The 130,335-nt window shown below is 36.2% G+C and overlaps 9 protein-coding genes, 1 long non-coding RNA gene, 3 other non-coding genes and 2 pseudogenes across 21 annotated transcripts; 10 read left to right on the top strand and 5 right to left on the bottom strand.

Annotated features, from left to right (window-relative positions):
• Positions 1 to 10,195: 10,195 nt before the first annotated feature.
• Positions 10,196 to 13,767, top strand: LOC129240092 (uncharacterized). Its single transcript, XM_054875594.1, has 7 exons — positions 10,196 to 10,542; positions 10,640 to 10,743; positions 10,858 to 10,929; positions 11,494 to 12,130; positions 12,189 to 12,798; positions 12,903 to 13,107; positions 13,185 to 13,767. Exons 1-7 carry the CDS (start codon positions 10,452 to 10,454, stop codon positions 13,506 to 13,508), a joined length of 2,043 nt encoding a protein of 680 aa, XP_054731569.1. The 5' UTR covers positions 10,196 to 10,451; the 3' UTR covers positions 13,509 to 13,767.
• Positions 13,687 to 31,688, bottom strand: LOC129240091 (uncharacterized). Of its 2 annotated transcripts, XM_054875593.1 has the most exons (13): positions 30,707 to 31,688; positions 18,672 to 25,678; positions 18,263 to 18,603; positions 17,991 to 18,066; positions 17,398 to 17,920; positions 17,278 to 17,335; positions 16,982 to 17,211; positions 16,394 to 16,920; positions 16,161 to 16,317; positions 15,895 to 16,098; positions 15,478 to 15,827; positions 15,231 to 15,420; positions 13,687 to 15,150 (listed from the first exon to the last, which is right to left on the bottom strand). In XM_054875593.1, the coding sequence occupies exons 1-12, from the start codon at positions 31,401 to 31,403 to the stop codon at positions 15,235 to 15,237; spliced, it is 10,356 nt and encodes a 3,451-aa protein (XP_054731568.1). In that variant the 5' UTR covers positions 31,404 to 31,688; the 3' UTR covers positions 13,687 to 15,150; positions 15,231 to 15,234. The 2 variants fall into 2 exon arrangements, with proteins under 2 accessions (XP_054731568.1, XP_054731567.1); XM_054875592.1 differs by having other exon boundaries at positions 13,687 to 15,420.
• A 304-nt stretch (positions 31,689 to 31,992) lies between these two features.
• Positions 31,993 to 33,207, top strand: LOC129242290 (splicing factor 3A subunit 2). Its single transcript, XM_054878859.1, has 2 exons — positions 31,993 to 32,237; positions 32,295 to 33,207. The coding sequence occupies exons 1-2, from the start codon at positions 32,138 to 32,140 to the stop codon at positions 32,996 to 32,998; spliced, it is 804 nt and encodes a 267-aa protein (XP_054734834.1). The 5' UTR covers positions 31,993 to 32,137; the 3' UTR covers positions 32,999 to 33,207.
• Positions 33,208 to 33,272: 65 nt separating this feature from the next.
• LOC129242289 (uncharacterized) lies at positions 33,273 to 34,696 on the bottom strand. Its single transcript, XM_054878858.1, has 4 exons — positions 34,497 to 34,696; positions 34,181 to 34,445; positions 33,872 to 34,092; positions 33,273 to 33,813 (listed from the first exon to the last, which is right to left on the bottom strand). The coding sequence occupies exons 1-4, from the start codon at positions 34,521 to 34,523 to the stop codon at positions 33,325 to 33,327; spliced, it is 1,002 nt and encodes a 333-aa protein (XP_054734833.1). The 5' UTR covers positions 34,524 to 34,696; the 3' UTR covers positions 33,273 to 33,324.
• A 1,721-nt stretch (positions 34,697 to 36,417) lies between these two features.
• Positions 36,418 to 45,619, top strand: LOC129240542 (mucin-19). 4 transcript variants are annotated; one of them, XM_054876405.1, is made up of 10 exons: positions 36,418 to 36,706; positions 36,775 to 36,995; positions 38,487 to 39,785; positions 39,851 to 40,462; positions 42,074 to 43,869; positions 43,928 to 44,124; positions 44,207 to 44,576; positions 44,636 to 44,806; positions 44,873 to 44,977; positions 45,034 to 45,619. In XM_054876405.1, the coding sequence occupies exons 2-10, from the start codon at positions 36,812 to 36,814 to the stop codon at positions 45,181 to 45,183; spliced, it is 4,884 nt and encodes a 1,627-aa protein (XP_054732380.1). In that variant the 5' UTR covers positions 36,418 to 36,706; positions 36,775 to 36,811; the 3' UTR covers positions 45,184 to 45,619. The 4 variants fall into 4 exon arrangements, with proteins under 4 accessions (XP_054732380.1, XP_054732379.1, XP_054732378.1 ...); XM_054876404.1 differs by having other exon boundaries at positions 36,419 to 36,662; XM_054876403.1 differs by having other exon boundaries at positions 36,419 to 36,718.
• A 2,430-nt stretch (positions 45,620 to 48,049) lies between these two features.
• On the bottom strand, positions 48,050 to 48,780 carry LOC129243112 (uncharacterized). Its single transcript, XM_054880247.1, has 2 exons — positions 48,680 to 48,780; positions 48,050 to 48,586 (listed from the first exon to the last, which is right to left on the bottom strand). Exons 1-2 carry the CDS (start codon positions 48,691 to 48,693, stop codon positions 48,268 to 48,270), a joined length of 333 nt encoding a protein of 110 aa, XP_054736222.1. The 5' UTR covers positions 48,694 to 48,780; the 3' UTR covers positions 48,050 to 48,267.
• A 507-nt stretch (positions 48,781 to 49,287) lies between these two features.
• On the top strand, positions 49,288 to 50,970 carry LOC129240916 (uncharacterized). Of its 3 annotated transcripts, none has more exons than XR_008582109.1 (4): positions 49,288 to 49,403; positions 49,983 to 50,040; positions 50,242 to 50,302; positions 50,524 to 50,970. It is a non-coding gene; the product is annotated as an uncharacterized LOC129240916 (long non-coding RNA). The 3 variants fall into 3 exon arrangements; XR_008582111.1 differs by lacking the exon at positions 49,288 to 49,403 and adding an exon at positions 49,511 to 49,534; XR_008582110.1 differs by lacking the exon at positions 49,288 to 49,403 and adding an exon at positions 49,558 to 49,579.
• On the top strand, positions 49,828 to 49,911 carry LOC129243305 (small nucleolar RNA Me18S-Um1356). The gene has a single exon (XR_008582282.1). It is a non-coding gene; the product is annotated as a small nucleolar RNA Me18S-Um1356 (small nucleolar RNA).
• On the top strand, positions 50,089 to 50,170 carry LOC129243306 (small nucleolar RNA Me18S-Um1356). Its single transcript, XR_008582283.1, has one exon. It is a non-coding gene; the product is annotated as a small nucleolar RNA Me18S-Um1356 (small nucleolar RNA).
• On the top strand, positions 50,354 to 50,439 carry LOC129243304 (small nucleolar RNA Me18S-Um1356). The gene has a single exon (XR_008582281.1). It is a non-coding gene; the product is annotated as a small nucleolar RNA Me18S-Um1356 (small nucleolar RNA).
• A 155-nt stretch (positions 50,971 to 51,125) lies between the features above and the next one.
• On the bottom strand, positions 51,126 to 56,710 carry LOC129240994 (protein artichoke). The gene is made up of 4 exons (XM_054877104.1): positions 56,463 to 56,710; positions 53,880 to 56,376; positions 53,586 to 53,709; positions 51,126 to 53,512 (listed from the first exon to the last, which is right to left on the bottom strand). The coding sequence occupies exons 1-4, from the start codon at positions 56,708 to 56,710 to the stop codon at positions 51,288 to 51,290; spliced, it is 5,094 nt and encodes a 1,697-aa protein (XP_054733079.1). The 3' UTR covers positions 51,126 to 51,287.
• A 19,545-nt stretch (positions 56,711 to 76,255) lies between these two features.
• On the top strand, positions 76,256 to 86,759 carry LOC129242411 (L-threonine 3-dehydrogenase, mitochondrial). Its single transcript, XM_054879038.1, has 6 exons — positions 76,256 to 76,721; positions 81,157 to 81,406; positions 81,969 to 82,095; positions 82,219 to 82,366; positions 85,543 to 85,648; positions 86,411 to 86,759. Exons 1-6 carry the CDS (start codon positions 76,577 to 76,579, stop codon positions 86,727 to 86,729), a joined length of 1,095 nt encoding a protein of 364 aa, XP_054735013.1. The 5' UTR covers positions 76,256 to 76,576; the 3' UTR covers positions 86,730 to 86,759.
• Positions 86,760 to 90,359: 3,600 nt separating this feature from the next.
• LOC129240686 (uncharacterized) lies at positions 90,360 to 101,254 on the bottom strand. 3 transcript variants are annotated; one of them, XM_054876622.1, is made up of 4 exons: positions 101,025 to 101,254; positions 99,548 to 100,386; positions 95,331 to 95,486; positions 90,360 to 91,997 (listed from the first exon to the last, which is right to left on the bottom strand). In XM_054876622.1, exons 2-4 carry the CDS (start codon positions 100,092 to 100,094, stop codon positions 91,543 to 91,545), a joined length of 1,158 nt encoding a protein of 385 aa, XP_054732597.1. In that variant the 5' UTR covers positions 100,095 to 100,386; positions 101,025 to 101,254; the 3' UTR covers positions 90,360 to 91,542. The 3 variants fall into 3 exon arrangements, with proteins under 3 accessions (XP_054732597.1, XP_054732600.1, XP_054732599.1); XM_054876625.1 differs by lacking the exon at positions 101,025 to 101,254 and adding an exon at positions 100,682 to 100,953; XM_054876624.1 differs by lacking the exon at positions 101,025 to 101,254 and adding an exon at positions 100,527 to 100,652.
• A 17,577-nt stretch (positions 101,255 to 118,831) lies between these two features.
• Positions 118,832 to 119,015, top strand: LOC129243197 (U2 spliceosomal RNA; annotated as a pseudogene).
• Positions 119,016 to 119,251: 236 nt separating this feature from the next.
• LOC129243203 (U2 spliceosomal RNA) lies at positions 119,252 to 119,437 on the top strand (annotated as a pseudogene).
• The last annotated feature ends 10,898 nt before the right edge of the window (positions 119,438 to 130,335 follow it).

The following is a 130,335-nucleotide window of genomic DNA, read 5'->3' as shown; positions in this document are numbered from 1 at the left end:
TTTCGGAATGAGGAAGGAGCTGCTGTTACGGTGAATGGCGAGCGCTATCGAGTCATGATGAATTTTTATCTCCAAAAATGAATCAGCCCAACATCGACGGCATTTGGTTCCAACAAAGCAGCGCAACTTGCCGTTCGGCGTGCTTAACAATCGATTTATTGCAATATTCAAGCCTCCATTGACGTCATACGGCCAGATTTATTGGAAAAAATAGTCAAAAATTGGAATCAAATGGAAGAATCGAATGCAATACGTAACCGCGGTGGACATATGCCGAATATCATTTAAAAAAAAAAATCCATGAAATTATCTACCAGATTATAAGAGAAAAAAATTCATTCCAACAATATTTCTGTTTTCTATTATCGTTTTAAGCTCTCAAGCTCTTAAAAAGGCACCCGATATGTATTTGAACTATATCATTCACAATAGAGAGAATACAGGAGGTTACGCGTGTCATGGTAACGGTACTTGGTTCTCAGTAAATTTGGCATAATCGGCTTATTTCTGCCGCAATTCAATTTTTTTGTTTACAAACACATTTTTTCAAGCTCATCTTTTTTCTGTTTCTTCTTTGTTTAAATTAACATGTAGCAACTTTTAATTCTTGGTTACAAAGTTCGCTGTTTCTTCCTAATTCTCTCGCGCACCTCACTTAAAAATTCCGCTAACAGTTCGATCTTAATCTGCATAATCTATTATTCTCGATCATAAATTAAGGCGAAATCAGCGATTTCATATCAAAGACTATATCGGCTAGGAGAGGAATCATTAAAAATCATTTTCAGATAATCGTTAATAAAAAGTTTGCAAACTTGGTATCCTTTTATCCATTCATATTACCTCAAGGTGAGAGTAGTCGGGGTGCAGCTTTTGAAGACAGGGCCTGGTGCATCTGTTCCCGGCCTGAAATCGGACAGAAGGGTTGGCGTAGGAGTATTCTACGAGGAACCCCAAAGCAAGCTCGAATTCTGAATACCGGGCCACTGCATTGTTTTCCATGCGTACATAGCCCCACTCAAAGAAGTAGTTAATTGGTTGTTGACCTGTGTAACTACGGTTAGGAGATTAAAAATTTACTCCAAAAGCCAAGCGGCAATTAGGGTTCTGAGCTCGAACTACACTGTGCGGTCGAAACTGGTCGGAAAATGCCCGACTAGAAACTTTGACTCAATTATTTTCTGGATATTTTAGCAGGTTAAACTTTTATTTATCCAGAATCAACCCCGACATACTCAATATATGTCGGGCATGTGAAAGTATCTCGCGCAACAGTAACCACCTATTCCCATGCGCTCTTACACCCACTCAATTAACACTCCTCTCCCTCTGAACCCAACCAGTCGAAACAGAGTGTTTCCTGAGCCTACCGTTAGATGAGATAGACGACGAAGCTCGGCGAACACACCGCACTAGCAAGGTTTGATGCATTGCTACAACAATAACAACAACTTCGATATTTAGGTCTTTTGGATACCCGCGATTGGGTCAGAAGCGCTCGAAGGAACTTCTAAAATTAACAAGTCCATCGCTCTCAGACCTTTAAGGTGTCCTTTCCGGGCATTGCCCATTAGGTATCCATGCGGTCAGACTTGCTGTTACTTCGGGTCCTTTCTGCAGCAGTCGTCTGTAATATGGGATGCAATCCCCTTAGCACCTTTTCCTCTCTTGCGGACTTGGCACCATATATTATATATATATATATATATTTCCCATCTGATGTAATATCATCATAGTAAATATTACATATATAAAGCGGTTAACACAACCATTCCTCCATTCGCCTTGCAATGGTATCGCGGGTTATCATCCAAGTTGGCCCTCATACGGGCAACCATATAACCTAGCAGTCGTAAAGCTATTTTATATAAATTATTCTGTAAATAATTTAAAACAGATTAATAGGCTAATGGAAGCAGTAAATGGAATGGTATGATGCCATTGTCTTGCCGTTTTGTTTGTGTAATTTCAAAAAAAATATGGCTTGAAAATGGTAAATTACCGAAAATTTATTTAAATATATTTAATGATATGCGCACTAGGGCGGGTCGATTTAAAAATCGCTCATTGCTCTGTGAAAATCGTATTCTGGGGATCAAAATAAGAAACTTTGCCGAAGGAACCATACCTCTAAAACGAATTCTGATGTCCCCCAATTTGGGGGGATGTATGACTTAATCGAAGGGGTTTGGTTAAATTTGTAACTGCTTGGCAATGGCTTGCGTTTTGGGATGCAGGTTCGAATCTCGTTGGAGCGGATGATAGTTTTATGGGAGAAATCCCTTACACATAGAGACGAATGTTTTATAGGGGTTGTAAAAATAGCTTGTCTGTCCACTTTATTTTTCTTTTTTTGGATATTTTTTTTTTAAACTTAATTTTTCTTTTTTTGGATATTTTTTTTGTAACTTAATTTTTCTTTTTTAGAAAGAAAAGAAAGAATTTTTTTTTTTAATTTTCTAAAAAAATTTCTTTCTTTTTTAGAAAAATTAAGGAAAAAGAATTTTTTTTTTCTTTTTTAGGAAAATTAAGGAACTAGAAGTTTAAGATTTAGAAAATAGATGTTTTACTAGAATTTTGTTTTCGTTGAATTTGAAATCGAATGCAAAAAAAAATTATCCAACATTACAATTTAGTGTCGTTCCTAGTCAGAACTGATTTGCTTTTATTTAGTTATCGCTTTTATTTATTTGTCTAATAAAAGGAAAGAATTAAATGTTTAATTTTTTGATTACTCCAAATGCAAGCGTTGAAAAATATCAGAATTATTGTAATATTTAAGGGGAACACCACTGTGAACGCGTGAAAATTAAGAGATTTTCATGAATTTTTTTTTATAAGTAGGGATGATTATTTGAGGATCGGACAGATTATAATTTATTTAACATATATTCAACTATACTGACACAAATTTTTATTAAAAAATATTAAAAATTACAATTGTTATTAATATTAATGCAATGACGTCATAAAAAACTGATGCACCCTGGTGGCCACGATACAACGGTGAAAAATCATCTGAAAGCAAAAAACCAAACAAATTCTAAATCAATACATCAATAGCTATCGTTGTACGTCGCGGTTTTTTTATATTTTTTGAGATAATGGTGCAATTTTGAAAAATGAGTTTGTGTTTTTACCCTTTTTTTGTTTTCGAAAGGTTTGAGAAAAATATAAATTTTTGGAATTTTTAAAAACGGCTATATACGACTGTAGCCAAAACATGTACAAAAATTTAAATCGGTTCATAAGTCTTCGAGATAAGTGTTCAGAAAAGGCGTTTTGAGAAAAACGCGTTTAAAGTTTTCATTGGCCGTTGTAACTCAGGTAGTGAGTTATTGTATTGGGTATAACTTCGTCAATTTTCAAGATTTTAAGTTAAAATTTTTTTTTACATATTTTTGAATATATCTACTTTAAGAAAATGTAAAAAAAATCGATTTTTTTGAAAAATCACATTGGTGTTCTCCCTTAAACGTAAAATTTGAAAGTTATTAGGTGTAAGACCAAATTAAATAATTTGTGTTTAAAACTTGTGAATCAAATGAATCAATTAAATCAAAGCAATTTTTTTCTGGCTTTACTTTTATTTAATTTTTTTTTTTTATTACTATTGCAATCTAGTTAACAAAACTAATAAGCAATTCATTTTACATATATTTAATTAAATTAAAACATCTCAAGTAAAGACAAAATCTTATGAAAAGAGATCATGCGGTTTCGTCCTTTTTAATCTTCTCGTGAGGTCATCAGTTACAAGTAGTTTGGCTGCTTCATCATTGATGTGCTGCTGAAGTCTCTCTTTATGTTTATTTGCGAATTTTTTTATGTTATCCGTAATGGTGTCTATATTAAAATCCTTATGTAGATTGCAATTACGAATGTACCACGGCGCTCTGACGATGTCGCGTAATACTTTATTTTGGAATGGTTGAATGATGTTTTTGTTGCTTTCACTGGTGCAGCCCCAGAGCTGTATGCCATATGACCACGCTGGTTTCAGTATTTGGTTGTATAAAAGTATTTTGTTATAAATAGAGAGTTTAGAATGTCGGCAACAGCCAATACATTTTCTTATATTTAAGAATTAACTCCTCGTGTTTTTTCTTGACATGTGCTTTCCATCTCAGCTTAGCATCTAAGGTCATTCCTAGATATTTTGCCGTATTTGCATGCGGTATTGCCGTATTATTGATAAATTATAGTTTATAATTTATATTTCTATTAGTGAAGTCAACATGCACAGACTTGGTTTCGTTTAACTTGACACGCCATTTTTTGGTCCAATTTTGAATTGCATTTACTAATGCTTGTAACTTTTGAATTGCTTCTAAGTGTTTTTCATCAGTTGCTAGTACTGCAGTAACATCGGCAAATGTTGCAGTTGTTGTATTGCTGCATGTGGGTATATCGTTAGTATACAAGAGATACACAACTGACCCGAGTACACTGCCTTGCGGGACACCTGCATTAATATCTTTCAGTTCTGAATAGACATCTACAGTAGAGCGTCGATTATCCGAAAGCCGGTCATCCGAAACGTCGGTTAATCGAAAGGAAACATGACGCCTTTTTCGTATATAAAGAATAAAAAAAAATTATGTACAAATGAAATAGAAACGTTTAATAGAAATGACTCAGAGAGCGACGCAAGGGAACGGCATGTTATATTTAGAACATGATTCATAGGTATTAACAGCGTTGTACATATGTACATACTTGCTTTCTGTCACGCACTTTATGAATTTAAGTTAGTATCGCAGTTCCTAAATATAACAGCGTCGGTGGTATTATCGTGCGCGAAACGAACGCGCATCCGACGCCGACAGTTTTGTTTGGGCAATCTCTCATTAATTTCAGGATGGACACTCAAGTATTTATCGAGTGGTATGACGTTGTATTCATTCCAGAGGTTAAAAAACATCAGATAGAAACTGGAGACACTGGAAATGTTTTATTAGTGATTGATAATTCTCCAAGTCATCCCTCAAACCTTTCACTTGAGAGAGAAGATGGAAAATTTAAGGTGATTTTTTTGCCTCCCAATGTTACCTCAGTCGTTCAACCTATGGACCAGGGGGTGATCGAAGCCTTCCAACGTTACAACAGAAAAGCGTTGCTTCGTAGTGTACCAATCGGCCAAGAGGAAGATAAAACAATTCTTGAAATCTACAAAGATATTAAGTTGAAGGATGCTGTTTACATGGCAGCAGAAGCGTAGGCTTATGTCAAAGCGACTACTCTAAAGAAATCCTGGAATAAGCTTTGTCCGGCAGTTGAATCCGAAGCTAGCCTTACATCTGAAGAACCAACAAATGAAAACTTTGTTTCAGAAATGGTTGAGTTGATGAAAGAGGTTTCATGATTTGAAGAATGTGACCAAGAAAACGTGTATGAATGGCTAGAATTTGACGAGGATGATTCTGGCTACGAATTGTTGACAGACGACGATATAATAGCACAGGTTCAAGTTCCTGAAGATGACGACGATGAAGACGTAATTAGTGATGACATCGTCTCAGCTGAAAAATGTCCGTCCAATGAAGAAGCCTTTAAATGATTTGAGACTGCTATTAAATGGTTGGAACACCAAGGCGAATGCGATTCTGTGCAGTCTTTAAAACGCCTAAGGGATTTGGCGGCAAAAAAACGAGTCTCAAAACTTAAGCAAACAAATATGTTCGACTTTTTTTTTAGATTAGTTTTGTACTATTAAATGTTTAGATATATGTATTTATGTACCGTGTGTGCAATCCCTACTTAAATGTGACTATTCATAATATGTACTTTACTCTAGTGTATCCAGTGGCGGATCCAGGATTTCATAAAGGGGGGGCTCCAGGGTATTTTAGAAGGGTGTTTTTATTAAAAATCAATTTCGTGAATAAAATATGGCATTATTCGCGCTGCATGTCGTGACTAGCCGATGAAAAAACTAATAGCTCTATCGTCCGCCATATTGGATCAGCCATTTTGAATTTAAAAAAACTAACATCAGATTTGTAATCATCGACACCAATGTCGAACATACATAGTTTTCTAAGAATCTGTTGCGCCATTAAAGAGGGCGTTAAGAAAATGAATTTGCATGTCTAAAAGTCTTAAATTCAAAATAGTATAACTATTCAGTAAAAATATAGCAAAATAGTATAACTCATTCATCCTAGAAGTCTTTTAAAAAATGGATTTTAAAGCTACAGAGTATTACTTTGCGATTCCGTTGTGGAAAATAAAAAAAAAAAATTTACCTTACTCAAAAAAAATTCATAAAGATGTCCAAAATCGGCATTTCTTGACTATTTAACCACAAATTGCCAAAAGTCCTGACGTGCTGGAGCATTTTCAAGATCAAATTCGTTTTCAGCACAAAAAAAACTTCAAGAGACACTCGTAGCCGTTTTAGAAATTGGACAAAAATGAAATTACGCAGGCCTGTGTAATTATTCAAAATTTTGAATTGCGTCCGTCGTATTATAATTGTTTTTATTATAAAATAAATTAAAACTGGAAGAAAAATCTAATAAACTGCTAATGCATATAAAAAAATATTTTTTTTTTTAACTTGACTCATACAGAATTGAAACATAAAATTGTAGAGCATGATTCCAATGGGGGGGTCCGGACCCGAAAACCCAGCCCCCCCCCCCTCCCCCCCCCCGTGGATCCGCCACTGAGTGTATCATTAAAAAGCATTACATACATAATATATATTCCTAATCCAATGACATATTTTATTACCTTACCCTCAACAAAGAACTGGAATTTCGCAAATGTTCGTTTATCCGAAAAATCGATTATCCGAACACCCTCTGCACCAATTGTTTCGGATAATCGGCGCTCTACTGTACTTGCTTTATTCTAAAGTATCTGCTCGTTAAGTAGGATTTTAAAATGTTTGAGTACTGGATTGGTAGAACTGCTTGAAGTTTATGGATTAGTCCCTCATGCCATACTTTATCAAAAGCTTGCGATAATCCAGGAATACCGCAGAACAGATTTGTTTTTCTTCCAGTGATTTTTCAATTACATGAGTAATGCGGTGCACTTGATCAATCGTTGAGTGTTCATTTCGAAAACCAAATTGATGGTTTGGTACAAGGCATTTTGCATATAACAATGGTTTTAATTTTTTTAGCAAGATTTTTTCAAAAAGCTTAGATAAAATTGGTAACAACGATATTGGTCGGTATCATGTCACATCGTGTGGTGGCTTTCCTGGTTTTGGAAGCATAATAACTTCCGCTATTTTCCATTGTTGCGGTACATATTCTAAACGAAATGCAGCATTAATCAAATGTGTCAATTTGACAATAGCATTATTGGGCAATTCTTTTAATATTTTCCCTGTTATAAGGTCATAACCGGGTGCTTTTTTGCTATCTATTTTATTTTTAATAGTGTCCTTTACCTCTTTAAAGGAAGTCAAGGGGATTTTATCGATTTTTTGTCGAATAGGATGAGGTATATTTTTTAACTCATCTCCTTCGTTAGGATGAAAAAAGTTTTTAAGATATTCGGCAAATCTCTCAGCTTCTTGTTCGTTAGATTCGGCCCAGCTGGCATCATAATTTTTTATTGGTGGGGAATGCCTAATAGGCCTTTTCAAGGTTTTAGTTGCCTTCCAAAGTGAATAGTCCGTACGTTTATCGCTCGTTAAATTTTCTAGAGCATCTCTAATGGAGTCATTTTTAAGTTGTTTTATTTCTTCTTTTAGTTGTGTAGAGAGTTTATTGAGTTTGGCTTTGTCTTGTGGTGCTCTGGCTTGTTGCCATTTTCTTCTTAATCTACGTTTATTTTTTATTAGCATTAAAATCTCCCTCGGATAACTATTTCCTTTAAGTCTTCTTTTTATTTCCGGTGTGCATTGCTAGGCCGCTTGTTGGATAATTTTGATATATTTTTCGATTACTTCGTCTAATTTCTTTCTCGATTTTATGGAAGCACTCAGATTTATATTTTTCTTTAGAATTAACTTAAAACTTTGCCAGTCGGTTTTATGATTCACGAGGGCTGGTTTGTTTATTTTTAATATTAAGTATTCGCTTAAAGTGAATACAATTGGTGAGGGATCAGAGTTTAAATCAGCGCTTTCTTCTACGTGTAGATTGTTGCCACTGATATTTTTTACTATGAAAAAGTCTATTAAGTCTGGAACTTTTGCACATAGTAACTCCTTTCCTTTCGTTGTTGTCAATCTGGATCCCCAATGCGTGTGCTTTGCGTTGAAGTCGCCACCTATAATAAAGCGATCTCCAACATGTTTGAAGAATACAATATAATCTTCTGTTTTAAGTGCATGTTTTGGTGAACTATATAGACTTGCTAGCGTTATGCTATACTTCTTTGTATAAATTTTAATTAGTGTTGCCTGAATTTTTTCCGTTTGATATTTTGGTTCTTCACTGTACTTTAACGTTTCTTTGATGATTATGGCACTACCTCCTCTTGCTGAATATGATGGATGTATTGTGTGATACAAGTTGTAACCTTTAAATTTTATAAACGACTGTTTTGTGAAATGTGTTTCTGCTATTAAGCAGACATCTATGTTGTTTTCGTCTAAAACAATTTGTAACTTATGTTCATGTTTAGAAAGACCGTTTGCATTCCATAGCATTACTTTGAAGGTATTCAATATGTTTACTTCTTCTTTTGGATACTCCTTCCGTTATTATATTCTCGTTGTTTTAATCGTTCATCAATATTTGTAATAGCTTCTTCCATTTTAATAGCTTTGATAAAATATTTTGTAAGATTTGACTAGTATCAAAGTTTTCGGTTGGCTGCGGTGCATTATCGGATCGAACTATAGTAGCGTATGTCTGTTGTGCTCTTGTTTCTAAATTTTTATTTTGAGGTTCTTTTTCATGCGATTTAGTATTTAAAATATTGCGAGATTTATTTCTGAGCTTTTGCAGGCAACTGCACATCCCCTATAATTTGCTGGGTGCGCTTCTCCACAGTTGCTACATTTTGGTTTTTCAGTTGAAAGTTTTTTACAATAAACTGTAAGGTGCTTTTCTCCACATTTTACGCATTTTGGTGGTTTTCCACAATAATTTTTAGTATGTCCATACGATTGGCAGTTCTTACATTTTGGTATTAATGTCGAACTTTTTACTGGTTCTACTTTAACTACAGTATTTAATATTCTATTTATCTTGAATATATCTTCTATTTTATCGGTTGGTTCAAAGCTGACAAGAAACATATCTAGTGGCTTTTTGGTTTTCCAAGCTAGTTTGTTAATGGCACTTTTTGGCTTAAAACCTTGCGCTTCTAAATCTTTTAGTAAACTGCTTAGTTGATTTGAGTGGTGCAAATTTTTTATTACAACTTTAATATCTCTGGATTGCTTATTTTCATATGTGTACCAGGATATATTTTTATCGGATAATATTTTGGTTACTACTCTGTAGTCATTTACATCAAACATGTTTATTTTGTGCACATCATTATTTAGTAATTTAATATTAAATTCATTTTCCGAGTTATCTTTTAAATTTGTTTTTACTTACTTAAATTAATTATTTTTACTTACACTAAATTTACTTGAAGATTTTTTATTCAAGAAAAAAATAATGGCAAATTCCCCATGTCGTCCTAAATTCATGAAAGTTAGAATAAAACCAAAATACTTTATGAGTCGAATATTTATATTGTACCTAAATGTAATTTTTATTTATTAATTAATTTTTTTTAGTAGGTTTTTTTAAATTATTTTTTTATTTTTTTAATAATTTTTTATTTATTCATTTATTATTTACATGAAATTTAATTATAAATGATTATTTTAAACAATTAAGGTAACTGGGACATAATTTATATTTATTGTATTTTTTTTTTTTTTTGTGATACAAATAAAAAAATTAAAAATCAACCGAAGCCCTCCCGTCGTCAGTACAGCAAGTCGTATTGCTTTTAAAGAATATTTAATTTATTGTAAAAATCAAATTTAAAAAAATGTAAATTAAATTTAAATTCTTTAAGCGGTAACTTCTTTCAGTATTTTTACTATCGACCGACAACAAAAAAATTGCATTCCTTTTTAGGCAAACAAGTTTTTGCTTCGCAAATATTGCTTTAGCAACCAAAACTGTTTAATCGATAGCATTCACGAAACTGCAAAACTTACCCAAAAAATTCAAAAATTTAGCTCAGGCGGCATTCCAGTTAACGAATATTTGTGTATGGAAAGAAATGATTAAAAAGTCAAAATTTGAAAAGGAAAAGGCATATAAATTTTAAAAAATTCTAACTATTTTTGGCCGAATGCATCTAAATTTCTAATTCACAACTTAATCTCAAAATTACTTCAATATAAATTAAATTAAAAACAAAAATCCTTTAGACCAAAAGCAAATAAAATTCCGGGCTTCGAAAGATCTGTAAAAACAAAAGAAAAACTAAAATTATAGTAAAAAAATTCAATGGTGTAATAACAAAAGATAATGGCTAAGAAGGGAGGAGTTCAGCAGCTGCAGGCCGACATACAAACCGATGAGGATTTTGAAAAATTTCTTGAGCGTCCCGGGTTATTGGGTATGAATTTGTGAGCAAACATCGGGAAGCGAAGAAAATGTTAAATCTTTATGTTTTTTTTTTGTATTTTTCTGTTTTATTTTTGCGTCCGCTGTAGTGTTGGATATCTATTCGGAATGGTGTGGGCCCTGTCTCGGCATGGTAGGCAGTTTGCGTAAAATAAAATTGGAAATTGGCGGCGATAATTTGCACCTGGCTATTGTAAGTGATTTTTACAAAAACACAATCGATAAGTTTTTGTTATAATATTTATAATTGTAATAAATTTTAATATTAATTAATATTTTACATTTTTCTCCAAACTTTCTATAAAAGTGCAAATCGGATTCGATCTCTTACCTGAAACGTTTCTGCAAGAAGAGTGAGCCCACATGGATGTTTGTTACTGTAAGTTCACCAAAATAAATAATTTTCAGGTCATCAGTACTTCCAACCTACTCAAAGTATATATATATTTTTTTTAACAAAAGCATCGTCACTCGTAATTCAGTGAGGGAATGAGTAAATATAATCCCTTCAACTTATTTCGATCAGAGTGTTAGGGAAAAGACTGATGTACCCAAAGTTTAAGTAGAGTCTCTCTGGCCTAGAGTTTTTTTCCTGGACATTGTTCAAAGGTTGTAGACCCAAGATTTCTACTTCTCGTATAGGTAAATTTACTCAAGACGGCCTAACTTTTACAAATGGGAAGCAATGGCGATAAAATTCTGGTTGGAATGTCAATCACAGCTTTCGAAACCTAACAAAAAGAACAGAACTCGATTCAGTTGACTTAGAGCGTCACCTGGCGGTTGTTCCGGGTACGTTTTGATCAAGGTGGTAAAACCTCCCCATACCACAAATCTCGTTGGTAGCAACAGCACAAATTTTACATCACATATGTCTATAATCACAGGCAATAGAAGCATGCCCCTTGAATAAAGGCACTTATTCTGCTTCTGTATTCCACAGAAAGGCAAAGCGACCAACCTATTATTCGGCTCAAATACCCCGAAACTAATGAAACTAATCGCCCATGAACTCGAAATGCTCAGCAAGCCAAATCGCAATCTCTACGACATCACTGAACTCCAGCCGGAGGAGGAAAGTCGTCTCAAAATCAAGCAGCATGCCGAGATGGAGGCGCTAAACAAAGAGGAGGCTGCGAAGCAGAAAAAGCGCATCGATTATTTGAACTCAATGACTGACATTATAATCGAAAATATACCGGACATGGGTGTGACTGTTTTCGGGCCACATATCAATCGTGATATGTACAAGAAGTTACTCGAGCCGGCGGAAAATATGAAGTTGCAGTGCAAGGATCGACGTGTTATCAATGTTAGTCGTGCCGACTTTGATGTGGTGAACTACGCATGCCCGAATCCCTTGCCCGACGATGTGATGGAGCAGTTGGATCAGAAGGACCTGATGATGTGCTTTTGGAAAATGCCGGAAGATGATCGTCGTCCCATACCTGAGGTTTTGAATCAGTATGCACACGAGCTAATGGTGGAGCATCATGAAGTAGATGTCCTCACCGAAGAAGATATAGTGCATCCACCAATTATATTGCCGTTAGACTTGACAATCGAAGTAGAGTTAGAGGGTAAATATGTAGTTGTTGTGAATAGTTGTTGCCGTATAGTCTTAACTTATGTTTTCAGAGGGTGAAGTATGGGAGGAACCTGAACCGGAACCAGAGCCAGAACCTTTGCCCAAGAAGACGCCTGGGAAGAAAGAAGAATCCGCAGCTGCTGCCGAGACTGTCGAAGGCGAAGAAGATGAAGGTGAGGAAGGCAGTGAAGGCGATGAAGGTGGCGAAGGAGCCGAAGCTGGCGAAGGACCGGAAGCCCCCGATTTACCGGAATTACAAATGGATGCTTTTGGTGCCGATTTTGATTTAAATGATGAAGAGGAGGAGGGAGAGCAGGAAGCTGAGCTGGAAGAAGTTGAAGTTGTCGTACAGAAACGGTACCGCAAGAAAATCATACGCATTCCCCCTATTTGGGTGGCGGGTAATGCGCGCACGCACGCCACCCTCATTTATGTCTTCTTCCGTCAACAAACAACCGGCTTTTTGCCACCTGACCCGACACCGGAGCCGCCCCATATCGTCATGGCGTTTGATGCATACAAAAAACGTGACTTACTGAGCGTTGCGGAACGTCTCAAGGACGATGTGCCACTTTATGGTTTCTTCACCAGTGACGAAGCAGACGAAGCAAAGTTGATCGCAAACTCTGTCTCTAAATATGCCACAATGCCGCAAAACCCGTAAGTAACTAAAAAATAAACGAGTATGAAAGGCAATTATCGATATAAGGGAAAGTGAGATGTATTTATTTAATTTGACTTTTTTAATTTGCAACTGCACACAGCTCGGACAAGATTGTCTTCAAAGTTAACAAGCAAACCTCAAACACGATGCTCTCTTTGGCCACTTACGGGCCAAGCTACGTCAGCGCAGATGCAGTAATTGGGCATGCAGAGGCGCTTAAATTCTTCCCAGACACTTATAAAACAGCGGAACAAGAGGCCATCGAAGAAGCAGAAAGAGAAGCTGAAAACCCGAAAAAGAAGAAAGTAAGTCAAAGACAAAAAAATGGGAGAGCTCTGACGTATTTGTCACTATGCTTTGCTAATAATTAACACCTTTACAGCGTCGCACGAAAGTGGACGAAGTAGCGGAACCCGCCGTAGCCACGAGCGGTGAAGATAGTAGCGAAAGTCGACCAGCAACGGCGCCAGAAGTGAGTGACGTAGGCGAAGCTGCAGCAGCGCAAATCGTCGAAGATGGTGAGGCGCCACCAGAGGGGGCACCAGCAACCGAAATTGCTGCACCACCAGCAGCAGAGGCAAGCGAAGCGGCTGATGCAGGTGCAGCCGATGCAGCTACCAGCGATACACCGCCACCGGCACCAGCAGAAGGAGAAACTCCTGCAGAGGCGTCCGCTGCAGAGGAAAATGTGACTCCAGCAGAATAAGTAGGAAACACAAAAAGCAATAGAAAACTTTGTTACACCGTTTAAGGTTGCTATTGCAACAAATTTTGTATATAAAATCAACGATTTTAAGATTTCGAAGCTGTGTATTTATTTCAAACGTTACAGATATTTATGTACATATCATATATTAATGTATACATATTTAGTAGGTATAAAACTTTAGGTTTTTCTTCTAAGCTACACATAAAATAATTCAATATATAAACTAAGTTTAACGCTGGATTAGAAAGTATTCAGGAAATAAATTAATAATTTAATGTGTAACAGAAAATATGAATTTTTTCATACCTGTCGGTCAACTAAATATCAGGAGGTAAATTTAAATTATGCATAAGTACGTATGTGTGAATGTGTGTATGTATGTATGTGGTTTTTATATATGAATTATGTGAATATATGAATGTTGAATAACAGGATCGAGATCAATAGAGTTATTCCCATATAATAACCACAAACAGCTACCTTCCTCATAACGGTGATTCTCAAACATGCAAAATATGCGATATTTTAGTAATTACTGTAAAACCATTTTATCAAACTCGTCGAATCTTCTTTTACTAAGGCCTATTTTTTACTAAAAACTTCTAAAATCGCCCGAAAAACACGCCCGCTCCCTTAGAATAGAAATTTATTTCCCTGCGCGTCTGTTAGCGTACGCAACGAAAAAAGTAATAAAAATTCATATATTTGAATGAAACTTTGTGTGCATATAACTCAAAACTCAAAATTAAAAATTAGCAAAACTATTTCTGGTTAATGACAATAATTTTTTTTAAGAGCATTTGTTTAATATGATTCAAAGACACAATACGTTTATATAAAAATGTAGTTAAAAGATGCTTGGCACCGCACACTTAAGTCTATAAACTACTTCTTATAGTTCCGTAGATTCATTGCATTTATTTTTGTTTCGAAGTTATCTAAAAAAATACGAAATTACGCCTACAACTGCAGCCACCTCCCATAAAGAAGATATTCTGTTTTCAGCCGCCCAAACGTCTATGCAAATAATTTTAACCTCGCGAGATGTGATATATTTCAGATATAGCTATATTTTCGCAAGATCGGCATATTTAAAAAAATTCAGCTTTTTAAGGTTAGAAGGTAGTCGTTGATCTCGATCCAACTGCAATGAGTATTTGTTTAATAAAGTAGTAGTAGTCTAGACTTAAACAATATTTCAAAGAATCTTAAAATTATGCATATAATTCTTAAATTTATGACTATGACTGAAACATTTCACTTAAGACATACATGTGAAGTTCTTCACCTGTTAATATCTAAAAAGTTATTGCTATACTAACTAATACTAATTAATGAACCAGCGTTTACAATAAATTCTTCTTAGTTTCATAGTAACTGTAATGACTAGTTTTCTCGGAGGAAAACTAAACTAAAAATAAAAAAACGCAGGGAAAAGAGAAGTTTTCAACATAAATGACTAAAAATACTTTATATTTATATATTTTATATATATTCATACATGAAGCCTATTTACAACTAAATATTATTACATTTTATTAATCGCCTCCACGACAGCCGGTTTTATGTAAATGGAAAGACACGGGTTTATAACCGACCAAGGACTGTCACTTCAGCAGCATGGGGAATGTTTATGCTGCTACAACACAAGAAAAACAACATTTTTTTAATGAATTGTATTTTCCAGTTCCCATTTCAAACTAGACTTGAAATTCATACAATTTTATTGGAATGATTTCCTTTCGGCTTTGAATATACGCACAAAACCGTTTTCATAGCCGAGAGCGAGCAAATTTCCCCCGTGCGTGTTTAAATTGCAACGCAAACCATTTATTCGCGTACAGGGAATTAAATGTAGTGGCGGTCGACGTTGGTCGCTAAGATATTGCGGTTTATGTATTTTATCAACCTGGCAAAAAAAGGAAGCGATTAATTTTCGGCACCATTAATAACTTTTCATACGCACCTTTGTCACCGGCCCAAACACCACACCATATTTCTCTCTATAAGTATCATCGAAGAACTTCCAGCCTGGCGGCATTGCTTTCTGATCCAACCTGGGTATATCCTTACCATTCAAACATTTCACATCCATTATTGCAACAGCGCGACAATTTCGTTGTGAATCACGCATTATTTCCTTCAAATGCATTTCGCGTATATCCAATATTACTACGTCCCCATTTTCGGTCGCATTAGCCAACAAAGGTTGCAAGGGATTGTAATGAATTTTAGTGACTGCGCCAAGCATTTTATCAATTGACTCGTTTTTGAAACCTATATTCGTAGGACTCACGGCGTATGTGCAACGACCGTCTGAGTTAAAAAAAATACATTAATCTTTGGTTTACATACAGGCACAACTAGTAATTTTTCTACTCACTATTGGGTAAGGAATCGGAAACAGCGACAGCCAAAGTTTGCCAAATCGGTGACCACTCCAAATCCGTCACCTCATTTCTTGTCATTTCTTCTTTTAGCAACATAGGGCGCACGAACAGTTGCAAGTCATAGAACAACAGCAATCGCCAGCTGACGGCAACGGCAAGCACGCGCACACCTGAGGGGTCATAATGCAGCGCCATAGCTATAACAAAAGTTGTGTTTAATGCATTGTTGCCTTTGAAATTAGATTTAAAAGCGTATTACCTCCAACTTTCTTCTCGCGCGTATAAAAGAAATTCATTGGCACAAAATGTGGCACTCCGTCGATGACGGTGCGATTCAGATTCATATCACTAGAAATATCCCAGTAGCTGATACAACCGTTTGCATAACCCGCGAAAATGTGCATGTGTTCGGAAAACTGGAAACCAAAAAAATTAAGATAAAAATACTGCAAAGTTCTAACATTTGTATTTCTGTTATTGGCGCATGCTCACCTCCGACCAGCAAAGTGCCGTGCATTGTGTGTTCACAAAGGGATGTGCGCTCAAGTCGTTCTTAGTTATATCCAATGCGAGCAGCCAAACTGGTTGCAAATCAATCACAGTCAAATTCTGTAATATGTGCGCCGACTTTTCTGAAACTGATGGTGCAGTCGTGGCAGCTTGTTTCTCCACAATCAAAGGTAATGCATAAACTCTAATCGTGCTTGTTGGCGTGCCAATAGCTACTAGGCCCAAACGATTTGCACTCGCATCATAGCCACCGCTAGGCAAAAACGCCAGACAAAGCACGGGTCCATTGGGTATATTGATGGCGTAATGCAGCTGCATGCAAAACGGCTCTGATCCTTTAGCGGGTATGACTTTGTACAGCCAAAGTAATGTATTGCCAATTTTGGGTTCGTAATAGCGGGTATATTCACGGCGTGTGCTAATAAGTAGGTATTGTTCGCTAATGTCCGCAGGCAATGGCACCCAACCAACAATTTTAATAGCTTCGCCAATAAAAAGCAAATGCTCACCTGCAAAAATGGAAGTGGTATGTGATGAGGTTAGCGATATAATTCAAGATTGCAAAGTTACCATTTTGTGTGCTCATCTCCAATAGTTGCAATTGTGACCACTCCAAGCTCTCCGCTTTGCCAAATTGTGTTTTGGGTTTCATGCTGGTGAGCTTTAGGTCCGAATTCACGTTAAATTTCATGGAACATTTGAAACGCGGGAGATACTTTTCATAGTGTGCGCGTGCGCAAATAGTGTAGTTTACTTTGGTGTCGGTATACAGCGGTTGCGTGCTGTAATTTTGCGATGTGCTAAAATAATTTTTAAAAAGAAATTGAAGTTAGAGTAAATAATGTGCAATGTAACAATTAACTTACAATTCTTCCCACAATTGTGGTACTTTACGATAGTAAGCAGGATCACGCGGCGGATATACTAAATGGATTGAAATAAGAATTGCATTAGTTTTTTTTTTTTTTATTTCCCCTTACACCTACATTTTTCACTATTCGGATCGTTTGTTACCGGAGTTACCGGAGTTACTGGTTTTTTCTTTTTTGACTTCTTCTTCGGCACAGTTTTGCGTACTTCACCACCTTCATTAGAGCTTTCGCCACCATCACCACGCACACTTTCCTCATTCGAATCTACACCCGATGACACGTCATCGTCTGCACCACTGGACTCATCATCCGTTTTAATGCCACAATCCGAAACATCTGCTTCGAAATCAGACGCATCGTCTGTGTTTTTATGTTTTTGAAATACGTGTTTCGTCGCAAGCTTAGCGCTTTGATAGGTTTTTGTAGAACCCACACAAAGTTGGCATTTATAGACGCCTTTTGGCTTGGAACTTTCTTTCAATTCACAGCTAGCAAAATGAGCTTGAAGTGTGTTTAGCTCCTGCGATTCGAAGGCACAATTCTGCGCGGGACAGTGGGCTTTCCCCACCGATTCTAAGTCGTAAGACCATTTTTCTGAAATCTTCTCAAGTACCGCGACGGGAACAAGCTCAATGTACTGCGAGAAAAGCAAATATTGGTGTTAGAAAATATGATGTTCGATATTTAATAGATAAGTGGCTACTCACATTTTTGGCATCTTTTAGAGACAATATTCCTGCGCTTTTCGAGTCCCTGCCTATGGCTTTCAAGATTTTTTCAGCCCTGAAAGAAGAGAAAAATGTCAAAAATATTAAACAAAAATTAAAAAAATATCAAAAAATAAAAATAAAAATAAAAAATATAAAAAAACATTTAAAAAAAATGTATATGAAAAAGTTAAAAAATATAAAAATATTAAAAAAAAAAAAGAGTTTTGTAAACGTGTTTATGTAATGCGTAAATTAAAGGTATCCCTTACTTCTGGACAGATGCACGTTTCATTCGCCCCACATTATTTAAAACTGTCTCATTTATCTCAGTCGTTGCATCGCCAGCCTCAGGACTGTCGTCAGTTTTATTCAGCATTTTTTGGCTGCAATCTCGCATATGAGTCGCAAGGCTTAGTTTCGAGTAATCTCGATTACAGTAATCACATGGAGCGCGCGTGTTTGCCGCGCCACAAAGCTCAATGTGCTGCAACGTGCCCAAAGCCGAACGAAAGGTGCGCTTGCACATGCGACAGGTCAGTGGATATTCTCCAGCGGTGGTTTTCAGAAAGGCCGTCATAGCCTTTAAAACTTCGCTACGAATTGTAACATTCTGAAAAAAACAGTCGGTTTTTATACAAAATTATTAACTCTTCTAATAAATGTCTTTGTTTCACTTACAGTTGCTGTCATTTCGCCTACAATCCAACCTACACCATAGTGGCTTGCCAAGTGATCTAGCCAAGCGTCACGCTCCATTTGCTGTAAACAGAGTCCACAACTTATGGCACTTGTATTCGAGCTGGTTGCCACCGGTTCGACAGTGAGCACTTCATCCGTATCGAGCTGTGCTCGTTTAGTTACCAGCAATAGACGTTCGTTAAATGTGCCGCGCGTCTCTAAATCCACTACCTTCACTTTTCTACCCTGTTGTTTCCCAGGAGTTTTGGCAGACTCTTCGTCGGCTGGGGTTTCAGGTGTGGCCAATAAAGCTTTTGGTTTACGGCCACGTTTTTTAGGAATTTTTACGGGCGTCTCAAGCTCGGCTGCTGCCTGGCTCACATTTACAGACGAATCGTTAACTTTTTCATCCATATTCGGTGCATTTAAATCTTCTCCAAGTTTGTTGCTTGTGCTCTCAATGCTTTTCTTCGGCTCCGCAACACCATTACACACCTCAGAATCAGTTGCATTCAGCAGTGCCATAGTCAGTGATTTTGGCTTGCGTCCACGTTTCTTAGGCACAACGGGTGTACTTTCTTCCTTGTTGATCGTTTCATTTTCGGTTTGAGTTTTGGCTAAGCTCACAATGCTTTTCTTCGGCTCCGCAACACCATTACACACCTCAGAATCAGTTGCATTCAGCAGTGCCGTAGTCAGTGATTTTGGCTTGCGTCCACGTTTCTTAGGCACAACGGGTGTACTTTCTTCCTTGTTGATCGTTTCATTTTCGGTTTGAGTTTTGGCTAAGCTCACAACTATTTCTCCTAACGACTTGCGATTTCTTCTTGATTTTTTAGCGCCTTCTTCTGGTAACTGCACAGCTGTAGGTGTAGATGTTGCAATTTTTTGCTTATCGCTTTGTGCTTGCATGGCGTCAGGGCTTTTCCCAATGGCTGCTTCAATAATTTCCATTTCAATTAGCGATGGCACAACTAGCTCAGAATCCGTTCTGACAAATTCCTCCTTAACCAGAACCCCAGAAAGTGACGGCCTTAACTCATTACCTTTAGACTTGCCGCGGGTAGATTTTTTCTTAACATTAGCTGCAACTTCTTTGCAACCTTTTGAGCTGGTTGATTCTGAAGTATCAACAGTTTTTGCTTTTGGCTTCCTTCCCCTCTTTTTTGGAGTTTTAGGCTGCTCTGTTGCGGTTTCAGCTTCTTTAGCAATGTTTCCCTCTGCTTTGAAATTCTCTGAAGGGCGGTCTGTGGCCGACGTATTTCCACTTTTATTTGCAGTCTGGGTCGATGCCGTGTCTGCACTTATTAGTTTTATGTCAATTGATTCGTTGCATTCAATTTTAGCTTTGGGTTTACGCCCTCGTTTAACTTTAGGTTTTTTAGGCGCTTCTTCAATGTTTTCTATGAGACCCTCCGAGACATGACTACTTGATCGCCCAGCAATTGAGTTCGTAACGGGTTCGTTCGCAGTATTGGGTGAATCGGTGGTACTGCTTGTCTCCAGAATGTTTTGTGGTTGTTGCTGTAATAGTTCTTTTGGCTGTGTTGCCTTTGTAACGGTGCTATTTTCACTTTCCTTTCTGTCAATTTCTGTAGACATCAAACGTAACTTTTTATTTGGAGTTTCTAAAACGCTGGAACTTTTATTTTCGGAAGTAGGTACGCTTTCCTGTGGTGGATTTTGAACAATTGTGATATCTCTGGAATACCTTTTGCGCTTGATTGCCGTTAAATCTATTGTTGGTCCACTGGGAGTAAAGGCTGCTGCAACTTCCATCACTTTCGATTTCTCATTTTCATTTTTAGTATTATCTGTGGCTTCTTCTTTGGCTGTAGATTCCAAAAACGTACTTTTTCCGGTTTCCCCTTCTCCGATATCATTTACATTCATCGCTTTTTTATTTGCATCGCTGCTCGAGTCTTTTGGTTGTGTCGTATTTTGTTGCGCTCCAGCATAGTTCATCTCGTCATCTTCGTCGTCATCGTCCGCCGGTGATGTATCATCGACTATATCTATATCATCTTCGGATTTACGCAATACGCCCCACCGTTTCTTTAGTGGCACACTACGTCGATTCGTTGACTTTCTCACCTGCCCCATCTTCGATTTGCTGAGCGTCGTCTTGGTAGTATTCAGCCAACTTTTTTGGGGGCCATCACTTGTGTCTGCATGTGGACTCTCACGCTCTGCAGTACTGAAGTTTTCTTCTTGAGTTTTGGTTTTTTCAGCACTGTTGGTGATTGTGAGTATCTGTTGTAGATTGCTTTCAATGTTATGTGTACCCGGAAAACTGTGGTCAAAGCCAAGGAAATCTGATTTAATTTTTTCGCTCTCTTTATTATCTTCAGACATATTTTTCTCTAACTCTTCTTTATCTGTCACATTTACAATATCACAGTCTTTTGAAGCTTTAGCAATTTCAGCCGTGTCGGGTTTATCAGCATCCGAGGCTTTAAAATTAGATTTTGCAAAGTGAAGCATGTTTTTTTCTGCAAGTTCTGTGCCCACTTGTCCCTCCTGCTTCAGTGAGTTTCCTAATCGATCAGTCTCGTCCTCAGCATTTTCGGGTGACTTCGGTTGTTCGGCAGTATTCTCTATAGTTTGTATAATTTCTTCAGCATACTTCGCTAGATTTTCTGCTGAACCCTCTACCTTCACAGCTCTTAAATGTTCCCCAATTGATTTCCCAACATCTACTGCCTGCGCTAAAGTGTCTTCACGTCTCACATTGTCAATAGTCAATTCGTATTCGCCAATTGCCTGCTCTTTAACAACTTTATCCTCAATAATATTCTTCTCTTTGTGGAATTTTGTCAAAAGATTCTGAATTCCCTTTATTGGTTTTTGATCGACATTTAAGTCGATTTTAGGTTTCTTGAAAGGATTTTTGGCAATTGTCAGTTCAGTTTGTTCTGTCTTTGGTGCAGTTACTAGAATATTATTAATTTTTTCGTCGGTTGATGAAGTATCGGATTTGATATCTGCATTAGCAGATTTTCGCTTCGGCATTTTAGGCGGATGCAAAAGCTCCGTTATATCTGCAGTTTTACGCTTTAAGCCACTTGGCCTCGAAAAAGCTTCGTTACAAATAGGAGTTGTTGAAATTCTTTCAACTTCTACCGATGAACCGGACACAGATGAATTATTGTTATTTTCAACTTCAACTATTGATTCTTTTATTGGTGACGAAACAACATTGGACTCTCCCTCATTACTTGGTAAATCTTTTTCAATTTTCTTTTCAAATGCTTTATTGATTTCACTGCATATCTTAGAAGATGCAGCGATCCCTTCTATAACAGTTTCCTGGTCGGCCTTATTTTCATCAGCCGCCGCTTTTATATTTTCGGATAACCTTGTGTCTTTCGTTTGTTGTGCATTTCCGGACATCTTCTTGCGCTGAACTAAATTTATTTTGCCTTTCTTGAAACGCGGCAATCTCTTGGGTCCTACACTGGATGTTTCTCCTATGACAGACTTCTTTTCAACACACTCAGTAGTTTCATCAACATTCGACTGTTTGCTAGGTTTCTGGTTATCCATTTGAACCATTTGGGACTCGAATAGGTTTTGATTTGGCGATTGCGTCAATTTAGAGGTATTCTGTGTGTTAATCATTTCGTTGCACTCCTGCACGCAAGTAGTGGGAGCACAAGGTGGGTCCGACTTAGGAGCTTCTTCACAAATGCTCTTTTCCAAACTTTGCAAGCTTACGCTGGTGTCAGGGTCTGCCGATGAAGCAAGGTAGACTTTGAAATCTGTATTTTCTGAGGTTTTAATTTCCAGTTCCGCCGATGGCGTTTGAACCGTCTCTATCTCCACGGCGGATGAAGTTTCTTCTAATAACCTGCTTGCATCAGATTTACTTACATCATTCTTTTGGTGTTCTTCTACATTTAATAAACTGTTAGTTGCTGTTCCACCTTCTACTGGCAAAACTTTATCGCCCTCTAGATTAGCTCCCCCAACTGCAACTCCTTCGCTTTCACTCAATTCTCCGAAGCAGGCTGTTACACCAACTCTTAAATCTTTCACGATCACTGGACTCGGTCGTGGTTCTTCAAAATTGTTGATGTGGCCGATTTCGATGTTCTTTACTATTATGGGGCCCACTGCCGTTTCAGATAAGCTGTCAGTGACTATTATATCTAGGTTATTCATATTTTCTGAATTATTTATTTGCGCTTCTTCTTTAACTGTGTCCCTTGTGCCCAGAAAATCAGTGTTTTTGGTGAGTTTAAAAACTTCTTGCATTTCAGTAGGTGTTTCATTGTCACTGATTTTGGAAGCAGCTACAGCTTTCAGAATATTCTCTTCACTGATCGTGATGATCTTGCCGATTTGAACGTCATCAGGAACCATTTCAGGCTCAAATGTATCAGGTAATAACTCAGTGTTTGGCGCGTTACAGTCTTCGAAAAATTCCTGTTCAGTTATTTCACTTTTTATACTCTCAGTTCTATCCCTGTTCGGTATACGCAAAGGTGAAAAATTCATTGCAAATGAAGCATTCAAATTTAGCTCTTCCGGCGAGAGTTCCAATTTCATATCCTCAGTAATGGGATTTTCAGCTGCCAGTGAAGCTATGAAATCAACAGCAGAAATTGACGCATCCGATTCCTCGCCACTATCAATTACATAGACTGAGGATTTATTGCGGCCGTATTGCTCTGTACCAGGCATTTTTTGTGCAATGGGCGGCAAAGGATTTTTGAATTGTGTTTCTGAATCAGATTGAGAGTCTTGATCTGTTAATGGTTCACATTTCAATCCTAATGAAGTGGAAACTGTTGATGTCGGGTTTATCAAATTGTTTTGGGTTTGAATTAAACAGGTTGGCTGTGTATTATTGGATATTAGTTGTGATACTGATGCTTCAGGAATGCTTGGACTTTGGCTCTTTGGAGTCTCCAATGTGTTTTGCGGTACAGAAGTACTCGTGTAAAGCGAACTGAAATCAGGGCTTATGGAATTTGTTACAGGCTGCGCCACGGTTTCAGTCATTGGCTTCGTGTTGGGATTACTAGTAATATTAATTTTTGTTTTACTCAACTCATGCAACTTTTCATTTGGCTTTTGTGTATTTTCCACTTTTCGAACAACAAGAAAGTGTTTTGAGTTAACTTTGTTAGCTTTTATTATCTTGACAAGCTCATTTATCTTTCCCGCAGACAATTTGAGCTTGTCCATAGACAAAATGGTACGATTATTAATTTTAGCTCCCTCGGGAATCATATTTTTCAGCGGTGTCGTGGAGCTTGGCACAACTGGATTATCTCCCAATGCAGGTGTTTCTTCAGTTTGCATTGCTTGCGCTTCTGGTGTTGGCTCTATTTTGGGCGTTCCCAAACCTAGTGCCGTTAGATCGATCTTTTCATCTTGTGATAATACTTTATTCTCCAGTACAATCAAACTTTTTGGAGAATTCTCAGTAGTTGTTGGGATATAATCAACTTTCTCCAAATTGTTAGGTGTTGTGGTTATGTTATCATTCTGTGACTGCTCCATTTGACCCACTTTGATTAATGATGTCGGAAACGGATTTCTGAATGTTGAGATCGTTGGCAAAGGCAAATCTTGCGAATGTGTAACAACAGGAAATGGATGTTTTAGGGGAGAGAATGCAGGGAAATCTTTAAATTGTAAATGCTCATTAGGTTGCGACGGATTAGTGTATGCGGAGTAGGTTTTATCGTTTTCGTTATCGATTGGCTGTTTCGGTGATGCTTTATACATGATTTTTACAGTTCTATTTGAAGGCAAAGGCATCTCTTGCGAATGCGTAGCAACAGAAAATGGTTGTTTTAGCGATGTTAATATCGGAAAATCCTTAAATTGTGAAGGTTCATTGTGTTGCACAGCATTCAGATCTACGGAAACTGTGTTGTGAGTTTCATTATCCATTGGTTGTTTCAATGGTGATTTATAAACGATTTTCACAGTTTTATTTGTGGGGAGAGACGAATCTTTCGAATGTGTGGCAACAGAAAATGGTTGTTTTAGCGTACAAAATGCAGGTACATCTTTGAATTGTAAATGGTCTTTGTGTTGCCCGAAATTCGGAGGTGCGATAACGGGTTTATCATTTTCGTTATCGACTGGCTGTTTCGAGGGTAATTTATAAACAAGTTTCACAGTTTTGTTCGCCGCAGATATTCCAGCATCCTTCAACGCAAATAATGGGCTCGTAGGGGTTTTTTGCATAATTTCTTGAGGTTGTTTTCTGGCAGACGCATTCTTAGCTGAGCTTTGATCCTTCCGAACTGAAACTTTATTATTTTTTATTTCGAATGGTACATTTTTACATCTTATTGTTGCTTTCGGTATTTCAACGGCGGAGTTGGTAGAATTCTCAGCTTTATCGCTGAACTGATCGACATGTTTTCGCATTGTAACACTACCGATACGTGCAACTAAACGCGCAACATCAACAGCTCGCGTACCCACCGTTTCTGCCTTTACCAGCGAAGCTTTAGGGGCATAAGGGTTATAATTTTTTATATGCAAAGCATCGCTAGCAACACCTTTCTCCATTTTACTTGAACTTGCCTCAATAGCTGAGGCATCCGTAGTTGCTTCAGAGTTAAAGTCAAGCACACGTGCAATATCCTGTGGAGTTTTGGCAGGAGATGGTTTTTTCAGTAACTCTGGCTTGGAAATGCTTATGAATTCTTCTGCTTCCTCTTTGGGTGCAATCAACGGTGTTTGAATCTTCATTGGAGAAGGCAATGGCGTCGTTGTACCAGTGGTTTGGAAAGTTTGAGGTGTTGCCTGATGAGTTAGTACTGCCTTATGAGCTTGTACCGTCTGATAAGCCTGTACTGGCTGGTGAGCTTGGGCCGCTAGTTGTTGTTTTTTCAAAATCTTACATTGTAGTAAATATTTCACGTTCTGCAAACGGTGTTCGGGAATTATACGGACTACCGAAGGATCTTCGACGGGACCAGTTATGGTTATTTTCGGTGTAATAAAAGCTTTCCTATCAGGCGCAGGTGAATTGGATGCTGCAAAATGAAAAAAAGGCTTGATATGAAAAAAGGCTTAACATTTTTTTATAAAGCATTACTTTTGAATATTTATTTTATTTAGTATTGAAGGCAAACATACAACCAGGGGTTACTTTTACAATGATTGACCTTAAGAATAGTTTACATAATTAAATCGTAGATAAAAGGATTAATAATCAAATCAAAATTAAAATTACAGCAAGTGGTAAAGAAGTTGAAGTTGCAGAAGGTGTTAAAAAAGAAAAGTAAGGTAAAGATACAGGGTGGGCCATGTAAAATTTGCTTTTTTGAATCGGCTATAAAAAAAAACTAATCAATATTTTTTCAAACTTTTATTTTTTTTTGAAGATTGAACATTGTCATTTATGAATGAAAAATAATATCGTTCAAATGACTGCCACGACTGGCTTTACAGTAGGCCATTCGATCAACCCAATTTTTAAGCACATTTTCGATTGTTTGGGCTCCAATTTCATGAATGGCAACTTTAATTTCGTGTTTTAAAGCATCAATCGTCTCTGGATGGTTCGCATAGCATTTGTCCTTAACGGCTCCCCACAAAAAATAGTCCAACGGGCTTAAATCACAGCTCAGAGGTGGCGAATTGATATCGGAATTCAAAAACGGCAGACAAAAGTTCGAGAGTAACTTTTGCAGTGTGACGAGTTGCACCGTCCTGTTGAAACCAAATGTCGTCCATGTCATTCTCTTCAATTTTTGGAAACAAAAACTCGTTGAGCATGTCACGGTAACGCTCGCCATTTACTGTAACCGCGGAAGAAGAAGAAGACTCACCACTTTGGAAATAGGTTTTCAATATTTCCCAATTTTGTTCAAGCGTATAGCGTCCCATTTCGTAAATGTCAAACCTTTAAGTAAATTATGAACACATTTGACATGTCATTTGTGTTACCATTCTCAAAAAAATAGGTGGTTCAAAAAGCAAACGCTATATGGCCCACCCTGTAGTAGTAGTAGGACTAGAGATTAATTGGAATAGAATAAAATAATGGGAAGTCATTTGAGTACCTTCAGCAATTTTCGGCAAGTTAGCGAAGCAATTTGTGTTTGAAGCACGAGATTTCTTTTATACTTTTAATTTTATGAAGTAAGATATTCCAAAGACGGACAGAGAACACAAAGTATTGGTGTTCAGTCACCAAACAACTGTATTTCATCGGGCCTAAGTTTAACGATCGGCAAGACTTTGAAAACATAAGTCGATCTTTGAGGTATCTGGGTTCCTGAGTGTTTATGATTTTCAGGAGTAAAACTAAACATTTAAACCTAAGCAAATCGTCAAAAGATACGGAAGCAATTTTTTCCTCAAAAACAAAAATGTGGTCATAACGTTTTTACAGTAAACGTATCTTGCAATGTTGTTATACAAAACATTAAGCTTACTACGGCGCACACTATCCCAAGCTGTATATAACTCACAACCATACAGTAACGCTGGGAACAAATACGTTTTAACTAGTAGCAGTCAAATATTTACTGCTGTAAAATGTTGAGTAGTCCATAAATTTTGGAGCATACCATAAACCTTGCCTACGGCAATAAAGATGTGGTTGCTCCATGTCAAAGTTCTATTAAATGTAACCGCTAAATTTGTAACAATGTCCACATATTTAATCACAGCGTCATAGAGATTGAGATATTTTTTGTAAATAACGATACATTGAGACTTATCAGGATTATGAATTAATCCGTTGTCAAAAGCCCACTTGCAAGTGAGTCTCAAGTCAAAATTCAATTTACTGATGCAAATGTCGGCAATACTGCTGTTTCCGTGGCGCCGCAATTTAATAGCGGATTCTTATAGAACTCGACAAAAAAACGAAATGAAGGAGTAAAATTTTTTCATATCTCGCTTAGTTTTCGAGATATTAAATAAAAAATAATAATAATAATAATAATAATTTTTCTTCAGTTTCGATAGAATTCGGCGAGATAAGACAAAATATAGGAGTAAAATTTTTCGATATCCCGCGCTTCAAAAAAATAACCCTCATCAGTCCGACTCCGGCTACGCAATCCACAGTATTTTTGCGTAGAATTCCTTTTCGCATGGGCGGCATTCGGCCGCGCTTCAAAAAAATAACCCTCATCAGTCCGACTCCGGCTACGCAATCCACCGTGTTTTTGCGTAGTACTTCTTTTCGCATGGGCGGCCTTTGGCCGTGCTTCAAAAAAATAACCCTCATCAGTCCAACTCCGGCTACGCAATCCACAGTATTTTTGCGTAGAACTCCTTTTCACATGGGCGGCCTTCGGCCGCGCTTCAAAAAAATAACCCTCATCAGTCCAACTCCGGCTACGCAATCCACAGTATTTTTATTCAATATCTCGAAAACTACGCGAGATATTAAAAAAATTTTACTTCTTTTGTCGAGTTCTATAAGAATCCGCCATAAGATTGCGGCGCCACGGAAACAGCAGAATCCCCCAAATTTCAATGCAGCTAATGGGACAACTAACATATAATTGAACATCATCGGCATATACATGGACATCACTATATTTAATCATCCCAAACAAATCCTTTATGTACTAGACAAATAAAAGAGGGCCAAGTATAGAGCCTTGAGGTACACCTCTGGGATATAAACTATTATTCACGTAATTAAAATCCGTTTATAATGGGCACGCTGTGAATGATTTACAATTACAAGATTGCGATGTCCGTGAGAGCATTTTTGGCTGTGACGTGCCAATTGAGCAAACAAGAGAGGGGACAGCGTTGTAATAAATTCAGCTCAAAAGCTGGTTCTGTAAAATTCACTGAGAGCGGGATAGCGGTTCGCCGATATCGCCACATTCTGTATTCTCTCCCGTGGTTTTGTGTAATACAGTCACAATTCCATAACTCGAACTCTATAACTCTAATTTTCTATAACTCAAATTAAATCGAGTGGTAATAGAGTTCAGAGAGAAATAAAATAACTACTCTAACTAGCATTTCTCCAATAATTCGAATAGCAATTTATCTTAGACAAAGACAATAGCAATACATTCACACTTTTGTACTAATCGTCACTGTCTATGATTTTTCGAAGACAGTAAATTTGGGCAACTAGGCAATTCGGCGACGTTTCGTTGTAATTCGCGGAATAAAACAAAACCTAATCAAAATCTATCTGCTCTATTTAATTTAGAGATTTTGCTAAGTGTTTTTAAATTATTATTATAATATTTATTTGGAAAATTACCACCGGAGATTCGAGTTATATAACTTTGACTGTAAATGCATATTTTCACATCACTTAATACTATTGTAGTTTATTTTTTTTTACATTAAATTATATTTTGCTTCTTTAACATGCTTTTAACTATGAAAAAACGTAGAGCACATTTACGATTTTGAAAAAATTCGGGTAGGAAATTAATTTTTGCAATTTTATATGGCCGCCTGCATTGTGAAAACTTCAGTTTCTAGGATAGAAATGTTTTCCTTAAGCTGGATAAGGAAAAAAGTAATGATTATCGAAACATGCCTAGGAAGAATTTTATATCATATTTGACGTCACACAGCAGGATTTGAACCATGAACTTTTAAAACAGTCACACTCCTCTTCTGCGGTACATCTCACCCTTAAGCTAACGAACTGTGCCTCAAAGTTGTGACCAAAGCCACATATCAGGCAATAATTTTGAAAAAAGGTTAATAAAAAAAATTACCATCGTAGAGAACGATGGAAATTTATACGTGCAAGTGCTCAGATGTATAGTACATACTATGTATATATGGATATGTACATATGTGCATATATACAAAAGAGCGTACGTGAATATGTGAACTAATTTGAATTTCTTAAAATTAGCCTATTATTATTATTATTAGCTTTATTTTATAACAAAAAAAAAATTAAACAATATCGAAATAATATCTGAAAAGTAGTTACACGCTTTTAAACCCCCTGAATGTAATAGAAGTCCTCTTCGTTTCGCCAAGCGTTACCAAGCGGCGAATAGATGAAGAAACTGATATAAATAAGTAGCGCTGCGAAAAATTACATTTGCTTGTGAAAATAGTGAGGCATAACCCAACTCGTTAGCGGTGAATCTTGCTCGATAACATTGTTATTGTTTTCACATGCAAATTTTTCGTCAAGTGAGCAGAGCAGGGAGATGGCGGGCAGAGAAGTGGCGAATCGAAGAGGCCTAACATAAAAATTAATACTGACCGTGAGTAAGAGAAGACATATTTACAAAATTGTGACAAAACAACTTAAATCGACTTAGCATTTTCTATCTATCACAAAAATACTGGGTTTCACTGCAATACTTGGCCGTTAATCATAAATGTCGCTAGATCAGAATCACGTCTTAATTCATATTAAAATTAAATACATGTTTAGCCGATAGCCCTGGTAGCTAGTGCTGTAAACATATAACTTTATAATTTTAATCATAAGTTAATAAATAAAAAATAATAATAATAAATAAATATTAACAAATATGAATTATAAGTATTGAAAAAAAAATAAATAATAATAAATAAACACATATGTATGCATGTATATGCATATTTTTTATAAGTTCCAAAGTCGTTTTGTCAAATGCACTAAATACGTTCGTATGTATGTATGTGTGTGCGCATGTATACACATATGAAATATCTACTAAGCATCTACAAAAATGCAAAAAAAATGAGTTTATAAATAACGCAGAAGATAAAAATAAGCGAATTGTGTTTTCTCATGTCGCTCCCCTCTTTAGATTCTGATGCAAACGAAGTATGCACTTTTTTATTAACAAAAACCCCGCAGCCAAAAAAATGTGAAACCCAAAAAACACGAAGAGCATTAATAGCTTTTACTACTCGACCACGATTCGAACTCGCGACCAACAAATTTCGGACAGTTACACTAACAGCTTAACCACGTACACTCACATTATTATAAAGGCCAAATGTTCAATATACCAAATGTGAAAAATAAAAATATTAAGAATTAATTATTAATTAAATTATTAACCAATACCGTCAATATAAATACTTTTGTTGTTATTATTTTTAGTCACCTGCTGTGCCCAATTTATCTGATGCCACTTCCACAGCTGATGATTTCACGAATACATTTTTTACTGATTCCAGTTTCTTAGTTGTGTAAAGTGTTGTAGTAGTTGGCGGTGTTGATGTTGTTTTCACCATGGAAGTAGTTGATTCTGTGTTAGTTGTTATATCTGTTGTTGCTGCAGTAAGTTCCGACGGTTTTGTCTTTATCGTTGATATCGTTCCTTCTGTAGTTTTTGTTATGGTTGCTGCTTGTGATATTTCCATAAGTCCGGTTAATTGGCTTCCTGAAGGCTCATTTGCTGACAGCTTACTAGGTTCTCCGTGTTGTATACTTTTCTTTTGCTCCTTAGCCAACGCCTTGAGCTTTTGCCTTCCGATCGCCTCTGCTAATTTACGATCTAAGCCAGCTTGTTGCAATTTCTTCGGATCAATTACCATAACTTTACGTATGACACGTTTAGCACTGTTGGTATTTTGACCTTGTCCAGCAGCAACAGGATTTGGCGAGAGGGTGTCGTTAGTACTTTGGGGCCAGTCTGCACGTTTGGCACCATCGCTACCAGAATCTTTGTTAGAATGCATTTCGTTGGTGTCTATGATCTGACTGGTTGTTGTTGTTGGTTGGCTAGTCATAGTGCCAACATTTTCTTCTCCACCAGACGTTGTTGCTACACATGGTTTAGAGGACTCATTGGCACTCATCTTTAATTTTTACAGACAGCTTTTTGTTTAAATTTTTTTTTTCTTGTATTGCATCAATTAACAAATATGCGTTTCTGACTATGTCACTTATAAAATGTTCCACATTGGATTTGAGAAACACCCGCACATGCTTCTAGTTAAAAATATCACTTCCACACACCAACACTATGCAAATAATTATACGAATATTGAATTATAGAAACTTTACTTGATTTGATATCACTTCAATTTTCTTTGAGTACTACTTAATAAATAATTGTTCCTTTTAAGCTCATAACGCGCACCTCGTTGTCTACTGTCCAAAGAAAAATCACGTATATGTCAAAAATATATGCCAAATTGAACCGAAACGAAAGCGAAGTACAGGATGGGTAAATGAAAATATTTACAAATCCCTAAAATAGAACTACATATAAAGTAATATAAAAAAGTTAATAATTGAAACTCGCCCAATTTAAATAAATATAAAAATTGTAAATTTTAATTAGTATAATTTATTTTTTATTTATATGTATTTATATTTATTAAAAAAAAATTAACTATGACAGTACATGCATCTGGCAAGACCACTTAGTGTTTGATACAAATGAAACGAAACATAAATTTTTCGGAAATCTGCAGTCATTTTTACAATATTATAAATAGTTTTGCATATTTTTGGTGAAAAAATTAGATTGCAACCTTTTTAAGCATATTTTCTATTATTCCTTTATTACTGGAGATCGTAAGGAAAAATGGATTTCCAAAACAGAGCCGGCGGTAAAACCGGCAGCGGTGGTATCGCATCGTGGTCGGAAACTAATCGCGACCGCAAAGAGCGTCTTCGACAACTAGGTGAGAAAAACTTCCTTTTCCTTATGAATTAGTAATATATTTTACCCTTTTTTGTAGCCTTGGAAACAATCGACCTAAATAAGGATCCTTATTTTATGAAAAATCATTTGGGTTCTTATGAATGCAAACTTTGTCTTACACTTCATAATAATGAGGGCAGTTATTTGGCACATACACAGGGCAAAAAGCATCAAGAAAACTTGGCACGGCGTGCAGCTAAAGAAGCCAAGGAGGCTCCGTCAATGCTTGCGCCAGAAAAACCACGAGTTGAGCCGAAGAAATTTGTTAAAATTGGTCGCCCAGGTTATCGTGTGACCAAGCAACGTGAACCCAGCAATGGTCAGCAATCATTACTCTTCCAAATTGATTATCCCGAAATTACCGAAGGTATTATACCACGTCATCGCTTTATGTCTGCCTATGAACAAAAAATTGAACCACCCGATCGTAAATGGCAATATTTGCTTTTTGCTGCTGAACCTTATGAAACGATAGCGTTTAAGGTGCCGTCACGCGAAGTGGAAAAGACCGAGGGAAAGTTTTGGACTCATTGGAATCGTGATACGAAACAATTTTTTCTACAATTTTCTTTCAAATTTGAACCAAAAATCATCCCACCTCCTCCACCACAATTACATCGTGCTCTTGGTCCAGCTGGAGGTTTTCCGATGCCCGGACCGCCACGGCCACATCATATGTTCAATGGTGTGCCACCACCACCTCCGATGGGGGTGTTACCTGTTCCTCCGCCACCCATGTGAGAGGAGGGAAATACTCCCGTCAGCAGTGAGGGCTGACAACTAGGGAATTTGTAAAACAAGCATTTCGGGTTCTATTTTCAAATACAAACTATCAATGTGCATCTTGATGTTATTGCGGTTCAAAAAACACCAAGAAATGTAAGAATAACTAATTTCCAAACAAAAGTAAATTTATAGAGTTCATGTAACACTAATTGCTTTTTAAATATAATACAATAAACATTTTTAAAATTTAAATAAATTGTTTAATTCAAAACTTAATTTATAGGTTTGTTATGCCTAAATTGTATTTCAGTGCATTGAGTTGTAATTATAATAACATTAATCTATTTACGCTGTATTTCAAAAATTCCAACTCTCTCTTTAATATGTAGTTTTCGCATGGCGATTCGTTCGCGCATTTCAAGTTCTAGCATTCTTATTCTTTCCTGGCTCTCTAGTTCCCACTTTCGGAGCTCATGTTGCTTCATAAATTTTTCTTTTTCAAATTTGAATTTCTCAATTTTCAGTGCTAACTTTCTCTCTTTGAAATCACGATCGTCAGCAATATCTAATCTGCTGGTGTATGATTCATCCAATTCGCAGTAGCTCAAAGTCCTGTTACTGCTTTGTAATTCCTCAATATTGGTATTTTCAGGCACGATGGATTTATACGTTTCCGTATATGCCTGTTTGTGAGTCGTATCGCCCAATGAAGAATCTGACGTATTGTTAAAATTATGCAGGTATTTATTTGTCTGATCAGGTAAACTAAGGTCCTCTTCCAAATTTTCTACTTTTATTGTCGTACCAATAAAATTAGATGCTCCTTTGCTCTAAAAAAAAAACGGTCATATCTTCTTTGTGCGCTTATATATATAACGTGCACCTTACCTCAACTTGATCGATGTCACTATCACCAATACTAGAACTTAAAGTATCACGGGTACATATAATCTTTTCTTTAGAAATACTTATTTCAGCCGGTGAAGACAAGTCTGATAACTTGGGTGAACAGAAACCGGAAACTTCATTCAAATGCATTGGAATTCCGTGCTTTTGTTTTGATATCTCCTCAAAATCATCGAAAAAGTTGCACATTCTCATAACCAGAGCTACATTTGAAAAGTAAATATGTGTTTGAAACAACGGTTAATTTCCCTTCGACAACTAAAGCATACATCTTCTCCATTCACAACTTACCGCGTCTTCTTTCCTCACTCAACAACATTGCTTCAGATGAGCTTTGCCAATACTTCGTTTTTGTGTATAAAACACGCAAATTTCGCACTTTGCTGCGCACTAGCCTCCACTCAATTGCTATATTTGAATGCTGATAGAAGCGCTGGTAATACAACTGTGCAGTGGGTTTCTCAATCGGCAAGTTGTTACGCAGAAACTCTATTAGCTCCCGTTGTTCCTGTTCGCTCCATTTTCGAATGGGCCTTTTGCGCGTACGTTTTTGTCTCTTATTAAAAAACAATAATTAAATTGTGTTCATTTAAATCAAATTTCTTACATATTCAACTGCTGCAAATCTTTCCATTATCAAAAAATAAAAGTTCCTGAAATGATACTTCAAAGTTCCGACTTCTTGGAAAAAATTAACTTCTTCTTTACGGATGTAACACCAAATGCTTTATATTTTTATACACATCTGATAACAATACCAAATTATGTTTATCCGAAATATTGATGGAAATATATATGATAAAAAGGTTGGATGGCAAAATGTAAACAAACTCAAATACCATTCACAATAACTTGTTTGCGTAAACAAAAATTAAGGTTGCAATAATTTCAATCTAAGTAACAGCATTTACTGGCGGTCTAAACCCGTTTGAAATATTGGCGTATTTGATGTAACAAGCGAGAATGTCACTTGCTTTCAATTGTCATTTTTGTCTAAATTTCATTCTTACTACAAAATTAAGACAGATTTAGAAAGAATTTGTGAATATTTAAAATAATAAAATGGAGTTGCGCATCTAGGATATTTTAAAATTTATGATTTATACCTGCAATATGAATAACTCAAGCGGACACCTTTTTCGCTGTTACTTGAGAGATTTTCTATTCCCCTAAGCATGAGAAGCGCTCAGGCCAGAAAAATTCTTTCTTAACGACATTTTCCGAATAAGAAAATGTTGTTTTAAAATTCCCAGCCACCGAAACTGTGGCTCGCTTGTGAGAAAGAAGCGAAAGCAAACAAACCCTTAAACTATATTATATAGTTAAAACTTTCTACTATGTCCTTGGTCTTACATAATTACAGGGTGGGCCATATAGCGTTTGCTTTTTGAACCACCTTTTTCCAAAGTGGTGAGTCTTCTTCTTCTTCCGCGGTTACAGTAAATGGCGAGCGTTACCCGTCACATGCTCAACAAGTTTTTGTTGCCAAAAATTGAAGAGGATGGTTCATGACATTTGGTTTCAACAGGACGGTGCAACTTGTCACACTGCCAAAGTTGCACTCGAACTTTTAGCTACCGTTTTTGAATTCCGATATCAATTCGCCACCTCGGAGCTGTGATTTAAGCCCGTTGGACTATTTTTTGTGGGAAGCCGTTAAGAGTAAATGCTATGCGAACCATCTAGAGACGATTGATGCTTTAAAACACGAAATCGAAGTTGCCATTCATGAAATTGGAGCCCAAACAATCGAAAATGTGCTTAAAAATTGGGTTGATCGAATGGCCTACTGTAAAGCCAGTCGTGGCAGTCATTTGAACGATATTATTTTTCATTCATAAATAATATTATAAAATTCAAAATGAAAAAAAAAGTTTGAAAAAATATTGATTTGTTTTTTTTTATAGCTAATTCAAAAAGCAAATTTTACATGGCTCACCCTATATATGGACATATAATAGATATACAATTAACTGCAAATATAACGCAGTTCCAGAGGATTTGTTTAATTAAATATGAATTGAAAATATACACTAAATACACAGAATTAGCTTTATAAAATAGTATTTCAGAATGAAATCAATAGCAACGGCTGCAGCAGATACCTAGATTATTCAAGGAACAATCATGTAAAGTCGGTGGCAGTGTATTCATTTAGCATATGCTTACCATTTATTTTTCCCTAGTGTATTTCTACCACGAAAAAGCTCCTCATAAAAATATATACATATATCTGTCGTTCGGAGTCAGCTTCAAACTGTAGGTCCCTTCGCTTGTGGAGCAACATCAAGTCGAACGCCACAAATAGGAGGAGGAGCTCGGCCAAACACCCAAAACGGGTGTAAGCGCCAACTATATATATATATATATACTTCATTTTTCTAATTTTGTAATAATATTCACCAAACCATTAACAAGTAACTTGTAACAAATTTGGTTGTCAAAATCGAAATCACATAAAGTATCGATTTTCGGTAAGCGCCACCTTTTCTATTCTGTATACCGTGATCTACCGCATACCGTCCGGTCATTTCTGCCAACACCCTTTAACCAATTCTTTTTCATTCCTCTTTGTGTGTTTCAATCCACGGCACTGGCAGACATTTTTCAAAGTACACACACAGAAAACCAGAAAAGCAGAAAAGTTGAACGCATGCAGACGAGGGAAAAGTTTTAAATTTTCCAATTAAAAGTTCAATAATCGGCGAAAGTATTTAAATATAAATAGGCAGTGTAAATTTAATATTTTCTCAAACGTTTAAACAAAAGCAAGGTTGGTAGAAAATATTGACCACCGCAAGGATGTTACAAAAAAAAGTATACACGATTGTGCGTGCATTTGAGTTACCCTCAAATAACATTTAATGAAAACAAATTTGTTACAGCATTTTTATCAATAAATATACTGCGTTTCTGAATAAAATGAGTACGGTGGATACTAGTGGGGGAAGTGGTGGTGGAGTCGCTTCTGGGCCGGGCGGTAACAGTGTAGGGGGTGGTGGTGGAGTAGGAAGCGGCGGAGGCCCCGGTGGTGGTGGTAGCTCAAATACTGGAGCCCTAAGCTCATCAATGGCTAGTATGGGATCAACACAGCCACCAACAGGAGGTGAGTACAATTGCAAAAATATGTTGGAGGGAAGCAACAATAGAAACACAGTGAATTCGTTTTGTAAAAAATTCAGACATGGTTATAATTTAGTGCTCAATCGCTTATACATACTACGTGTATAGTTTACGGCCCTCCTTATTTTCTTTCGTATTGCAGTTTTTGTGTGTGCGTTTACTATTTTGCTTAAGTATTATTAATTTCTGCAACGAAATTCATTTTCCCATCATTCCTCTCCTATTCCAATGGCGTACCCGTTGCAGTGTTGTCGTGGCGTTCAAAATTTTGTGAGTGAAATTAAAGGTTTTGTGGTAATATGGTTTAATGTATTGTAGTAAAACAAGTTATATTAATTATGAAAATCAACTAGGGTAGATGCTTTCAAACAATGCCATTGCTGATTATAAGTCCTTTCAAGTTGAAGGTAAAAATAGATATACTTATATATAAAGTGAAATTGAAACATTAGTAGTTGCAATATCGTCTTAAATGGTAAATATTTCGAGTTTGCACATATTTTGTCATAACCTGTGATATGCCATACCTTGTGATTTATTAGCTTATCACTGTCATTGGACAAATATGTACCTACATGTATGTGCCAAATTATAAAAAAACAATAGATTTTCATGATTTTAAAAGCTAATTATTTTACGTGAAACTTTCATTGATTCGAAATTAATTTAATTTAATTATTATCAGCTTGAGAATCTTTGGAAAATACTAATTTTTTCACGATCCACGGTATTTAAAAGAATGAAAAACTTTCCTACCACGATATTTTATAATGATAAATTATGTGGCTATTGATAATAAACTATAATTCATGGTTCAATTTAAAAACTATAGGGGTTTATTAAGTAAGTTACGTGTATTTCTTGATAAAAGTTTCTGAGTCTATTTCCGTAATGATGTACTTGTATATCGTACTGTCTGTTTAGAATTCTTGTCTGTCGATAGTGTTGTGGTTACTTTTAGCGCCTCGCCGAGCAGTCTAAGAAAAATATCTTATAAAATCTAAAATAACTTTTACCGGGGTGTTCAGAACCAGTGCGGTAATATAACCTACGGTATTCAGTGAGTCGATAAACTTTCTAAGTATGAACTTACTTGCTTTCTCTTTCCCACTAACGTGACAAATTAGCTGAATCTCACTGAAATTTGAATATTTTTTAATAAATTTCCAAAGTCTCAAAAGAAAAATTGAGTACGTAGATGAATCTAAGGCCAAATTAATTGCCTGATGCAATCAAACTCCATTGTAACTTTATCAGGCTTTCCACTGCGATAATAAGTATTTGTTTATTCGGTATCCGTGAAATTTTACATCAATAAAAATACATGAAAGTGTAACCGAATACCGAATCGTAGCTATACCGAGGTCAGTCTGAAGATTCCTAATATTACTGACTGGCTCAAAAATTCAGTCCCGTGGCTTACAAAAACTCTACATATCGTTATCTTTGTTTTGCTTGTTTAATTATTTCACAGAAAAACATAAAGCCATAATTACCCATTTAATACAACCCAACATCCAACGACAAAACCAACAACAACACCAATCATCAGAGCAACCAACATTATTCGACACTCAATCGCCAACAACAACAACTTTAACGACATCAACAATCGCAACATCAAATCACCAACGACCAAGAACAAACCTCCCCAATTTACCTAAACCCCATATAATAACATCAGTTTTGAACCCAATACCAAATCCACCTACCCATCCCCCTGTTCATACCACACACTTGCCAACCACAGTTTTTCATAATTATGCACAAAATCAAGGTCATTTATACAAACGAAGCCATCATTTGCATGCCTCTGTGCATTTTAATAAGTTGTCAAATATCCATCCATGTTATTTTAATCCAGTTGCAGCTAAAATTTCACACGTCAAGACAACACTGGATGGCAATCTAGTAAATACCAGCTCGGCCGGTGGCAGCAATATACAAATCGGTAGTGGCACCGTAAGTGGTGTTAGCACTATAATGACTAGTAGTGTTTCAACAACTGGAGCCATTAAAATGACTACAGCTGGAGGAGCAATTGCCACTTCTATAGGAGGCACGCCAATTGCCTTAAATGTAGCACAATCACCAACAGCTATACGTACCATTGGTGCTGGCGGTCAATCGACGCAAGTGCGTGTTGTTGTGCCTACCAATATCATACCCATCAAACAATTCGACGGTGCTGCAGGTGTCGGTCGTACCCAGATTACCGCTATACCAGCCGGCGTTTCGGGTGCCACTTCACGCACTGTTTCCAATACATCTATAACAGTAACAAGGCCATTAACTCAAACCACATACTTTCCACGTGCAGGCGTAAATGCTACTCAAATGGCAGCAGTGGGCGCGGGACAAAGGCTTGTAACACCAATTCGTACAGGCCCGAACCCTGGTTCTATGAGCGCTGGTGCCACTGTTACGGGGCTTACAACAGCTGGCGGATTTGTACGGGGCACTGCTGCTACTTTGAATCGTAATACATCATCACCGGCGACATCGGTTATATCTCCAGCGACCAGCACGACTTGGATGCAAACCAACACGGGCGGACAAGTGCAACTAATAAGGGCTATACCACAACAAACACAAAAACGAATTATCACTGCGCAAGGTATGACTACAACTTCTGGCTCCTACAACAGCAGCAATATTGGAGGTGGTATGGGTGCAGCGGTGAGTGGCACTGTTGTTGCTGCCACCCCACCGACGGTGGTGCAGACGGGTAGTGGCGGTCAAACGCAAACCCAACCAGGTCAGGGGGGGCAATGTAAGTAAAAGTAATTTCCGCTTATATACCTATAATAGGATTAATTTTTTTCCTTAAAATTATAGCTACCATACAAACAGTTTCCTCATCTGTAGTGTCGCATAGCCAGGCGCAATCACAGCAGCAACAAACTTATGTTGCCACCTTAGCCACCGTTTTACCACCGCGCCAACACCAAGCCACACTTGTTTACTCGTCAAATGTAGCAGCCACTTCACAACCACTCGCACAGCAACCTCAACAATTTAATCCAACAGTAGCAGCCGGCCAACGTCTTGCCGTTGCCACACAACTCTCTGCTGCAGCTGCGCCGGTTACCGGCACAGCATCGCGCCAAATACGTCCGATACCACTACCAAAATCCTTCTCTGCTGCCAAGCTGAATACGACCAGTATTAGCATACGCGCACCAAATATAACATCCACACTTCAACCAGTTGGTGGCGGCGGTGGAACTATAGTTGCGTCGAGCAATACGGCTTCTACCAATTCAGCACGGAACACCACAATGAGTGGTGTAGCAACAGGTGTTGGTGGCAACGTCATACCAACAGCAAATTTGCCTACTACACGAATAATACAATTGCAGCAGCCAGGCGGCGCTACGCAGCCTATCATCGGTGCAACTGGACGTATATCGGGTAACGTCATGTACCAGCCAATCATTGTCAACAAAGGTAAGTGTGTGGTGAAATTGTATATTTTTAATTAAAATATTTACATAATATTTTGAAATTATGAAACATTAGTGCAGGAGTCAGAAGACATTAGCTCATTATTACTTCGATTACATTGCGTGTATGTGCGCGTCTATGCTTAAAGAGAAATTTGCCATCACAGATATTTGTGGATAGTTGAGTTAAAAAAATATACATAAGTATTGAAATAAAGAAAAAAAATGTTTGTGACAATATACTTTCTTTGTCACAGTACTAGGGATCCTTGGGCGACTGTAACGGGAACTTGCTAAAGTGTCAAAAGTTACATTACGTTGCCCAAGTGTCCAGCTGATAGTTCAAAGAGGTAACCCTCCATATAATGATGTGTATGTATGTTAACGCTTCAAACGCAACTGTACGCCCGCAAAAACTGCGTGTTCATATACATCTGTAAACACAATAATAGCAGCGTCACATATAGCAAAGTTTTTAACAAATAATAAATGTTTTTATTTTTTTATAAAAGTTTATTTCATATTACAACAAAATTAAAAAAATCAACAAGTTTTCTTTAAAATTTCAAGCTTTTTAGCAAGATTAATATATAATAAACCGTAGCCGAATAAGTTGGTGCGTGACTACCATTCAGAAATACGTAGGTTAGAATCTGCGTGGATGAACATCAAATAAGAGAAAAGATTTTTACGTAGGTTAGAATCTGCGTGGATGAACATCAAATAAGAGAAAAGATTTTTACTAATAGCGGTTGCCCTTCGGCAGGCAACCCTCCTCATAAAAACCCTCTATTTGTGAAACAACATCAAGACGCACGCATTAAATTCTGGGTATGCGAATTTAATTTTTAATTTTTGGGACGGACTAAAAATCACAGTTATCTTGAAGTTACAAATCGGAAACGTTGTCCGAATTCTGAAATTTGTTTCGTAACAGTTATTTTTTCCGTTGCCAATAGGAGTTATTTCTCATTGCTTTTATTTTTTAGGTTGCTTGATAAAAGTTAAAGCCAGAACAAGAAATAAAATTTAAAAAAATCAACGCGATTTTCGAGCCATTAAAACATGCAACCTAATTTTTGTTTTTTAATTGTGTGCAAAGTTTGAAACTTTGAGTTTTGTGATTTTCGTACGGAGGTATATATTTGTATAAAAAATTTAATTCATTAGTTAAAACTTTGCAATATGTCGCACTGCTATTATTGGGAACGCAGGTGTAAATAAGTATTTACATATTAAAGCTAAACGTATTCTATAACAGAAATTTATGTGTGTGTGTCTCTCAGTCGATACTCGTCATAGCGATAAGACTATGCGCTTCAGTCAGTTGTTCGGTCCAAATGTTAGCGCCTGACCCAAGTACAGGCGATAGGCGGTCGCGCGGTGCTACAATTAAGTATGTGTAATTCAGATAAAGTTACTGAATCAGCGTTAATCGTGATATACTATATTTGCCAAGCTCAGCTAATGTGTGCTGTGATTGTTCGCACTTTCAACGAAAGAAATCCACAACTCAATTCAATAGCAACGAATAAAAAAGTTTATATTATCTTTCATAACTATTTGTATAATAGATAAAAAAATTTGAAATATGTTTTAAAAATTTTATTAACAGTGTCTGGTTTACGCCAACCGGTTTCGATGACCGCCAAACCTTCGCTTACTATCACCCCATTCGCTTTGGGTAAGTTGCCCGCTGGCGCGGGTGGCAGTGCTACACAAGTGGGCGTTAATTTGGCTCAGCAGCAAAACGTTACCACCAGCATACAATCGTCGTTAGGTGGGGGCGGCAGTTTAAGCGCAAGTGCCGGCGGCAGTGGTGGCAATAGTTCACCCGCCTTATCTGCAAATACGCCCACCTCAATCGGCGGTGGTGTTACGAGTCTATCTACCGCGCAACTTGTGAATGTTTCGCAGGCAGCAGCTGCCGCTGCGGCTGGACAACTGTTAACCACACAAAATATCGTTTCGTCAACAACTGGAGGTGGCACTACAGTACTGCCCCTGGCCATAGCGACTCGTGGCAATGCGCCTGGCAACATAATCACTGGCGCTATCACACCGCTCAAAAATGCCAGCGCAATAACGGTAGGCAAAGTTATGGCTGCCGCCAATGCGGCGAGCCTAGAGAGCAGCACCAGTGGCATGAGCGGCGCTAGTATTATTACAAGTAATGCCGGACCACCGACAAGCGTTTACATACATCAAGCGGTGTCGGGCCAGCGTACGCATGGACCAAACGTCAGCGTAAGCGGCACCAATTTAAATGCACCTTTGTCATCATCAAGCAACAACACTACTGTGCTCACATCCTCAGGTGGGGTAGGGAATATACCGACCTCAGCGGGTGCTTTTCTGCCACCTGGTGGCACCATTTACTATGAATCTGTACCCGCCAGTTCTGTGCAAGTGTCAACCGGTGTGCTCTCACTCACCACCTCAACTGTAACCAGCAGCACTTTGCCACCAACACAGAATCAATTAGCGAACGCAGCACCGGCTACGAATCTAGCCATCTCGTCGTTGCCATTTGCCGCATCAGCAGTTTCGCACGCTGGTAACTCAACGGCCACCTTCACCGTAGTGCCATCAACAGGCGGACGATCCATTGGGCAACTGCAGATACCAGTCTCTAGCGCAGCGGGCACACAAATTCAATCAGTGCCCCTGCGTTTTAGCGCGCAATTGACATCAGCAGCGCAAAGCGGCGGCAATGCCAACTCCTCCAATGCACTGTCCGCCGATGCAATTTCCGTGTCACAAGCCACACAGCAGCTGTTGCAGCAAAGTGGAGTTACTGGTGGCCAACAGCTAATTATACCAGCTTCGGCAGCGGCATCGGCACATCAAGTCGCCAGCGGCGCTACCACAGCCACGCAGGGTCAGCATGTTGTCATACCACTGCAGACATCGATCAAAGTAACCGGGGGCAGTGCAGGGTCAGCTGTTGTTTCCAATTTTCTACGTAAACGTGATGTGGAAGGTTCACCTCTACGGGTTGCCAAAAACCTGGCGCCAACATTGATATCGATGAGCGGTGGTAGTGGCACAATTTTAACGAGTGCTGCCGCTTCGCCAGCAGCCTCTTCGGTGGGCAGCTCGTTCAGCATTACCTCTGTGGCACCCTTGTCGACTTCCTCGATGACCTCAATTCAAACCACCACAGCATCTGCACTCACAACAGAAGCATTGAACAAAAAGGATCGCGCACAGGCAGCGGCGACTGGCAGTGTTATTGGGTTGCAAAGAGTAGCACGTGGCGAGTCGCCAGGCTCGTCGGATGGCTCCACAACTGTGTCGGCGAATTCTTCACCCGGTGTAGAGCAGCAAATGCAGGATGGCAATATGATGATGATTAATCATATGCCACATGGTACGAACGAGTCCACACACTTTAATCCCATAAATGAGGTGAGTGAGGCCATCTAAAAGTGATGAAATACATATTTATTTAACCACTTCCTTCCAGATGTATTCGAACCATCATGGCAATGTTAATATGCATCATAATGTGCTTATGAGCGGCGGAAGCGGAACTCCCATCAGCTCACGAAATTCTTCTCTGGATCATCATCAGCAATTGCACGCACCTGTAGTCTCGAACGTTGCGCGCCTCAATGGTGGTCCAATTGAATGTTCAACGCGCAAGAAATCCAGGCGTTCAACGTAAATATATACAAAATTGTTCTTCATTGCGATTCAAATAAATTTATTTGCGATTTTTCAATTTCTCTTTCTTGCCACACAGAAATGATAGTCAACTTTCGAGTCATAGCCAAGGCTCACTCTCTCTCCCACCACCATCATCAACTGGGGTTGCTGTTAGTCATATGAATAATAACAACAATAACAACTATGAACTGTCTGCTGCAACCACCAACGTCGGCATAATGTTAGCGCCTGTACACAGCTCAATGGCACCTGACAGTACTGGCAGTTCTATACCACATCAATATGATGATAATAACACAAACGCAAATGCTATAGCTTCCAGTTCAGCACATAACTATACCAGCAATCATAAAAATAATAACCTGCCTGCCACCACAGGCAATAAGGAGAATGCCAAACCAGTGGAGTTCATACTACGACGGCCGCGCAATTTTACGCTGTTAAATGTAAGTGAATGCAACTGATTTTAAAGATTTACTAGTAATTAATTTCATTGTTTTCATAGGCGTACAAACAAAACTGGAAGGCGGCCAACAATCATTTTCAACGCTACACTGATGTGAAACCGCGTGAAGAACGCCGCCCAACCGTTATTGATTTGGCCAATCAGTCGAATGTAATGGGTAAAATTAATGGTTGGAAAATCTATCATTTAAGCTCCCAAATGGAGGATTTGGTAAATGAATATTTATGTAAAATACGCTTGATTCAATAAAAACTCTTGAATTGCTATACCTTTCAGTGTGAGAATGAATCAAATGGATACGACCAACTCAGTAATATGTTGAAACAAATGGAAACTCATGAAAAGAATCCGGAAATTGAGCGGATAAACGAATTGCTGAAGGTAATATTACACAACTAATAGAAGATAAGATACGTTATTAATACCTTCCGTTTTAGGGTAACATACAGCGCAGCAAAATTATTGTCGATGGCATTAATGATGCACAAAATCAAATGATGAAAATTTTCGAACATAAATCGCACATATCGGACATATTACATCGGTGCGCATCTAAGCGTAATTTTAAGAAGCGTGAAAAATTTTAAAAAGCGTGGTCAGCATTTGTATGAGATATTAATGTTCTAGAGAAATCTTAAATTTTAATGCAATAGATTAATTATTAAGTTATATACTATGTAGTTGTACATACATACATTTGTACACATATAAATATACTATATAGATGTACAAACATTTGTACACATATAGCAATTTTATTTAAAAAAAAAATCATAGCATTGGAAACTAAGCGTGTCTTTTGTTCTAAGAAAGCATAAATTTGTATGTAATAACATTTTGTCCCTGTTTTTATTTCATCAAACAATTTACTATTTTCAGAAAACAAAGATCACGTCACTTTTGTATAGATAATAAAATTGATTGTGTTTAATTTTGTTTCATTCTGCAATCTTAGAGTTAAAGTTAAGATTTAACCGTATATTCACATAAAATTACAATTATAAGTTACTGAGCTTTTATTAAATAAATATGTGGCTTTAATTATAAGAATTATAATTGCACATAATTTTTAAAGAATATGTGGGGGCCTGCAATTTATGTAATTATAATTTGTCTCTATTGTAAATAAAAAAATAGGTAAAGTTTCAACTACAGGAACGAAACTGTTAGGGCCGCACTTATCTATAAGTTGGAAAGAATATAGAGCTAAATAAATGTTAAAATTTTGATTTTTTGATCAAATATCAGCGACATTTTTACTTAATTAGAGATTTAGAGAAGGCTGGATAAAAATCATTGACAGGCGGGGAAAGCCGATTTAAAAAAGAGGTAGGAATTGTCAACTTCAAACTACTTATTTGCATGTCGCTCGATATTTAGGAAGAATGAGAAGCGGGAAAGGCCCAGGTGGGCTCTTTCTACCACAACAATACGGATGTATTTCATCTATATCTCCCAATTTCAGAAGAATTCGCCATTTTAAGGAGTTTTTTGTTCAACAACAACGATGAAGTACTGTTAAAAAACACCACTGCGGCGGTCTTTTCTACTTAACCGGAACGACCCGTTTTATAGCTGGCAAAGGACTGAAATCTCAGCTACATTCCCTGCATATGTATGGAGAATGTTTATGCTACTACACCAACAACCAGTTGGGTGTATAAGTTTTTATCTAGGGAGAGCGACCCATTAGATTATAGCTCACGACAGTCGGTTCTACGTTACCGAAACGACCCGGATTTATATCCGGCCAAGGACTGTCACTCCAGCAGCATTCACCGTATGTAAGTATGGGGAATGTTTATGCTGCTAGAACAACAACATTATAGTTCATTTCATTTCTAAATAGATAGCAATTATTATTTCAATTCCTTATTTCGAAAAAAAAAATATTTTGGTAAAATTTAAAAAGCGATTCCAACTACAGAATGGTGTGAAATGGGACTTATCAGTTTATTTCAAATAAAAGGTAAGTACTCTAGTCTTAAACGTAACTTAACGAACTAAAGCTACAATTAGTGGTGCCGTAGCCGCCAGAATACAGAATTTGTCTATTAGTCATGCCGTAGCCATAAACAGTTGCTATTACAATGGCATTTTGTCATAAAAACATGGATAATGTCCCACTAAGTCAATTAAATTTCCGGCGTTCACAGTGATGCTCATATCTTTGCTTAGAAGAGCTGATTGCTGTGTTCCGGTAATAGCTAAGCTTAAAAGCAACCTGCGAAATGGGAGACATATATAAATGACTGCCCGAGCCTTTACAAACTTAGATAACTGTTTTGTATTCTTTAGTGACGTAAATTACGTAAATTGAGCGCGGTGAGAGAATCATGCTACCACATAATTAATTTCTTTTTTATTCAATAGCCTGCAAAAGAGTGTTTGTGATATTAATTTTTTGCATACATTTATTTGATGTAGCATATTTGACGTTTGCGCAGAAAACACTTTCAAAATGTTGAGAGAGGAAGTTGGATGTGAGAAAAGGTAAGCCATTTTAAGAGAAATATACTTTCTGCCTTATGACTCATTTGCAGGATTTCATAGGAAGGAGTACAAAATATTGTCTAACGGGTGACTTCATCTGTCTTGCAGAGTGAATTTTTTCAGTACCAGTTTTTGGAAATTGTATTTGCATTTTTGTTAATTATCATATCGGTATTTTTTTTCGATTTAAAGTTTTTTTTTGAAACATCATTAAGAATATTCATTTAAACGTCACTGTGAGAGCTGTTTTTCGAGCATTTATTTGAATAAAAGTTCATATAAGTTTTTAAAATTTTCTGAGATGTAATAATTTCATTATAAAGGGTGGTTAAATTTCAAGGGCCGATGTTGAATGCGAACCACACCTAAACGCCAACGACACCGTTGGACTTCTTTCTTTGGGGTTATTTGAAAGAAAAGGTGTACGTCGATAAGCCAGCAACAATTCAAGAGCTAAAGGATGAGATAATTCAGCACATTAACGGCATAGAACCTCAATTATGCCTCAGCGTCATCGAAAATTTGGACCATCGGATGGAGGTGTGCCGCCGAGGCCGCAGCGGCCATTTGCCCGATATTTTGTTCGATAAGTAATTGAGCCATACCAATATTATCATAATAAAGAGAAATTACAATAATTTCCTAAAACAATTGTATTTGATATAAAATCAACACCGGCGTTGAAACTTAACCACCCTTTATAAAGCACTAAACCCTAAAGTCGAATAAGTCAAAAACGCTGAGTTGAAAAAGAAATTTAATGTGAAGACCGGGGACTTCCATTACGAAACCTTAAATATTTTAGTGAATATTTTAACATATTTATCTTAAAATGGATGGTCATATCATATTTGACAATTTGCAAATACGTTTGTTTGCATTTTTGAACGCGTATAATACTAAAATGGAAATTTCGCTAACACTAGACGAAATTTGTGAGCAAAGAAAAGATAGATTTTCTTTAAATTTAAGAAAAAGAAGGCTATTGAAGTCAAAGAGAAAAATGTTTAGTACAAATGTTTGTCTTTAAAAAGAAAAATACCTAAAAACAAATCGTTTATTAAAACAATAAAGTCGTTTCCCGAGGACCTTTTCTATTCCCATTTCCGAATGAATTGGGCCACTTTTAAAGTAAGGTTTTATAAGTTTTATGAAAATTAATAATTTATAGTTTCACTTTAACAATTTGCTGTTGGCGGAGTCATTGAGTGCCTTGTACCATAAACTTCGTCGAAGTCCTCAAAATACCTCCAGGATGTAGCTTCTTTACCGGAAGAATTATTTCTTTTCTTAATGCGCTTGTACGTTACCAAGAGATTTAAGCATTTTCTCTGCGCTGTGGTGCTGTCCAGTCTTATATTGGGATTTACATTTTTCACTTTGGTCACAACTTTCTTCCACAATACATTTTTTTTCCTTCTATCCGATTTAAACTCGTCCTCCATATTCAACCGTACTCTCAGCAATAACTGTGTCTCCGCATTACTGAGATTTTCACTAAAAATATAAAAATAATAATTTATACAATTATTATTAACATAATTTAACTAAATTTCAATACAAAAATTCAAATAAAACAGTTTTGCTTACTTTTCATCAGACATCGTAGTTAAATGCAGTAAACAATTTTTTGATAGAAATTATGAGTGACAACTGATAGAATTGTTGTCTTTTTGAACGCTTGATTATTGCAGTGCTGCAATATTGGCATTTCTGAACGTTGCGCTGTGTACAGAATACAGAAGGCAAATATGCCACATTATTTTTCGCAATTTGAGCAACCGACGAATCCAGTATAGCAAATAAACTAATCTTTGCTTATCAATTACTTGCTTGTGATTATTATTTATTTAAGATTTGCGATTTTAAATTAAACAAAATAATACAAATGAAGCGGTTCTTTATTTGCTGTTCTGACGTCATGACAAATGGGAAGGCGGAAATTTGTATTCTATAATTTTTTGATGTTTAATTGTGAACAATGGAATGTGTAGATGTGGAGTAAAAAGAAACGTTTCTTTCTCTTGAACGAATAGTAGGAAAAAACTAGAACTAAAAGTTTGTAGAAACCTTATTTCTGGTTTATAAAACAAAGTAATTTCTATTTTTTCATAAATTTACCACGAAACCAATGTATAACATACTTCTTAAAAAATTCCCTTGTAGTGTTGCCAAAACAGTGTTGCATTTGAGTAATAAAAAACTACACACTTATCTACCACACACAATATAAAGAATTTATAAGAATTTTCAATTTACTTCTTTCTGCCTTCGTTTCCGCCTATTAATTATTTCACTAATCAACTTTCGTGAGGTAAGCATCCAATTTCACATATAAAATGTACACGAATTCAAGTAAAAAACAAGTTGTAATTAAGACATAAATATCGAATGTTGATTGAATGAAAGATATTAAGGGATTTTGCTAAAAATATGGATTTGGAAGTAAAGTAAACGTATGAAGGAAATATTGATTGATCCAAGGGCTAGGTAGGAAAATGAAGCGTCTTCGATACTGTGCTAATGGAGTATTACACACACTTATTAAAAAAGTTATAATTGCAGAAACCGCATTAATACTAAATTACGAAAATATTTGTAATGAAGCAGAGAATTGAGGTTAAACACTTTTTGACTAGTAGAGTTTAGCGGACAAAGAAAGAGGGGTTAAAGTTTTTCTAAAGCTTTTTTTATTTAAGATGTTAATAAAATGGTTCGCAGGTTTACATAAACGAAAAGAAATTTACATGATGACAATTTCATACCCTATAACTGAGCAAAAATGCTGATATTTTATCATGCACTACCATCTGAAAAATTTCGATAACCAGTTTATTGAGCTATTTTAAATGCTTAAATATGACTAAATTTTAAATTTTTAAAATATTTACAGATACCAATTTACACTCTTGTGCTGATTAAGGTGGGCGATGCTCTATCGGTAGATTAGGGTAAGTACTAATATATATACCAATTATAAGGTATTTATTTGGCCCAGGAAAAAATGATGACATTTACATACCCACAACTGAGCAAAGATGCTGAATTATTACTTACATGCACTACCATCTGAAATTTTTCGATGAACAGTTTATTGAGCTATTTTAAATGTTTAAGTACAACTAAATTTTACATTTTTAAATAATTTACAGATACCGATTTACACTTCTCTTGTGCTGATTAAAGTGGGCGATGCCCTATCGGTAGATTAAGGTAAGAACTATTGTAATATATATACAAATTATAAGGTATTTATTTGGTCCAAGAAAAAAAATGATGACATTTACATACCCACAACTGAGCAAAAATGCTGAATTTTTACTTACATGCACTACCATCTGACAAATTTTTTTAACCGAGCCTTTTATACTTGACTCACATATGCTATATATTATTATTTCCAGTGCCTTAATGATGTTCTCTTTTTATTTTAGATAAGTGTTGGCCAAACTACCTTTTGGTTTTGCAATGGGAGGACTGAAGTAATCCAGCTGAATCGGAAAATTGTCCAGCATTGAAATGTTGCTTTTAAATCTCAAGTCCAAAATCCTAATATTTTGTTTGTATTTTGTACATTTAGAGAGCGAAGAATGGTATTGCTCATAAATGTTAAATGTTTAAATTTTAGAGAAAATCGATTTGTGCACTAAAATTGAACAAATTATGTCTCCGTCATATTTATGACGTCGGATGAAATTTTCACCTGAGAAGAATTGGCTAAAACAGAAAGACTGAAAATTGTATGTAGTATATAAGAATATGGACTGAAATTAGTGTTTAATAGAAGAGTAAGATGCTGAATGATTGCATTTAAAGAACATTCAAAATAAAAATAAAGCAAAATTAAATACAAGAATGAATTTGAGCATGAGAAACTCGTATTTGGGGTTTACTTTTCTTTAAACGATATGCGTAAGTATTTACTAAATTGATTTTATTACATTATTTGTGGATACTTATTAAGATTTCTATAACTAACGCTAATATAAAGTGATTCAAAAACTTATTCAAAGTATTTTGATATACAGACCTTTAATTTATTGTTCTAAAGCGTGGAGTGCTAAAGTGAAGAAAATTGTCGCATATTTATTTTTATATTTTACATATAATCCTTGTTAATTATTCAAACGAGCACTTGTTTTTTTTAATGTATATAAATCTTTGTTTTGAAAGTAACCAAACTTAACGCAACTTAAAATTACTTAAATTGAATACAAAAGTGCATGGTGAGCACTAGCGCCAACTTGCCTACAACCTCATCATACCTAAATCGGCGCACTTTTTTTCCGTCGCTCCCCTGATTCCGAGCAAAATCTGTACTACTGCGTAAACTGTTTCCGGAAGCCATTACCGGACGCGGTTTCTTAAAGCTTTCATAATACCAGTCCATGCCATCCTTACGATCTACGTGTTCTATTTGCTGATAGGCCGTCGCCGCCGTATCTACAGATTCGGCGTCTAATGCCTCGAACGCATTGTAGTCACGTTTTTGAGCATCTGCTAATAATTGCTGTTGCTGCAGTGCTAGCTGATCGTCTAACGGGCTTGCGCCCGTATGAGCGCCATCATTATGCGGAGTTGTGCGATGGTACTCCTCTGCTGTGGGTAGGTGTTGGTTTGCCGTTTGTGGTGTGTGCACTTTAGTGATTATGGAGCGGCCACTTGATGGGCGCGGTTGACGCGGTGAAATATCGGTTGGCGTTGCGATCGTAGTTGGTTGATTAGCACTTACGTGATTTGTTGGTGTGCTCTCCGTTGTTGGCGCTTTTGTTACCCAAGAATGACGCTTGATCTGCTCGACATGCTCCTCTGGTGGTGGTATTAGTAATATAGTCTCTGCTGTAGTTGTTTGCACGAGAGGTGGCGGTTTAAGTATGCCTACTGATTGTGCCTCCAAGTCATCATAGAACTCAGCATCGAACGCATCACTCTCTTCCATACTAAACGCTGGCGCTTGGGTCACTGGGGTTGCGCGCGTTGTAGAAGTAGCTATTGTTGTTGTCATAGGCGTCGTGGTGTGAAAACTAATTGGCGTGGTGGCTGGTGTCGCCACGTCTGGGGTCAAACTTTGAGTGCCACTGGCTGTTGTTTGTCTCATCGTATTCGTCCTGCTGGTAGTGAGAGTTGGCGCGGTTGTTGCCGCATATGGTGCTATTATCCGATGCGGTGTAGTCAATTCTAGGGAATTTTCAGTTACGTAGTATGTTTGCGATTCGATCTCTTCACTTGCAGATTCTGCTGTTGTTAGCGTAGTAATTGTCGCAGGCGCATATGTTGCCCTCAAATTGGATTCGCGGCCTGGTGGCTTGAAATTACTCTCGGTGTGCTTGGGTACCATTGGTATGTAATTGCGTTCTGTATGCTTAGTAGCATATTTTGTTGGTGTTGGTATGGGTTCGACAACTCCGCGTCGCTTTGACGGATCGTGCACGGGCATAAAGCCACCCACGTGTTCAGGCACTATCGGTCGAAAGCCGCCGCGCTCCACACTTGTCGGCTCACGGAAAGCGGTTTTGAAGACGCTACTTGGCGCTTCACTACTAGTCGTCTCATCGGAGTTGGAGTCAGCACTGGCGGCTATTGTTGTTGTTTGTCGGTTTCTTGCCGATACATCGTGGTTCTGCGAATCTGGCTGATTCAGGTACTTCTCAAACTCGGCACTGTTCGGCTGGTACATGCGTACCTTGCCGTGCGGCGTATGCATCCGATGTGTGGCTGACATTGTAGCTAGGCCGCTTTCAGTGGAGCTTGCGGTTGTTTGTCTGCTCGCCGGGCTGCCAGTACTCTCGCCACGATCCTTGCGTCCACGCTGCCCAGCGCCAAAAAAGCGGCCCAAACTCAGTGACGGTATGGGATAGCCAAAAAACGTAAATGGCGAACTAGACTGCGCGCCAGGTTGATGTGGTTGCCTCTTGAAATAATTGGTGTTTAAAATGGTGTTATTTAAGTCGATGTTGGAACTAATGGGAGACTTTTTCTTTGAGCTCGGAACTGAATTACTTGCCGCGTTCGAATGCGCATTTGGTGCGTCTGTGGAAACATACGAGCTCGTCTCGTTAGCTGGTGTATAGTCGACGTACTGATCGTAAAAGTATTCGCTTTCACCAGCTAAGGGACGCTCTCCAGGTGGATTCTCATATACTTCACAGTCATCGCTAAACTCTTCCTGCAAGTCGCGTTGGAAAATATCACCATGCTCATTCAAGAGAGGCAGATGATTGGCGTTGTTGTTGCTTAAACTACTGCCACTCGCTGTGCCGGTGCGTTGGCTGGTATCTTCGAAATTGGTGCAGAGACTTCTGTCGATGCGCGAAGATCGCAACAGTCGGCCGTCTTGACATTTTGGGCCTGGGTATGGAAAATTGGTCTCTTGTAGCCAAACAGAGAGCCATTGCATTTCGCAGGAGCAGTTTATGGGGTTACCTGAAATAGTGAAGGTAAAAAATTATTGAAATTATTTTTAGTAAGATTAGTGTAGAAAACTATGCCTGCTTACCATCCACATCCAGTATGGCAATATTGCCACGCAAATTCCGGAAAGTGCGCTCCTTAATTGTACGCAGGCGGTTGTTACGCATCGAGAGCACACGCAGGCGTGGCATTGTCTCGAATGGTCCGCCCTGGTGGAAGAAAAAATATTTGAGGTCTCTTAACATAAACAAATTTCAGTTATTTTTACGAGATTTTTTCCAATATTTTTAACTCGAAATTAGTAAAAAAAGAAGACATGGTTTCCATCCATCGTAGTTGTTTATTTGGACTCCAGCTAACACTACTAGGTTGTACTTACTTGTATTTTGCATATCTGATTGTTATCCATCTTCAGCTCGACCAGCCAGTTTAATGACTTCAGTGGCATCGTATTAACCATGCGAACACCGTTCGTTGACAGGTCCAAAACCTCTAAGTTGCGCATTGCACGCAGTCCTATATTTTCCATATTATGGAAATTATTATTGGACAAATTCAAGAAGACCATGGAAGGCGAGTTGAAGAAACTATCCGGCGAGACGTAGCGCAATGTGTTATATTGGAAATGCGAAGCTAGTAAGTTGGGTAGGTCTTCGAAAACGTGATCTTTCAAGTCCACCAATTTATTGTCGGCCAACACAAATTCTTGCAGATCTGGCAGGTTTTTCAGGGCGCCCGGTTCCACCGAGCTTATTTCATTGCTGGATAAATCTAAATACTGCAATTTTGGCAAATTGCGAAAAGTTCCATGTTTCAACTCAACAATTAGATTATTGGACAGACGTATTTCCACGACACTGCGCCACGAAGACACAACATCTGCATGCACGCGTGTTATCTGATTGTAACTCAAGTCTATATCGTGCAGGTTTGCGAGATTAGAGAGGCTCACCGAGATATCAGAGAGCGCATTGCTCGATAAATCGAGATACTCCAGCGAACGCTGAGCCTCAAAAGCTGCGGGCGCTATGGTGCGTATGAGGTTTCGTGATAAATCTAATTGTTCTAGTCGCGAATTGTTTGAGAACATATTGTCGGTAATGGAGTCCAATTTATTGCCCTGCAAGTTGAGGTTACGCAACTCGGCGAGTGACAAAAACGCACGGTCATCTATGTGGGTCAATCCATTGTCCTGAAGGTGCAGGAGTTCAAGGCGTGCAGCGCCAATGAAGGCAGTGTCATCCAACGAGCGCAATCTGTTATTAGCCAAGCTAAGTACACGCAGTTGGGGCATACCTTGGAAGCCGTACTTGGGCAGTTGTTCCAAACGATTAACGCTCAGATCGAGCATACGTAAATTTGGTAGATTTAGTGATTTACCAATGGAAAATGGGAGTGTTGAGATAGCGTTGCCACGCATGGAAATACGCTCGACAATCTTCGGCAGACCGGGTATATCAGTTAGTAGATTGTAGCTCGCATCCACCTCGAAGAGGCGATTTAAATTACGAAAAGTTGCCGAATGTATAATGGGCAGCTCATTATAAGAGATATTCAAGGTCTCCAACATAGGATTGTGTATAAAGGTAGTCGGGTCCAACTTTACTAAGCCATTCTCACTTAGGTCAAGCCGACGTAGTGATGGAAGCCCAGCTAAGAGATATGAATCGACAGCACGAAAATTGTTTGTTGCTAAATCCAAACCTTTCAGTCCAGGCAAGTTCCAGAAAGGCATTGGCAGTTCGCTGGACAAACTGTTGTTGCGCATGCGCAACTCACGCAGAGCCGGCATTGCCATCAGTGCGTCGCGCTCGATTGTGCGCAGCAGATTATTGTTTAAATGTAACTGCTCCAGTGTGCCATGGCCTCGTAGCGCACCAAATGGCACATCAGTCAAATAGTTGTTACTCATGTCGAGAAATTTTAGCGCAGGCAAGGAATTGAGCAGCGAACGTAACTCGCCAACATGCTCAATTTCGTTGTTGTACGCGTAAATAGTCTCCACGCCGCTGCCGGAGGCCTGCAGGAAGGATTCGGGGTGTATGCGACGTATATGATTATTATGTAGGTAGATGGTCTTTAGCATAGGTGTGCGTAAGAAGGCGCCATACTGAATCTCGGTAATGCGGTTGTCGTTCAGATGCAACTCCGACATGTGCGGCAGGTCTACGAACGAACCATCCTCTATAATATTTATAATATTATGATCCAAACGCAGCTTTTTCAAATTCTCCAAATCCTTCACGATTCGCCCCACCATGCCCACATCACTAATTTGATTGTAGGACATTTTCAGGCTCACCAAATTCGGTAATCGGCTGAGCGCGCGTAAATGTATCCAGTTGAGCGAATTGCGGCTGAGGTCGACGTTCTTCAGAGATATTAGACCATCGAAAGTGCCCGCCTCTAGGCGTATTAAATTCGGGCCACCATTAATGTGCACATTTTGTACCTTCGGCAAATGGCGAAACCAGTGCGGCTGCAATTCCGTTAGTGATCTACTCTGCACGCTCAAATAGGTGAGACTTAGTAGGCCTGAGAAGTCTGGCAAATGCTTCAACTCGTCGGATTGTATAGTGATCGCGATCATATTGATCATACCATTCAAACTCTCCACCGGTATGCTGCGCAACTGTGGCTCTACAATATAAACCTCCACCAAATGGTTCTCCAACTCGTTCAGCCAACCGTTAGATACGCGTTCGATGCTGTTGTAGCGTAGCATAAGTCGTACGATCTGTAATGTGCCAAAGAAGCGGCCAGGCAATGCCGGTAATTGATTATTCTCCAATACCAATTCATCTATAGGTGTTTTTATGTTGCGTTCAACCGCCTTAATGCCGTCCATTATTTGTGGCAAATTACTGTGTGAGCACCTGGGGTTAGGAGCATAAGAATGTGTGAGTATGCGCTCTCAAAAAACTATTAGATACAGATAAAAGCTATGGACTGCGTGCCTTACCATATTTGAATTTCCTTGCCGCGGAGCGAACAACGACACGGCAAAATGGCGTCTGACGGCGGACAGCCTTCCGCTTGAACAACGACCAGCAATATTGTGGTCATGATCAGCCATAAGAGTAGCGTGCAGCGCATCAAGGAGACTAGATTATCGCATAAGCTTTGATATCTACATTTATAACGGAAATATTCCGCCTGTGGCGGGGCGTTAACAGCCCACGGAATTTTGATGCTGCGTCTGCGCTTCATGGCGTATCAGCTTCGATTCACAAACTCAAGTGGTCACATGCTGTGGGTCGAATGGGAAGATAATTGAAAGATATGTTAATATTATGCACGTAATAAAACAAAAATGAGCGAATTTATTGTAATTTCAAAACTTGATAAAGAAATGAAACGAATGGCGTAGAAGTTACAATGTTCGTGGGACGAGCGTTGGAGTATTCGAGAGAAAGATTCTGTAGAAGATTGTTGGCGACAGCGATTACTGCAGATGGAATGTTGAGCTGTATGAGCCTTGCAGAAGGCTTCCTTTGCGATGGGAAGATCAGGTGGAGAAGGGCTTGGTGTTTCGGACTGGAGCCGAAATGTCTGGCGTGCTTTGTTGAACTTAAAAGAGGCGGTTACTACTCTAATCAAAGCGAAGAACGATTCACATAGGCATAAATAAGACAAGTGCGTTGCGTGTTCGACGATTTTCTGCTATTGAAAAAATGGATCAAAGAAGTTGCGTCAAATTTTATGTAAAAAATGGAATTAAGTGCTCAAAATGTTGACAGTGGCATACAGTACTCTGAGTCAAAAAAAATGCTTACAAGTTGTTCAAGCTTTTACAGAAGGTCGGGAAGATGTGGATGACGGCACTCGCTCTAGACGCCCCAGCAAATCAACAACCGATGAAATTTTGAGAAAGGAAAGTGAGGAAAATTGTTATGGAGAATCCTTCAATCACAAATAGAAAAGCTGAGGATGTCGGCATATCGGTTGGCTCATGCCTTGCAATCTTTTCGGATATTTTGGGCATGAAGCGTGTGGCAGCGAAGTTCATTCCAAAATTGCTGAGTTTTGATCAAAAACAACGTCGTTTGAGCATCGCTCAGGAATTGCTAGTGACGCTGGTGACGAATCATGGGTATGTGGCCATGACATCGGAACGAAAGCCCAATCGTCTCAATGGAAGAGTCCAGGAGAGCCAAGAGTTGTTAGTAGAAAATCGCCGAACACGCAAAACACTTGCTCACAAACAAACTAAAAAGCTATATTGCTAAAACCGTGAACATCGTATCTTAGAGACGAGTGTGGCAACATAAAAAAAATAATAGTCCAAAGTCGAATGTACGTAGCCCGCGAAATTTGGAAAATTGCTTATTTATTATTATAGACAATAGCTCAAAGATAGACACAACAATAACAATAAGTAACTGAAAATTTTATGGCCGCCTTAGCCGAATGGGTTGGTGCGTGACTACTATTCGGAAGTGTGTAGGTTCAAATCGCCGTGCATGAACATCAAACAATAGAAAAGGTTTTTCTAATAGTGTGCAAGTGGAACAACATTAAGACGCACACTAGAAATAGGAGGAATACACAATAAAGGGTGTATACGCAAATAATCCGTCTATCTAACTGAAAGTCGCCTTTCACTTTTCCAACTGTAGATTTAAAATGCAAGATAGTTCAACAGTTCTACACAGTCGCTATACTCGTATAGCCAACGCTGTAGCTAAGTACGCCATAGCATTTGCTTAAATGGAGTGAGGCGCCCTGTATGCCTAGCGCTATTAGAAGGAATTCCTCAAAATGCCGCTGCTGTCCCCCATGACCGCTTATCCGATCAAAGATCGACACAAAATTCCATCCAGTTAAACAAAATTCGTGTGGGATGCTATCAACTTTTTTGCCGAGTAATCTTAATAGGAATAAGGTTGAAGGAGAGGTAAACTATTCGGTTTTGGGCATCAACATCTAAATCATAGTATCAGACCATTGAAAGTTTTTTTCTGACTGCAGTCGTCTCTATGAATAAAGTTATAACTGGGCTGAAAAGGGGCAGTTCATAATATCTAGTACTCTGAATTAATTTATGCGAAAAATTAATTTTGTAGAAAGACCCAATATAAAAATTTATTTTAAACTCGGCAAAATCACATCCGAGACGCATCAAAAGATGTAAAACGCTTATGGTGATGAGTTTCTATTTCGTACCTCTATTTTCGAGTACTACTTAGTTTAAACAATTTAAAGAAGGTCAGGAAGTTGAAAGAGCGGCTGCCAACCATAAGAAATCGTTGAAGTTCGGTGTGGATTTGTAAAAGAAAAGCGGAAGTTTTCATTGCTTTACATTGAAAGAGGCCAAGTTGTTCATGCTGTGTTCCATCTCGGTATTATGAAGCTTCTACTGTCGCAAATTTATCAAGCTCGACCAGACAGAATACCGTGAAAATAGAAGTTGGCGTACGATAAGGCGCCGGTTCATCGTTAAAATTTGTGACCAAGCACTTCACGTGCTTGCCAGAGTTAGTTCCGTGTGACTTCTTTCCGTTTGAAATATTATATCTCGTCATGAAAGCCGCTATGGCTTGCAGACTTTAAATCGTTCGATATGCTTTTTGACCGTGCACAGACATGTCGTGAGTTTCGGTCTTTTGCTCTAATGGTAAAGGGTGTTTTTTTTAGAGGTTAGGTTTTCAAGTTGGCACTACTTTTTTCGTAGATGGTCTTTTTGACAGCTCTCACTTGATTTATGCTCAGTTCGGTTTGCCATTTCATAATGAATAGACTTACACCTGAACAACGTTTGCAAATCGTGCAAATTTATTACGAAAATAATGGTTCGGTTCGCGCGGTTCGAAAATAATGGTTTTTGTTCAGCGATGAAGCTCACTTTTGGTTGAATGGGTATGTCAATAAGCAAAATTGTCGCATTTGGAGTGAACATAATCCACAAGCCATTGCTGAGACGCCGTTACATCCTCAAAAAGTCTCTGTTTGGTGTGCTCTATGGGCAGAGGGAATCATTGGTCCATATTTCTTTAAAAATGAAGCCGGCCATAATGTTACAGTCAATGGAGAGCACTATAGAGCCATGATTAATGACTTTTTCGTGCCTGAATTGGACGATGTTGATGTGGACGACCTTTGGTTCCAACAAGACGGCGTTACATGCCATACAGCCAACGCAACAATCGATTTATTGAAGGAAACTTTTGGTGAGCGCATTATCTCGCGCCGTGGACCTGTGGCGTGGCCTCCAAGATCGTGCGATATAACACCGCTGGACTATTTCTTGTGGGGCTATGTGAAGTCGCTTGTCTACGCAGATAAGCCCGAGACGATTGACGTCTTGGAAGAGAATATTCGGCGCGTTATTGCTGACATACGGCCCCAATTGCTGCAAAAAGTGGTCGAAAATTGGGCCTCTCGGCTGGAATTTATTCGAGCCAGCCGCGGCGGCCACTTGCCCGAAATCATTTTTAAAACATAATGGCAAACCCTTATCTTTATAATAAAGCTAAAGTCTTGGCCATAACATTAAATTACATACGTTTTATTTCATCTTGAAAACCTAACCTCTAAAAAAAACACCCTTAGATAAAGGAAACGCTAATGATGATGGCAGTGGTGTATAGAATTCGAAGGTAACTATTTTGATCAAAAGAAATCATATTTGCAAAAATCTTATTTAGTCTTCTTAATTTTGCACAAGTCCGGGAACTTTTGTGACATACTTTGCATGTGCAATAAGAAATGGTAGAAAAAGTGGTAATTAAAAATGTTCACTAAGCATATAAAAAAAGTATTTTATAAAACTAACACAATTAATAGGTATAATTTATAATTTTGTATACATAATAAAAACAAAGCAGCAAACAAAAAACAAACAATAGAAATAGCCTTACAGAGATACTGGTGAGATATGCACGAAGAAAGTAATGACAGTAAAAATGATAAAATCGGGATATGTGGAACCAAATTGCTCCAATTTTTGCAAAAGCCATAAACATGTAACTGTATAAATATATAAGTATTTGTTTCTATGTGCATACATATATATTAATGCATGATGGATCTGATATTTTCTTGTTTTTGTTTCTACGGCATTTCTTGGCACATGGCAAAAACGCGTTGACTTTTTCGAACTACCGCACCACCACAATCAACCACGTTTAGATGCGCCACTCTACAATACAAAAAACAGTTAAAACAATTTGTTGCAGAAAAATTCAAAGCGATGTTGTGCGTACAGGGTTTCACTTTTCGTGCTTCGCAGTGCTATTGTCATTGTATAATGGCTTCGATTAGCCTGCTGTTCTGAAGCAGCAAGAAATGCCAAGCTGTAGCTTAATATTCTCCAAAATATGGTGTTCAATAAAAATAAAGTCGTTTGCTATTTACAATAAAAAACATTTTAAGTTTTTTTTTCTAATACGATCTTAGCACATAAAAGTATCATTTCTGGGATATGGGAAGAAATTGATATCTCTGGAAACTCAAGACTTTCACCTACTTCACATAAGGGGGTTGTTTTTGGGCAATAAATGAAATGAAATAAGGGGGTTGTTTGAATAGTCCGTGCAAAACTAAAAACTACTTAGTTGCGTTAAACATTTTTTTATTTTTCGGCATAGTCTCCTTTTAGGTTTATACACTTCGTCCAACGCTGTTCTAGTTAGTTGATCCTTTCGAATAATAGGATTTGTTCAAGTCTGAAATAGTTATTTGAATAAAATCTTTTTCCCGCCAGCCACTTCTTCAAATTGGGAACAAAGAGTAGTCCGAGAGAGCCAAGTCTCAAGAATAGCGGAAATAAGAAACGAGTTGGAACCCTATTTCCATTAATTTTGTGGCCACAACTGCTGAGGCGTGAGCTGGTGCATTGTCGTGATGTACGAGTAAAAGAAAAATCATTCGACTTCATCAATTGTAATGGTCATATTTGACACTTGTGAACCAGACTGCTTCAGTATACAAATAGACAAGCAATGGAGCGCGTAAAGGTAAAAATAACAATTTTCAAAATATTTTTTCCGTTTAGCAAATAATTTATTCAAAAACATAATCGGATGATTAATTTTGCGCCACCTTGTATAAGTAACTGAGATATTGATAGACTGGCGACAGTGAATTAGCTTAAGCTGATCATGTAGATATTAATCTATTTCTGAAGCTTTAAAAATTCAATAATCAAAATGCTTTTGAATAGGTAAATATTAAATATTAATATGTAAACAATCTAAAAATCAACACTTCTAACGTATTAAAATTGTATTTGCAAGTACAGATTGAGTAACCCTGTAGCTTTGTGGAGAAACCTCGAGGCAAAAGAAATTACGCGCATATGACGACAATGATTCCAAGGTTCGTTGGATGTAATCGTTGTCGTGCATACAAGTCCTCATATACACATACATATGAATAATCATTCGTATCGCTAAATACACAAACACACACCCATGTGTTCGTATCCACGTTTGAATGTAAACATTTGCCTCATTCGAGTTCATGCAGAAGCGCACCGTTGTGGCACTAAAACAGGTGTTTGGCTACAGAATGCGTTGCGTTGCTTAAGCTGATCGCACTGCTAAGTGTAAGTGCATACATACACACATATATATGTATGTGTATGCAGGTATTACACCCACAAGCGCCACTAACCACACTTCGATAGGCAAGTGGAAACGCTCAAAAAATTATTACAAAATCTTGGAAAACTAAAACGGTTAACAGTTTCGATGCACGACTTGACGTTGTTTTTGTTGCAGACGGTTTATGTTTTCTTGTTTTATTTATCTGGTTATTGCGCAGGTGTACAATATTGCCATGTATTTTTTATTTATGTTGTTGTTGCGCCTTGTTTTTGGTATTTTTGTGTTATTTTCCAGCTCTTTCACAATCAGTTAAGCTTCCTCTGTTGGCAATAAGTACTTGATGAAAATGTTTTACGCGAATTGATCGCATTTTTTGTGCACAGAAATATGCTTGTATGTATGTGTGTGTATATGTTGTATAAATGCACGTAATTAGATGAATACATAGCAGTACATGCATACATACGCACATATACATGTATGTAAGTTTGTCATGTATCGAAATGTGTATCGATATGCCAATAATGATCGGCAATGAGGTCATTGTGTTATACAAACATACATATATATATACATATAAGTGTATACTATTATGTATGAGAACACAAATACTAGCTTTACAATTTCGCGAAATCTTTTTGATTTCCCAATTAGATTCCGTGCAAATGCATAAAGGACGGTTAGCAACTTGGCATACAGGTTGACCCAAACACATTTATCTTTTTGCATCATCGGTTATTTTGACTTTTATCCCGCCCAAAATCTTGACTTTTAGTCAGTAACACATCACGACGCGGAAGGAAATGCCTCGCTTTGCGCCTGAACAAAGTGGGGATTCTTGCAAACTTCTTTTCAATGTGGGTGCTGTGTTGCCCCACTTATGCGTTTTGGTCGAGCCACATTTTCATGTGTGGAGAACGAAAAACCTGCGTATGAAGGTCGAGCAGCCAATTCTCCGCAGGGAGTGGCAATTCGATGCCGATTGTGGAGTGTTGGCCTCACGCCTTCGCCTGGACAAAATGAAGCCAAACGATTTCACAGCTCCATCAGGTAAAAACATTTTTCCGAAAACGTAACTAGAAATTTCATTTTGGTCCCAGACCTTTGAGTAAGAACTTTTTCCAGCCAGTAATTGAAAATTGAAAATGAATTTCAAAGGTCTTTGGTTTCAGCTCATCAATGCTTTGCGCCGAACTGGCGGCAATCGTGCTATCAGCTGTCATGGCCATGTTAATTAGCTACTTCGGCACCTCAGTGCTGTGTTTGACTTATTTTGATTTTTTAGGGTGTCGTTAAAGATCGTTGTTATGCGAATATCTCAGAAGAAATCCCGACGAATATCATCCGAGCCAATTGTGAGATAGAACAGGAAACTTTCAACAAAGTTCAGAAAAACTGGATCGCCCTAGTACGATTAAGTGACGCCACATTGCGTCAATCAACGCAACATTGCAACAATCTGTATGGGCAAAACCCACACTTTAAGCTCTACATTAAAAAAATATATACCGTGGAATATTTGAGGCGCTTTAGCAGCTACTGATGGCGCATACTATATATATATATATATATATATAAAATTGGCGCGTACATTATTTTTGGGTGTTTGGCCAAGCTCCTCCTCCTATCTGTGGTGTGCGTTTCGATGTTGTTCCACAAATGGAGGGACCTACAGTTTCAAGCCGACTCCGAACGGCAGATATTTTTTATGAAGAGCTTTTTCATGGCAGAAATACATTCGGAGGTTTGCCATTGCCTGCCGAGGGGCGACCGTTATTAGAAAAAACGTTTTCTTAATTTTTGATCTTTCACCGCATACTATAGACGGTGAAAAGATGAACATCGAATACATCGAAAATATACCAGAAAATGTATGACCAACGAACGTGTTGGTTCAGCCTTCCTGGTGATGTCAGAGGAAAGGATATGGAGGACATTGTGAAATTGAACTTTCTGCTGGAAATAAATAGTTGAAAATTGCTTCTAATTGATGTTGCTGAATGCTGCAAAAATCACTACCCAGAAGAAGGAGAGCTGCTTGAAATAGTATTTAATATTAGAGATCGTATAAAAATTATTTAATTGCAGAAATAGAGGAAGATCTTCTCTTGGGAGGGTTGGAAGAATTAAATAAAGTAACAGTCGACAATAGGCGACAATCAAGGAAGAAAAAGCGAAAGATAGGGCACCATTGCCGAAATTGCTTCAGAACAAGCTGGGGTTTAAATTTACATAAGACGAGGTATTAAAAAGATAATGTAGAAATGGTTTCAGGGATTTCTACAACATACTTGCTTTAGAGATATCCATTATTTGTAGATATCCATTATGTGAGAGGTGCGTACATTATGAAGCATATTTTGCTTGTGATGATTGTGCGAGATCTCCTATTTTGAATATGTGAAGTTATTTATTGGACTCGAGAACCCATAATCCTTCGTCACGAACTTACATTTTATCACCACTGGCAAATTAATCAGCAAATTAATAGCTATAAGTAAGTAAATCGAAAGTCGTATCCTTTTGCTGCGTTCAATTGTCGTTGAGTTTAAGTTGTTTTTGTATGAATTGGTAAATTTTCTTCGCTATATTCGTAAACTGGTAGATATAGCAATTTTATACACCTTAACAACTTTCATCAAGATAATATTTAAATTTCTTTCGAAAAGTTAATCAAAATAGCGCTCTTCTGCCTTGCTGCTTTGGAACAAATTTGAATTATTCTTCACTAAAATAGTTTCGGACACTTTTTGAGTTATCACTTTTCTACTAATATTATAACACAGATATTTAGCGGAGCATGTAGATTTTTCCTTGGCGGGAGTAGGCCACTATTTGTGTAAAAAACAACAAATACCATAAAAATCGTAACGCATATTTATGTAGGCAAGTGTGTCTGTGTACTATAAATGGTTGCATAAATTTTACAGTTCATAAATTTTTTCTTTCACTTTCAACATTTCAGTTTTGTTTGCAGACTGCGTTAGTTGTGTGCTACACATAAAAGTGGGCTTTTTAAGCATTAAAATCACTTAGTAATTAATTTTTTTTTCTCATATAATCCATATGTCCTTTTCGCACGATTGTGCACAATTGCATCTTTTTTGCCTTTAAATGGTATTTTTAAAGTCCCTTTGTCTCAAGGCATTCCCGAATTCCAACCGTATCGTTTGAAGTGCGCGCTCCGACTGTTCCATAGATTTGAAATTCTTCGCAGTTATTGCCCAAGAAAATGAGCGTTGGTAACTTCTTCGCCAGTTGCCACTTTTACGGTTCGTTTTGTTTTCCATTATTACAAGAATTCGTTTAATTTTTGTTGTGTGCATTTTTTTCGTTTATTGTGACTTTGCTTCCCGCTTTTACGAGTACAAGCTCCGTAAAAAAATTGAGCCACAAATGCGCCGGTCTCTATGCGATCTGCAAGGAGTGTTGTGTGCCTTATGGACACACTTGAGTGCGTAACACTCAAAACGTTAGCGAATTGAGTTCAAAAGGAGTGGAAAACTTGCGATACCTTTACGTCGTTGCTTTAGGCGTCGCAACCTCGAACATTTCCAAAATTATGGCAATTTTCAAAAATTGTAAAACATGTAAAGACTTAAATGCGCTTCCAAAATAAGTCTGAGTTTAAAAGCCAAAAACAAACAAAAAGAAAATTGTCTCGTGTTTGCAATGTTATGTTAGATCAGTGTGTACGCATGCGTGCGGTGTGGCTTCTTGGCAGGCTGGCTGGTTGGTTTCCTCGGTTGTGGGCCAAATGCAGACGCTTTCGAGTGTGACGACCTAAAGTTTGCATTTGACACTAGAAACTTTGTGATATGCGGCGGACGATATGGAATTTAGCTTGCATGGGAGCTAAACCTTTACCACATACACATACAAAAGCAAGCACTTAAGTCTCAAGCGCAGGTATAAGCGTTATTTTATTATCTTTTGATTGTGGTGTACTTGGCGCGGAAATTGTACGAACCGAAAGTTTTATTGAAAAAAATGCATGCATACATATGTACATATACACATACATACGAGTAAAAGTATAATAATACAAATATATGGAGGAAACGGAGTTAAACATTTTTCATTAAAAGGGAAAGTAATCGAATAAGAATTCTTTTAGAAAAATATTTTTGAGCATCGATTCCCCTGACGTAACACATGCCACTGGCGTAACTGATTGGGCTGCTCAGGTACGTCTGAAAAAAAAATTCGGTCGATTATTCATCAGGAGATATGTCGCTATGGTGGGTAGCAGATTTACAAAAAAAATAAAAAATTTCTAGATATTTTATCTGTTTATTTGAAAAACAAAAAAGGATTTTTTCACGTTCTCGCTCTTAAAATAGAAAAATTGATTATAAAGTTATAATTCTGCTACCCGTGAGAGCCGCAAGTCTACTCAATAACATATTAAAAACTCAAATCAATCGGTTCAGTATTTTTTGAGAAATTACCAACGACAAATCGGAAAAAATAGTTTCGAGAAAAACACGGTTATCCCTGGGCGTTGGACTCCAAACCGGTCTCGGTTTAAAGGACTGTAAGGTCTAAACTACAACGAATTTCAATATAAAAATTTGCAAGTATAAACTATCATAGCATGAAAATAAATCGATTTTTTCGAAGTTCTAGACCCGAAAGGTGCTTTAAAAAATATTTGCGATTAAAATAATTTAAATCCAAGGGCAATCATTTACACATTTAATTCTTATCACCCAGATCTGCTGCCAATGCAGCCTCAAGGTAGTCGAAGTAGAGTTCATTACTCCAAGTTCGGTAAGCTAAGTTGAAGTCTTCGTAAAAAGTTACAGCATTCAATTTCTGTGATTTTGGGCCATTCTTCCTATGCGGTGTAGAAAATTTCTCAGCAAGACCAACTCAAGCGCAGCATCAGCCAAGCAATTATAACTAGAAACAAGTATTAAATGCCCTTTCTCTAGAAAACATGACCGATTTTTTTAATTTTTCCTAGGGTTATGCTCCAAATATTTTTGAGGAATATCGCATACGCCACATACGGCACAAATTTCAGCTAGACTAACCTATTACTTCGAAATCATATTGCTACTGAAATCGTGTGCAATAAATAATTGAAATGTTAGCGCTTTCGAGTAAATGAATAAAATTAATTAGTTGTTTTTTTATTTTTAAATTTTTAAATGGACTACCCTGCATGCTTAAACTTCGTAAAACCCATAACTCATATATTTTTAAACAAAGTTCATGCTATTACCAAATATAATAGCAACAACAAGGTTGTTTACTCTTATTTTTAATATCCATTACTTCACGCATCCATCCACTACTACATACTTGTATTTAGCTTTGGTCCCAAGGTAATGCACCCTCGTACAATAGTTTGGTGCGTACGACTTTCAAAGTCAGTTCCTGTGCTCTCAGCCATGAAAATTAGACATTTCCAAAAGAAAACAAAAGTTTTTATTTCCAACACTTTTACAAGTATTTGCAGTGATTACGACGATAATGCATATTTATATGTGGAAGCTATGCTCACGGGTCTACATATTTCCATTACTATTGAAAAGTAAATGTACGAGTAAAAGCGTAGATTAGTCTCAAAATCAAGACGACAAACTAACAAAAAAAAAGCAATTAAAACCGGGAAATGTTTGACTCAAATGTTTCGGAACGCAACAAAGAAGCTAAAATCGTAAAGTTGTTTATAAGGCAATATGTGTGTAACCATGACTATGCACGAGTGGCGATCAGGAGAATTTGTATAGGCCATTAAAGATACAACTACTAAAAATGTCTGCTGTGTAAAGCTTAAGTTAGAAACATTTGATATATCCGAGAATGTGTGTGTGTACATATATTTGACTCCGACTGCGAGAAAGTGAGAGTACTCACATTTTAAGATTAAACTTATTGACTGAGCATTGCTAATATTACTACCAGTTAGGACGTCGCTGTTTTCGCTGCTGTTTCTACCAAGAAAAGGAGGAATGAACAGTTATACATGAATATGACATTCTCAATTGAAAATAAAAAAAATACCAGTCTAACGGTTAGACGCGATAGAAGTGAAACCTTCCGTAAAACAAACTGAGAGAGAATGAGACGAAAGCAGCAGATTAGAAAATATATATTAAAGTACTTACCATGATCGTTTTCACTATTTTGCACAGTGGATGCATTGTTATGCACAATAGAAACACTAGGTTGCGCATTTCGTAATGTTTTTCGGCGTGCACGATATTCACGTACACGTTCTGTTGAAGTCTTTGCGGTTTTTTTAGTTTTATTTTCTTTTTGTTTTTTTTTTTTCTGTCGATATTCACGACACTTTTCTGCATTATTTTTCGGCATAATTGCGGTAAATATTTAAAAATGAAAATATTTACGAATATAAAAATACGGACGCAATACAGCACACGCGGTTGCTATTATGAGCGTCATAACGCGTATATTACACAGACGTACTAACATACACACAAACATTCGTAGGACGCTTGGTCTAAGCAAGTATTAGGTAGTGTAGTATAGGTATACATAATGCCTTCTCGCTCACCGTGGCTCCGTAATACGCAGGCGCGCACACATACGTACTAACATACATACAAACATACATACGTATGACACTTGAAGTAAACACCAAAGCAAGTAATAGGCAGTGTAGTATACATACTACAATACTCACTATACTAGCGTGGCTCAGCAGTACGCAGCCACACACATATACGTATATCAATATATAACGCTTCGTAGTGTCGCTTTTTCGTTTCATCGAGTCTCAAATCACTCCCAACGATTCTAAAGAAGTTTTCACTTCGAAAACTCAATAAGATAAAAATCATAATGCGTATCATATCGCTCCTAGTCCGAACATAGGGCGCAAACAAATGTTCTCCAATGATTACTGTCAGTCGTATGTGCCTGATTTGGTTCCAGGAGGCGGTGGGAAGACTCTCTGGGAGGTTGTACGCATCCAAGTTTGACATGGGCGACCTCTGCGTCGACTTCCTTGCGAATTGCCATTGAAAATTCATTTTGCCAACATTATCGTCTTCTCTGCGGGGAGTATGTCCACTCCAATTCCATTTTCGTCTTTTTATTTCGGAATTAATTGGGCAGCTTTTGGTAAGCAGAAGAAGGAACGTATTGGAGATTGTTCTCGGCCAATAGATACAGCATATAATGCTGAAGCATTTATTGACAAACGTTTGAAGGCGTCGACCTATGTGGTTAGATACAAGCCAGGTCTCAGAATCTCATAGGGGGAAAGATTTTTTTGGTATTGAAAACTTAAAGTTTTGTTTTTAGTGACAGGGTGCGAGATCGCCACTGTCTGCTAGGCTTATGAAACGCAGTACGTGCTTTACAACTACGAGTTGTCACATCTGCAACTGCGCCACCATCTTTTGTGATTTGGCTACCGAGGTGGCAGAACTCATCCACATCTTCAGTAATGACGGCGTTTTCGTTGGTAAGAAGTTCTAGAGGAGATGTTTTTGTTGTTTGTATTCTCGTAAGATTAGTTCTTGTGAAGTTTATTTAAGACCGACTGCTGCTGCATTCTTTTCTAGTTGGCGAAGTTTCGCAGTGGCGTCATGAGAACTGTTATAAACAACAGCGGCGATAAGTGGCAGCCCTGTCGAACGTTTTTGTTTATGTTAAATTTGCCGCTGAGTTTTCATTTGAAGCGTACAAGGCGTTGATAACGTCGATAATTTTGTCAGGAACACCGCAGTTTTCCAATATAGCGTCGCTAGAGATGGTGTCCAAATCCAAAAGGCCATGACAAATAATGAATGCGCCGTCATTTATGAACAAGACGCTGAATTACACTGAATAACAGTGTATACTATATTTACATATATACATGCAATACATACATATGCCTTCCGAAATCAGTTGATCAGAAAACCGAAAAGCGCACTCAGTCGTTGATTGCCTTCTTTATTTCGATTGAGTGAAGGTGAACAGCTGTTTGGAACATACAATTTTTTTGGGGGTGTGTGCCATGATACAATTCTAGGTTTTTATTTTTTTATTCACAAAAAATAAAGTAATCTATTGGTGAATGTATCTTTGTATATACTTATTATTTACATAAATATAAATATAAATAAAATTCTTAAGTTTTGAAAGTCTGTTGCATGCAATTCATGTATGGGACTAGAAAATATGGCATGATGCGCCAAATTGGAATGAGGCCAGAATACTTATACAAATGCATATATGTATGTAAATATTTTCCTTTAAACGTGTGTATAGGTGTATTTACGAAAATTTACTTACCCTAAATCGAATATCATTTTTTTTTATTTAACATTTTTAATATTTTTAACTGGTCGAAAAGTAAAAAGCAATACTTGTTCACTAATTAATTACTTATTTTTTAATTTCAATTATTTTTTATGAAAAATATCGTTCGTTCTATAACAAAGATCATATTAATACAACTTTCAGACTTTGCACAAGTTTTATATAAATTCAATATATTTTCATTAACATTTTAAAATTTTTAGAAAGAATCAAAAAAAATTGTGTACGCTGTTTTATAGTCCATTAAATTTTAGTATACTAAAGTGCAAGTTTGAAGTGGCTCGAAATTCTCATTTAGTTTCGAAAATTTTTTGCGCATTTTTTCATGTAAAAAAAGTTGACCATTCGTCATATGGAGAAAACGCGCAACAACTTAAGGAAAAAATTATCAAAAATCAACGAAAATTTCCACATTATTATACAAGTTGGCGAAAATTAACCATCCATTTTTAATTTTTGAATCACCTTTTTATTAAATAAAAATAAATTATGTTGGGTGATGGAAAACTTTGTTTTTGATCTTTATGTGCTTCATGCTTGTTTGCAGAGGTCAGTGTGCAGCTGTCTAGGTCAGCGAATGATGTATGACTTCATTTGCAAAAATTATAGCAAATTAATTTTGCGCCACCTTGTACTAGAATTAAAGAGGCTATAGAACTGCATATCCAGAAATTTTCTGAAAGGTCTGAGTAAAAAGTGTGAAATTTCGACGTAAATTGGATGAATGTTTAGAAATTAGATTTATGCGGTTTTTGTTATGGAATGAAATGTATTGTTATAAAAAACAATAAAATAAAATAAAACAACAACAATAAATATAAATCAGATAGATCCTACACTAGTCTTAAGGATGAAGTGGTACCCTGAATCATTATAAATTCGGCTATCAAGAACCTCTTGTGCTGGCATTCAGCACAGCTGCCACAAGTTTATATTGCAAGCAATTATTATTATTTTTTTTGTAATAAGGATGACTAAATAATTTTGAGTGAAATCTATAAAATATACATAAGTACAAGTGTAAAAATTAATACCGTTCACCAATATTTTTATGAAAAATCCAAAAATTTTGTTGATAAATATTTTACCTAAATCCTCATATTTTACCTGCATACGTCTTTGATTTAGAGCCATATAACATATCTTCAGATTCAAATACTATTTAGCAGCCGCTTTATTGATCAGATGTCATAAATATTGACATTGACTAGACACTGCTATCAACTGAATTTCAGCTTAGGCAATCTGAAATTAGCTTGGGAAGCCGGTGCTATGGACGTGTTATCGAAATACAAAAGAGCACTCTTCATAGTTCTCAGATATCAAAACTTCATCTTTAACTCTATCTTTAATCGATTTGGCTATATAAGAACATCAAGTTCCTTAATTTTTATTTCTTTAAGGCCTGTTCTTTTTTCAATTTTTTTCGAAATAACTTTTTTACAGAATAAAAAAAAAGATTTTGAGTGATGGTAATCTTTATTTTAACGTTTACGCGCTCCATGCATGTTTTATACTGCAGCTGCCTAGTTCACAAGTGTCAAATATGATTGACATACGATGTCTTTTGCAAAAATTATAAATCTTCCACTAGGGTGATTAATTTTGTGCCACCTTGTAGCGCAAAGTTTAGATTTTAAAACTTTCTTTGTAAACTCGCTTATTTGTAAGCGAACCACCGTAAATGCTGATGGCAAATTCGGATAGGCGGATGGGAAACTCATATATTGATATCTGAATGGTTAAATTTGACGTCAAAACTAAAGCTAAACTTTAAAAAATATTTTCGCAACGAAAATAACTCATGAATACCATAAATACAATACCTTTTCATTTTTGAAAGTCAATAAAAATAAATTTATTTATGTGCAGATGCTATGTCATATGGTAAATAACCAATACATATTTACTTCAAAATTTTGGGGGCACGTCGCGACGTGACGCTGCGTAAATTCGTGTTGGCGAGAAAATCAGGTATTTAAAAAACAATAATATTTTTGTTTTCGTGTTTTAGATAAGTAAATACTGCGTTTTTCGGCTGTCGCCAAGTCGAAGAAGAAAATGTTGAAAAAATGCACCATTTTATGTGCGAGCTTTTGGCTGCTACTACGGTTAATTATTAGAGTTTTTATCATTCAATCTTTTGATGATGATGAACATTTATTATATTTTCTTCCAAGGAAATACTGTTACTTGATTATTGAGTAGCGATGACCAATGAAAATATTTACGTTTCTTGAAGGAGAATCTAAAAATATTTTATTGACCATCTGCCTATTTAATAAACGATTTTATCTAACGACCTGTGACGGTTATTGTCACGTGTTTGAACTTTAGCCAAGAATTTCAATTGCGAGGACAATTTATTGAACTCAGTTGTTTGATTATGAAGGTCAGTTTCATTTAGTTATTAAATTTTTGTATGTACATACAAATGTATGTTTGTAAAAATGTCAGGGGATCTAAAATGCAATCACCCAGTAAACCAATGGAGCCAATTTGCCAAAATTCTGAATTTCTCGTCGAACTTAAAATAAAATCTATTTTGTGACAAAAGAGAAGAAGTTTTGTATATGTGGATGAGCAAATTTTTAAGACGCTTTTTAACTTGTACACATTTGATCAGGGTGTTCAGAGTTTGAGTTTACTTTTTCGCAGAGTTTTGTTTTGTCAGCTGTCACAGTTCGATAGCCTTTCCTTTGATAATTGTTAACTATGAAATTTACAACTCAGAGTCATTCGAGAGCAGTATAGAACTTATTGAAATCCACTACAAAGCTGATGGATTTATGAAAATTCGAAATGTTTAAAAATTTCCGTGCGTTATAATCATATAATCGAGCCCGAGATGATAACAGAACTCGGTTGAATAGATAAAACCACCAGTCCGTTTCAGCCGTGCAACAAAGTACAAATTTCAAGTGACTACGAAATATCTTTGATTTTTTGCAATTTTTTGTTGACGGTGCTGGGATTTTTCCGCCATATAAAAATTTCGAGCCCGTACTTCGTATCGAATGAAAGCCGTGACACTTCAGCGAAAAAAATTGTCGCAATCAACGCTATTTTGTATTGACTTGAAACTTTCACTTTGTTATGCTAAAATTCCTACACTTTACCTCCAAATATATATGAAGATTCTAACAAATGTCAGTTGGGATTATTTTGCACACGCACACATGGAATATTTGCATCGTTTGATACACTTTAAGTGAAAACACTACATATATTTATATTTATAGAGACACCACCATTGATACATATACATATACAATACATACATACATACATACATACGGATGTATTGATTACTAATGCATTGGTTTTTACCGTATATTTGTGCAAATTATAGTAAGTTAGATAAAATAGAATAACTATTTTTGTAGTGAGGTCGTTCTCCAAGATTTCCAACAACGTGTCACGAGTCTGCATGTACGTATGTAAGCATTTGCATGTATATGAGGTGTGTTCAAAAAGTATCGCGAATTTTGTGTTTTTCAAAAATTATTTATTTATTCATTAATATCTATTTTGTACCCTTCAAAGTAATCCCCATGAGATATTATGCACTTGTGCCAACGTTTTCTCCAATCTTCACAGCACTTCAAAAATCATTTTTTTTATCTTGTTCAGCTCCTCCTTCGATGCCGTCTTTATCTCGTCAATCGTAGCATAGCGTCGACCTTTCATGGGCCTCTCCAGTTTCGTGAACAAGAAAAAGTCACAGGGGGCCAGATCTGGGGAATACGGTGGCTGTGGCATCATTACTGTAGTGTTTTTGGCCAAAAAGTCGCGCAAAAGCAAGAGCAAAAGCAAAGTGTGAGCAGGTGCGTTATCGTGATGTAAGAGCCAATTTTTGTTCTTCCACAAATCCGGGCGTTTCTGGCGGATTGCTTAGCACAAATTGCGCGTAACTTGCAGGTAATATTCCTTATTGACCGTTTTACCCTGTGGCAAGAACTCATTATGCACAACGCCCCTGCAATTGAAGAAAACGATAAGCAAAACTTTTACATTCGACCGAACTTGGCACGCTTCTTTCGGTCTTGGTTCGTGCGGCAGCTTTCATTGAGATGATTGAGCCTTAATTTCCACGTCATATCCATAAATCCACGATTCGCCACTAGTTATGACCCTCTCGTCGCGGTTCATGAGATGCTGCTTTTGGTCGAAATTGAGCAGTTTTGGGACGAATTTTGCGGCGACCCCTCTCATGCCCAAATCATTAAAAAAAATCGAATGGCACGAGCCAATCGATATGTCCAGGTCCTCAGCAACTTCTCTAACGGTGATTTGACGAGTGGCCAATACCATTTTCTTCACTTCATCAATTTTCTCGTCTGCTGTTGCGTCTGTTGCGTCTGCGTTCACATCTTCTTGGCCTTCTGAGAACATCTTGTACCACCGATAAACGTTGCTTTGGTCCAAGTAGCTTCTCCGTATGACACAGTCAACATTCGGAATTTCCACGCACTGAATTTCGTTTTTCACACACAATTTGATACAGGTTCTTTGATCCATCTTTTTGAATTGGTAAAAATCGAGGGCGAGCCGAAACAGGTGCAGGCAAAGCAGCTGTCAACAATTAACTGAACATTCAAAATGGCCGAACTCGTCGGCATGAGTGAGAGGCATGAGTACCAGCATATCGCCACAAAAAAATCGAAATTCGAATATGGGTAACCTGCGAAAATTCAAAATTCGCCAAACTTTTTGAACACACCTCGTATGTATGTATGTACGTAGTTATAGGAACCTTGAAGGAAAGTCGTTGAATCGCATGCCGCACGTTTTCGAAGAATGTTGGCAAAAATTATGTTGATTTAAAAATAAAATACATACATACATACATATATCATAGACTAACTAATATACAAATATTAGTTTGGGGAAAAAGAAATCCATTATTTTTGCGTAAAATGTTTGCGCCTGAACGGAATCGACGAAACGAAAATTGCACGAAATTAGCTATTGCAGTATCGGCGCCATAAACACCATTCAGAACTTCGCGGACTGGCTTACATTTTCGCCTTTATCAACGAAAAACTATAAAATGTACCGAATTTTCTCTTTGTTGACTTCCATCGTTAACACCCTGTAACTCACAACTGAATGGAGCAAACAAAAAACACCAAAATAATCTTTTTAGTGCGAAATGTCACCTTGACAACGAGCATAAACTTTAAATTGTCTGAACGATACTTTCCGAGGTATCGATCACTGCGGCCATGTCGCGCCAGAGATATTTCAAAGTTAAAATGACTTATTTGGTTGGGAAACCTTTAATTTAAAAACACTTATTTTACGCCGAGGTCCCTAATCGATCTACAATTTTATGTCGCCTTCGAACGAGAGATGGGTTTTTATGAGGAGCCTTCTGATATCAGAAATTCACCGGTGATTTGGCAAGGATCCGCTGAAGCGATCACTATAAGAAAAAAAGTGCTCTATCAAATCAGAATTACATACGGGGGAAAAGCATGGTTCATTGACACCTCCAAAAAAAGAAAATTGACATACTCGTATAAAAATTTAACAAAGCGATGCCAATCGCCAACATCAGATTCATGCATACGTACGATTCATGCTTTCACAGTGTGAACATAATTCTAATTACGTATATATGCACATACTTATGTATGTGTAGAATTCTTCCTTATTAATTTAAACGTACCACATAAACGTCCATACATACATACATACATGCAGCATATATGCATGTATTGATGTATGCGTCCCGTCTATGTCATAAAGTAACAATTTTGTTTTATCTTCTATACAATAGCGGCAACAACACAAAACTTTTATTCAGTATTTCATTTATTTCAGTATTTCAGCATTTTTTTATTTGAAGAGACAGATTTTTGCAAGCAAAGCAAAACCAAGGCGACAGCTGCGTCGTAGAATAGCAAACAGAATTCAGTTGAAAACCGCACATCGGGCTGTGTTGACCGGTGAAATTTTCGAGAGCCCGCGATGTTTTGAAAGGACTAAAAGAATCGTATAATTCAAATATATGAAAAGATATATAAAGAATATTAAAGAATTATAATATGCAAAAGAAACTTGAAATTATGCATTGCGAAAATTAAAAAAGGGAGTCTTAAAAAAGTGGAAAAAGTTCAAAAATCATATGAAAATTATTATTTTATTAAATATTTTATAATTTAACAAATACTAAGCGAAATCGAATTTCTTAAATTTTGTGCGTTTTACCAAATTTTCACATTAAAAAGAAAAAATGTTTAGAAAATGTGTAACGACCTTGGTGCAAAATAAAATCGCCAGCACTACGGGGTCTTTAGTCCCAATCACTGGCCACGCATTGAACAAACGCGCCCAGCATACCAGAGCCAGTAGTCGTCCGCCGAAAATTTTGATCACCGGTGAGTCAAAAACGAGAACTAAACGCCGAGTTCTAATAAAAAAGTTGTAAGCCAGCGATACATGGGTTTTTAAGAAATATTACTTTGGTGTTGAGTAAACATAAAGTGCAAATAAATAAAAAAATTACCCTTACCTAGGCGTCTAATAAATATTTTTTTATATTTTATTTATTAAAAAAACTTAAAATACTCAAAAGTGTATGTGAACCATTTTCGTTTTGAAATAAAAAGCAGGTTATGGGGCGAGAATTTGTGCGCGGCAACAGATACTGTCTAAATCCAAACCCTCAGCCCCGGGCGAATTCATTAAAGTTGGTGCGACTAGGCTAATAACAAATTTGAATGTAAAAAATACGTTTCGTAATTTACGGCGAAAGAAAAAACAAATCAGCTCGTCTACTGCCACCGTCATTGTACTAAAATTTATTGAGGGCGTTGGGGTTAACAAAATACTCTCAATCCATGAAAGAGACACAATAGATAGGTCGCAGTGCTGAATCCCCTCTTAATAATAATATGCCACTGTAGCAATTCAAAAAAAAACTTTTATATTTTGGCTCAAAAGAGGACCTAATACTTTAAAAATTGTCTAAGCAATATATTTCTCAGTTTACTAAGGAAATATGTCTAAATGTTTCTACTTTGAATTTAAGCCCATCTTAGTTTGAAAATTTTAAACGCGTTTCTCTCGAAATTACATTTTTCAAGTCGGCTACACTCGCAACTCTTGACCGATACACTTGAAATTTTAACTTATACTCACAATATTCACAAGATTGAAGGTTTTTTCGATATGTTCCATGGTTTTTTCTACAAACATTTTTTAAATTTTGAACTTACCAATTTTTGATTATTTTTTCCAAAAAATCTAAGTAATAAATCTAAATGTGACGCAAACCATGGAATTCGGCGTCAATTCTTGGATGAGCTGTATTTTATAGGCACGTAGGCTAAAAGCCTACGTAAAAACTTTCACGTAGTCGAAGGCCAAAAAATTGAGCCCGACTACAAATCGACATTTCGGCGTCTTCTTCAACACTTCGCTCTGTGAACTTCCCTTTCGCAGATTTATTTTTTTTTTTTCAAAGTAAATTTCCATGATTTGGGAACGTTGTTCTGGCGTTAAAGATTCATGATGACTTGTCAAACCTTACTCAGCAGAAATGTTCACACAGTTTGCCATTCTTAGCTGCTTATATTCAGTACATTGATGATCCTCTTTCAGAATTTTGATTTATTTTAATGTTTCGCCGGAAAAAATTACACAAAATATTATTATTTTGTCGACCGCTACCGTTGCCTAGTCCCCTATGACGGTTTATACAAGATGGCACAAAATTAATCATTCAATTCTGTTTTTCAATAATTTTTTACTAAATAAAAAAATTACTTGAGTGATGGAAATTTTTAATATGAACTTTACGCGCTCCATTGTCTGCATCTATTTAGTTCACAAGTGTACGCTGTGATTGGCATACGACGCCATTTGCGAAGATGGGATGATTAATTTGGCATCACAAAAGCAAAACGTATTCCAATTTAACTCTATTTACTTTTGAACCCCCACCCAAAAGTAATTTATATTTCTTAAGCCAAACGCCAGCACAGAAATCTATACTAAAAAATCACCAAAATTCGAAGACTGTACTAATACATTTTTTACAATAACAAATGTTTCAGGTCCGTGACTTTCGTGACGAAAAACTGTTTTGTTGCCAAAAAATTGAAAGGAACAACAAATAAAAGCGTGTAATTCGTGTGCCTGAGCATTTCTATGCTTTTATTTTAACACGTGGCCATTTTTTTAGCTTTGACTATTTGCACTCTATGCCATACCTGTTAGATGTTTGGCCCAGCTTCTGCTCCAATTTGTGGCGCGCGCCTTGATATTGTTGTACAATACAATTGGAGGGCCCTACATTTTTATATCACCTTTAAATGGCAGTTGTTTTTTATCAGAAGCAGCAATGCACTCGGAAATTAACCATTGCTTGTGAGTGCCTTGAGCTATTAGAAAAAACTTTTGTATCGTTTAACGTCTAATATGCATCCACAGTGGACATCGAACGCATTCCCAAACGAGTGGTAATCACAATCATTCGGCCATGGGGACCTTCTTGTATACATATGTACACCTACATATAGTATATATGACCTAATATTTTAAAAATAAAAGCATAGTATTCAAAATACGCTTTGTGATCAGGGGCTAAAAAGTTACGCATTATCTTCTGTCTAAGAAGTATTCGGAATTTCCAATTTTTTGTACGAAATTTGTGTTTGGCAATATTCATTGCTGATTGTTCTTCCTCTATTAATGAATTCAACTGAATCTCTAATTCTATCGATATTGATTTTTCACTTGCAAAACCATCTTTTGTGAGTATTTTAGATTCAGTTCTCTAATTTTTGTAGTTTTTTTTGCTGTAACCATTTCATAAAATTTTTCAGTACATTTTCGCGAGTCTCGGCACATATCTCATAGGATGATTTGTTACATAACACAAGCTCCTTGTTAAAGTCCCGGTACGTTTCAGTGGAACCAAAACATTCGTTAAATAAACGTTTTCGGAAAAAAACAAAAAAAAAAATTTACGTACGTGGACGGCAGAATTCCGGCTAAATTTAGGTTAGCCCATAGAAAAAATCTATTGAAGAAGTTGCTACCTCTATCATCTTACGAAAATATGTGTTTTATTTATTTGTTAAATATAATGAAATTCAAAGAAAACTTTCTTCAATTAGGATACAAAATCCTTAAATAAAACTAATTAGCTTTTATGTTGAACAAAATTTAATGCAATATCACAAATTTTTTACACAATACTAACTTATTATATAAATATCCGTAAAATCATTTAATGATAATAATTTCCATTGGCTGCCGTAACCTGCTAAATTCAAATACTCCATATTCATATTGATCATAACGGTATTAATTGTAGACTTCAAAGAAGAAAAGCTGTTATGCGGAAGTTTATTGGTTTCACGTTCAACTACGCACCATACGTAGTAACCCAGAGAGTTAACGTCTAGGGAGTTCTGTGTTATGTGGTCATGGAAATTTTCAGCCATCCATCTTGGGTTTTGTATACCCATCGCTTAGTGTGAAGGTGCAGAGTTTTGTTGCAAGATGTATGAGCTGCCACCGCATACACTATGAATCCAGGGTTTCACTACTGTCTCTAGAACTGCGATTTTTGCAACAGGAGTTACTCGAAATCCTTGAGTATGTGTTTTTTACAACCCCTAAAACCATAACAGTGGCTGAAAGCTTCGCTTGCATGACAACATGAACCTCTGTAGAATTGGAACATACTATAGTCATCTACCATTTCTGCGACGCTTAAAATATAGCCTTGGTAAAACATTTCTTCGTCAAAACCATAACATCTCAGATGCTTCAGGGTGTTACATTTTGTTTAGAAGGCGTTTTGGTTGGATAATTCCCTGTTCTCGTGTTTGCTCCGACATAAACCGGAGATCTTCATGAACAATCCGACACATAAGACGCTCCGAAACATCAAGCTGCCTCGCAAGGACCCTTATTGATTTTGAAGGGTGCTCGTCAATGATCCTCGTAGTTTTTGCGTCTCGCAACAGATTCGTCGCCTGATGCTTGCAATTAGAGGAAAACTTACGGAGATATACACTTTAACTGAAGAAAACTAGTTAGGGAGACTTTAGACGAATTTTCTGAATTCATTTTCAAAACATTGAATTTTGGTTTTTTATTTTTTCAAAGCATAAAACTTCCAAAATCTTGTGTGAAAATTTGAAGCAAATCAAAGAAAAACTTACGGAGATTTACAACTTTAATCGAAGTAGACTAGTTAGGGCAACTTGAAACATGGGAAACTTTAGACGAATCTTCTGGGTTTATTTTCAAAACATTGAATTTTGGTTTTGTAGTTTTTTCTAACTACTACTTCAACTCCATAAATCTTATGAACGAATGAAAGGGCGCTCGGAAGAAAATTAGAGACTCATTTCTTGAGATAAGTTGTACTTACTTCTCCATATATTATCTGAAAAAGAGCAAAAAGTAAAGTAATAATTTCGGGAAGTTATAGCCATATATTATATATGCTTGCCCTCAACTACCGCATGCGCCCTCTAGTTACACTAGTTTACACAAAAATTCGTTAAATATGTGTTTTTTAGAATGCAAAATGAATATAAAAAACCCATATTAACGAGGCATCACTTTTCAAGAAAATATTTGCATACACACTAGGAATTTGCAGAATTTTTCACACAGTAGAATTAGAAAAATAGGTTTTGGAGCGAAAATGCGACATTCTGCGAATGAAACTTTGCAGTTTTACTAACTTTACTCTCTTCATATAGTAAGATGTATAAAAAACTGATTAAAGTCCCAAAATTATTCTCAAATCTTTTTTGTTTAATTAGTGAATTCTCTTGCCTTCCCTAGGTGGTCTGGGCCAGCTTGGTACCGAATGCGCCAAACTTCTACGCTCCCAATACGGCGATGACAGTGTCGTCCTCTCAGACATTGTAAAACCCAGCAAGGAGGTGGCAGAAAGTGGGCCCTACATATTCGCAGATATTTTAGATTTCAAAGGACTGCAGAAGATCGTGGTGGATCATCGCGTAGATTGGCTGATACACTTTTCGGCGTTGCTGAGCGCGATTGGGGAACAAAATGTGCCGCTGGCGGTGCGGTAAGTGAAGACTGTAACTAGTGATTCTACCACTAAGCACTACAAATACATTTACGTATGTATGTATGTATGTTTGTTTGTCAGCAACCTAACCAACTGCAGAGTTAGCCATCAATCTACAGTGTTTCTGGATTAATTGGTCTACAAATGCGCTGTTTATACCTTGTGAATATAAAGTCTTCCATTTTAACCGGCTGTAAGTTGATTTTCTGTCATAATTTAGGAAGACTTTCACTTAGTCACGCAAAGCTATTACCGAATACTTGTAAAAGTAATCGCGTGTCGCCACCAATTTTATTTAAGCCTACCCATTAGTACATATATGTTCATATGTATGTATACTTTCGTCATCAACATAAATACGGACATATGTATGGGTGGCACTCGCACGAATGCTTGCCATTTTGAGTTTTGATTGGATTTTCTTGGGTTCTCCTAAATAAGTTGCATTGCTTGTATCTTTACCATACATGCTTTATGCGCGCAAGCACATACATACATACATACATATATATGAATACTATGATCACAAGAAATTAATTAATTGACTTAAATATTTCAGCGTCAACATTGAAGGCGTCCATAATGTCATCGAACTTGCCAAACAGTACAATTTACGCATTTTTGTTCCGAGCACCATCGGTGCATTCGGCCCAGACAGTCCACGTAATCCCACTCCCAATGTGACGGTGAGTCTACGTAAATATAATTCCTAAGTTTTTGTTTATATTTTTCCTATGTGAAATAGTTTAATAATATTTTTTGTTTAATTTTTACGTCTTGCTTGACTCGGCTTATCCTGCATTTCGCAGATTCAACGTCCCCGCACAATGTATGGCGTTTCCAAAGTGCATGCCGAGCTGATGGGCGAGTATTATTTCCATAAATTTGGTTTAGACTTTAGATGCTTGCGTTTCCCAGGTGTCATTTCAAGCGATCCCCCAGGCGGTGGCACTACTGGTGAGTAAAGAATAATATTTAGTCACAGATTTCTAATCTCAAATATTTCCTACTTGCATATACACAAGCTATGTAATTAATTGTAACTGTAATTTAACGCTTTTGAATTTTCCACTTCAAGATTCTTATGCGATTTCGAATAAAAACTTTTTGTTCGATTAAAACAATTAAATTCAATTACTTACGAAAGCTCGATTATTGAATGCAATAAAGAAAGTGGAATTTTTGCGATTATTTTCACTTTATTAAATGTGCAATTTACAAGAAGGAAAAACGTAGCAATTTTCAATAATTGAGTAACTGCATAAAGGGCAGAGAATACTGGAGGTTGTATGCGATTGTACATATGTATGTATGTGTAGTGAATGTGGTGTATCGAGCATTGCGGCAATTTAGCGCATGATGAGTTTAACCCAGTTCAATTAAGGGAATATTAAGCTATTTGCAGCAAGAAGAAATGTGAAAAGACGCGCAATAAGAAAGGGAAAATGTATTTTACGTAGATACTCTTTGTTGAATGAATAATAAACAAATGTCCCAAAAAACCCAAAATAAGAAAACAATACTAAATTAACAATAAATGAAATGATTTCTAATAAAATAAAATATAACAAAAACAAATTTTATATTTAATTTTATTTTATTGTATAATTTTAAGTAAATTTACATATTTTTTTTAATTTTTTGTATTTGACTTTATTTATTTAATTTATTTTGGTTATATTTCAAATAAAATCAATTCAAATAAATTTAAAAAAATTAAATAAAATATGTAAATTTAAGTAAAATTATACAATAAAATAAAATTAAATATTAAATAAAAATCGCAATAAAATAAAATAAGAATAAATTAAATTAAATATAAAATAAAATAAACTTAAATATAATACCATTACAATAACTAAAGTTAATAATAAAATAAATTTAAGAAAAACTTGCGGCGACACTCAGCCCATACTTCACATCCGTATAATATATACCGTCGTGTCCATGAGCAGCTTCCGTCTACTTGCGATGGGGCCTCCGACGTTAGCCATTAATCTTGATAGCTCTGAGATTGTTTTGGCAGATTTTTCAGCAGCATATTGGTTTTGTGCCCAATAATTCAGCTTATTGTAGAGTATGATGTCCAGATATTTCCACACCTTTGAAGTCGTTATGTTCTCTGTGTAAACCGGTAGAGGTATGCGCACCCTCATAAGTGGGATGAGTTCTTTTTTTCTTGAGCCAAGCTAAAGTAGTGCGAGTCGAACCATGTCTTGATTTTTATCACCCACCATTGCCGCATCTTTATCACGTGCAGTAACAACTGCTGCAATATCACCCGTGTATCCTACAAGATAACAATCGCCAGATAAATATATAATACTAGCTAACCCGGCAGACTTCATACTGCCTCAATCGATAAATAAAAGACCTAAACTTTTATATAAAATGTGAATGTAACAAATAAGTCTTTGCGGCCATTATGCCTAACATATGACATAGCATTCTGAGCATAATCATGCATGTGGCCTGGGCTTCCTATATAAATGGCTAGCAAAATTGTCATTCTTCCCACATTATTCACATTGCCATCCGCATTTGTAGCATCACGGAGATGAATGTATTCCTCTGATCGTAGCTGTCGTTGGTTCAAACGGATGTATGTCAATCGTTCAGTCTCAATTTTGACATACATGCCAACTGCAAACTGATGAAAAAGTCTTCGACACATCAAAATATGATTTACTTCACCTTGATGGATCATGAGCCTGTATGAATAGAAACTCGTAGCACTAACTTTTTTACCTGGTGGTAGGACCAATTGTGACAATTTTACTTTACCTCCAGCACAACAAAATGCAGTAGATTCATGCGTGTATTCAGGGCCGTGGAGAGAGTATTCGGGCCCCGGGGGAAACTTGAGATGCGGGCCCCTTAAAATTTTTTTTATTTATCAAAATGCGTATTACCCTCGAGTCCGGGCCCCTCACATTTGATTGACTGCGACGACCTACAGGTAAGTCAGGTCGTCTTCTTCTCGGCACCGGAAATTGTAAAGTGTCGCTCGCTTAGCAGTAAAGTGTCACAATCACAAGATATCAATAAAAAAGAGTACATTACTTGGAATGTCACTATCACAAAGGATTGCCCAAGTAAAGAAAGTTCTCGCTCACTCATAGATATCGTAACACAATATCGTAATACTTCTTTCCGTGTTCTAAAGTGCGGCAGGATGGATTGACATATTAGTTGGTTGTCAAATCTAATGTCAAATATTATGGTGAAACATTTGATATCTTAAAGATTGTCACTTGTTTGTCAAATATTTGTAGGTGCGTTAAAAAATTTGTCCGTTTCATAGCTGTAATATGAGGTCCGATGAACACAGTGAGTGAATATAATTTAATAAGAACTTTATTAAATATCAATAAAGTTCAAATTGACTATAAATTTTATTTAGAAATCGTTTATATGGGAAGAAGAAAAGTGCTGTTTTTAGGGTTTTCCCGGCAATTATTCGAATTTTTTCACCTTTTAAACCTTCCCTAGATCTTCACGGACATTTCAAGACCAAGATAAGATAAATCCGTTCAGCCGTTCTCGAGTTTTAGCGAGACTAACGAACAGCAATTATATATAGATAAAATAAAATAAATTATTCGAAATAAAAAATAAAAGTAAATTTAAATAAATAAAAAAATAAAATTAAATAAAACAAACTTAATTTTTTCGTATTTTTATTTTTTGAGCTCAAGCACAGCCAAGAGTTTCTGAAGTTGACTTCTAATTGAAAATTTTTTTTAATACATTTATTTGCAATCTATTCATAGAACAATAAGCAAATTAGTTAACTAAGTAAATTTGACTTATATTATTGATCTCCAGTGAGGTCAATAATAATATACCTACTTATGTAAATATGTACAAGCATTTCCAAATTGTTTAATTTAATTAATTAATTTCTAAAGGGTAGATCTAGAACATGATGAAATCATTCGACTTAATTGAAAAATAAAATAAATGAAATAAAATAAATTAATCTGAAATTAACTAAAGCAAACAAAGTAAAATAAAATAATACAAAATGAAATTAAATTAAATGAAGCAAAAGAAAATAAAATAAATTAAGGAATGCAATGATTATAAGTATGTAATAATTAAATTTTTACTCTTCTTCTTCCTTTTTAAAGATTACGCTGTTGCCATTTTTCATGAAGCCTTGCGCACCGGCAAATACACCTGCTATTTGCGTCCTGACACGTGCTTGCCCATGATGTACATTGAGGATTGTCTCCGGTAAGTTGGAACTGTTTGCAATATCCATAAATAGATAATGGGTCTTAAAATAATGAGTTTTCTATTTAAATATTTTGAATATTTTTTAACCTAAAAATATGAGATTCTTTAAAATCATTATGTTTCTGGTTTTTTTTTTAACTCGAATCTGAATATGAATTTTCGTTATTTGTTATGGCAGCTGATTTTCAACTATCAATTTATGTTTACCTTTATTGAAGTTTTGCAATAATTACAATGCATAAATTCTACTCGACTATTAGAAAAATATTTCTGGCGCTGCGTTTGCTTGAGTTTACGAATAGTTTTATTATCATGTAAGCTTTTTAAAATGAAATAAATAAATAAATATTTCTTTACTTTTGCGAAATATTTTACTTAAGTTATGGAATAATTTTGATACTCCACTAACAATTAGTTGGCAATTCTTCAATTTAATTAAACAATTTGGTCTCGTTTTGCTGATATAAATCTATTTGAGGTCAAGCAATAACAAGCGGTATGAAAGATGTTAATTAAAATAATAAATTTTAAAACTGAATGTCCTGAGTCATTCTGTTTTTCTTATTCCATTACAGGGTTAAATTAAAAATTAATTCTTTTAGTTTTACATAATGCAGATTTTTGTCAGAATATACATTAATACTCAAATAGATCTAACGTGTTTTTTTTTTCTTTTTTTAATATTAATTAATTATGTATTTAGAGAAATATACGTAATGCTTTAATTGTTTTCATTTATTTACATGCATTTTCTTACAGCGCCTTGCATTCTTTTATGTGTGCACCGCCAGAACGTTTGAAACGTCGCGTCTACAACGTCACAGCCATGTCCTTCACACCTGAGCAGCTGGTAGAGAAATTAAGTCGTTATATTCCAAATTTGCATGTTACCTATAAGCCAGACGGTCGGCAAGCGATCGCGGATTCTTGGCCGCAAGTTTTCGATGATTCTGAGGCTCGTAGAGATTGGGGCTGGCAGCATAAGCACGATCTGGACAATTTAGTAGATTTTATGGTGAAAGAGGTCCAAGAGAATTATATTAATGTGGAAAATGCAAAAGTTCTAGCCTCTGCATGAAAATTCTTCGATTAAATACTTGATTTTTTATATCGCATTTGTCATTTCTGAAGATCAAAATTTACTTAAAAATATAAATTTCAAATTAGATTTTGTATAAATGTACATATGAATACGTTTATAAGGGGTTTTATATAGGATATAGAGAGAACGTTGTTGAAATGAATTGGAATATGGTGTGAGTGTATGTTAAAAGAGAAAAGAGTTTTAATAAAGCGAATCGCCTAAAGTAAAGAAAAGTCACACAATATTTATTATATGGTAAACTATCATTGTAAACCAAAAAGTAACCATCTTGAATGGATTCGCCTTGCGTGAAAACATATAACTTTCCCTAAATGAGTATCTTAAACATAAAGTAGTCACACGTTTTCATGAAATGTGCGTGATCACGTGGACAGCATTTTCCCGCCCATACTTAAAATGTTTTTTGTTTTGCAGTAAAAAGCTATCTCAACTTTGAATTATTTTATAAGGACAGATTGAAACATCAAAATAAAAAATAAAAAGCAGACAATATCAATACTTTGTAAAAAACTTAGGTAAACCTTCTACAATTTTAAAATGGTAAAATACAATGGAAATCAGCAATCTTTATACTTAAGAAAGAATTTAACAATACTTTTATTTGTTTTAAGATCATACCAATTATTCATTGAATAAAAAAAACTTAAAAAATTTTTAAATAAATGCACAGAATTACATTTTTGTTCATGAACAAAAGCAAATGTATTTAAAGTTTTTGGTTTTGAAGCTGCTTTGCGATCCGCTGAAGCTGCACACTCTTTCGGATCCTGTGGAGTGTTTGTCCTACAATTTTTTCAAACGCAAGCAGTGTAATAATACGTTCACATATAAGTAGGTGATCTACTTTTTCGCGCTTAACTCAGAATCCGTAATTAAAAAGCGCGATTTCCTATACAAAATTTCTCTCCCAAAATCTGAGATTATAAAATAATCCTAGATAATAACGATACTTATTGACATACAACCCTGTGTTTTCTGTGTTATCGATAATTATTATTACGGATGTAAAGAGAAACATCAAACTAAAAACTAAATGAAATGAATGCCGGCCACCAAACAGGTCTGCAAACAAATTTCTAATCAAATTTTTGTTAAATATTATTAATTAGGGATTCATTTTACAGAAAAAAACGTGTGCCCATAAACGTTTTGTCTCCTCATTACTTACTGTAAAATGTAATATCGAATTTCGAATGCGTATTACTGCCATAATTTTATGCAACCTCAGTAAACGTCGCATACGGATATCCTCCAACTGTTTATTATTAGTAGCCAATTGCGCAATTAAATTAGCTATTCCTCCTCCTTGTATTTTCTTCATATCGTTAGTAATAATTAAAGAAACCAAAAACACCGAAACATTCCACCAACATAATTTCTATGAAGAAAAACCTTTCAAAACAGTATTGACAGCTGATTGTAGATTTTGCAGGTAATCTGCCATATGTGAACGGCTAGATTAATTGGGTGGATTTATAGGTGATTAATGCATATGTGAACGTATTATAAGAGAGTGGATGAAAAATGCAGTTATACAAGAATATATCGATAAAAATTAGGGAAGACAGCGAGTTGTAAAACGAATACAAATGCTCTACAAATAAAGAAATTCAAAATATTTGCAGTAAATTTTATGTTTTATGAATAAGATTAGAAATTTTTAATGACTAAGTTGTAAAATATGATAAAACCTCCCTTTTTAACACACTTTTATTAGGTCGGGTTGTATGTATGTATGTATGTATGTATGTAACGGAATTTTGAGCTTACTTTTTACTGGCTTCTAAAAATCTGATCGACTTGAAATTTTGCACACCTAACAAGGGCCAGTGACAATGCAATAATTTGATAAAAGTTTTCCATTATCCTTATTAGGATTGCCAGGATTAATATTTTCTTTTTTTAACTGTGGGCAAAAAGTAAGGTGAATTTGGTTGTAAAATGAAAAATCTTTATTTATTCTTGTAAATCAGTTTCTCAGGCTCCTTCCACGAAATAAGTTCTTCATCCCGATTTCTTCTTTATCACGGCCGATAACTGCATAGCTTTAGACTCATAGTCGATAAGAAAGGAATTAAATATAACACGAATATATCGCATCATTTATTCACTGACTGCAATGATAACAATAATTTTCATTCATAATAAAAAAAAAATTGTTTAAAGAAACTAAAAAACACGCTTTTTTGCTAATCGAACTAAAAAGTAGAGAATAAAAAATAGTTTAAAAAAACTAAAAAACACGCTTTTATTGCTAATCGAACTAAAAAGTAGAAAATAAATTTTAATGACAAAGGGACCTATAATGAAGTAATAGCAAATCGAATGATCAGTCATAGTCAACTGCCTCAGAACAGAACTATAACAAAAATTAAGATACAAATAGAGTAATTCAAATTAGAGTTAAAAGCGTGGGATGCATTTTGCTTCACTTTCATAACCTTCTGTACATAGGTAGTTGCCAATAGAATGATTGTAATATTTACTATATCAGGCATCCCACGCTTTTAACTCTAACTTGAATTACTCTATTTGTATCTTAATTTTTGTTATAGTTCTGTTCTGAGGTAGTTGACTATGACTGATCGTTCGATTTGCTATTACTTCATTATAGGTCCCTTTGCCATTAAAATTTATTTTCTACTTTTTAGTTCGATTAGCAATAAAAGCGTGTTTTTTAGTTTTTTTAAACCATTTTTTATTTTAACATATACATTGTAACTCCCATTATGCCTTTGCGCCACAAAAATTGCGCTACTACCAATGGCTACTTTAAGTTAATAAGCGACGAGCACATCTCATCGCTTTAAATCAATTTACTGAGCCATTGCGGTGAGCTTGTGCGCTGAAACTACAGATGGCGCTGGCGTTATTATGCCACTAATGAAATGATGGCAATCGCCCAGCTGTATTTTTCGCCAATAGATATGACAAAAAATATATGAAAAAGTCTGTATTAGATTTGAGAAAAGTTAAGTGTTATAAAGGATGCTTTTATGGCGTTCCTGGTGGGAACAGAAACGGCAACTGTGGAGCGGAGCATATTGATTTTGACATGATGGAATTGAAGAAAGCAAAAACAAAATACATGTATGTTTTTACTTAATGCAGATACCATCACCTGCAATGAATTCGCCTTGCATTCTCCGATATAAAGATTTTATCAAGGCGAAGCAATAAATGGATGAATTCGCTTTAAATTCTATAATGTGCTTCAGTTTGAGGAATTATCTATTTTTTCTTCTGCATTTATTCAATTTGTTTCTTAAAGTGATCACGTATGTAAATGCGGGTTTCGGGTTACTAGTATTAACATTAGTGACTTTTCGTTAAATCAAGCAACTTTTTCAGTTTTCTCTGTCAGTAAGCCCATTGCAACTCGATTAATTCGCAGAAGTTTTCCTTACGGCTGGTGAATACTGTCATTAACACCCTTTTCTACATAAATGCAACTCTGCTCGTTTGTCAAACTTCCGCCGCATTTAACCGCTATTCGTTCGCGTTCACGTCGTTTCCCGTAAATCGAGTGGAAAATCCAAATTTTGTGAAAATTATTTCAAAAAACACCTTTCTGGATATTTGAGACATAAATAGCCAAAATCGAATTGCTTCAAGTGTATGCTTAAATATGTACATACACACATGTGTCTGCTTTATTCAGTATGCATTAGCTCATTATTTTTGTTACAATTCATAAATCTGTTTAATTACTTACACGTAAAATTCTTTAGGTGATATTTAGTTTAAATTGTACAACAAACGGAAATAAACATCTTCAAAATGCATATAGGAGAAATCAGCTTTTTTCGTTTAGCAATGCTAAGCTGAAATTTAACACAAAATGCAACTGTTTCGCTTGTAACAACTTTGATTTGACTATTTTTTATACATATAAATACAATATATAGGATTGTGTGTGTGTTTAAAAATTGGGCACAATAGTTCGTTAAGTATTTGTTTAGTTATTTCCTGTCGTTTTGAGTTATTTAAATATAATATTAATATTTAACATTGTGACTCTTTTGTGATATGATTGCTTGCGAGTTCATAATTCGTGTGCACACACAATATTTGGTGGGGTTAAGTAAATGTGTACATACATATGTACATATCTATATTAATTTCAGTTTTGCTTTAATGCACGTACCTTATATATATACATATATTAACAAATGTGTCTGCTTACATACTACTCTATATTTTTCATTATCTGCAAAGTTCAGTTGCACAGATGACTGGTCGAGAATACAAAAAATACGCTTCCCTCGACGTATATTTACGATTATTCTCATTGTCTCTAATTTGTTTTTCATATAATTTTGTGGGTACACAAAACGCTTCATTAACCTATTATCACGCCACAAACTCGCATATGCAAATTTGTCTGTACGTTTATATGTAGGTACGCAAGTGCATATTCATTAATCGCACGCTAACCCCTCAAGTATCATAACTCAAAATCTACAATATTCGAAGGAAGCAAACCATTTTTCGTTGTTACAAAAGTAAATTTTTGTGTTATGATCTAAAATAAAATTAAAAAATATTTTGTGTTACGACGCTTTAGATGTTAGCGAGCAAAAACACATCACAATAATTCTTCGATTTAATGCTATGTTTGTGGAGCTTAGATTTATAAACTAGTAAATTCGCCTATTCATTTTTTCTAATGTATTAAGGAAAATAACCATTTTTTCATTTATTTAGTTAATCTCGATTTTGCAGCAAGAGCTGTTTAGTTGTGTGTGAGCTACCTCACTGCACCGATTTGACTTCGACTTCTTTCTCAAATATCCTCAATGTACGGCTGATTACCACCATTGGCCGCTGTAAACTGGTAGAAAGCGCCGCCATGTGTTTTGGCATACAATGCTGCCACTCCAGTGGTATCTTCATTGCTATTTGCTATATCAGCGGGTTGCGAAATCTTAGCAATAGCACCAAATGCAGGAAATTTTGATTGTTTCATTAGATATGTATTGCCAATATCAGCACGAACGCTCTGATCACCTTCAGCAATCTCACATTTATTGTCATCACCACCATTTCTTTTCTTCTTCGCACCATCCGGTGGGATGTGCGCCGCAGCAGTGCTGGACAAACACTTGATTTCATGGTTGTTGTAAATGAGTGCCTTGTTATTATTGTTTTGGTTAGCTGTATTAATGTTATCATGATAAACGTTTACAAAACTGTTGCTACGCTTGGCGTCGTAATTTATGGCTTGCCGACATCTTTTTGCTGTAATAGGAGTGGGAAAAAATGTATTGTATGAGAAAAAATAAAACTGCAATGAATACAAGGGAAGAAAAAATTATTCGAAAGTTCTTATGAGGTGTCGTGCATATGCATGTATGTTGAATTTTGATTTGTACTATGCGGTTTACTTTTGGTATATGTGCAGAATTACAAAAAACAACAATAACAATAGCAAAATGAAGCTCCAATATGACCGAATCGAAGATGCAGAATTAAAAAAAAATTGGATGCATAGCCCATTAGTTTTTAGTACAACAAAGTGTAAGTTTGAAGTGGCTCCAAAATTTATATTATAGGTATATATATTTATAGACTGCTTTAACTCCTATTTGGAACATAGAGCATCTGATTAACAAATTTGATATTTTAATAAAAAAATTTCGAATTTTTAGAAATCTTGTACAAAGTTTGAAACTTTGATTTCTATAATATTTGTTGCAGAATATGATAGTTCTATCATTTTATAAAAAATAGATGAAAATTAAAAAACAAGAGAAAAGTAGCCAAAAATATCGCAGTTCTAATTAGCTGCCCACGTTTGCATGTTTCATATGGACTTGGATGTGGCTCATGGATACTGCAATTGCATTTGGATTATGAGGCAATTTCTGTATGGTGATACTGAAAGTTTTAATACTTTTGATTTTTGCCAATTTTTATAGCAAAACAATTACGAATTGGTTACAAAACAGGCGCGGAATATGAGTCATAAATCTGAGGGATAATTACACAAATATTTTTGAGGTGACTATAAGGGAAGAGTTGGGAAGTACAAAAATTTAAAATCCAAAGTAGCGCTGGTGGAAAATGAATAAAAGGAAAACCCATTTTGTCGTGGCATAATTTAGAGCATCACCACATAGAAGTAGGAAAAATAGAAAATTGAAAACATCCAACTACAAAAGTATGTTAGGCAAATAAAAAAGTTTATAACAGACCATCAATAATGTCTTGGCACGGCTTATTCTTATTTTACTGAGCTGTCCACCTTTTTAGAGACGATGTTGTTGTAGCAGTTCGTTAAGCCCTGCCGATCGTCACCGTCTAAAAAAGGTAAAAAAACATGCTGTTTCGACTGGTGAGTGGGCTTGAGGCTTGTTATGTATAGTTCTAGACGTCATAAGTATAGTTAAATATATGCGAGAGCCTGTAGCTGTAGCAACCCAACAGGAATTGCTTATTGATCATTCTACTATGCTACTTAGTTGAGAGTTGTGAAGATGTTGTAAAGGAGATAGTCCGTGGCTGCCCTAATGGCAGCATTTCCGTGACATCCGGTTCTACGTATCGGAATGATTCGGATTATTCTCGACCAAGCGCTGCCACCCTACATTTTACTACAAGCTGAAGTTGATGATCAACAAACAAACAATCGACAATCCGAGGTTGTATCATATTTTATACAGTCTGGCAGCTACTCCCAACTCAACTCTTTCACATTACATTGATTAACGAATCGTCATTCCTCAGAAAATCGCTTTTAAAGATCAAACACGGAATATTATTAAACTGGTATTAAAATGGAAAGATTCTGAGCTGTTTTGAGGGCGATTCAATGCAAGGCATGCACATTTATTGTGCATATTTAGTTGACTCGTGATTCGCTAACTACTTTGCATCTTTGTATCGTGAGCCCATAGTGAGCGATAGCTTCAGCAAAAAAGGCAGGAAAAATGATATATTCCTTTCTGGGACAGTCACTATTTCACACCTGGTTGACTATTACTTGTGTGAGCTATGTAAAGTACATACAATTGTACGTACACTTGTCAACTTTTGACCTATGAGCTCAAGTATTTTTACTATTTCATGTGGATTATGCAAAACGTAATCCAATCGGTATGTTAGTTACTTGTTGTCGCAAGCAAATTGTAAAAGCAGCAGTTCAATGCATTCTATGTGAGAATTTCCAATCTGCATTAACGAGAGTAAGCTTATTATGCAAAATAAAATATTAACGAATAATAATTAATAACAAAAATAATAAAGTAATATACGCTATTTTTGAAATCATAAATAATTTTCACTATTTTGCTTTATTTATATATTTCATTCAATACATTTAATTGCATTTGGCTAAGTTTTAGTTTACTAAAAAATATTGCTCCATATATTGAAATCAGCACTCTGCATGATTCAATTTATATAAAAATAGTATATGTATTGAAGTAGTTGGATATATTATTTTATATTTCACGCCAATAAATAATATTTAAATATTTTTCTACGCTTCTTTACTCTCACTTTGCAAAATACACGCGCAAAGAATTAATCCTTTCACAGCTTATTTGTAATATTGCTCGTAAATATATACATACATTCATACAAATCCAATGCTTACCAACCAAACCAATCAAGTATGCCAAGGCAGGTATATTACGTACGCATTCGCTGTTTGGCGCAAAATATATATTCATGTTAAATAAGTAGTGATGCAACATTTATATACACACATATATACTTATACATATCGCCAAGTGACAAATTTTGTGCTGCATACATAAAACTACACAATTCTGAATACATATAAAAATTGCATGAATGTGTGTTTTACGTTTTAATTTCACAAGCCATTTCACTTCAATTGATTTAAGTACATTTGGTGCATATAATATATGTATGTACATACATAAATTCATAGTTATGTATTAAAAAAAATATTATTTGCAACTAAATAAAAACTATTTATCTTCCATACATAAATACATCGTACATATGTATGCACTTTTTATGATATCAGGTATGTAATTGTGTAAGTATTGCATTTGAGGTGGCATGGTTATTTCTTTTTTCATAACGAATTATTAATATATGGTATATAAAATTATCAAAAAATTATAATAATTTAATTTGTAATACATTTATGCTAAGCTAAGGTACTCGAAATTGCTTTAATAATTATTTAATTGCATTAAGTATATACGTAGTTAAGAATAATATGTATAACGATTCGTTGTGAATTTGAAAGAGAAAAAATCGAAAATTAGCTTGTATTGCAAAAATATAACTAATTAAAAAGCCTAAAATAATGAGAGTTATTGTTTTGAATTTTTTATCATTCGGTACTTTTTGTCTTAGCTTAATGCTTTTAAATTTCACTTTCGCTGGACGAATTTTCAATTTAAATCATGTGCGACAACAAGCAACGACTAACATCCCGATTGGCGCGATGCAAGTGCCCTTGATAATTATGTTGTTGCTGATATACAACTACTGGAGGTGCTTGTGAAGCATTTATTACTTGCTGTTGCTGTTGTTTTTGTTGTGGTTGCAGCTGCTGAGCGTGCTGTTTTGTTGTGATATAGTGTATATTACTTGTTGTATTGCCTGTTTGATTGCTGAGATTTGTGACGCCCATATTGACATCTACCTGTGGTTGCTGTTGCTGTTGTTGTTGGTTGTATGGTGCGTCCTCAGTATCCATCAGACAAGATTGGGTGCCAATTTGTGTAGAGGGGAGTGAGAAGAAATCTGGAAGGACGCCAAGGATACAAGATACAAATATGAGACACCACAGACGAAATTTATATAAAAAAAAACAAAAATAAAAAAAAAAAAAAAATTAAAAAAATAAAAAATATAAAAGAAATTTTAAATTTAAATAAATAAATTTTTTTTAAATTTATAATACAAAAAAAAAAAACATAAAGAAAAAAGTAATTAACAATAATAAAAAAAAACTAATAAAAAAATCATAAAAAATTAAAAAAAATAAGATACAAGATACAAATATGGGACACCACAGACAAAATTTATATACAATAAATAAGTAAACAAAAAAAATGTTAAATAAAATTTATGAAAAAAATAGAGAAGAAAAATAATTTAAAAAAATAAAAAAATCATTAAAAATATAAAAAAAAAACAAATAAAAAATATTAGTTATAAAAAAATTTTATTAAAAAAAAAAAGAAAAACAAAACAGTAAAAAAAAGAAAAAAATAGTAAAAAAAAATTACCAAAAAAAAAAATTATAATTTAAGAGAAAAAGAAAAAAATTAAAAAATCACAAAACAAGAAAATCTTAACATTAAAAAATTTGAAAAAAAACGTGTAAAATAAATAGAAAAATTATATAATCTAAGGAAAGTTAAGGGCTGCTAATGCAAATTCGGCGCCCATAAGTTCGGTATATGTTTGAAAAACAGGAAATTGAAGTCGTATTGCGATATCGACTTAAGAAACCGGAGTTCTAGTCAAATCATACATTTTATTTTCGGTTTATAACTAATAGCAAGTGAGCTATAAAGAAATATGTACTCGAATTGTTTAACTTAGTAATTTTACTTCTAATTTCGATGACTTTTGATATTCTAATGCGAATAATTTCACATTTTTTCAACATAAGCAGTTCAAATTAGCCTCATTTTACTAACAGATATGTACTTGAGGACTACCATTACATTTTCAAAATGAATAACCTAACGGATTATTGTGCATTCGACGGTTAATGCCAGGAGATAAATGGGCACTAATACCATTTCAATTAAAACCTCAAATGTTGGAAAGAAATTGTTTTAATCCTTTAAGGTATAAATTAAGTGTAAAAATGTCGCGTCGAGGAGAATTTTGACTCTCAGCCCGCTCTGCGCTGCGCTGCTGCAAGGTGACGTTGACTCACTGCTCTGCTCTGCTCTCATCGATATCACTGCCAACCGCATGACCCAAATGTATAAAAATAAATGTGGTGTAAAAGCAAAACACAAAACAAAAACAAACAAAAAAAAACGCAACGGGTTTTTTTGCAAATTACAATTAACAGCTTTTGTTTACTTTAACGTCGCAACGCACTTTTGCTCTTCAAATACCGGTCACATTAAGAATGTGCAGCACATACTTAATTAATGAGTGGCCAACTGAGGTAAGCAAAGACATATGTACATCCGTCCATATGTAATGAAATGTGCAGTAAAATTACGAAAACAAAAATGCAAAACTTATCAAACGTCAATCTTATAGAGAGGGGGAAATCTAAATTGCTTGCGCGACGTCAATTTACGATGTGACAATCAGTTAATACAGACAACAAAAGCGGAGAGCCGATGCCGGGGGTGGTTTCAGTGGGAAGTTCTAATTATGACAATACGACAAATGCGGCTGAGTTCAAGGCTACCGTATATTTACTTTATAAGCTAATATGCGTTTTGTTTATTTTTTTCCAAAAAAGTAATAATACATACACGAGTGCATGCATATGTATGTATGTATACATGTTTTTCAGCTCATTTTTTGTACTTATTAAGATCTTTGGTTAGTCAGCTTGTAAAGCAATAAATAAAATAAAAATTAAAAACAAAAAAAGCGCTAAATTTATCAAATAATCTCAGCAAACAATTTGTTGATTTTATAATTTTTCAACTTCTCCAGGCACAGAACGAACATTTGTGTATACATATGATATGTATCTGTATGTAGACATTCCAAGATAAGCGCTAACAAGAGTTTCATACTAGAAATAATTTTTTCGTGAAGTCGTTGAGACTAAATTAAGTCTTGTATACACATAGTGTATAGAAAAAACATTTTCTGAGACATCAATACACTATTTTAAATACTGCATTAACGTGATGTGCCGTGCCTCCCCATTTCTGTCGAAACATTGTTATTGCAATGTCAACCATGTGCTCGCAAACAAAAAAAAAAAAAAAACGGGATATGCTTTTAAATGCGTGGGATCCACCAAAAATACTAATTTCGAGAATTGTATGTTTATGTGTATGTATGTATGTTCAGTCGTCTATTACACATTTAGAGACAGTCAACAAGAAAAAAATTTCTAATAACCTGCAATATATGTATAGTATTTTATTAAAAACGGCTATTTTTAAGTTTTATTGCGGTATTTTATGATGGTTGTAAATATTGAAAGAGCAACGCTATAAACTGAAACAACCTCGGTTCCTTCAAAGTCTATACATAATTACAATTACAATACAATCAATTCATAATAATCCCAATAGAGGGAACGATCAGGATTTCGAACCACTGACTGCGTAAAAAGCAGTCTCTTTGATTTCTTGCTTTTATGGTCTGCTGGGTGATATTTTATTGTCTTTGAATTGTAACAATACTGTATTTCGAAACACTATTCGTGTTGTTAATTCCTGCGAGTGGCTATTAAAGCATTATATTGTTGTAACACAGACACTCACTCACAATAGTGTAATGCTAGTAATTTTCCTCTATAAAAGCATACGCGAAGTGAAGAGATAAGCCAAGGTAAGTAGGCGAAGAAAATTGGTTGGGCAAATAATTTCATTAAAATGTTTTATACATGTCTGTGTGCTGTGGCACACTGCGGTACAAAATTTATAGGGGCCTGGAGTTTTTATAGTTGTTTGATTTTCTATTATACTTATTTTGTTATCAAGTATATCCGTAAAATACAGTAGGTTCTGTTTTTATGCGGTAGATACGTTCCGCAAGAAACAGCATAAAAAAAGCTACTAGTTCTATAGTAAAACTATAGATACGTTTCAAATGCTAAAACCGCATAAATCTGAAATAATGTAATAAAATCGCATAAAAAAGGGCACTAGTCCCATATTATAACTATAGATACGTTCCATATACCGCATGAATCTGTGATGAGTTTTTGCTTAGCTGGTTTAGAATCATGTTTATATGTACAATTCCCGATAGGTCGACATGCATTTTGTAATTTAAAAAAAAAACTGCACTATTTCAAAACAGCATAAAAACAGAACCTACTGTACTGAACTCCAGTCCATAAGATTGTAATATCTTAGACTCAAGACACATTAAGCAAATAATAGCAGCCACGGTTGCAATTTTGGTTTTCCCCCCCTATTTATTTGGAATCTGAATTGTCCAATTTTTGTTTAAACGGTCAAACTTTATTTATAGATTTTGGCATTCTAAGGGGGAAAAAAACATTGCACTTGTTGTGTTTAGTTCTACTGCTACTACCTTTGCAATGTTCCTTGAATAGACTGATAGAATACATTCTATCGTGGAAGAAAAAAAAAAATGATGTAATATTACAAAGAGTGTCAGACAATTGGTTTACGCAAATGTGGCATTTATTTATTGTATTTTTATTTTTGAAAAAAATTTCTTGAAAAATGAGGCAGAATAAAAAGAAATCCTGTTGTATCCTTACACTATGAATTAATTAAATTAAATTGAATCGAACTACAAAGACTCCAACATTTTAAAATGACCTTTCACCGTTTCAAAAAAAAAAATAATAATAACTTACTTATGTTCGGAGTCATATTATTAAGCACATCACAACACTTAATTTGCGACAAATATAAATATGTGAATATGTATATAAGTGTCTACACACTTGACCTCCAAATTTATTACCAAAATAAACTTTCCTTCCAAACCCCCACAAGATCCGCCACTAGAATATAGAATAAATATACACTCACACACTGGGAAAGCTAATATAAACACACCCCGAGGCAATCAAATGAAAATGCAATAAAAATAACAACATGCACGAATACAGAGAACAAAACAAAATAAAAAATTTAAATTAAAAATAAGGAGAATGAAATTACCATTACAATACTGCGCGGCATCATAGTCATCGTCAAAGCGGCAGCGCTTGGCAGCGCACACATCACCACCGGCTACAGCAACGCCGGCTGCGATGCCCTTGTCGCAGTTGTTAAGTAGCTCACAGTTGGCGTAGTCATCATCGCTCACAAAGTATCGTTTCTTGCAGCGTTGTGTGGCACCTAAACGATTACCAAATGCGGCAGCAGCAGCAGCAGCGCCATCACCAAAGTCCATGCCATTGACATCATTTGCATTTGGCACACATCTGTCGGTATTAATATTCGTATTGTTAATGTTTTGTCTTGCGTGTGCTGCAGTTACATCGCTGTTGTTGTCAGTAGGCTCATGGGCCGCATTCAAATAGGAAAATCCGTAATAGCCATTAGACGAGATGTGCGACACGGCCGATGCTCCCGTAGCGGTGTCCAATCTGTGCTGTACCATAAGGGGATTGAACATATCCACGTGACGTGAATTTACTGGCAATCCATTGTTGCCAACAACTGAGCCACCATGTGCCCAACACTCAAAGTTCGTCAACACCATTTTCGATTTTCCCACGACGCGTAAATGTATGTACGCACACGCAAGTATGATAGTATATAAAGTGAAATCAGCTAAATATTATGTATTACGAATCGAAGCACCTGCAGCACGAGAAAGCGCTTGCCCGCGACCAACAATAAGCTAGCGAATTGGTGGAAAATTTCCAAAAATTTATGAATTTCCTCTTCCCTCCAAATCCGCTTTGCTGAGTGTGTTGTTACTGTACACCTCGATATCTTGGCTTCCAACGTGTGGTGTTGTAGACTAAGTTAACGGCTCGCCTCGTCGAATGCTATATGAAAAGAAATAAGATCATTAAAAAACATCGTATACTAAGTACTCGGAATAATAAAAAGAATGCAATCAGAAAACACCAACAAATTAATTCACTTATTTTTGGATGTTGGCTTTGTTTTTTTTTACTTCTCTTACAATTTTGTTGTTATTCCTATTTGGCTACTTTTTCAATTAATTAATGTCAACGCTATCTGAAATTAGCGGCGGCAGCGAAAATCCCATCAGAACACGGTAAACTGCCACCAACGCAGTCACAGATATTACAGTAACACATGCATACCCATACATACAAATATATATTCGTCCAGCTGAACATTCTGCCAATTCCTAATTACATTATTAAATCATTTCACAAGTAAAACACGTTTATTCTGACGGCAACCGTTAAAAATAAATATCAATACAAAATAACCCGAATAGCGTTCAATAAAAGTTTGAAGCAAAAAAAATCCTTTATTTATTTTTTTGCTGTTTTCTTTGTAAGCGTCTTCTTTATACACGTTGCGCCGTTGCGCGCGCTGACATACAAGCACACGAACAAAGCACAAATGTGGTTGCGGGAAGCGGCCGGCAAAGTGACGCGCTAGTTGGTGTTGTCATGCTCCCCGTAGTTTTTCTACACGTTTCTCTTACCTTTCCCACGTTTTTTCTCAACCGAAAAAATATTTTCAAAACACAATTATTTACTAAGGAAACAACCGAACTACCGAACAAGCGAACTAACACTCACGACGACTTTTCAAATTTTACTGATTTGCTTTTTGGTATCAATCCAAGGCGAATTGTGAATGCGAAAGAGTGTCTAGTACAGAGTTGCATGACGAAAAATTAAAAAAATTTCCGGCGGACATTGACATTTTTTATATTTTTTTTTTTCATACTTTTATTATTAAACCAAAACGAAATCTAATATTTTGTAAAACTTTCAAAAGAACAATAGATAATAAGATGTTCAACAAAGTAAGCGCACTTAGATAGGCAACATATTGTTTGAATATAGTAGAAGTATTGAAGTAGAATTATAATTATAAGAACGGATAATACTCCATTAAGTCTATTTTCATTAATTTTTCGTCGTTAATTTCCAATATTGAAATTTGCATCTTAAATATCAAAACAAATGTAAAGTTTTACACGGCTGCTTACTGTTACGGGGAAAAACCAAAATTCAATAAATATATATGGCTACGATTTGGGCTACGGCGTTTAGGGTGCGGCACCTATAATTGCTTATAGTGTTATTATTACGGCTATGGCTAAGGTACGGCACCACTATGCGCAGCATTAAACAGAAAATATAAGGAATAAAAATTAATAATTTTATACACTCCGAGCCGTTTATCTATTTTACAGTAGTAATTATTAAGTAAAAAACAACTAATAAAAATTTATTTATGTTTAGTAAGTAATTTTGAATTAATAATTGTGTAAATTTTGTTACTAATTTCTTTTATTGTAATATTTCCAGTACAAAAATGTCATATGTGTTATATGGAAATTATATTTCTTTGTTCTTAACTAATATTTTAAAATGGTTTTTGTTCAACAATGAACTATGATTCTATAAAAAATAAACAATGAAAAATGAAAAATTATTAAATTTATTTTGCGGCTGCCTCAAAATTAATTTCGCCATAAGCGAAGTTCTTTTTCTGTCGGAGGCGCCACCTATCGGTATAAAATGTAAAATGTGCAATGCTCAGAAAACGCACCGCTAGGTTTCGCGCTATGCTGAAAAGTGTAGAAGTAGTAGAAAAAATGTAGCATGCATTTAGGCATATAAACTATTCACATTGTGCAGAGCATTTTCCACTCATTAATATTTATATAAAATATGTATGTGCATTGCATAGATTTAAGCGTACTTTGCAAAATTAGATGTGATCAATAATTCTGAGTTGTTGCTTTATGGGTAAGGTTTAAAGGCTGCGCTTCATCATGTATGCATAAACTACACGGATATGTGTATAAAATCAATAACAGCAATCAAGGAATACAATTAAAGTAGATAATAGCTTTTTGTTTATGTACATCTGCATGCACTATATTTCCCATCAACCTCAACCACAACCACACCAACAGCGCGCACACCCACTGCGCCAACACAGCCAGTATATTTCCGGTATCATTTATTATTTGTTTATATTTTTTTCGGGCATGACATTGCAGTGGCCGGGGCAGCACTACTAACACAACAACAATTTTTGCTTGTGTTATCTTTCAGTGTCAATTGCTCTTTATCGCTCGGCTTAGTATATGGAATCGTTATGCCCCTTGTAAATTGCTTTACAACCTTAGCGACAAACAATGCGGCGGCAGAGCAATTACTTAGATATACGAAATCAATGCTGAATTTATGCAGTGGACACAAAATGTTAAGGTCTCATAAGGAAATTTCAAACATTGCAATATTTGTCTGCTTTACTTAGAAACAACTTTGAATTCCTTTCGTATGATTCAATTGTTCGCATGGGAAGCGCAAAGCGGGATGCCCTGCCACGATAAGGAATGAGCATTGAGTAATTTTCACAAGTGCGAATTTGATTGGTAACAAATGACATACATAGAACTCTGTGGGGTGTCGGTGAAATATGTGATTGATTTTCGTTAATAAACCTTTGCAATGTTCAAAAATTTGCTAGTTGTAACGTGTGGGAAGCTATTTCGTATAAATAATATCTGAATTTCAATTTGAATAGAATTGAAAACTGTTTATTTTTTTCTTAACCGACACCCTAACCAACTAAAGAGCGGAAACCAATAGAAGGTGGCCTCTGACTACTAACTGCAGTGTCTCTGGTCAAAAAGGATAAAGTGTTTGCTTGGATTCAATAGATCAACAGCCAGCGTCCTCACAAGTGCCATAATGGGTCACTGCGCTGTTGGCACTGTAGCCAGTAATGGGTGTACCTCACAACGACTTCTGCAGGACCTGTGGAGATGAAGAAAAAAAAGTCGGTCCAATAACTCCTTTGTGGAGGGCCTGCACTTCAAAGTAGCCGTGCCAAATATCTTGGCGATCGAAGACCTGGGAAATTTGCAAAATGTCTCACTGGAGGGACAACTTACTTTCTTAAAAAGATCTAAGTGGTTTAAGCAACTTAGTAAGGGAATGGAAATCAAATGCAGGCATCACAGTGGACCTCAGGCCACCGAGTGTCTTGGCTTAGACAAGCAACCTGGCTAACCTAACTAAAGACAAACTGCCACTAAATGGAAATACCAAGGGTGCCCAATGCGGTGGTTGTCTAATGGATAGCCTAACAAGTTTTTTGACAGTTTAGTGGAGCCTGTTGACTCCTAAGCCTGGTTGTCGTGATTCAAAATGATGATACAAAATGGACATTTCGACACACTTTTCAGTATCACCACAGCCAAGGCGAAACATCGGATAAGGTGTGCAAAAATGTGTGTTGTTTATTGATCCAATAAGAAAGGTAGGTATAAAGCAGATCGTCTCTATGTGGTGCATACTCTCTCTTAATTCCTGCCCTCCCTGATGGGACGTAGGGTCTCTACAAAATGCTTCCAACGGTCACGATCCTTTGCGATGACTTTGACTTCCTTGAATGACTTCCCTGCAGCGTCAAGTTCTTTTTCGAGAGTTCTCATCCAACGATGTCCTTTTTTTCTACCGCATTGCGAGCATTGCGTGCTCCAATCGAGTGCTTGTCTGCATAGGGATCCCTTCGAAGTGTGTGGCCAATCCATCTCCACTTCCTCTGTTTTATTTCAGTCTGGATGGGTAACTTTGGACAATTTACCCAAAGATCTCTGTTGTTGATTGTTCTAGGCCGACATTTACTTTAAGCGATTTACTTTTTTCCCCATTAATCTTCAGCTCGACTTTCTTTGATTCTTCCACCAAAACGCCGAGCTTCTTCTGCATGTCGCAGTGCTCTGTTGACAATAGGCAGATGTCATCGGCGTAATCTAGGTCTTCAAAGTGTTCGCTAAAGTTCCATTGTATGCCTCTGCGGCATCCGTCTACAGATCTTGAAAGAACGTCATCCAGCATAGGAGAAATCGGGCAACCTTGCCGAACACTAGATATAGATAGAGTCAAAGATGGACGATAGGTGTGCACTGGGTAATGCTAAGTGGTCTGCGGTATTGATGGTATTTTAAAATTTTCTGAATTGTAACGATTCTTTGTTTTCGACCGTGATTACTATATTGATAATTTGAAGATCGGATCTCAGAGTTGGGGGTTGCGTTATTCTGTCAACACTGATTGGTGGACTAATACCGTAACCGCCTCCGTCTCCTTAAAACCGCGGTAGGTTTCGAGTTACATTCCAACCCCGTCGCCATAGAGTTAATGGTGTAGGTGCTATGATTCCCGTTGTTGTTGTAGAGCATAAACATTCCCCATGTATGACCGGGGAATCCTGCTGGATTGACAGTTCCTGGCCGGATATAAATTCGGGTCGTTCTGGTAATGCAAAATCGATTGCCGTGGGAATGTGTGATTCTTGTCTTTGTGTCGCATGCCAGTACTGATTTTCAAAATACAGGGTTGGCCATATTAAACTGACCCATTGAGTAACCCTATAACTTTTTACTGTAATTTGAAATCTAAGGTTTACGTCAACAAGCCAAAGACACTAGGCGCACTTAAGGCCAATATCCGACGGGAAATAGCCGCCATATCGGCCGAGACGCTGGCCAAAACTAAGGAAAACGCCGAAAAACGGGCACATTACGCTATACGAGCTAAGGGCGACCACTTGCGCGATATCATATTCAAAAAGTGATGTAAACGAATCTCCTTGAACTAAATTAAATGTTTTTCACAATGAAACACAAAAAAATGTTTCTTTTTCCATATTTTTTTAATAAGCACATGGGTCAGTTTAAGATGGCCAACCCTGTACATATCCAAATACGTGCTAAGCGCGACCACTTGCGCGATATCATATTCAAAAAGTGATGTAAACGAATCTCCTTGAACTAAATTAAATGTTTTTCACAATGAAACACAAAAAAATGTTTCTTTTTCCATATTTTTTTAATAAGCACATGGGTCAGTTTAAGATGGCCAACCCTGTACATGTCCAAATACGTGCTAAGGGCGACCACTTGCGCGATATCATATTCAAAAAGTGATGTAAACGAATCTCCTTGAACTAAATTAAATGTTTTTCACAATGAAACACAAAAAAATGTTTCTTTCTCCATATTTTTTTAATAATCACATGGGTCAGTTTAATATGGCCAACCCTGTACTTCCACGGAATATAGTTGAGAATCTAAAAGGCAGCTGGCTGGAGTAGCCAGTACTAGCCAGGCGTTCTTTCCTAGTTTATCTGGTACTTTGGTGGCGACTCTGTAGGAGCCTTCTATCAATTAAGAATTACTTTAGCACAGATATGGTTATTGCTCCCAGTCTTCTTCTTGGCCGAGTTTAACAAAGCGCGCCTGTCGTTTCTTTCTTGTGCTAAGCGGCGCCAGTTGGACACACCAAGTGAAGAAAAAATCCTTCTCCACCCGATCTTTCCAACGCAGAAGGGGCCTTCCTCTTCCTCTACTACTACCAACTGGTACCACATTGAAGACTTTTAGAACCGGAGCGTTTGTATCCATTCGGACGACATGACCCAACCCACGAAACCACTGAATTTGAACGTAATCTTTAGGTCAGGTGTAGCTTGATAATAAGAATCGCGCAAAATTAATCATCCATACTTTATTTATTGTTCTCATCCGAAGGTTTGTATTGTTTTTCATTGGGGAAGGATTTTTACGTGGCGGATTCCAAACCCAGCGCACAACCAGATATCCAGGATTGCTTCGACTTCTCACATTAGCTCGCTCTCGAACGAGTGTTTGGAAGCTACCCAGAGGATACCTGGCTAAGCCTAAGCTAAGTTGTGAGCTGCTTGGACGATATGCAGAAAAATCGTCTTGCGCATTGCTCCCAGCCACTCCTACTTAATTCACTATTCTAATGAAATATAAGCTGTAGGAATAGTGAGTTATTAAAAGGTTATAGATTCTCCTTAATAGCGCTACACACATACAAACATAGGTAAGTCAGTAGATAAGTCATACCAAGCGGATTTAGTGCACTTAATAAAGACGGTCTGGCGGTCATATAGCCTGCCTGATAAAGTATCTTGCTTGTCCTCGCTAATGGGTTTTGGAATGAACAGAGAACAGCTTCGCTATATTACCCCAGGTAACGTTATGAAAACTAAGGCATTAACGGGAAACCAACAATAAATGCATCGTCGATAAAAGTAAGTAAATGAAATTCGTGGTCGACTAAAGTGTCTGGCTCGAAATAACTGGCTTTTTGCGAGTGTGTATATGTACGTATGCATGTATGTATGTATTTATGTAGGTAGGTAAGGCTTGGAAAAGAGATATGACTGAATAATTATCTATGAGTTATCTGCTTTGCATTCTCACGAAGGATACGTTGACAAAACTAAACACCAAATAAAAACATGATTTTCCATGGCGAATGAATTATGAGCTACACCGTACCCAAATAAATATTGTCCTGAAGCGTATCCTTCGCCATTTATAAATCTTTTCACACGTTTCTGCAAACCTTCCAGGAACATTTCGTTTAACAATCGATATTTTGGCATGCCGGATTTAGTTTCGTGTCTTATGCTTCGTTTTCGTCAATAAAATTCTGAATATTTTAACATATAAATTTTTTGGAAATACTGCAAAGATGATTGACATAAACTTGGAGCATACAATCCTCGCATAATGCAGAGAATAATAGAGTAGCATCTCAAGAATGATAGATTACTAGGTTTGGCCAATAGCTATGGTGAAAAAAAATGTGAGGGAATCTTCGGCTGCCACGCCATGGGAGTATTCGCCAACTACGGTAACATCTTTCGTGGTACCGTTACTTCGCTCTCAGCGAATTTGACAATATCAGCTGATTTTGGTGACGACATATTCGTAATTTAGCAATAGTTATTTAGCATTTTTTGTTCTGTAGCCTCGAAGTTTTAGTTCTTTCTTCTTGATATTTTTTATAAATTTTACGACTGCTCTTGGATACACTTTTTCTACTTTTAATGCTTCATGTTTACAGTGAGTTTAGAACCCGTACTATTCGACGCGCATGAGCCCACCGGACTACTACGGATGCCATTAAAATATGAGTTCTCATAGCTACTGATCTTGTGCGTAGTAATCTTACTGGCGTTTCGATTGTTGGAAAATTACCTCTTCCTTACATTGATTATTTCTACAGAGAGAAGTTGTAAGAATATGAGAATAGTGCATCTACTGTTGATTTCCTGAATCTTGGGATAACATTCTTTCTCCGTAAATCTAATAAATATGAATAGTGATTCCACTAAGGTGCACCACAATTTGAAAAATTCATCAAATTCGCTTAAAATCTGTTGCTCGGGGCTTTTTTGAGTTCTAACAACAAATCTTCGGACTCCTACAATTTCTCAAGCATGGAATTTAAAATATTTTAGTTCTTCGTGTACTTATACGTGGGGCTGATGATAAGTATGAGATTTAAGGCACCTAATGAATGAAAAGGTTGATTTTATATATATGTATGTATGTATATATATATTTTTTTTATAACGAGGAAAACAATATATTATTTTTACACGAAATAGGAAGCACTGGCCGCCAAGGCCTTCGGCATATATAATTTTTAATGTAAAACTATTCTTTAGATTTCGCTTGAAAATGGGTTTCTACGGCCGTCTTTATCTCATAGTCCCGTAGCTCCTTTTTAAAATTTGAAATCGGTAAAATCGGAAAAAGTTATTGGAAGCCAGATTCGGACTGCTCCGTGAGTGGCCAAATTCTGAGTTCCACGCATTATTATTTTTATTACACTTTCCTCGGATTTTGCCGTTCTTATAGGTTTTATTAAAGCGACCATACTGAATTTTTCAAAACACCAGACCTTTCTCGAAATTGTTTATATTTGAATACGAACGATTGTGAGTACCATTTAAAAAGTATTTACCGACATATTGGATTTTCCATTTTTAATTTTTTAGTGGCCACACATACATATCCAAATAGTCAGCGACTTCGAAAACAGCTAAATGTACATTTTTAACTGAAAATATTAAATAAAATAATAATTGTTCCATTTTGATCTCGCACCTGGATTAAGAGAATTAAAAAAAAAATTATTACGTACATATGTAAGTTATATGTGGTTCACTTTCCCTCTGGAGCAGTGATGATGCCTTGGTCCAGCGGCGGGTGTTGCTGACACGTCTCAGCTACTTCTTGATTCTAATTAGCCTTTTGATGTTTAGGTTGGGAGACTTGACTTCGTCCCCTTTGTTGGACTATTGGCCTTGTGGCTCAACAGTGTAAATCAATACATCAAATATTAACGGCGGCGTGCCGGAGTAAAGTCAATCGTTCTTTATTAAACAATTGTCTGGACAAAACTGATTATAAGAATGGAATGAATAAAAGACTAAAGCTAAGTACATAAATGGAAATATGAATCTAAACCTAAATCTATACTAATATTATAAAGAGGAAAACTTTGTTTGTTTGTTTGTTACGAATAGGCTCAAAAACTACTGGACCGATTTTAAAAATTCTTTCACCATTCGAAAGCTACATCATCCACGAGTAACATGGATCATATTTTATTTTGGAAATAGGGCTCGAGATATAGGTCAAAACGTGGACCCGGGTAACCTTCGGATGTGTATGTACAATATGGGTATCAAATGGAAGCTGTTGGTGAATGCTTTAGTCCAGAGTATCTTTCATGCCGCTCCGTGACTAGGGTCTCGAGATAGAGACCAAAACGTGGACCCTAGAATGTGTTTGTACAATATGGATATCAAATTGAAGCTGTTGGTGAATGCTTTAGTACAGAGTATTTTTCATGCCGCTCCGTGACTGGGGTCTCGAGATATAGGTCAAAACGTGGACCCGGGTAACCTTTGGTTGTGTATGTACAATATGGGTATCAAATGAAAGCTGTTGATAAGTGCTTTAATACGGGGTAATTTTCATACCTATTGATGACTAGGGTCTGGAAATATATGCCAAAACGTGGACCCGCCGTGTCTTTGAACCGAATTAAACCAAACTTACACACATTGTTAAGGAGGTATTGAAGATGGTTTCCGTATAGTATGGATACCTATTGGTAGATAGGGTCTCGCGATATAGGTCAAAACGTGGACCCGGGTAACCTTCGGATGTGTATGTACAATATGGGTATCAAATGGAAGCTGTTGGTGAATGCTTTAGTTCAGAGTATTTCCATCCGCTCCGTGACTAGGGTCTCGAGATAGAGACCAAAACGTGGACCCTAGAATGTGTTTGTACAATATGGATATCAAATGAAAGCTGTTGATAAGTGCTTTAATACGGGGTAATTTTCATACCTATTGATGACTAGGGTCTCGAAATATATGCCAAAACGTGGACCCGCCGTGTCTTTGAACCGAATTAAACCAAACTTACGCACATTGTTAAGTAAGTATTGAAAATGGGTTTCGTAAAGTTTGGTTGTAATTCGGAGCACTGGCAACGGGTACAGCGTTCTTTTGAGCCAGCCATAATGTCGCTTACTTTTTTAACGCTTGGGGCGGAACTGAACTGTCAAATTGACAGTGTGAGTTACAATGTGTCAATATTTCTTTCTGATTTGGATGCCATAAGGAAAAAGCGTAAGTGCAACATGTAAAAATTGTTTGTGAATTTTTTTGGAGTGGATTTTGGAACAGTGAATAATTTCTTACGAAATTTGAGAATTTAATGTGAAATCCGAATGAAATTATGTGTTCGTGGAAAAAACAATTTTTTTCGTTTTTTTTTTTTTTGAAAAATATAAATGGATAATGGTTAAAAAAGCTCCAATGCTTAATAAAACATATAAATTGAAACGAAAAATTCACGGTTGTTTCTTCTTTTTCCATACTGACGCCGATGCTACAATGCCCGTCGATTGAGAAGCCCCGCTGCAACATTCCTCGAAGAATTGAGTGTACATTTTTAAAAAAATATATTGACTTCTTCATTTTAAAAATTTTAATGAAAATCAGGGAAAATATGGCTATATGTCTCCTTAAGCAAAATTTCCGAGTTTATAGAATTTCGGAACGTCCTCAGTTTATCAAGTTATAGTTAAGTACCCAAACAAGTGTGATTGATTTATTTTCAATAATATACATATTTTTTTGTTTTTGACATTAAAAAACTTTCTTGACTGTTGTGTCTAAGTTTTAGGAAAATCAGAGATAAACTTACGGCAATCTGCGAGTTTAACTGTAGAAGTTTAGCTAGGGACATTTCATCTAGGGGAACTCTAGATAAATATAATTGATTTATTCTCAAAAAAAATATTTTTTTTGTTTTTTATATATTTTTAAGGTGTATATTTTCTCAATATGGATTCTAAATTTCAGGAAAATTAGATAAAAATTTACGGAGATCTACGACTTTAACCGGAGGTTATTCTAATTTGTATTATATTTACATATGTATGTATGTATATGTATACGTATACACTCAAGAGCGATGACATGTGTTGACAGCTGAATACAAAAGATGAATACAAATACATGTTTATTTAGCATGAGACTTGTGTGCGAGTATGCATGTAAATGTATCAGTTTCAGTTTAAAAACGGTTCAAAATAGTGATCCGATCTTCCCATACACCTACTTGTACCTAGTTAAATTTTGCCACATGGCTGTTAACGCTACTGGTTGACCTTGACGTTAATTCCAGCTACTATATTTCGGTTCATTGATAAGCATACCTGCATACTTTTATAAAGGGTCTTTCAAAAGTGACGCCGAAATGTTAGTAATGAATAATCCTAGATGGGAGCTTTTTTATGTCATCTGTGACTTTTGTCAAGTGAACAGATTTTACACGATAGCACAACGCGTTAAAATTATTGAAATTTATTATGGAAATGGTCGGTCTTTATGTGGAGCATACGTTGCACAATGAGTTGGACGGTTGTTTAGTATCCACTTTCCAACACGATATTCAATGCGCTGTCCGACTTTATTATTCTCATATTCGTGGTGTTGAACACTTCGCAAAATGCTGGAATCAAGTGAAATTTGTTCAATAATAAATTTTCTTTTATTTATTATTTATAATTTAATTCTTTTTTTTTTTAATTTTTGTTTTTACTTAATTTTTTTTTTCAGTTTGCAATTTTTTTATATTTATTTTTTATTTGTTTAAATTTATTTTCTGTGTATATTCTAATTCTAATTGATGTTTCTGATGTTTCTTTTGCGGTCACACGGGCAAAATAGTTGTCGGCAACATTCGTTGCTTTTGACTTTTACTTCTTTTGCATTTTCTGGTTCGGATACATTCAACAATCCATGAAAATGTAAAGCGGAGAATGCTCCTCTACAGTTTGTTAAATATTGCAATGAAGAGGGCAACCTGGATGTTAAGTAATATTATATATATTTTTTTATTACATATATTATACATTTTTATACTTGAATAAAAAAAAATTAAATTCAAAATACTTCATATACTATATAACTACTTAACTTGAGTATCTAGAAATACAAAAAAAAAAAACAAAAAAAATTGAATTCAACAGAAACATGTACCATAAGCAAAAATCATCCTGCATTCCCATGTAGCGTTCTGATGTTCACCATCGTTGATTTCTTCCATTTGATTGAAAAGCAACATAGAACTCAGAACTTTATCCCAAAAAAGAAGAAAGCGAATAAAGTAACTGTTAAACATTTTTTTGCAGCCAACTTTTAGTTTAACAATACGAATAAGAAGCACAAAGCGTGTCGCCAGGAGGGGAGAGAAAGTCTCTTCTCTTTTCCCCGTCCGTCCTTCTCCCATGAACAAAATGTTTCCCTTTCAAATCTTTCCATGTGTAAGTGGGCACTAACTCCGCCCGCGAAAAATTAAAACAATTTCATTTTCATGCTACCGTTGGACCAACATGGAAGTCGATTGTACAACCATTTATCGCAAAATTCATGAAATTGGGGGAAGGAATCGTCTGAAAGAGTCTACAGTTCAAAGGTTGTTGAAAAAGTTTCAAGAAATTGGTTCTGTCAAAGATAGATAAAGGACTGGACGTACTGTCGAGAATATTGGTGCTGCAGCACAAAGTGTTGCGGAACAATCTTCAGCATCTACATTTTCGACGTTCTCAACAATTAGGCACCCATGACTCGACTATTTGGCGGATTTTACCTATAGACGCTCTCAGGGTGGACAAATAAATTATGTAATTTTTCGCATATAATTGTTAAGAGTTAGTGAGAGTTTGTTAAAATAGTGAAATCTGAAAGAATATACATTTTTACAAGTTTTATTTTAAAACATTAATTAGACGCGTCTTTTGAAAGACCCTTTATTATGTCTGACTGTTTAAGAAGAATAACTATTTATAGGTAGATAAGTGCACACATTTTGGCATTATCTGCCAGCGTGTCGTAACTACTTTGTCGCCACGCTTAATGGCATTTTGTTGCCACTGTAATTATTTTGTCAAAATAGGTACGAAAAACTGTAAACAAAAATGCTACTATATCTCTATAAATATTATGATATTCTGTCTGATGCACTTCCATAGATCTTCACGCATCTTCCACTGGAAAAGAACATTTGACGTATGGCACCTATGTACCTACATATGTACATACAAACATTTATCTAGGAAAAGTCGCTGTCATAGAAAAATAAAATGCAAATAGCCCAGCATCTGCGCATTGCCACCAAATTTTATAAATGCCATGATACTAAGCACTAGAAGGCACGCTCTGTATAATAGGCGATTTCGACTCGCAGCTTTTATATCCGCTTAGCGAAAAATGTGTATGGGAAAGTAAGAACAAATTAAGCGGGCATTCACTGAGGCGGCTTTAACGCTGTCTACCTTCTTAGAAAGGTAGACGAACGAAATGGTATTCGCTGCCTTAGTTATGATTGAGAATGTTTCTTCGACCTGATGAACTTTGTGTCTAAAGGCTATATGTATGTAAAATCTGATCAACTATAATAGTAAAATTCGTTCCGAAGCCGAATATTCATGTTTTGGAGGAAGTTCTGTATATTTGATAAGTATTCAAGATCAGGGTATACGAACTATTGAAGTTGCATTCAAACCGAGTATTGAAAGAAAACATGGATTATAACAATTATTGAAACAAGAATCGAGAACCTTATCGGAAGGTTTTTGAAAAGTAGAAAGAAAAACGGTTTACGTTTCATGGGTTCTAATGCTAACGATGAGCTCAATGTTGAAGTGGATTCGGGCATCTCTTTTATGTCTTTGTTTCTTACTGCTGACGGTTGGGAGTATTTGAAACTCACTTCACAAACGAGTGTAGATGGGCTATTCGTTACTTTGTTTAAGAACTGTTAATCTCTGATAGACCCATTAACTTAGATTTTGTACAAATTACTGTCGCCTTTCAGAATTTATAACTCCAATTTTCAAAGGCGGCAAGAAAAATGATGTACTGAACTCTCGACCAATTTTGAAATTTATTACAGTTGTAGTTGCATGAGAGCATTTTCAAATCAAAACTAGTTTTTCCCAAACGTCGGAATTGACAGACAGAAAAAGAAGTGGCCGTCCTTGCGTGGTTCGAACCAGTACAGACATAAAAGCCATTCGAGAAAGAAATCGCAGAAAATCATGTCCAGGGAAATGAATGTGCCGACCAGATCCATGTTCAGACTAAGTAGAGATGATCTCCCGCTCAACTGGTTATCTTTAGACAACGCGCTTGAAGAAAATTAGACTCGACAGATATAAGCAGCTTCTTCGTTGGCACACGGCCAACGGCCATGGAAATATTCTTTTCACAGATGAGAAAATTTTCACTGTTGAAGAAGTTTTTAATAAGCAAAACGACAAAATATATGCTAAACTTCTAAAGACGCAAAAAATGTTGTTCCAAGGATTCAGCGTGGCCACCATTCAGTCTGCGCAATGGTTTGGTGGGGAGTGTCTTGCAAAGTCGTTACATCTTTAAATTTCTGCGAAAAAAAGGTTAAGACCGGGGCAAAAGTGTACCAGGAGGATGTCTTAGAAGGCGTGGTGAAGCAGTTGAGCAGTACTCTCTTCAATAGCGAGCGTTGGATCTTCCAGCAAGATTCCGCTCTAGCCCATAAGACAAACACCACCCAGCAGTGACTAAAAAAATATTAATATATTCCTGGGTTCATAGCCGCAGAGGATTGGCCGACTGGAAGTCAACATCTGAATCCATTGGACTACAGTTTGTGGTCAGGATTGGAGAACTTGGCCTGTCGAAGACCTCACAGAAATTCGGAGAGTCTCAAACAATATTCATGGAAACCGTGCCTGCTGCAATAGCTGAATGGCTTAATCGCTTGAAGGCTTGTGCAGAAACAAATGGTGACCATTTCGAATGAAAATTTTAATTTTTTTTTAATATTTACATGATAGAATAAAACTAACTTCATTAAAAAAGTATTATAATTTCATACCTATAACGAACTTAACTTCTAACAGAACTAACTTATGGCAGAACTAAGCACATTTTTACAGATTTACAGTAATTCAAATATATAATTTCATTTGCAATCCCGTTTTTTCGTCTTCTATTTCTACTAAATCAATTTCTATATTTCATTTATGGTACAGACTAAGAAATTTCGTTTCTTAGAAACTGCATCTAACTAATTTCCACAAGTTTTATTTTTGCCAAGGTGGTCCTTATTTTATTTACTTTTACACTTCGTCACTGCCGGTGGTCAATTTCTGATAATTAATTATTTTTCAAAATATTGCGAGCTCCTTAACAAGATTGAGTTGTACAAGTAAAGGACTCGCATAGTGTTCTCTCAAAATAACGGTATTCTTGTCAATACAGTGATTGGCAAAAGTGTAAACAATAACGGCTCGAGGCCTACTGTTTCGCATCAAACAAAAGGGCGAAAAATCTGCAACTACAAGTATTTTACCGTTCATAAAAGTCAAGCACACACAAAGAGCAATGATTTTTTATTGTACCTATATTTAATTATTTATTATATTTCCTTGCTTTACTCCTACTCTAACTTCAAATTTTTAATAGAGTTGTTCACTATAACGGCCACACAGAAAGTGTACACAAATATAATATTTTACATTGAACAGAAACAACAAACATGAGGCCATTGTTTGAGACTTAAAATGCGCCACACTCCAAATGTATATACGCCACGTGGTGTCATTCATCCATGCCAAACAGCACCCACCAGTTGCTGGTCCTTGTTGACGCATACAAAAAAATTTGCTTTCATGTGATTGTGTGTGTGCTGCCAGGATTCCAACAAGTTGCATCGGTACAGTTGCCTCGCGGTACAGTTGCGATGCGGTATTCATAAATGATGCCACCAACTGAATCAGGCAAACCTGCTACGCACCAGATTTGAATCGTCGTTTTTTTTTCTACCTGACAGCTGTTGCTGGCCGATAACGTCTCTCTACTCTTCCTCTCGCACCACTACACATACATACATACATACATATGTATATGCATATGTATTTTTATTTTCCGATTTACAGAAATTACGCTCAAGCAGTTTGTGTAAGTAAAGCGAATCGAAAGTCTAAAATTGAAAAAATGAATGTCAAGTGCTGCCGCACGGACACAGGATTATGATCGGCTAAAGGTGTGATTAAAGGATTTGCAGGCGTTGCAATGGCAATTAAACCAACAAAAAATGCCTACACACATCCGCTTTGGGGAATTCACTTCCCTTTCCACAAATTTTATGTAATTATGAATTCGTTATGGGGAGATTTTAAAGATTTACTCGCAGTTACTTGAGTTTTATTTTATATAAATTTTACGTTTTCCGGCCTACCTGGATTAATCGAGTTTATCTATTGTTTTAAGGGCTGCCTTTTGCTCAGGGCTGACTGAAGTAGAATTTCTTTTGCGCTTGGATTAAAAAAAATAAATAATTGGCGTACATTTCTGTTAGGTGTTTGGCTGAACTTCTCCTCCTATTTGTGGTGTGTGCCTTTGATATTGTTCCACAAATGGAGGGACCTACATTTTTCAAGCCGACTCCGAACAGAAATACACTCGGAAGTTTAGGTAAAGTAAAAAATTCTAAATGTTTCTTCAAAAAAAAGTTCTTTGCATGTTTTGTATTTGATCAGGCGACCATTCGTGTGTTGCAGTATTCGATAGTTTACGTAAAAAAGGGAAAATTCGATACATTCATCAGTAAGGTGACGATTAAGGTGAAACATCGGATTAGGCGGCCAAACAAATTTATGCTATTTATGGATCCAATGCAGTAACGAATGCAATAACGAACAGTGATTTCAAAAAATCCATTCGTTTAGGACTATCGCCGAAAGTCTCGAAAGAAAATCATGGAAATCGTCGAGTTCAACCAACATTTGAGTAATTATTCCATTGCACAGGAACTGAAGATTAGTCAGGAAACTGTTTGACTCCATTTACATATTTATATTTATATAGGTAACTATGCTAATTTCGTGGACGAAATACAGCGAAAGAACGTTTTAGCGTTTTTTGCTTCACCTAAAAACAACGGCCGCCGTAGCCGAATGCGAGGTCGTTGGTTCGAATCTCGGTGAAAGAAAAATTAATAAAAACATTTTTCTAATAGCGGTCGCCCCTCAGCAGGCAATGGCAAACCTCCGAGTGTATTTCTGCCATGAAAAAGTTCCTCATAAAAATATCTGCCGTTCGGAGTCGGCTTGAAACTGTAGGTCCCTCCATTTGTGCAACAACATCAAGACGCACACCACAAATAGGAGGAGGAGCTCGGCCAAACACCTAACAGAAGTGTACGCGCCAATTATTTATTTATTTATTTTTTTTTAATAAAAACAGAGTTTATTGAAATTTCGAGCCCGTGTCCGATCAAGGCTCAGATCGGTGATGATTAACTTTTTTTTTAACCCTTTATTATTGTTTCTATTTCAACTTAAAATATTTACAATTTTTCTTTCTTTTTGGGTTTCAACAGTATTTAGAAGCCAATACCACTATATACATTTATTTAAAAAAAATTAACTCGTTATTTAATTATATATTTATTCATAAAATTGTGACACCATTTACATCTGCAGGTCAGTTGGTCGTTTGCGCTAAGCCCCCTCGTCTCGGTTTCCTCTTTTAATGGAAGTTGCCGAATTTCCCTGTTAGAATGTTCTAGTAGTCGGTTTGTGTGTCTTAAGCTGTTGTTCCGCATTTCTTCATGGACTGTTTTTACTTTAAGTTCTCGATGGATAATATCATTTAGTATATACCACTCTGCTTTTGATATTATACGGAGTATCTTATTTTGCGTTTGTTGTATAATTTTTATATAGGGTTATTCAATAGGTGCGCTTCAACTTTTTTCCGATAGGGAGGACGAACGACGCAATATTTTTTATTTTTCACTTGTCATTTGTAAACTTCATTAGTATACATTTCATCATGGAACGCTACACACTTGAGCAACGATTGCAAATCGTGCAAATTTTTTATGAAAATAATCGTTCTGTTGCTGCTACTTTAAGAGCATTACGGCCATTTTACGGTCCATTTAACAAGCCGTCCCGTTTTGGGGTTATGTGAAGTCATTGGTCTATAGTAACAAGCCGGCGACGATTTGTGAGCTCAGAGCCAATATTCAACGCGAAATTGCTGGAATTTCGGCCGATTTATGCAAAAGAGTGGTCGAAAATTGGGTTCAACGATTGGACTTCGTAAAACGTGCACGCGATGGTCATGCAAAAGAAATCGAACTTCATACTTAAATGTATATGTCCAAACTCGATAATAAAAAAAAAATTAGTTAAAAAAGTCAAACCGTTTGTGTTTTATTCAAAAAAGTTCAAAAGTTGAAGCGCTCTTACTGAAAAACCCTATATTTGTACTGCTCACAGTTCCCCAAAGCTCTGAGCCATATTTCCATATTGGTGTTATAATTACTTTGTATATTAGTATATCTTATTTTCTAGTGAGAGCGTTGAATTTTTTTCCAAAAGCCAATGAATTTGTTTAAACCTAGTTTTGATTTCGTGTCGTTTTTGTCCAATGTGTAACTTCCAGTTAAGTTTATTGTCTATAATCATACCCAAGTATTTTGCCCTTGTGTCGTGGTGTATTTGTTTATTCTTTATGAATATTGGATTGTATTGTTTTTGAAGTGAAAACTTCTTTAGAATCGTTGGGAGTGATTTGAGGAAAAGGGAAACGAAAAAAGCGACCAACTTGGCTACGAAGCGTTATATTATATGTTGATATAAAAGTAGCGACGAAATAAATAAAAATAACTTTTATTTTTTCTTGTGATTTGAACCAAGGATTTTGGATCGGAAGCTCACATTGCTAGTCGCTCGGCTACCGCGCCATGCTGTCGTCGCTGGCCTAAAAGTTATTTAGTTACGAAGCGTTATATTATATGTTGATATAAATAATTTTTGTGAGCGTGTAATTCTCAAAAGTTTTATTAGGTTTATTATTTAAAATGTATTGACTAGGTAGTGTGGTTATCAGCTTAACATCTGATAGATCCTCCATCGGAGGACAACAAATGTTAAACTAATTTTTGGAAATGGGCGGAGTGTTTTAGGGGCTTGCTCCTTCTCTGCCACGGGTTGACCCGGTATTGCAGTACCGCCGGGATTTCAGCTTTGAATAAATACAAGAAAAAATATACTAATACATTTAGCTTTGGTGGGAAGAGCCATAAATTTTTATATGAATACATGTAGACGAAAATGGAATTTTTTTTTGAAATTTGCATTGTAGGACATTTCTGATTATTTATTGAACAGTTTTTTGGTTTAGATACTGAAAGTCAGTTTAAGTGAATCGGTATAAATATTTCGTACATTAATTTTTGTGAGCGTGTAAATTCTCAAAAGGTTTATTAGAAAATCTATTGAAGTAGGTAGTGTGGTATCTGTTTCTATCAGCTTAACATCTGATAGATCCTCCATCGGAGGACAACAAATGTTAAACTAATTTTTGGAAATGCGCGGAGTGTTTTATGGGCTTGCTCCGCCTCTGCCACGGGTTGACCCGGTATTGCAGTACCGGCGGGATTTCAGCTTTGAATAAATACAAGAAAAAATATACTAATACATTTAGCTTTGGTGGGAAGAGACATAAATTTTTATATGAATACAAGTAGACGAAAATGGAAGAAATTTGTAAGTCTGTTTCTTCGGTCCGTTTGGGTATTGTTTTTGACAACATCGAAACCAAAGCATTTGTATCATATTTTATCTATCATAAGCCACTCGTATCATTTGTTGAAATTGAAAACATTGAGGATGAATAATGATAAAATGAAGAAAATAAAATATGAACTTTATAGCAATATTATAATGAACCTATAATTATCCCGCTCCTAATGCTGCTTTCGTCTTATTCTCTCTCAGTTTGTTTTACGGAAGGTTTCACTTCTATCAAGTCTAACCGTTAGACTGGTATTTTTTTTTCTCTTGTTAGTGTATGTGATGTGGGCGGTTTTATCTTCGTTTATTTTGATTCCCCATTTCTCGAACCATTGAGTGGTGTTGTCAAGTAATTCCTAAAGTTTATAAGCAGCCGTTCTTGGATATTTGTCTGATGCTAGCAAGACAGTGTCGTCTGCAAATGTTGCTATTAGAGAATTCCTAGTTGCCGGTGTAGGGATATCAGCTGTGTAAAGAAGGTAAAGAAGCGGCCCAAGGACAATACCTTGCGGTACACCTGCTTCCATTGTTAGTATATCAGAATACTTATCTTCGAATTTTACATAAAATTGTTTTCCAGTTATATAACTTTTCATTAATTCGTAGTGGTCTGTTGGTAAATAAATCAAGAGTTTTTGGCTACTGTGTCAAAAGCTTTGGCTACGTCGAGATATACTGCTTCACTCGTTCGTTTTTTATCGATGTCTTCAAAAATTTTGTTTGTAACTCTGTGAACTTGTTGGATGGTGGAATGTTTTTGCCTGAATCCGAATTGGTGGCATGATATTATTTTGTCCTTTTGTATAATGGGATCGATTCTGTCAAAAAGTAACTTTTCAAAAATGTTTGATAATACTGGTAGTAGACTTATAGGTCTGTACGAAGCTACTTGCGTAGGATCTTTGCATGGTTTTGGTATTGCGATAATTTGAGCAATTTTCCATACTTTTGGGAAATATTTCAAGTTCAAGATTTGATTGAACAAGTTCCTTATATAATCCCCTTCTCTGGGAGTTCTCTTAAAATTTTTCCAGTTATTAGATCATATCCTGGCGACTTCTTAGGATCAGTTCTCTTACATATGCATTGTTTTATTTCTTCTAATGTAACATTTTTTGGTTTGCATAGATCTTTTTTTGCGTGGGTCGTGAAGTGTTTTGCGAGAACTTCAGCCTTGTCAAGATTTGTTCTAGTCCAGCTGCCATCAAATTTTCTAACAGGTGGTTTGTATAAAATTTTATTTTCGATTTTGTTTGTAGCTTTCCATAGTGAATAGTTTGTCGTTATACCGGGTCCAAGCTTATTTTATTGTTAAGATTAAGCTTATTTTATTGTTAAGATTACGGATGACTATATCTCTTAATGTATCCCAGCAGGTTTTTTTGTTATATATGTTTCTATTCGAGAATTCCTTCGTATATGAGCTTTGATATATTATTATTATTGCGGAATGGTCAGACGACAATTCAATTAACGATTTAATTGACATATCTTGGTGGTTAACGTTTTTGGTTATAAAAAAGTCGATCAGATCTGGACTTTTTTTGGAACAGTTGGCCAGTATGTTGGGTCGCCACTACTTATGAACTTGCTGTTGTTCCTTTTTATGGCGTCCAGTAAATTACGTCCTTTGGAGTTCGTCATGATTAACTAAAAAGGTGTTCAAGAATATCGAAGACGCCTAAAATCTTTTCCGCAGCACAGATTTAATCTGTATTGGGTTTCTGTACATAGCGGAGGTCTGGAAAATAAAAGACAGGATTTGGAACAACATTGAGACGCACACCACAAATAGAAGGATAACTCGGACGAACACCTAACAGATGTGTACGCGTGAATTGTTTATTTATTATCTGGAGGTTCCAGTAGCAGCATAAATGTACCTCTGTGTCTACTCTAGACCACACTAAACAGTTGTTTCAAATGGATATAATGACTGCTCTTGAATGGCTTCGGGTTGCTCTAAAGCTCAAATATGGGAATTTTGCTAATGACGTAGCTATTAAACCAAAAATGAGCTTCATCGCTGATGGCCATAAGTTGGCCTGAGCGCACAATGAACACTTTTCACAGAGCGTCGATTTTCGTAATAAAATTGTACGATTTGTAATCGTTGTTGAGGCATGATGAAATGTCAATGAATATTGAAAGGGAAACATTTATTTTGTTTGACAGTTGTTAATGCGTGATCTGTCAAAAAAAAAGCCACATGAAAAAATATCTCCACTCTGATCCCCGTTTACTAACACATGAGGCGCTCAAATACGAACTAAAGGTTTCTATCGAAAATTTTATCACTAAGAAGTTCGGAGCTAAACATAACATTTTCTGTAGCAACAGTAGGAATCAAAGAATGATACTTATCATCAATTCAGCGCATCCTTTACCAATCAAAGAATGCGTTTAACATTTTTTGGAGCGCCACTTCTTCGAGAACTTGGAATGGAATAACCGATTCGTTAGAATTCCAAATATTTTTAATTTTGTTTATTGACGCTCAATAAAATGAAAAATCAATATTTGTAACGACTTCTGCCACTCAGAATGCGGAAATCATGCAGCTAATAAACAAACTTAAATTTTGCAGTTGCTGTATTCCCAGTGCAACAGTAAATAGTGTAAACAACTGACCGTTAAGCGAGAAGTCGCGCGCCAGGTAGCATTCATATTGAGTAGAATTAAATTTTTGCATTTCTTACAAAACTCTCCTTCCCCTCGCGCTGTCTCTTCGCCTAACGAGCGCCGCCGCATTGAGACAAAGTGTATTTATTTTAGTACCACCTGTTCTAAATACCACACACTGACGTTGAAATTTTAAATACAATTACATTGCGAAATATTTTCGTTGACTTGAGTGCGCTAATAATAATTGAAAGAAAACGAGAAATAAATCGTACGGGAGGTAAGATGAACCAAGGCGGCTAGAGGGACTAATGGAGTTTCCTCCACTAGACCGAGAGTAACGGATATACTCGTGCATGGCAGAATGGCGCATGGCTATGCAAATCTGCAGGGAAGCTGCGTATCTCCATCCCGCGCCTGCTCAAGTGCCGACAACAATTTGGCACAATTAGCTCACGCCTTGGGGCATGCAACATCGCAAATTAAACGCGTGGAATGCACTAAATGCATTGAGGAAAATCTAAATAAGAATTGCACTAAATAATTGGCAGCATTGTTTTATAAATAAATAGATTATATACATACACACATACATGCTCGTGTTTAGGAAGTGCACGAGTGTTTGGTAGTGCCGAACTGCTGGATAGTTGGGGTGGGTGAGTGTTTGTTTTGACACGGCAAATCAGCACAACTAATACATTAATAATATTTATACTGTATAAGTGTAGTGTTGGCCCAAAGTGTTGCTGATGTATTGCAAAACGCGGCATTTCTCGCATTTTTGGCATTGTTGTGGGCGAAATGTTTATTGTCTCGCCTTCGACAACTTAACGTTGGCAATGTAATTTCCTGTATTTGCTTTAATTTTACGCTTCCTACATATAAACAATACATATAATATATTATAGCTTATACGAGGGTGGCTGTTCTAGTTTGTTAGTCACTTCCGAATAATAGGATTTGTCCAAGCTTGAAAAATAACCATTAGTTTCTGCAATCACCTTCTCGTTTGAATAAAATCTTTTCTCCGCCAGCCATTTCTTCAAATTGGGGAACAAATAGCAGTCCGATTGATTCGAGGCAACCAAGTCTGAAGAATAAGGGGGATATGAAACGAGTTGGCACCCTATTTCCTAAAATTTTACGTCCATAACTGATTCAAAAGGAAAATCATTCGACTTCCTCGATTCAAACGAATGCCAAACACAAAGAAATAGGCTGATCAGGCTGAAATTAGATGTGTGTTCTTCCAAGGGATGGTACTAAATAAACATAATCTCGATTGGGGTCAGTAGCGCCATCTTTCAGACCTAAATAACGGTCTGTTAAAGAGCTCACCTTCGAAAGCTTTTTACCCTGCACATTCCTCGCTCTCTGGTGGAATAGATGGAAATACTTTAGTTCAGAAGTTTTTGATGATCTGCTTGATGCGTGTTTGTACGTAAGTTATTTATATTATCATTTGTATTTTCCTTTTAACTTCTCAACTATGCCTCCTCGCTAACGGACACGGCTTTGAGCTATGCATCGCAGTAAGACCAAGAGAGTTCATTTCAGCTTCTGATGAGCGTCTTCAGGTGGTACAGGGCCGAGCCACTGCTCGGCTTGAAAGGGTTTTCAACGCAAAGCCGGTGACGTAAGTGTAAGTTAAGGAAATGGAGATTTCTCAGCGGATATAGAGAAGCGGAGGTTGAATTTTGGTTGCTGCGATAGGGTGTTTAAATAAACTGGTATCAGCCCTAAAAATATTTAAAATCAGCTGGCGGAACTTAGGAATTTGTTGAATTCTACGTCGAGTTATGGGCAATAAAACCTAGCTGATAATTGCGGAACCATACATGTAATTTGCAAAACCATACATCTTCCGATAGGGTGATTCATTTTGCGCCATCTTGTACGTACATATGTATTGTGAATTTTTAAATTGCTTTCCTCATGCATGCTAAATTACATTCATTTCGTTTTAAAGTAATTAACAATATTTCTATGAAAAACACTAATTTTCAAATTTCACAAATGAACACAAATACTATTTCATGGTCTGTTAAAAATTTTCAATGCTAAACTTTTAATGCCAGCTAAAGTCTCTAATAATTTTCACAGTGTAATTTATAGAACATTTCATGGCTATCAGTTTTCATTGCCACTTAAATACCAATTCAGCGTTACATAGTTTTGTGGTACATTAAATATACTGTATAATATGTGTGTGAATGTGTGTATACTCAGTAGATTCAAAATTTGTCAGAGAAGCTGAAGTCGAAATAAATTTATGACTGTGTAAGAGAAATATTTTATAAAATAAAATTCAAGTACAAAGCGCTTACAGCCAAAAATATATTTGTACACATAAACATACATACTAATGTTTACACGGCAGCCAGATGTGTGAGCTGTCTGTCATTTGTCAACGTGCCTGTGTGTTGTAAAATTGTTATTACACCGACAGTTTCTCAATACAACATCTGACTCATCCTTTTAGTCAACTTAGGATGCCTGGGGGTATAAATGATGTGTTGTTGAATCAATTCGAAAATTTTTAATATAATTTTTCTTACAAATATACGTTGTTTTTTGTTTTTAACTAATCAGATTTTTATTTAATTTAAATAGTAAATAATTAATTAATTTTAATCTATACTATAAAGGTGAATGTCTGTACGTTGTCCGCGCATCACTACAAAACGACAACACCAAATGACGTAAACATTTTTATACATTCATATTTTCACCACACTGTAGACTTCATAATCCGCATAAGCTGTTCAACTATGACCCAAATGCAAAGATCAAAAACGGTCTGAGATAGAAAATTAATAAAAATAATTTTTCTTGATATTTTTCTAATTGGTTGTTTTGATTTTATTCAACGAGGCATAGCAACGGATGCCGGGTATTGTAATATTATGCTTATTAATAAAAAATTATTTTCTATGAAATTATTGTTTGTAATTATTTTATATACATATCCTAAATCCCTCAAAACTACTCCTACGCGAGCGGGGCCGCGGGTTAAAGCTAGTAGTATACATATATTTGAAAAACTGCGCTAAGAATTAGCATGGAGAAAACGAAGTAGATGGTTCGATTTAGCTTCGGTTCTATGCATAAAGCTAAGCTTCTTATCGGATAATACATTTTTGGACTTATACAAGAACTTTTATTTATTTTTTATTTATTTATTAAGCCAATGAACATAAAAGTGCTTATTTTAAGTTTAATATATATATATATAATTGGCGCGTACACCCTTTTTGGGTGTTTGCCCGAGCTCCTTCTCCTATTTGTGGCGTGCGTCTTGATGTTGTTCCACAAATGGAGGGACCTACAGTTTCAAGCCAACTCCGAACGGCAAATATTTTTTATGAGGAGCTTTTTCATGGCAGAAATATACTCGGAGGTTTGCCATTGCCTGCCGAGGAGCGACCGCTATTAGAAAAATGTTTTTCTTAATTTTGGTGTTTCACCGAGATTCGAACCAACGTTCTCTCTGTGAATTGCGAATGGTAGTCACGGACCAACTCATTCGGCTATGGCGGCCGTTTAATAGGCGCTAAAAAAAGAAAGTACAATTAAACTGTTTATAATAAATATTCAAAAATTTCAAAAGGCGATCTTTGGAAAATGAAAAATCTATCTCAACAAATTTAGAGATTTTATTAAACTCAATTAGGGCTCTAGTGATAGGAGCATTTCAAACATAAAGAGATTTTGAGAGACCAACATAAAAGAACTCTGAACTACGAAGAGTTCTGACCGGAATCTTAAAGAAAATCCTCTCAAGAAGCACCGGACTATCAACAGCACCACAGAGCAAATCAAAAATAAAATAGTTTTAAGTTAATCAATAAACATCGCACTTCATAGGTAGGAATAAGATCCGGAAAGCGTAAATTGTGCAACGCGAAATGTAAGAAAACTTTCTGGATTCGTTCAATTCTAGCAGCTGGGTAACAAAAGTCTCAGCTGCTAACAAATCTTACCACTCCAATATGAAGCTGAAATATTGACTTTATTTAAATATATTTTATAGTTATAATTAATAATTATTCATTTTAATTTAATGCTGATGTTTTTATGTCTGCTTAACTATGTGAACTGCACAACAGCTAAACTCTGACCATCATCAGCAGCACGTAAGAGTGAGAGTGTTCCGTAGCCCTTTTGGCTGCCAATTACAAGCCTCGCTGAGATGACTGGTGAGTAGGGTGGTGAGTACCCAGCATTAAGCCAAGTACGCTGATCAAGTTCATTAAACAAAGTGCATTAATCAGGTACATGTGTCATGACCTCAACATGCCGGTGGGCTTGCGGCGATGTGGGTTGCAGCGGCTCTTGCAAGTTTTCCATGGTATTAGGATGTCTCGGTTGAAGATGCATCAATTGAAGATGCGCTTGGTGATGGGTCTGTTGGTGATGTGTCTGTTGGGGTGCTTCGGTTGAGGGTGCTTTAAATTGCTTAAAATGCCTATTCCAATTTATAAAAAATTTAATTCAATGATTGAATAATGCATTGCAAAATGTGTCTTAATTATAAAAATATGGTTTTTTTACATATTTATTAAAATAAATAACAAATACGAATTTCTTTCTCTTAATGTCGAGTATCCTCATTTCAGACGAGTATACGTATGCGTTTTATAGCTCAATTGATGTAAAAAAAGCTCTACCAAGTTCCGATTTCATTCATCTAGCCGCTTTCTGTTTCATTCGATCGAATTTTCGAAAACACTCGTAAACTGTATTCTTACAACATTTTTTTCTTATTTTTTTTCGCATTTTTATGGCAGTGTTAAAATTTATTTGTTAACAGTCTTTAATTTATGAAAAAAAAATTTTATTAAAAAAAATTAAACATTGAATTTTTTTCGGAATAACTTCAGGACACAGAAGAAAATATATATATATATTTTTTTGTCGGGACAACTAGCAAGTGAAGCACTCAGACATTAATTAAGTCCATTGTACTACACTTGGATTCCCTTTTAATTTTCTTTAAATCTACCCGATCTCCGAAGAAATCTGAGTAGATCTTGTGGTGCCAAGGAGCCAAGATGGTCGCTTCTTAACACATCAGTGCCAAAGACCTCAAACCTGATTCGAGCGAAGGCGAGGCAGACACACAGACACACGCCGTCTCATCCTCCTCTTCACAAGCTGGGCAGAGTACACTGTCTGAGATGCCCAACCTTTCCATGTGCTTCGCCCACAGAAAGTGGCCCGTCATCAGTCCAACCAGCCGTCTGCACTTCCCTCTGCTTAATGACAGAAGGGTTTGCGACAGTCGATCGGACATGACAGGTAACATCAGTTTAGTCTTTCTGCAGCCTCTCTCAGCCTGCCAAGCTCGCTTGTGGGTGGTAGTTACCCATTTGCTAACCGTGGCTGTGATGGCCGCAGAAGGGAGTGGCAAAACGGGCTCTGAGGCCAACTTCTTTGGCATCTTAGCTAAGGAGTCAGAGGTCTCGTTACCCGCGATACCCACGTGTCCCGGGACCCATGTTAGCATCAGGCTATTATGTCTACCGACATAGTTCAGCCTGGATTTACAGGACTTGACTACCCATGATGTGGTTGGAGGGCTGTCTAAGGCCATAAGCGCAGCATGGCTGTCACTGCAGACACATATAGATCTGCCTCTCCATCGTTTTTCCACAACAAAGTTCATCGCTTCTTGAACCGCATACACCTCCGTTTGAAACACAGATGCATGCATTCCAAGAGCAAAGTGCAGTTTTGTCCCGCTGGATTCCACGTAGACCCCAGAGCCGGAGCCATGCTCGGTTCTGGAGCCATCCGTAAAAATGCGAAAACAGTGTTTGCCGGGCTCATTTTCTGAGTCTTCCCGCAACTGAGCCTCTGGTAGAAAATATATTACCGCACGTTTTGCCGTTACCCAAGGCGTGACATGTAGCCTTAGGTTAGGTTAGGTTTAGGTTAGACACATGGCCTTACGTTTCTTACACCGCCAAGATGTTCAACGTGAAGTCGATAAGTCCAGCCAAAAATCTAATAGATGATGCATTAGACAATTCTCACCCATATTATTATTGTACACATCACCATCATCGGTTCCTGTTTCGCCCACCGGAGCATCGGGCCTCATTGTACACATACATACATATGCATTTAAAATATTATTCATTAACTAACTGCAAATAATGTATGTTTATTGGTATATTAAAATTTCTCCGTATTTTTATTTTATTGCTCATCTTAAAGTTCAATCCGTTGTGCGCTCAGCGCAATTGAAATGCATTCGAAAAAATTTCCGCTACGGTGCATTTGCACTCTTTGCTCTTCTAGGTGCTGCAGTTTGCATATTTTCTTACTAATTTACTCGTTTAGCTGTCATTGCATGTTCATTTATTTTTATTCACCTCGCAACAACCTTAAACGACTAAAAGTCATTTTCAAAGACTTAAACATCAAACCCGCTCAAAGTGGCTATCAAAGTTATTGCTTGCACGAGCCTTCCATCACTTATAGTTAGCGCATGAGATCTCAATGGCCCTTTAAAATTGCTTTTTACGTGTCTTATCCATTTTCGAAATTTCATATTCGGCGTAGAAATAAAAATTTCTATCGTATGCTGAAATGTATGATATATCTGTAGATTGCTGCATTATCGACTCAGCAAACCACATCAAAATCTATGAGCTTCTCCTTATGAGAGCCCTATTTTACCGTTAAGCTGCTTTCACATTGACTACTTCGAGCATAGACGACACATCGAGTGAATCGAACTTTGAACGATAAAAACAAAAAAATTCTGAGCATTCGATGAGTATCGAGTACCGAGCATAATATGTATTTTTAGCTTTATTGGCTTTATAAAGACATAGTTCATCGAATTCTGAATCAAGGCCTCCCCTGAAATCATTAGAAAGCTCTGCCCTGTTGCGTTATCTACTATTGAATTGGAGGGAGATATTTCTAGCATCAGAACAACGAATAGCGCTAATTTTGAACGACCGCCAAAACCACTTAGCCGTCATAGCGCCATTTAACAAAAAGTCTAAAGAAATATATATATCTTTTCACGATATAACAATTTCTCCTCAACATACTTATTAAATTAATCATCAAAATTTTCAATTTATTGCTTGAATTACGCGTTTACTGAACAAACAAATATCATAAATGAGACGTGAAAACGAAAATACTACGGAATTTTAAAAATTGGACAAATGCTAAAATTAGATGAAAGAGAGGATCATCGAATTTTTCAACGGAATGCAGTATGTACAAGTAGAAAAAAAAACATGAATGATTCTTTAATTGACCAAAATGTGAGTAGAAAAAGTCTACAAAAAGCGAAAAATATATATAAAAGCTGTGAATATGGATTTAATGGCAAAATTTGCGAAATAAAATAACGAGAAAAATTGCGCTCTTTATAGAATGGGAATAAGAAAATAATAAGCCTGCATGCATCTGTTTATGTATGTGTATATGTATGAATAAGTGTATGAACAATTTTATTTTGCTTTCAGCGTGTATGCATTATATTTCGAAATACTATTCGAAAAACAGAAGAAATTGAGTAAAAATGTTTACGATATTTTGTAAAATTTGGCAAAACTAAGCGATTTATGTGAATTTCTCAATTAAGTGCTCAGCAATATTTACATAGCCACATGCATATATATATATATATACATATATATACATACAAGATTCAATGTCGAATTGTAGATCAGTATCTATGAATGTTTAAATGTTTACATCATATACCCCTCACTGTTTTACTAGTTTTTTAAATTCAAATATAATTACAAGGAGGAAAGTACGCGCGTTTTTTTCAAGTTTACTTTTAAATAATTTAAAAATTTATTTTAAGAACAAATTTAAACTAGTTATATATAAACTAGTTGTAAATGGGCTAGTTATCACCAAACTAGTTATAAATGGACTAGTCATAAACAAACTAGTTGTTAATCGACTAGGTGGAAATAACATAGTATTAAAAAAACTGGCTGTTAATGAACTAGTCATGAACCAACTAGTTGTAAATGGGCTAGTTATACACAGACCAGTTGTAAATGGACTAGTTATAAGCAAATGTACTAGTTACAAAAAAACTAGTCATACATTGAATTAATACACCCTGAGGAACGGGTGCAAACATGCATTCATTAAATAACACAAGCCCAC

Source organism: Anastrepha obliqua, chromosome 3 (genome assembly GCF_027943255.1).
Source record: "Anastrepha obliqua isolate idAnaObli1 chromosome 3, idAnaObli1_1.0, whole genome shotgun sequence".
NCBI lineage: Eukaryota > Metazoa > Arthropoda > Insecta > Diptera > Tephritidae > Anastrepha > Anastrepha obliqua.
The sequence above is the reverse complement of the archived record's forward strand: the minus strand, read 5'-3'. Positions and strand labels throughout refer to the sequence as shown.

Coding starts and splice junctions, on each gene's coding strand:
- LOC129240092 (XM_054875594.1), top strand. CDS start 10,452: ATGGCTAAGAAGGGAGGAGTTCAGCAGCTGCAGGCCGACATACAAACC. Junction 10,543..10,639: donor TGAGCGTCCCGGGTTATTGG/GTATGAATTTGT, acceptor CGTCCGCTGTAG/TGTTGGATATCTATTCGGAA. Junction 12,131..12,188: donor AATCGAAGTAGAGTTAGAGG/GTAAATATGTAG, acceptor TTATGTTTTCAG/AGGGTGAAGTATGGGAGGAA.
- LOC129240091 (XM_054875592.1), bottom strand. CDS start 31,403: ATGAGTGCCAATGAGTCCTCTAAACCATGTGTAGCAACAACGTCTGGT. Junction 18,067..18,262: donor AAACGTGCATCTGTCCAGAA/GTAAGGGATACC, acceptor CTCTTCTTTCAG/GGCTGAAAAAATCTTGAAAG. Junction 17,921..17,990: donor CTCTAAAAGATGCCAAAAAT/GTGAGTAGCCAC, acceptor CTTTTCTCGCAG/TACATTGAGCTTGTTCCCGT.
- LOC129242290 (XM_054878859.1), top strand. CDS start 32,138: ATGGATTTCCAAAACAGAGCCGGCGGTAAAACCGGCAGCGGTGGTATC. Junction 32,238..32,294: donor AGAGCGTCTTCGACAACTAG/GTGAGAAAAACT, acceptor CCTTTTTTGTAG/CCTTGGAAACAATCGACCTA.
- LOC129242289 (XM_054878858.1), bottom strand. CDS start 34,523: ATGGAAAGATTTGCAGCAGTTGAATAT. Junction 34,446..34,496: donor GATTTGCAGCAGTTGAATAT/GTAAGAAATTTG, acceptor TTTTTTAATAAG/AGACAAAAACGTACGCGCAA. Junction 33,814..33,871: donor GTGACATCGATCAAGTTGAG/GTAAGGTGCACG, acceptor TTTTTTTTTTAG/AGCAAAGGAGCATCTAATTT.
- LOC129240542 (XM_054876405.1), top strand. CDS start 36,812: ATGAGTACGGTGGATACTAGTGGGGGAAGTGGTGGTGGAGTCGCTTCT. Junction 40,463..42,073: donor GCCAATCATTGTCAACAAAG/GTAAGTGTGTGG, acceptor TTTTATTAACAG/TGTCTGGTTTACGCCAACCG. Junction 44,577..44,635: donor GCAATTTTACGCTGTTAAAT/GTAAGTGAATGC, acceptor TTGTTTTCATAG/GCGTACAAACAAAACTGGAA.
- LOC129240994 (XM_054877104.1), bottom strand. CDS start 56,710: ATGAAGCGCAGACGCAGCATCAAAATTCCGTGGGCTGTTAACGCCCCG. Junction 56,377..56,462: donor GGCAAGGAAATTCAAATATG/GTAAGGCACGCA, acceptor TCCTAACCCCAG/GTGCTCACACAGTAATTTGC. Junction 53,710..53,879: donor ATCAGATATGCAAAATACAA/GTAAGTACAACC, acceptor TTCTTCCACCAG/GGCGGACCATTCGAGACAAT.
- LOC129242411 (XM_054879038.1), top strand. CDS start 76,577: ATGTTTAGAAAATGTGTAACGACCTTGGTGCAAAATAAAATCGCCAGC. Junction 81,407..81,968: donor AATGTGCCGCTGGCGGTGCG/GTAAGTGAAGAC, acceptor TAAATATTTCAG/CGTCAACATTGAAGGCGTCC. Junction 82,367..85,542: donor CCCAGGCGGTGGCACTACTG/GTGAGTAAAGAA, acceptor TCCTTTTTAAAG/ATTACGCTGTTGCCATTTTT.
- LOC129240686 (XM_054876622.1), bottom strand. CDS start 100,094: ATGGTGTTGACGAACTTTGAGTGTTGGGCACATGGTGGCTCAGTTGTT. Junction 95,487..99,547: donor TGCCGCGCAGTATTGTAATG/GTAATTTCATTC, acceptor GCGTCCTTCCAG/ATTTCTTCTCACTCCCCTCT. Junction 91,998..95,330: donor TCAAACAGGCAATACAACAA/GTAATATACACT, acceptor CTCCTATTACAG/CAAAAAGATGTCGGCAAGCC.